The 132,549-nt window shown below is 37.3% G+C and overlaps 7 protein-coding genes across 9 annotated transcripts in view; 6 read left to right on the top strand and 1 right to left on the bottom strand.

Annotated features, from left to right (window-relative positions):
* Positions 1-7,801, top strand: part of matk (megakaryocyte-associated tyrosine kinase) — a 21,003-nt gene extending 13,202 nt beyond the window's left edge. Inside the window, exons 10-12 of the mRNA XM_056447899.1 lie at positions 1,650-1,845; positions 2,187-2,273; positions 6,974-7,801. Coding sequence (XP_056303874.1) covers positions 1,650-1,845; positions 2,187-2,273; positions 6,974-7,150 — 460 coding nt within the window. The 3' untranslated portion in view covers positions 7,151-7,801. The remainder of the gene's footprint in view (positions 1-1,649; positions 1,846-2,186; positions 2,274-6,973) is intronic.
* A 24,573-nt stretch (positions 7,802-32,374) lies between these two features.
* On the top strand, positions 32,375-37,698 carry rx1 (retinal homeobox gene 1). The gene is made up of 3 exons (XM_056448210.1): positions 32,375-32,669; positions 36,331-36,581; positions 37,252-37,698. The coding sequence occupies exons 1-3, from the start codon at positions 32,375-32,377 to the stop codon at positions 37,696-37,698; spliced, it is 993 nt and encodes a 330-aa protein (XP_056304185.1).
* Positions 37,699-47,680: 9,982 nt separating this feature from the next.
* On the top strand, positions 47,681-74,471 carry cherp (calcium homeostasis endoplasmic reticulum protein). 2 transcript variants are annotated; one of them, XM_056447662.1, is made up of 19 exons: positions 47,681-47,853; positions 49,033-49,206; positions 49,585-49,620; positions 52,677-52,840; positions 54,408-54,545; positions 56,219-56,370; positions 56,909-57,020; positions 57,877-57,966; positions 58,548-58,755; positions 61,273-61,433; positions 62,811-63,240; positions 65,445-65,683; positions 69,107-69,240; positions 69,610-69,696; positions 71,469-71,615; positions 71,709-71,825; positions 71,953-72,047; positions 73,928-74,113; positions 74,226-74,471. In XM_056447662.1, exons 1-19 carry the CDS (start codon positions 47,829-47,831, stop codon positions 74,261-74,263), a joined length of 2,733 nt encoding a protein of 910 aa, XP_056303637.1. In that variant the 5' UTR covers positions 47,681-47,828; the 3' UTR covers positions 74,264-74,471. The 2 variants fall into 2 exon arrangements, with proteins under 2 accessions (XP_056303637.1, XP_056303636.1); XM_056447661.1 differs by having other exon boundaries at positions 61,270-61,433.
* Positions 74,472-74,489: 18 nt separating this feature from the next.
* Positions 74,490-88,477, bottom strand: c22h19orf44 (chromosome 22 C19orf44 homolog). Of its 2 annotated transcripts, XM_056447663.1 has the most exons (9): positions 88,227-88,477; positions 84,506-85,054; positions 84,384-84,425; positions 81,552-81,798; positions 81,376-81,452; positions 78,382-78,787; positions 75,860-75,949; positions 75,564-75,730; positions 74,490-75,430 (listed from the first exon to the last, which is right to left on the bottom strand). In XM_056447663.1, exons 1-9 carry the CDS (start codon positions 88,332-88,334, stop codon positions 75,341-75,343), a joined length of 1,776 nt encoding a protein of 591 aa, XP_056303638.1. In that variant the 5' UTR covers positions 88,335-88,477; the 3' UTR covers positions 74,490-75,340. The 2 variants fall into 2 exon arrangements, with proteins under 2 accessions (XP_056303638.1, XP_056303639.1); XM_056447664.1 differs by lacking the exon at positions 84,384-84,425.
* Positions 88,478-94,754: 6,277 nt separating this feature from the next.
* On the top strand, positions 94,755-107,543 carry LOC130216569 (uncharacterized). The gene is made up of 4 exons (XM_056448464.1): positions 94,755-94,995; positions 106,441-106,749; positions 106,979-107,278; positions 107,368-107,543. Exons 1-4 carry the CDS (start codon positions 94,755-94,757, stop codon positions 107,517-107,519), a joined length of 1,002 nt encoding a protein of 333 aa, XP_056304439.1. The 3' UTR covers positions 107,520-107,543.
* A 625-nt stretch (positions 107,544-108,168) lies between these two features.
* LOC130216568 (uncharacterized) lies at positions 108,169-113,895 on the top strand. Its single transcript, XM_056448463.1, has 4 exons — positions 108,169-108,277; positions 109,923-110,249; positions 110,508-110,807; positions 113,762-113,895. The coding sequence occupies exons 1-4, from the start codon at positions 108,169-108,171 to the stop codon at positions 113,893-113,895; spliced, it is 870 nt and encodes a 289-aa protein (XP_056304438.1).
* A 6,101-nt stretch (positions 113,896-119,996) lies between these two features.
* On the top strand, positions 119,997-127,117 carry LOC130216567 (uncharacterized). Its single transcript, XM_056448462.1, has 5 exons — positions 119,997-120,049; positions 120,422-120,549; positions 121,977-122,276; positions 126,556-126,852; positions 126,942-127,117. Exons 1-5 carry the CDS (start codon positions 119,997-119,999, stop codon positions 127,091-127,093), a joined length of 930 nt encoding a protein of 309 aa, XP_056304437.1. The 3' UTR covers positions 127,094-127,117.
* Positions 127,118-132,549: the final 5,432 nt, after the last annotated feature.

The following is a 132,549-nucleotide window of genomic DNA, read 5'->3' as shown; positions in this document are numbered from 1 at the left end:
TTATATTTATGTAAACGTTTTATTCCTTTAATTCTTTTTCATTTGTGTATTGCTGTACATCCTGTGTGTTTTAAGCAATGTGCAAGCAAGACGCACAACTAACAGGCTCTGCGCTGGACTTTAGACCTGCTTTCAGCTGGTCTATTGCTCAGTCTATTTTAGTTCCTCAAAAAAGCAACGCGCCAACAATGAGCCTTAACGCCCACTTCACACGAGGCGTCAGCTTCAACGCTTCCCATTCACTTTGAATGGGTGACGTCAGGTGTTGCTGTACTGCATTGTGGATCCGTAGGCGGTGCTTCAGAAGTGTTGCTCGCTGCAGGAGTTGGGACTTGCTCAACTTTTCAAGTGCTGACGGAAGCGTCAGCCAATCAGATCGCTGTATGCAAATACACCAGCTCAGGCAGTGGCCTTTTGCTGACTAATTTCATTGGCTGATGCTGCTATGACGATCGCGTCAGCCCCAACTTCAGACACGCCCTCTGTCAAACGTTGACGCTGAAGCCCCGTGTGAATGGGGCGCAACACACCTCTTTTCTAGACCAGAACACCCATGAGGCCACAAAGCGGCGCAAACGGATTTACTATTTAAACAACGTGGCGGAAAACGGGAAAATTAATTTTACATTGCTCTGAAAATAGCAACACGTCGGGGCAAACGGGTCTTGCGCCTTATTGTGCCGGGTGCATGATAGGGCCCTTAAAGTAAAAAAACAAAACTTTTAATGTTAAGAAAATCAAGGTTATATTTTTTGCATGAACCAGATCACATTTTTAAACATATAAATAATATTTAATGAAACATTATTTGACATTTAATAAGAATAACTGAGGATAGAGCTATTTTTATTTAGTGTTATTGCTTTATTTTATGGTAATTAGGATGTTTTTTTCCTTAAAAATTTAATTATTTAATTTATTTTCTGGATTTTCTGATCATCATAAATTTATTCTTTCATTATTTCTTTCATGTTTTCATTTATTACTTTAATAACAATTTTATTTGTAAAAATAAATTGGCTTTTTTCAAAAGTAATACAATAAACTTTTATATAAATATATATATGCACAATAAGAATTATTATATTATTCTTTTGGCAAAGAAAAGGCTTCATTCTGGACTTATTTAAATTAATATTTTGTATGATAATATAGAAAATTTAAAAATAAATAATAATATTTATTAATAAGTGTATAAACAATATAAATGAATTATTAATTCTCATGTTTTTACTTACAATTATCGTCAATTACAGTTATAATAATATAATGTAATATAAATAGGTTTGTATCATGGATATTCTACATTTGAACATAAATATCCAGCATTTTCATATTTCCGTATTATTTATTATTTATTTATTATTAAATTATTTTTGCATTAATGAGAAATTTTACTTTTAAAACAAAATTGCTATTTTTATATCTTATTTTATGCTATTTTTCTATATAAGAAAAAGGTGTTACTTTTAATTTTTAAAAGCTTACATTTATTATTTAGTTTTAATAATAAATGTGAATTACATAAACATTTTGACATGTGCAACTCCCAATTATTGTCATATATTACAATTAAACATTAGGAATGAGCTGGGAATGTTTTAAGGATCATTTCAGTAAGGGATATATTTATCTGTGTGTTTTTTCAGAGACGTGTGTGAAGGAATGGAGCATCTGGAGTCAAAGAAGCTCCTTCATCGAGATCTGGCAGGACGCAACATTCTCGTGTCTGAAGACGGTGTCGCCAAAATCAGTGATTTCGGTTTGGCGAGGGTTGGTTCGATGGCAGTCGACAACTCAAAGTTACCTGTGAAGTGGACTGCACCAGAGGCCTTGAAGAATAATGTGAGAATAGTTTAATTGGCTTCCTACAATAGGTTAACATCTAAGCAAGTTCAAAAACGTATACGAGTTCTCATCGTCTTTATATCTCATATCATATTCATGACTTATGATTTATCGTGCGCATTTCATGTGCTTTGAACATGCTCTACATCCCATGGGTAATCGAGAGCAAGTGTTGTGATGCACATGTACTGTTATTACCATTTCGAATTTTGACATCGTATCTCATTATAATTTAAATTAGAATTTATTTTGTCTAACAAATTATGACTTGGCAGGGCTATGTATGGAAGTGAAAACCAAACTCTTGCTAAAAACCCTTACGTTGTGTGTTCTTGTAGAAATTCTCCACTCAGTCAGACGTCTGGAGTTATGGAGTGCTTTTATGGGAAATCTTCTCATATGGCAGACAACCGTATCCCAAAATGGTGTGTATTTTTCCCCATCATTTCACATCTCTTTGTAGATTAGTGGAGCTGTGGTGATAAATCAATTGTGATGCAGATTGACATCGATTCAACATCGATTTTGAGATTTTCTGAATGCACTGAATTAATTTTTAGCTTAGTTTTTACCAGCAGATGGTGCTTTATGCTTTACAAACAGCAGAACTCTGTTTGACTCTAGTTCCTGAGATGCAAGAACATTTGACCACTTACAGTATGACTCTGAAAAACAAACAAACTTATTCTTGAGCATTTGAGTGTATAGTTAAAAACTATCCTAGAGCACCATCTGCTGCTAAAGACTAGCCTAGAGAACTATGTACTGTTTAAAAACTAGCCTAGAACACCATCTGCTGCTAAAACACTAGCCTAGAGCACAATCTGCTGTTAAAAAAACTAGCCTAGAGTGCTGCCTGTTGTTAAAAAATAGCCTAGAGCACCGTCTGCTGTTTAAAAACTAGCCTAGAGCACCATCTCCTGTTTAAAAACTAGCCCAGAGTGCCATCTATGTTCGCCATCTATCTAAAAGCTAGCTTAGAGTGCAGTCTGCTGTTTAAAAACTAGCCTAGAGTGCCATCTGCTGTTTAAAAACTAGCCTAGAGTGCCGTCTGCTGTTTAAAAACTAGCCTAGAGTGCCGTCTGCTGTTTAAAAACTAGCCCAGAGTGCCATCTATGTTCGCCATCTATCTAAAAGCTAGCTTAGAGTGCCGTCTGCTGTTTAAAAACTAGCCTAGAGTGCCATCTGCTGTTTAAAAACTAGCCTAGAGTGCCATCTGCTGTTTAAAAACAAGCCCAGAGTGCCATCTATGTTCGCCATCTATCTAAAAGCTAGCCTAGAGTGCCGCCTGCTGTTTAAAAACTAGCCTAGAGTGCCGTCTGCTGTTTAAAAACTAGCCTAGAGTGCCATCTGCTGTTTAAAAACTAGCCTAGAGCCCATTTGCTGTTTAAAAACTAGCCTAGAGCGCCGTCTGCTGTTTAAAAACTAGCCTAGAGTGCCATCTGCTGTTTAAAAACTAGCCTAGAGCACTGCCTGCTGTTTAAAAGCTAGCCTAGAGCACCATCTGCTGTTTAAAAACTAGCCTAGAGCACCGTCTGCTGTTAAAAAACTAGCCTAGAGCACCATCTGCTGTTAAAAAACTAGCCTAGAGCACCGTCTGCTGTTAAAAACTAGCCTAGAGCACCGTCTGCTGTTTAAAAACTAGCCTAGAGCACCGTCTGCTGTTTAAAAACTAGCCTAGAGCGCCGTCTGCTGTTTAAAAACTAGCCTAGAGCGCCGTCTGCTGTTTAAAAACTAGCCTAGAGCGCCGTCTGCTGTTTAAAAACTAGCCTAGAGCGCCGTCTGCTGTTTAAAAACTAGCCTAGAGTCCCGTCCGCTGTTTAAAAACTAGCCTAGAGTGCCGTCTGCTGTTTAAAATCTAGCCTAGAGCACCATCTGCTGTTAAAAACTAGCCTAGAGCACCGTCTGCTGTTAAAAAATAGCCTAGAGCACCGTCTGCTGTTAAAAAATAGCCTAGAGCACCGTCTGCTGTTAAAAAATAGCCTAGTGTGCCATCTGCTGTTTAAAACTAGCATAGAGCGCCATTTGCTGTTTAAAAACTAGCCTAGAGTGCAGTCTGCTGTTAAAAACTAGCTTAGAGCGTCATCTGCTGTTTAAAAACTAGCCTAGAGCGCCATCTCCTGTTTAAAAACTAGCCCAGAGTGCCATCTATGTTCGCCATCTATCTAAAAGCTAGCTTAGAGTGCAGTCTGCTGTTTAAAAACTAGCCTAGAGTGCCATCTGCTGTTTAAAAACTAGCCTAGAGTGCCGTCTGCTGTTTAAAAACTAGCCTAGAGTGCCGTCTGCTGTTTAAAAACTAGCCCAGAGTGCCATCTATGTTCGCCATCTATCTAAAAGCTAGCTTAGAGTGCCGTCTGCTGTTTAAAAACTAGCCTAGAGTGCCATCTGCTGTTTAAAAACTAGCCTAGAGTGCCATCTGCTGTTTAAAAACAAGCCCAGAGTGCCATCTATGTTCGCCATCTATCTAAAAGCTAGCCTAGAGTGCCGCCTGCTGTTTAAAAACTAGCCTAGAGTGCCGTCTGCTGTTTAAAAACTAGCCTAGAGTGCCATCTGCTGTTTAAAAACTAGCCTAGAGCCCATTTGCTGTTTAAAAACTAGCCTAGAGCGCCGTCTGCTGTTTAAAAACTAGCCTAGAGTGCCATCTGCTGTTTAAAAACTAGCCTAGAGCACCGTCTGCTGTTTAAAAACTAGCCTAGAGCACCGTCTGCTGTTTAAAAACTAGCCTAGAGCACCGTCTGCTGTTAAAAAACTAGCCTAGAGCACCATCTGCTGTTAAAAACTAGCCTAGAGCACCGTCTGCTGTTTAAAAACTAGCCTAGAGCACCATCTGCTGTTTAAAAACTAGCCTAGAGCACCGTCTGCTGTTAAAAAACTAGCCTAGAGCACCATCTGCTGTTAAAAACTAGCCTAGAGCACCGTCTGCTGTTTAAAAACTAGCCTAGAGCACCGTCTGCTGTTTAAAAACTAGCCTAGAGCACCGTCTGCTGTTTAAAAACTAGCCTAGAGCGCCGTCTGCTGTTTAAAACCTAGCCTAGAGCGCCGTCTGCTGTTTAAAAACTAGCCTAGAGCGCCGTCTGCTGTTTAAAAACTAGCCTAGAGCGCCGTCTGCTGTTTAAAAACTAGCCTAGAGCACCATCTGCTGTTAAAAACTAGCCTAGAGCACCGTCTGCTGTTAAAAAATAGCCTAGAGCACCGTCTGCTGTTAAAAAATAGCCTAGAGCACCGTCTGCTGTTAAAAAATAGCCTAGTGTGCCATCTGCTGTTTAAAACTAGCATAGAGCGCCATTTGCTGTTTAAAAACTAGCCTAGAGTGCAGTCTGCTGTTAAAAACTAGCTTAGAGCGTCATCTGCTGTTTAAAAACTAGCCTAGAGCGCCATCTCCTGTTTAAAAACTAGCCCAGAGTGCCATCTATGTTCGCCATCTATCTAAAACAGGGGTGGGCAAATTCGGTCCTGGAGGGCCGGTGTCCTGCATAGTTTAGCTTCAACTCTACTCAAACACACCTGAACATGCTAATCAGTGTCTTCAAGATCACTAATTATCCATAAGCAGGTGTGTTTGATCAGAGTTGGAGCTAAACTGTGCAGGACACCGGCCCTCCAGGACCGAATTTGCCCACCCCTGATCTAAAAGCTAGCTTAGAGTGCAGTCTGCTGTTTAAAAACTAGCCTAGAGTGCCATCTGCTGTTTAAAAACTAGCCTAGAGTGCCGTCTGCTGTTTAAAAACTAGCCTAGAGTGCCGTCTGCTGTTTAAAAACTAGCCCAGAGTGCCATCTATGTTCGCCATCTATCTAAAAGCTAGCTTAGAGTGCCGTCTGCTGTTTAAAAACTAGCCTAGAGTGCCATCTGCTGTTTAAAAACTAGCCTAGAGTGCCATCTGCTGTTTAAAAACAAGCCCAGAGTGCCATCTATGTTCGCCATCTATCTAAAAGCTAGCCTAGAGTGCCGCCTGCTGTTTAAAAACTAGCCTAGAGTGCCGTCTGCTGTTTAAAAACTAGCCTAGAGTGCCATCTGCTGTTTAAAAACTAGCCTAGAGCCCATTTGCTGTTTAAAAACTAGCCTAGAGCGCCGTCTGCTGTTTAAAAACTAGCCTAGAGTGCCATCTGCTGTTTAAAAACTAGCCTAGAGCACCGTCTGCTGTTTAAAAACTAGCCTAGAGCACCGTCTGCTGTTTAAAAACTAGCCTAGAGCACCGTCTGCTGTTAAAAAACTAGCCTAGAGCACCATCTGCTGTTTAAAAACTAGCCTAGAGCTCCATCTGCTGTTAAAAAACTAGCCTAGAGTGTCATCTGCTGTTTAAAAACTAGCCTAGAGCACCGTCTGCTGTTAAAAAACTAGCCTAGAGCACCATCTGCTGTTAAAAACTAGCCTAGAGCACCGTCTGCTGTTTAAAAACTAGCCTAGAGCACCGTCTGCTGTTTAAAAACTAGCCTAGAGCACCGTCTGCTGTTTAAAAACTAGCCTAGAGCGCCGTCTGCTGTTTAAAACCTAGCCTAGAGCGCCGTCTGCTGTTTAAAAACTAGCCTAGAGCGCCGTCTGCTGTTTAAAAACTAGCCTAGAGCGCCGTCTGCTGTTTAAAAACTAGCCTAGAGCACCATCTGCTGTTAAAAACTAGCCTAGAGCACCGTCTGCTGTTAAAAAATAGCCTAGAGCACCGTCTGCTGTTAAAAAATAGCCTAGAGCACCGTCTGCTGTTAAAAAATAGCCTAGTGTGCCATCTGCTGTTTAAAACTAGCATAGAGCGCCATTTGCTGTTTAAAAACTAGCCTAGAGTGCAGTCTGCTGTTAAAAACTAGCTTAGAGCGTCATCTGCTGTTTAAAAACTAGCCTAGAGCGCCATCTGCTGTTTAAAAACTAGCCTAGAGCGCAGTCCGCTGTTAAAAACTAGCCTAGAGCATCATCTGCTGTTCAAAACTAGCCTAGAGCATCATCTGCTGTTCAAAACTTGCCTAGAGCAAAACTAGCCAGTTCAGTTTTCTGTTTATAAATAAACTCAGAATCCATTCTACAGATTCGCAATGTTTTCAGAAAATCTAAGATACAATCCACATATCGGATCATATTGAATCGATTTATCATCCGTTCAATTACTAAAGCTTCACCTGGCATGTTCTTTATTGGCAGACTGTGAGTGAGGTGAAGGAGTGTGTGGATCAGGGTTATAGAATGGATTCTCCAGACGAATGTCCCGCAGACGTTTACAGCATCATGACGTCCTGCTGGCAGACGGAGCCCAAGAAGAGACCGTCGTTTCACAAACTGCGAGAGCGATTGGAGAAAGAGCTGAAACTCCACACATGAGGATTACACAACACTCAGGCTGCGCGTTCACTGAAGCGTTTTTGTTTACGTGAGTGCTAATAATGCTTAGCTGTGAATTTTTTTTGCAGCACATTGTTTTTTTCAGCCGGTTGCTATGATACAGAGTAACCTGCGCTGTACTGTTAAAAGTTGAAAGTCTTTAGCAAATTATTTGTTTAATTATTTATTGTCCCGCCCCTTCTCCACTGTGATTGGATGGCTAGCTCAAAAGAGACATTGATGAGTGCTGCGTTTTTCAACTTTTTTTCAATGTTTTTCAACTGACCGTAAAACACTCACTCAGTGCATTGCTACGCTTGAAAAATTAGCATGAACAACAACAGGAAACAAACAGTCAACTTTTGATTAAAAAAAAAAACACTTGGGTGGACGCACAGCCTCACTTTCACTTCGTTCTTTGGTAAACGCGCATTATATTTATGTGTTACGGTTGATTTTATGGCTTTTGATTAATTGGGTGAATTTCTGGAAAGCGTGTTCAGGCATTTCACCACACAATCAGAAGTATAATTAAGCTTTTGCATAAAAGTTAAGCCTATTTTAGGATAATACTTTTCTTTGTTGTATTTTCTTGACAATTAAGAACACTTTAACTCTTGACTAGGGTTGTCACGATACTGGAATTCGGTACCAATCGGTACTGAAATTTTAAAAACGTACATTTCCCGCTAACATTTGGACGTGTTCTTAAACATCGCTGATTTGCCATTGTGTTGACATGCTCAACAGAAATTACTGTGATTGGCTGTGAAGGTCATTAGTTTACCGAACTCTCCGCTGTTAACTGAGTGTACCACAGATACAGGGACACTGGAGCGGATCGCTCGTATATCAGCTTAGAAGCAAACCAGCTGATCATCGTTGCTTTAAACAGCTCCAGTGTCCCTGTATCTGTGGTTACACTCAGTTAACAGTGTTGAGTTTGGTGAACTGATGACCTTCACGGCCAATCACAGTCATTTCTGTTGAGCATAGGAACACAATGGCAAATCAGTGGTGTTTAAGAATGTTAAATGTTAGCGGGAAGGGAACGTTTTTAAAATTTCAGTACCGATTGGTATCGGATTTCAGTATCGTGACAACACTTGACTTCTTTTTTAGGTTTTAATAATTCTCTTTCAATAATAGGTGCCATTATTATAATATTAAACTAATATTACGTATGGTTTTGTACTTTAATTCACCGCAAGGCATAATAACGAGACTAAAAAGACAAAAATGATCATGATTTTGTCAACTTCTGTTATCTCAGAATTGTGACCACGTCATTATTGTGTTTTATCACAGGATTATGACTTCTTATTGTAGATTTAAATCATAATTGATCTCTTTTCAGTTTAAACTGTCTCTTAATTATGACTGCTGACATATTTTCATCTCATAGTTGACTTATTTGCCAGAATTTCACCTTTTTATCTCATAATAATACATTTGTCAACTTTTGTCAACATAACTATGACTATAACCTTAGTTTATATTGTACTAATTATGACCATAAATCAGTTTGAGTTGTCAAATCAAACTTTGGACTTTTATCTCATAATTATGTTTAACTATTTCATAGTTGTCATCTTATAATTTTGCCGTAGCATCTCGTAAATACAGCAAATATACAGTAAATACTGTAACTTTATCTCATAATTATGAATTAAAGTGTAATACCATTATTTGTTTGCAGATATTTTTATATCTGAAAAACTGTTCTGAAGATAGATATTCTGCTTTGAGATATTCTGCGTTATGTGCCGGAACGGTTGTCTTTGTTTTGGTTCTTTTAACCTGCCCACTGCTACTTTAGCCAATTATATTTCAGCACTCTGGGTTGCCTTCATGGAAAACCGCGTATTTCATACATTCAGTCAGAAAGGTTCTCAATGTGTGTTTCCATGACTGAAATGCGACCTCCGGTGGACAGTAGCAGCCTGCGAAATGAGACGCAGTTCCACATGAGGTGGTTATTAATTAGCAAAGAATATAAATGTTACGAACGTAAACGTTATGTGAGCAGGCTACACTGTAACACCGTGTCCTAACAACACGCTACATGATGAGATTTGATTTATGAGCAATTTGGCTGTTTGCACCAGACGACACACGACACATTTAAATACAGCCATTCAGAAGCAAAGAGTAGTGCACTCACTGCACTCCAACAAAATGTTAAGGTTTAGCATGTATCTAAATCAGAGGTCACCAATCTCGGTCCAGGAGGGCCAGTGTCCCTGCAGGGTTTAGCTCCAACTTGCCTCAACACTGCTGCCTTCCGGTGTTTCAAATATACCTAGTAAGACCTTGATTAGTTTGTTTGATTAGGGTTGGAGCTAAAATCTGCAGGACACCGGCCCTCCAGGAAAAAGTTTGGTGATCCCTGATCTAAATAATACATGCTAATTCACAGTTCTGAAGTAAAAATTCAAAGGGATTATTTTATTTTTTTAAGATCTGAAGTTAACTATCTGCTGCTGCTTTCAGTAGTATGACAATAAATGTCATGTAAAATGGCGTTCAAACTCACGTTATTAGCATTTAACACTGAATAAAGCGTATGAGGTGTACCTGAGGTGATCATTGTCAGTTTTTTGTTCTTCAGCTGCAAGAAATTCCAGGTGTTTGTTAGAACAAAAACTCCTTTTGATATGGAAAATATTCCTTCTATCACATGCCATTGCTTTTACTTATAACACGATTTAAATCAGCCTTAAATCAGTCTTTAGGCTCGACTGTTGATGTTATCAATCTGGCAACCTGCTCTTGCGTGTGATTTGAATCGGGAGTGCAATACCTAGTTCAACCACTGGGTGTTGAACTTACATACTGCACCTTTGATTAACATATGGATTTAATTAACATATGGATTTAACATATGGATACATATGGATTCCGGTTGGGAAATGCGCTTAAGTATTATTTAAGAAATGTAGATTTTTTCTTTTGTTTTTATTTGGGGTGAAATATGATCCAGACATGTTCTGATATGCTTCACCCAGTTTTAAAAATGTATTCTTAAATGTCGTCTGCTTCAGTCCTCGATGAGGTCCTGTAGAACAACATTCAGATGTACTTGCAATTCAGAATTGTATTTATTTATTGAAACAACACAAATAAAGAGGAAACTGATTTTTACAGGAAGTCTAATCACTCTTTCTCAAGCAAAAAAAAGGATAAGGGATTGTTATGTTGTGTTTATCTGGGATTACCATCTCATATATGCTCTTTTGAGCTGTTTAATATGCATCATGATGATAAGTTTTACACAAGCACCGCTTAAGGCGCTGTCAAAATCAAGCTGATTTTGGAGTGAAATCTCATGTCCCAGAGTCTCAAAGGAAATAATTTCGATGTTTTTTTTCTCATTGCGCTGATTTGCTGATGTTGGTCTGCCACCCTTGAGACCGTCGGCAGATTGAATTCCTCAACTTTATTCTGTTTTTAATCCGCAAATAGGATGAGATGTAATTCTTCCAAATGATTTTTAAAGCCTGGCTCTGTGCTGAGGAGAGAAGTGCTGTTTTAATGCATAAAGAGAAATCGAGATGCTGAAATACTGAAATATTGAACTTCAGATTGAATATTTGAATTAGAAAGACCTTTTTTTGTAGTGTCTGATAATTAACTTGAGTTAGTATTTCATATTTAGCTCTTTTATCTCACAATGTTTTATCCTTTTTATCCAGTTTTTCTTTTATTATGATTTCATCTTTATTTTCATCTTTTTCAACTTGAAATGAAACCATTATGAATTTGTGCTCATTTCAGCCTTTTATCTCAAAAATAGTATTCATGCTTCTGTCAAAATTTTGACTTGTCTTAAATTGCACTTTTTTTTATCTCATAATAATGGCTTTATATGAATCTTTAATTAATAACTTGTCAAAATTTCATGTTTTATAATTTTGACTTAATTGCTATCTCATCATTTCTAAATTTCAGCAGAAGACATCATTTTTACGTATCTCATAATTAAGAATTAGGTCACGATTGTCATTTAGTATGTTATATTTTTGGCATCACTTCAAATTTATTTCATAACTATAAATGATTAAGAGGGCCATATCTGAAATATTCAGCTTCAAATTGTGGTCAAATTTAGATTAGAAAAGTCTCTTTTTCTGTAGTGTCTCATAATTGTCTTCAGTTCCTATTTCATATTTTGCTCTTTTATCTCAAGTTTTGTCCCAGTTTTTACTTTTTATTTTCATATCTTCTTCAACTTGAAATGAAACCATTTTGAATTTGAGCTCATTTCAGCCGATTATCTCATAATTTCTACATTTTATCTAAACTTTAATTTATCGTCATTTTAACAGGCCTTATTATGTTTAGACTTGATCTCTAAATTGATGGATATTCATCCAAATGTTTATGATTTCTGTCAAAATTTTGACTTTTGTCTTAAATTGAAGTTTTTTTTATCTCATAATAATGGCTTTGTATGAATGTTTATCTAATATCTTGTCAAAATTTCACGTTATATAATTTTGACTTAATTGCTATCTCATCATTTCTAAATTTCAGCACAAGTCTTCATTTTTACGTATCTCATAATTAAGAATTAGGTCACGATTGTCATTTAGTATGTTATATTTTTGGCATCACTTCAAATTTATTTCATAACTATAAATGATTATGAGCACCGTGTGTTAAGAGGGCCATATCTGAAATATTCAGCTTCAAATTGTGGTCAAATTTAGATTAGAAAAGTCTCTTTTTCTGTAGTGTCTCATAATTGTCTTCAGTTCCTATTTCATATTTTGCTCTTTTATCTCACAACATTTTGTCACAGTTTTTACTTTTTAATTTCATATCTTTTTCAACTTGAAATGAAACCATTTTGAATTTGAGCTCATTTCAGCCGATTATCTCATAATTTCTACATTTCATCTAAACTTTGATTTATTGTCGTTTTAACAGGCCTTATTATGTTTAGACTTGATCTCTAAATTGATGGATATTCATCCGAATGTTTATGATTTCTGTCTAAAATTTGACTTTTGTCTTAAATTGCTGTTTTTTTTATCTCATAATAATGGCTTTATATGAATCTTTATCTAATAACTTGTCAAAATTTCACGTTATATAATTTTGACTTAATTGCTATCTCATCATTTCTAAATTTCAGCACAAGTCTTCATTTTTACGTATCTCATAATTAAGAATTAGGTCACGATTGTCATTTAGTATGTTATATTTTTGGCATCATTTCAAATTTATTTCACAACTATAAATTATTATGAGCACCGTGTGTTAAGAGGGCCATATCTGAAATATTCAGCTTCAAATTGTGGTCAAATTTAGATTAGAAAAGTCTCTTTTTCTGTAGTGTCTCATAATTGTCTTTAGTTCCTATTTCATATTTTGCTCTTTTATCTCACAACATTTTGTCACAGTTTTTACTTTTTATTTTCATATCTTCTTCAAATTGAAATGAAGCCATTTTGAATTTGAGCTCATTTCAGCCGATTATCTCATAATTTCTACATTTCATCTAAACTTTGATTTATTGTCGTTTTAACAGGCCTTATTATGTTTAGACTTGATCTCTAAATTGATGGATATTCATCCAAATGTTTATGATTTCTGTCTAAAATTTTGACTTTTGTCTTAAATTGCTGTTTTTTTTATCTCATAATAATGGCTTTGTATGAATGTTTATCTAATAACTTGTCAAAATTTCACGTTATATAATTTTGACTTAATTGCTATCTCATCATTTCTAAATTTCAGCAGAAGACATCATTTTTACGTATCTCATAATTAAGAATTAGGTCCCGATTGTCATTTAGTATGTTATATTTTTGGCATCACTTCAAATTATTTCATGATTATAAATGATTATGAGCACCATGTGTTAAGAGGGCCATATCTGAAATATTCAGCTTCAGATAGTGGTCAAATTTTGATAAAGGTTTAGTGTCTCATAATTGTCTTGAGTTCCTATTTCCTATTTTTTGTCTTATCGCACAACGTTTTGTCCCAGTTTTTACTTTTTATTTTCATATCCTTTTCAACTTGAAATGAAACCATTTTGAATTTGTGCTCATTTCAGCCGATTATCTCATAATTTCTACATTTCATCTAAACTTAGATTTATTGCCATTTTAACTTGATTTATTATGTTTAGACTATCTCGAAATTGATAGATATGTATCCTAATATTTAAAACTTCTGTCATAATTTTGACTTTTGTCACACTTTGCACTTTTTATCTCATAATTATGGTTTTATAGAGTGTCACTATCTCATAGTTACATCTACGTATGCTAGCCAGATGCGTTTGACTGTTTGCAGAATCTCAAATAAGACCAAAAATGACATTTTTTTTGAACACCTTAGTGAACACCTTATTCTTCAGATGCAGAGTAATGCATATTCCCATAGAAAAATGATGAAAAAGCAACATGTTGAAATGCTTTTCCATGCACAAGCTGTAACTATGAGGTTGTTTTCATGAATATCAAGTCATGAATTATCATGAGACAAGCTAAAGCTGATTTTAGAGTGAGAAAGAGACAACATCCAGCTCATAAGAGGAAAATTGATAAAGATTGATCTTATTTAATCCAATTATATCAGCCACATTAGCGACTCTTGGCCGTCGTCTCATTCTACCAATCTTTCTGTAATATTAAACAGCAAAATATGTGATATAATTTGTGTATGTGCATTTATTGATTTAAATGACTTGAATTTATGCCTGTTTTTTCCCCACATATAGCATTATTACACATATTTTATTAAACCGTTCTATGTAAAAATATTGTTTTTCTAATAGTGTGAGGGTCAGAAAGCTATCTTATCTTATATACTGATGATATATTTATCTTATATTATAATATCTTTAACTTAAAATACCCCCCCCCCCCCCCTAATTTTTTGCGTTCTATCTCATAATTTCTTCTTTTCATGTAAATTTCAGATTAACTTCTGAAATTACGTCACATTATTAACACCTTGGTATGCCAAAAATAGTCCATCCTCATAGTTTTTTTTAAATCTCAGAATTATTTCTGATATATTAAATATTAAGATATAAATATTTATAAATATATATATTATCTCATATATTTATCTCATAATTATATGTGTTGTTATAATTAACATTTTTACAAATTTAACGTTGTATGTCGAAATTGTCTTATCTCATAATTGCGACCTTTTTATGCCGTAATATGTCAATTTTTTTCCCTCAATTTTAGTTTTATGTAAATTAATGAAAATAATTTTGACAAATCTCATAATTAAAACTTTTAAGCCACAATTGTCACTTAGTGTGTCATATTTTTGGCTTTTTATCTCATAATTATATTAATTTTTCTGATCGTTTCATAATTATAATATGAGCACCATGTTCTTAGAAAGCCATGACATATTTGAAAATAATAACAACCTGAATTAATTACTTCTTATTAATTACTTGACTTTTAGTTGATCATTTGGTATCAGAACTGGCTTAAATTAAAGGCAAAGGCCTCTAGATTACGTTTATTTTACCACAATAAAATATGATCATGCCTTGATTTTTAATGATTTAATTCCGACAGTAAGGTCTGACTTTGCTTAGACAAAAGTCTTGTCACTGAACAGAAATAATGTCCAGTATAGAATATAAAGTCATGCTGCAGTGGAAACAGAATGAATATTGTGTCTGACTCCATCATGAGCTTGGAGAACTGCATCCATACATCTCTGCAATGGCTCAAATCACTGATTTATAAAGTCATCTGGAATGGCAAAGAAAGCGTTCCTGCAGGACTCCCAGAGTTCATCAAGATCATTTGGATTCATCTTCAATGCCTCCTCCTTCATTTTACCCCAGACATGCTCAATAATGTTTGTATCTGGTGACTGGGCTGGCCAATCCCGGAGCACCGTGACCTTCTTTGCTTTCAGGAGCATTGATGCTGAAGAATTTGCCCTCTCCTGTGGTTTGTAATGTAATGGCAGCACAAATGTCTTGATACCTCAGGCTGTTGATGTTGCCATCCAATCTGCAGATCTCTCACACACCCCCATACTGAATGTTACCCCAAACCATGATTTTTCCTTCACTAAACTTGACTGATTTCAGTGAGAATCTTGAGTCCATGCAGGTTCCAGTAGGCCTTCTGCAGTATTTGTGATGATTGGGATGCAGTTCAACAGATGATTCATCAGATAAATCCACCTTCCAAACGATCAACTAGAAGTCAAGATATTATTGTTGCTCTTATAACTGGGATTGATTACAAGACTTTTGTCAGGTAGTGTATATATTTATACAAACATACACACACACTGTATCTAAATAATACATACAATACAATAAATCCAAACAAACATTTTGAGTGACCTTTGACATTACGTTTCTCAATATTGCAGTAAGTGTGTGCATTTAAGCGCTTACGTGCTCTTGCTTTAATCTCTGGCAGTCATGGAAAGATTTGCCCAGTGATGTCAGAGTGGGAGGAACCTCGGGACCCTTTTAGAATGCCCGGCCGGAGAAAAGCAGTTTGACTGACAGGTGAGGCATCTAATCAGCCAATTAAAGGCAGAGATGCGTCCAGAATATCTGCTTTAATCAGGAGTGTCAGATTATGTCTTAAAGAGGTAAGTTCACCCATATTCTTCCTGTGCTCTCAGGCACGTAAACTGTCTTTTGATCCGGCAGAATTAGGAGCATGAAACACTCACTGATGCGGTTGAAAAGACTCAAAAAACAGGCCGTGTTTCCAGCATTGTGTACTCACAGCATTTGCAATAAAAGCTTGACACTTAAATTCATTAGAAATGTGTATATTAACAGCATACTGAAATACATCTTGTTAGATTTTCATATATTTCCAAAACAACTAACCACAGACTTAAAGGATCAGAAAACAATCAATCTGTAAATGTGTTTTATACACTCACCGGCCACTTTATTAGGTACACCTTACTAGTACCAGGTTGGACCCCCTTTTGCCTTCAGAACTGCCTTAATCCTTCGTGGTATAGATTCAACAAGGTACTGGAAATATTCCTCAGAGATTTCCTTATTGACATGATAGCATCACACAGCTGCAGATTTGTCGGCTGCACATCCATGATGTGAATCTCCCGTTCCACTACATGCCAAAGCTGCTCTATTGGATTGAGTTCTGGTGACTGTGGAGGCCATTTGAGTACAGTGAACTCATTGTCTTGTTCAAGAAACCAGTCTGTGCGTTGTTTCCCTGTCACTTCTCGCTTGTATTTGGTTGTGAGACGTAGTTTGGACAAAGTTGTCGGCGATTCTTTCTATTTTAAAGTCATGCAGTGTGAAACCCCTGTCGCCGGTCCATCCTACAATGTAAACACAGCACCGACGGAACGCTAGCTCAGATAGTCATGCAGTGTGAACTCAGTGATCCTGCAGTTTAAACTCGGTATGAGGTGTTCGGGTTTTGCATGTTGTGGGTTTGTGAGGTTGCTAAGCAGTTACTAGTTGCTTGTTAAGAGTGTTTAAGCATGTTAATATGTTGTTAAAGTCTTTAATTTAGAATTTGTTGATATGCAGTTGCCAGGTCACTAAGGTGTTAGGGTTGGACCATAGACTGTAAAATATATGGACGGAGTATCCGTGACGTCACCCATAGGTTTCTGAACACTGCAAAAGAAGCTACAAGTAGGCGCGCCCAACTGTTGCCAGTTTGTTTGCGCGTCATCGCACCCAAGGCGGGATACCAAACAAGGGCAAAGAGGTGGAGAGTGAGCGGAGCTACAGACACCTACTGGCATTTGCTTGGACCTGGCAGACAGACTTTACTTTGGGAGAAACGCTTGATACTTTATTACCTGCGACTCGTTTGTGTTCTGACCACATGTGCTTGGCTGTACACTATATCAATAAAGTGTTTAGACTGTAAAAACACTGTAGTAACACATTGAGCCACTAAACTAGACGTTTTTCTACAGGTGACAAATGCGAATTACTTCCAAACACTTCAGATATAGTCTGTGTTGCGAGACTATTGATGAACTCCAGGCAAAACACTGTATGACATTAACAACCCTACTGAAAAAAACTGCTTAAATCAGCCTAGGCTGGTTGGCTGGTTTTAGCTGGTCAACCAGCCTGGTTTTAGAGGGGTTTTGGCCATTTCCAGACTGGTTTCCAACCATTTCCAGCCTGGTCTTAGCTAAAAACCAGATTGACCAGCCTAGCCAGGCTGGGAGCCGAGCCCAAACCAGCTATGTCCAGCTTAAACCAGGCTGGATTTCGCTGGTCATTTTCCAGCCTGACCTCAGATTCTGAGGTGCTTTACAGCTTTAAAGAAAAATATAAATGATCTTCAATAAAGCAAATACATTTATAGAGATGGTATATAAGTATATAACTTCACTCGTCTGGGAAACAGGCCACGTGAATGGTTTGTGAGCACAATTAAGTGCACACAGCATCCCATATCATCTGATAATTGTAGGAAATAATCCCAAAAGGCAATTGACTGTGTAAAGAAACATGAACCAAAACAAAAATGCGATGTATATGCCGAGCTCAGCGGCTAATCAGTCGGAATCAGCTGAGGTGAAAGGACAGCGAACAGCCAGACCTTGCTGTCACTGAAATGGCCACGCCCTTAATTATGCAGACTGTTACAAACCCCTGATGTTAGTCTAGGGGATAATGGGGTTTGACATTCAGGTGTAATTAAAATATATTTATACAAACAGTGAATAAGTGCAAAAGACAACCAAAATAATGCCAAAATTGTGATTTTATTTATAATTCCCAAAAGTGAACAAAAACAACGAATAAATCCAAAATAAAGAAAATAAAGTAAGGCAAAACATAGTATTTACAATATTTACAACACTGACACAAATACAAAGACGGGGAAATACAGGAGAGCTGGCAGAAGGGACTTGGGCGGCGCTAAAGGAACGAAAAGAACAAAACCCAAACTAAATCTAACTTCCCAGAAGCATCTAGCTAACTAACTATGTGAAAACAAAATAATTAACACGCGCAGAGTCTTCCGAGTCCTGACTGTCTACTCTATCTATCTATCCAAAATTACAAGGGGTGGCGCTCGCCCCTAACCTAATGTACTATACAGAAGAGTAGTCCTAAGTGTTGCAAAATGTATGTCACGTGACCTTCTTACCTGTCCGCTTCGTCCAAGCCTCGTAAACAACGTAAATGGAGAAATGGAGGGATCTACAAATAACGGAGGGATAATGTGCACACAGAAACGGGCAACAACAAAATACACAGTTAGACGTTTTTTCGTAACGCAACGCAATAAACACAAACAAGCGGAACAAGAAAACAAGATAAGGAAGGGAAAAGAGAGAGGCTGGTGAGTGGTCTGGCGTGCTTTTATGATGGGTGGTCTTTGCTTATTGGATGTGACGTAAGAATGACGTAACCGGGGGAGAAATGACTGACAGCTGTATAGACCAATGAACAGAACCTGTGAATAATGAAAGCAGATATGGGAGAGCAGAGCGAGAGTGATAGAGAGATAAACACAAACAGAGCACAAATAACACAAATATGTAACACAGACTTAATAAAAAAACGAAACGCATGAGTTATAAAAAAATTCACCCCACTTACAGTTGTCATGAAGGGTAGTCATATATGCACCAAAGCCTTTTTTTTTAACCAGGCTGTAGACTTGTTTTTATCAGCTGTAAAAATGGCCAATTTCCCATTGCATTCAGAAATGACCTGGACTTCCTGGAGCCAGCCAATTGATTCTGATTGGTCAATCGTGAGAATTCAAGGTATGTTATTCCCAGATAACAACCGCTGAAACTAATAGCACTGGCTCATCGGGGTACTGTGAATCCTCCTGATTCAGTGAATGCTACTCTTATTGACTGTTCTGTGCCATGTTGGCTGTTGTATAAGCCTGTTGGCCTTTGTTCTGCTGTAACAACCATCTGGATGTACTTTATCCCACTTATTACATGGCTCCATGCCACAAATGATAAAAAAATGCCACTAAACATTGTTCTAAATAGTCATAAGGTTGTGTTTTTTTGTGCTGCAGAAACATGAGAGATATGAGAACTTCTCCAACTGTATTGGCCTTCCGAGGGAGAGCGGGAGGTTGCCGCTTGGGTTGGACGCATTGCAACCATGTAGCTATGTGTTTGTTGGAGTTTAGCTAGCGGATTGTTCTTTAGGTGAACAATTAACCCTCCACTGAAGAAATAAAATGTTTGCTTTGGCAATCTTCAATCAAAGTCTGAGCATTTTCTTCTGCTTTGGATTGGCGGCCCTTCTCTGCTGATGTCAGTTTGATGGCTTCCTCCACAATATTCTTAGCCACGCCCCTTTTACCATTCATTTGCAATGAGGGAATGATGCTCAAAGGAAAGTTTCAGTTGGAAGAACATCAGCTTACTGAAATAAAAGTCCCAGCAACTTCTGGTTCACGCAGGCTTTAAGGACGTTGATGATTAAGGTGTTGCTTTGTGGATGCTATGAAATGCATTTATCTTGCTGTTTTTAATATATTACAGTGCAGATTTTCGAAATCGGTCACATCTAAATAAGTTACGAGAGGTTTGATCAGATTACTACTATACCACCTAGAAGCACTAGTAATAGTGATTAGCCTTATTTGACAAGAGCCACTAGTTACAAAACCAGCTAATAATGATTAGTTAAGCAATTTACACTTGTGACGCATTTAACCAGCCTCCACATTATGCAACCGACTGCCGTTAACTGCGCTGGTTTTAATGAGCACAAGTCTAAAAAGTTAATTTAATTAAACTAAACTGCAGAGGAAGTGTTCTCTAGCAGGGGTCCAGTACCACACTTGTTTTCACTGATTTTCAACATTACATTTGAGATTGTGACCGAATGAACGATGAAGCTTTCGTGTTGCTGTTGTTGGGTTAGTCAGAGTACAGGTAAACTGCAGAGTCCTCCGTTCACTGGGTCGACAGAGGGTCTTATGCGCTAATCTACAGATTACTAGAAGATGCCAGGAGAGCAGGGACTTGAGGGAGGGCATCACTGTTGCACAAATACATGTCAGTCATCCTGAACAAGATGTCAATCCCATCTAATATAAAACCCACAGAACAAATTTGTTGGCAAGGAGCCTCATCTGTCCCAGAATAACCTGACCAATAGACTGGATCAGTGGTTCTCAACTGGTGTAGGTATTAAAGGATATATATATATATATATATATATATATATATATATATATATATATATATATATATATATATATATATATATATATATATATATACCCACACGTATATCGAAACAAAACAATAAAAAAAAGTTGCATAGATATTTAAATATATATAATTAGTATCATATACACATAAATATAAATCAACTCTATTTTTAAACGAGTACCAAGACTCATTTATTCATTTTTTTTATTACATGGCTGTCTGGAAAAATTGATTCTGATTGGTCAATCGTGAGAATCCAAGGTATGTTATTCCCAGATAACAACCGCTGAAACTAATAGCACTGGCTCATCGGGGTACTGTGAATCCTCCTGACTCAGTGAATGCTACTCTTATTGTCTGTTTGGCGCCATGTTGGCTGTTGTATGAGCCTGTAGGCCTTTGTTCTGCTGTAACAACCACCTGGATGTACTTTATCCCACTTATTACATGGCTCCATGCCACAAATTATATAAATTGGCACTAAACATTGTTCTAAATGGTCATATGGTTGTGTTTTTTTGTGCTGCAGAAAAATAAGAGATGTGAGAACTTCTCCAACTGTCAAAGCTTTTTAAATATGCAGAGCGCTCAACACTGAGGGTTAGGATAGCTCATTTAGGATCTGGTCAGACAAAGGGATCAAGTCCTTTAAAGATTTTGTATTTGACGTTAAATCACTTCCGCTAGATTTTCCAACCATGGTAATCAAATACCTTTCGCTTTACATACTAGTTAAGAGATCCATTTCTATTATTTATATTTTGATGATAAATCAAACATCTTCCCCCAAAGATAACATTGAGAAAGCCTGGGAGGGAGGAGAAGGACCTTGGTAGTCCGCTCTCAGATGATATGTGGAATGGTGTTCTCAGTCAGGTTCGTTCATCATCCATTTGTCCTCTACATTCTCTTCTACAGTTTAAAATAGTCCATAGAGCTCATATATCTAAAGTTAAATTAGCTCAAATGTTTTCTGGTGTTAGTTCTTTGTGTAATAGATGCCAGGCTGCTGAGCGTACTTTAACACACACATTATGGATTTGCCCTAAATTAGAAAACTTTTGGCGATCAATATTTGATACTCTTTCTGTTGTGCTCCAATACAGATTTAGAGCCAGAACCACTTGTGGCATTATTTAGAATCGTCCCAGAAGACTGAACCATTTCTGCTCAAATGAAAAGATCTCCCTCCACCCACCTTTATTCAATGGACCAGAGAGATGATGTCTTGTCTTTACCTTGAAAACATTAGATGCTCTTTAAGAGGACCAGGTAAACAATTCTATAAGATATGGCACCCTTTATTGGTTATGTTGACCATATTAAGTAATACCCTACAAATATATATACATGTAAGTGTAATTTCTTTGTTTTGGTTTTGTATTTTTGTTGTTGTTCTTAGTATCTTTATTAACATTGCTGTTTCTCCAAATACTTGTAATTTTAGACGGAAGAACTTGAGAGCTATGTTTTGTTCTATTCAAGGTGAGGGTTTTAGGGTTTGTCAATGGATATATTTGAAAAATTAATAAAAATATTAAAACCAGAAAGTTATGTTTTAGCAAGAAGGAAGTTGCTAGGCAACAGGGGCATTCACATTCAAAGGCACGGGGAAAAGTTGCAGAGACTGAAATGTATGCAGTCATTTTGAGCGCTATGGTAATTAAAGATAGAAATACTCATCTATTTTGTGTTTCGTAATTTTATTAAAATAACAATGTTAGAAAGAAATATACACATATTTAGGAAAAGCCAGGGAATTATAGATATTTGGATATATTTATTAAATTACAACAAGTAAAAATGTTCAAGATGACCACCTCAGTAGATCGAGTGATAAACACAAAAATGGCTGAATGAAGCATACACTAACCCAGTGCTTCCCAAAGTGGGGGTCCTGACCCCTCAGGGGGTCGCTTGGTGATTTCCAAAAATCAGATTCATTTTATTAAACTATTACAATTACCATATTTTATCCATAACCTACAGAAGAAAATAGTAGTTAATAGTTACATAAAAAAAACAACATGCAAATAAAAAGCCGTCAGCCTTTCGATTTTTAAAATGTATTTATTTTGTGACCTCTTGGGGGATTACGTTATATTAAAGACACAGCACATTGATTTTATTGCACCGGGTTACATTTTCTGACACCTTTACGGCACTCACGTACATCAACAATAAATATAGGCCACAACTGAACATGGAGGGAGGTCTCCGAGTGGCGTTCTTCAAAATTAAATGATAAATAGACTCGAGCCTGTTGGTATGTGTGTGCGCCGTTGTGTACAAGGTTTTTATATTTATAACCACCTCAGAGGATATTGGGGATCACAAGTCACTGGCATTGTTATTTTGGGGGTCGCGGGCTAAAAATGTTTGGGAACCCCTGCATTGACCTATGTGTTATTTAGTCACAAAAATCAGGACAGACAAGCACATGAACATGAATGTGGATGTATGTATATGGGTGTAAACGTAATCGCTGATGGATGATTCAAAGTACCAAGATGAGCCCGTGTTATTCGTTTTCAGTGGTTGTTATCTGGGAATAACATATCCAACTGATCAATCAGAATCAATTATTCCAGAGAGCCGTGTAATAAACGTATATATATATATCTCTATTTTAGTTGAATACACAAGCATTATTGTTTCTTGTAACAAAGTGAAATGGAGAAGGAAATGTGAAAGTTTATTATATACTTTGAGAGCATACACAGTGCATAATGCTAACGCTAAAATGTTTATTTAAGGTAGCTTAATGTAGAAAAAATTTTGACACAAAATGTTTTCTGTTGTTACTAGGGAAGATTAAAAACATGCAGATCAAGTTGCCGTCAATAGCTTAGTGCTTAGCGTGTCAACATATAGCACCAAGTGGCTCACGGCGACCCGAGTTCGATTCCTGGCTCAATGTCCTTTGCCGACCCTTTCCCTATCTCTGCTTCCCATACTTTCCTGCCTGCAAATCTCCACTGACCTATCAAAATAAAGGTGAAAACTTAAATAAAATATAAATATAAAATATATATAAATATAAAATATATATAAATATAAAATATATATAAATATAAAATATATATAAATATAAAATATATATATTTATATTAAAACAGCACAAACAAATCACAAAGCCTTATTTTGGTGACAAGTAAGATTCCCCAAGTCTATTTACTTGTTCTGATCATGCAAATGAAGGGCGGGGCCAGTTGTCAGGGCGATGATCTGAATTACGTGAACTGCTCGAAACGTTGTGTAAGGCGGCCAACTTTCTGCCTCTGCTCTTTCTCCTTGTTTCCCCCCGGTGAGCTGACACAGCTCCTCTGCGTTAGCCGCTTTGTGTCTAATAGGATCAGAGGGCTTTACGTTGTCATCTGATAAACCTAATCCTCTTGATAGCTGCACTGCACCTTCTGAGCCAATTTGTACTCAATTAGTGTAATGAGGAAACAAGCGTGGAGCATCAGGAAATGCATAAGCGTGATCGAATAATTGCCTGTCTCTCGCCCAATCCCATCAAATATCAAACCGAGAACTCCAATCATTGAACAAGGAGTCACCTCCGTCCAAGGATGACCCTGTCTGGATCCAAGGTTTAGCTTCAGGAATGTCTTTTCAGAGTGAACTGTTTGGTCTTTAGTTGGATAGGACATTAGCTGGACAAGAAGTGAATTTGGGGGAACAAGATTGGGAAACGTGCACAAGTCTGGATTCAAAATTGGGACACCTATACCGCAATAAGTAATTAATGTCGACAGAAGTAAGAATGTAATCGATCACTTATATTTGAATTTTAACATATTGTTTCTCTTTGGGGTGTTTTTTTGTGGGTGGGTGGGTGGGGGGGGGGGGGGGGTCACCTTTAATGCGTCATTAGAGGCTATTGACAGGAAAGCATGGGGAGCAGAGAGAAGGAAGGACTGGCATAGGACCTCAAGGCAGGAATCAAACTCGGCTCGCCGTGAGCACCGAAGTGCATGTGTCAAAGCACTAACTACTACGCCATTGGCGCCGACTCTTTTTTTTTTTGAGTTTTGAGTTTTGAGTGTTGCTAAGTATTTTGAAAACTGTTGGTAACTTGTTACCATTGACTTCTGTAGTGTTTGTTTGCAAAACAAAGTCAATGGTTGCAGAATTTTAGCGTTCTTCAAAATATCTTCTTTAGTGTCCAAGATATTAAAGAAACGTCCGCCAAACTGATAGAAGTTTGGGTAAATGGGAAGTAAATTTAAATTTTGGGGTGACCTATACATTTAAGTGGCCTCAAGTGATCGGCGTAGCTGTGTATTTATACTTCTGCGCGCTGTTACTGTTGTTCTGCAATAACACTTCCGAAACGCTAGTTGGCAGTGAGGTGTTTATGTTCCTCTGTGTCGAGTTTCTTCACTGGTGTTTTGTTTTTTCTGAACGCTTCCTTAATGTACAAGTGACTCAAACCGCTCATTTTGAGGCAGAAACCGACAGACGTGCAACAAATTTAACCATAAGGTAAACACAAAACAACATCTGGAGCTCCTTCACGGCACTCCACACTTATAAACAATCGCTCCATCGAGCTCGCGTGGCTCTCGGTCCCGCCCACACTCATCAGCGCTACCAAGCCGACCAATCACAGAGCGTGCGTTATGCGTCGTTGCGACGTGTAGTTACATTTTTTGAGAGGTACGCGTCAGCGACGGCCACAGCGGGGGCTATGCGTCCACGCATAGGCCGCACCTTAGCATACGTGTGTGCTTGACGCAGAGATATAAATCAGCCTTAAGTCGTACCTGCCAACATTCCCATTTTTCTCGGGAATCTCCTCTATTTTAGACCCATCTCCCGCCACCCTCCCATTTTTTTATTTCTCCAGGAAAACTTCCGTAATTTCACCTCAACACACCCCCCTCCTCCGCTCCTCAGCTTCTTGGTACAGTCTGTGACACCCCAGGGTTGCCGACTTTGGTATGGTATCCGATCGCAGTGGTCGCCCGAAACCTGGTGCATAGTACAGTTACGTACCCTCAGCTGTGTTATTAGACACCTCAACCCCAACACCAAGCCACCCCCCTCTCCCACAATCCCTCAGCCTCCGGTCTCCTGGATTTTCAGAGACAAATGTTGGCAGGTATGCCTTAACTGCTATGTACTTGGATTTAGATGAATAATTTGGTGCAATTCATCTATTATGTACAGGGTGGGCCAATTATATGGATTCACCTTAATAAAATGGGAATGGTTGGGGATATTAACGTCCTGATTGTGGCACATTACTATATGTGAGGGGCAAACTTTTCAAGATGGGTGGTGACCATGGTGGCCATTTTGAAGTCGGCCATCTTGGATTCAACTTTTGTTTTTTTTAAATAGGAAGAGGGTCATGTGACACATCAAACTTACTGGGAATTTCACAAGAAAAACAATGGTGTGCTTGGTTTTAACGTTACTTTATTCTTTCAAGAGCCCCCTTACATATACTAATGTGCCACAAACTGGACGTTAATATCACCAACCATTCCCATTTTATTAAGATGTATCCATATAAATGGCTCACCCTGTACATACATGATTTTACTATTAGCTTATATTTGAATAATTATCTGCATGTGTACTTACAACTGTAGTTAATTTTTGTAAGTACATTTATAGTTACGCTGTTGTACCATCCCTTATACCTTAAAGAAATCAAAAGGGTCAACAATTAATCCACGAAAGTTAATAATAAGTGTGATTTGGTAATCTTCAAAGTCTGACCATTTGCCTCTGCATTTGGAGTGGCAGTCCTTCTCTGATGACGTCAGTTTGATGGTTTTAGACACAATATTATATATTATATGCAGATAAAATGTAATATTATGATGTGCAAAAAGAAAGCCCCATCCCTACTTAGTATTCACTTTCAATTGTGAGTATACTAAAGCATATTAAAATAAAATTCTCAGCAACTTTGTGTAAGCCCGAGGACCGCAATTGAGAACCACTGCCCTTACCCATATCCTACCTTAATAACACAATAACTGTTGTACAATACAATATGAACAAAATTACTACATTGTACTTATTTTTTGATGTAAGTAATTATGGCCACTTACTATAAAGTGCAAGGCAGTTTTAGTTTACAGTGGAAGAACTGAGTCAAGTGTCATGTCCTTAGCCCGTTCATGTTTGTTTAGCTTCTGCATTGCCTCTGATGTCAGAAACAGTATGGGACGCTAGGTGACAATAAGTAGGAGGATTGGGGAGAGTATAGACTCTCATTCTTTTCTAGGAACTCCAGTCGTCTTTAAATGCCTCGTGAGCCAACGAGGATCTTAAGCACGTGAGAAGCAGCTGTCTGGTCTCTACAGTGAAACTGCAAGCTTTCCGGGTATTTTCTCTCTCAGATCGTCTCCATTAGCTCTGATAGCTGAATGGATCTCTGTCTATTGGCCAATCCCATCTAACATCAAACCGAAAACTCTATTTGTTGACGAGGAATCAGCATGAAGTTGGCCCCCACCCAACTCCAAACACTGGCAACATAGTCTTAAATATTTGTGTAGTAAAAAAAGTTTGTTTGTGCTGCTTTGGTTTTTCAGATATTAAAAATTATATTTAGAGGTGTGCGACACAGTGGCGCAGTGGGTAGTGCTGTCACCTCACAGCATGAAGGTCACTAGTTCGAGCCTTGGCTGGGTCAGTTGGCGTTTTTGTGACAAATTTGCATGTTCTCCCCGTGTTCGCATGGGTTTCTTCCAGGTGTTCCGGTTTCCCCCACAAGTCCAAAGATGTGGTACAGGTGAATTAGGTAAGCTAAAATTGTCCATAGTGTATGTGTGTGTATGGATGTTTCCCAGTGGTGGGTTGCAGCTGGAAGGGCATCCCCTGTGTAAAACAAATGCTGGATAAGTTGGCGGTTTATTTCACTGTGGCGACCGCTGATTAATAAAGGGACTAAGCCAAAAAGAACTTGAGTGAATGAATATTTAGAGGCCATTCGAGGACTCTGTCCCCCCAACTTTTCCAAATTGACCTCAGATAGTCTTGTTTGTGGTAGTGAAAGTTTCCTTTGTGCTGCTTCTGTTATTAAAATGAAACTGAAATGAAACCACACAACCCCCAGACTTGCCTCAAATCAATCCCAAATAATCTTTTTGTTCCTGTTGCTTTTTTAGACATTCAAATAATATTTAATTTAATTTGTTTGGGGTTTCTTAGAAAACTATTTTCTATTAACTGTTTTCTATCTCTGACATTCTCCATTAACTCAGCTCATTAATTTGATCAGTGTCTTTTGGCCAATCCCATCTAACATCAAACCAAGAAATCCTCCTTCCCTAACAGTCTTAAATGTGGTGTAGTGACACCAAATCTTAAAAGACCAAACCAAATTTGTTGACAAGGAGCCACATCTTTTATGGGACGAACAAACCATTTATCTTGATCAATGGTTCCTAACTGGTTTCGCTGGAACTGGAACCAACAGTCCACAAAGGTTGTTCAATGTACACATTTAAATTGGACATATATTCCCATTCCACTTCAGGAATCATCTTTAAAGGTCTCATGAGCCAACACAAGTCTAATACATGTCAGTAGCAGTCTGATCTCTGCTATGAAACTCCAAGATTTCCAGGTATTTTCTATCTCCGACCTTCTCCATCTGCTCCAATCGCTAATTTCCTCAGTGTGTCTTTTGACCAATGCCATCTGACATCAAATTAAGAAGTTTCTTGACAAGGAGACACCTCTCTCTTCGTTCTGGATCATTGGCTTTGCTTCAAGACTTTGACATCAACCAGCACAATTGATTATTGTACGAATTTAAATTCCAGCATACATTCCCAATCCTCTCAGCTACTTGGGATCTCATGCATGTGAGTTGTAGTCTAGTCTCTTCTGTGTAACTCCAAGATTTCCATGTATTTCTATCTCCAACCTTCTCCATCTGCTCCAGACACTACTGTGATCATACCTTCATTGCCACTCCTCTCTAGGAACTCCCAATCATCCTTCCATGCCTTGTGAGCCAACAGGGATCTCATGCACGTGAAAAAGCAGCTGTCTAGTCTCTACAGTGGAACTCCGAGATTTCCAGGTAGTTTTGATCTCTGAGCTTCTCATTAGCTTGTTGACTCTTTCTGGCAGCACGTACACAAACATGGTTAAAGCCAATCTTAGTTTGACGTCTATTGTATTCTTTGTTTTATTGTCTTGCAAGTAAAATTTGGCAGAGCTAAAGTTTTGTAGATTTCAAGGAGATCCACAAACTCAAAATGTTATAAATTTTTACATCAAAAAACACAGTTTAGAATAGTCTTTTTTCTGTTCTGTTTCGACCCAACTCATTTCATACCTCTACACATTTGAATATATTCATGCTTTTAGTTGTAATATACACCATATACACCTTTCGGGCCCTCATATATGTCAAACTATGTTCTAAGCTAAGTGCAAACTCAATGTTTCGAATTTTAAAAGACCTCGCAATGACGTGGCAATGCTTCCTGTTCGGTGAGTCTTTAAAATCTCTCCATGAGTGGTCATACAGGTGTGGATACATCCATACCAGCTCTGCTACTCGACTGTCCAGTTCATCATGTTGCTAACTTGATGTTATTCTTCTGTCTGACCTCCATGGATATGAGATATGATTCAATAACACGTGGCAGAGTTCCAGAACACACCTACTAAATATATATTCACCATGGACCAGTGGTTGCTCAGATGTATTAAGGACATACATGTCCACTCTCCCATTTTTTCCTGGGATTCTCCCAACACAGGCTCATTGTGAAAACGTAGCCCTGCGGACGTTTCTGGAGACAGCGAATTACGTAGGCGGAGGTACGTATGGCTGCATTTCATTTTTTTTAAACGAACGATACGGGGCGGTATGACGCCATTCCTTTTCGCGCTTACCAGCTGACCGCTTACCTCCGTATGGACGGCATTCTGGCTGCAACCAATTTGTCCTGTTAGCGCGCCACATCCGTCGGCAGATTTGACATGCAGAGAGGAGTTGACCATGAAGACGGGGGATCAAGTGCGGTGAAGAGCAGTTCCAGAAAGCAGGTAAGACAAAAACAGAATCCAAAATATTTAAAAAAACGGTGAATAGCAGGATGAGAACGTGGTAAAATCTGAGAACGTGGTAAAAAAAAAAAAAAATAAAAATAAAAAATCAGACGAGGGCTTTTTTTTTTTGGATTGCTTTTGAAACGTGTTGGTTGGGTTTAGGGAAGCGGGTGGGCGGGTCAATGGATAAAATTAGTTGGGTTTAGGGAAGGGGGAGGGCGGGTCAGCCAATCGTACGCTCAGTCAGTCAGAAAGTCTGTCAAAAAGTGAGTCGACAGCGGCCTCTGGTGGGTTTACGCGAGAACAGCAGACGCGAATGGCACTCGCGAGGGAAATTTGAGATCTCAAAAAGTGTACACGGCGACCTCTGGCAGATTCGCGAAATCAAAAACTGCTGAAAAATGTGCCGCCGGGACGTATTTCACGGTCTCCAGAAACGTCCATGGAGTTACGTTTTTAGAATGAGCCTGGATTGGATTCTCCCATATTTTACCATTCTATCCCGCTATAATCCTGTTAAAATGTTTTTCCATATTTCTCTCGTATTTTTAATCTGTCAATGAAAGTGGCAATAAACATCATCAAAGAGCCGATCCTCCCTATTTCTACAGGATCGCCGAACCACCAGGGGGCGCCTCTTGCTGTTAAATGTAAAATTTATTTAGCCTTAAAAAACACATTGAAATAATTATTAAAATGGCGGGATTCCCTTACTTTCCGTTAGAAATACGTTACAATCCTCAAATCAGTCAGTTCATGTAGCGGTGCGTGACTGACGTGCTTCATGTTGATGAATAGACACTGTTTCCCAAATGGATTCTGTACATGCGATTTGAAGATGAGCAAAAGTAGGCAATCTGGGGTCTGGGTACGTGTTTAGGTTTAAACAGTGTTTAGGTGCGTGTTTAGGTTTAAACTAGACCTGCAGCTTCTCCACAATGGATGATCTGGTGAGAAAAACGCCTAAACAAACTGAAAATAAACTTTGTTTTGGCCGGGTTTTGTTCGAAATGACATCATCATTTCAGTTCTTCAATTCCAACTGAAGTATATTAGGGACAAAGCAAAGCCTTCCAACTAATTCTGAAGACAAGAGGTCACAAGATGCATTTAAACACATTATACCAGGTTTATAATTACCAAACTTTTAGACCATTACTTTACCCTTCCAGCATTAGCTTTACTAACACTGACCCAAAACAAATACATTAAGTGAGCTGCTTTAAAGTATCTTAAGACTTCATTGAGGTCAGAGGAAATCTTCAGAGCCTTTGGCCTCATTTGAGGTGTTGGTGATCAACTTCTATTAGCCCATCAAGGATTTAGACTTCTCCCAATGATCGAGTCCAAGGCACCAAATAAGATGCCAATGCTACAAATTTTTTGTAAGATTTCAGAACCTCAGATCATCAGCTCAATCAATTCTTTAACAAAATACTCTATTATATTAGATGTAACAATCTATAGTATAGTATAGAAATCTATATTGTGTACTGTATTGTATAGAAATAAGCAATGGTATGTTAGCGTCGTAGTTTACTACAGTCACATTTCTGGAAGCAGTGCGATTATTTACTTGGATTCATGTAAACGAGAGCCAGTTAATCTTGTTTTGAGGTCATACTGTATCTCTTAATAAGCACTGATCACTCGTGAGTTTGCCTGGGTTAACTCTTTAATGAGTTGTTAAATGAGTCTGCGCTCATGTTGTTTACTTTAATTGCTTGGCTAATTATTCCTCACATAATAGTATTGGGTATTTACTGTAGGACCTGCTGAGAGGCAAGCGATTCTCACAATAATCCAACGCACAATTTACGTACGCTTCGTACATCTTAATATTTAATCCTGCTTTTTTCAATATTATTTTTATTAGTTTTATCACAAAACATACCAAGAAACAAACCAAAAAAATTGAGGAATCTTTCAATACTATTGTTATGTAGTTTGTTCATACTTCTAAAAAAATTTTATCGGAACTTTCATATTTTCGTATATTAGCCAACAACAGCTTTTCAATGAAAGGTCTTTTCCTTCAATAGTACAGGCATCAGTGAAAACTTTCAGTTCATCCTTTTGTCTCTAGAACAATTGAATTCTGTAAGAGCAAGGAGAAACAGCTTCATTAGTGTCGCCCTCCTCCTGTGGGGTGAATTCAAGCTCCATTTAGAGCAATTACTTGAGCAGAAACCGTCTGTCAATCATTCTTAAGGGGGAAGAGTCCCAATTAATGAGCTCCTGTAATCCCTTGCTATTATTTCCCTTCTGAAGAGACACACACATACACACACACCAGCAGTCTGTCCAGCGGAATCCACTGGAGAACTTCTTCTGGGCGACCGTATATGTTTTCATGTTTAAAGTGAGAGCGGTGGAGGTCGGTCGGGAGCGTACAGTAGCAGACGGAGGCGTGCTCATCACCCGCATGTGACCCATTGCTTAGGGAGAAACAGGTGGATGCAGGTCAGATTGGAGACGGAGAGCAAACGGAGCATCTCCTGCCAGAGGTACGTCCCATACTACGCTCGCTCTATCCTGGGGAAATTCTGCGTTACTTTTTTGACACCATTCTTATTTAAATCTGAATTATGCATTTCATTTAATTTGAGACAAAATTTGTTAATAATAAACAAACATACCTTTTATGTTAATATTCGTATTCGTTATATTCCTAGATAACTTGTTTTTGGTGAATGACGAATGTTGTATTGTGAATTTTTATAGGTTGTGATATTTACTTGTGACATTTTCTATAATTAATTCTTTATATCTTTATAGCGCTATTCTGAGCAGTCAAATCGATTTATAGATTTGCGGGGAAGTAAATTGAACTTGGATACCCAAAACATTGCTAGCTAGAACTAGTATTTAAAAAAAACGGAATTGTTTAGTGCACATGTTGATTTGGTCTCTCTTGTCGATGTGTCCAACAAGGTAAAACAAGCGAATTTTGGATTCCTCCATCAGATCAAGTTGGTTTTATCAATCGGAAGGCCTTATCCCAGCAATCGAATGCATTTGTCACTGGATACCATGAACATGGTGGATGACAGCTGTCTTTCGCCCAGTAATTTCCATGATATGGTCAAAGCTGGGGGCGCAGTGGTGGGCACCCGTGTCCACAGCATAGATGTGATCCTAGGCTTCAACAAGGACCAGGATTCGTTGCTCAACCCTGGAGCCAATGTTGTAGCACACAAAGTTGGAGCGGAGAGTCTTGGAGAACCAGGAAAGCAGGACCAACGGGTACAACCCTACGGACATCTGCCACCCCTTAGGGATGGATCGGAGCAACCTACATTTCACGGTAAGTCCTTCATAGAAGTCTTGTTGAGGTGTAAGTTGTGTTTACTGCATAGAGTTATTGCTTAGCTAGCCTTTTGGGATGGACACACACAGTTGCTAAAAAACCCAGAGACTGGACAAAAATTTAAGGTAGGGTCCCCAGACGTCCCTGTTTTCCAAGATTTGTGGTAACCTTGTCTCCAATTGGAGCTGTTTTGATTAAAAAAAAGAGCAAATATACAAAATGTGTATTGTCCCTATTTTTGAACTCCACTATTATACAGTAATAACAGTAAAATTACGGGAATGACTTCACCTGGAAATTTAAAATGTGAAGTTATTGGTAATGTAACTTTTCATAACAGAAAGAATTGCAAGAACAAATTTTAAAGAATATTTGGTCACACTTTATTTTGATGGTCTGTTTGTTAAATTTAAGTTACATTGCATCTACACACCAGCTAATTCTCATTAGAACATAAGTAGACTTTTAGGTTGGGGTTATGGTTAGTGTTAGTTGACATGTACTTGCAAAGTTTCTTATTGTCAGTTAAATATCTGTTGAAGGAGCAGTATCAGCAGATATGAAGCAGACAGTCTACTAATACTCAAATGGACCATCAAAATAAAGTGTTACCGAATATCTAAAAAGGGCATATTCACTTGTGATCTCTTGACAGCAATTTATCAGTAATTTTCTGAGAAACTCTGGATGTGTGAAAGGGTTATGTAACTATATTAATCATGTGAGATTTCAATAGTATTTTGATTAATGAAGTAAAAAATGTCCCAGGTTTGCATCTCAACTTGTATTTTAAGGTAATATCGGCATCTTGCCAGGGAATTAGCATCAACTTAAGAGACCTAAACCTAAAGTCTGACGCATCTTTACGTAACTGGCAAAACCAATGGCACAGTTACCTAGATGAATTCTGCCACCACGTCATTCGCAGTTTCCATTAACGCTGTGGAAAAAATGAACAATCTGGGTACACCCTAGAGGACAATCATTTAGCTTGGCTGCGGCACTTTGATGCTGGAGAAGTCAATGCGTCACCAACACTTGATTGGAGGAAACAAGGTAGAAGATGGTTTGACACCCATTATGTTTAGAGGTCTAATAATTTGGTCTTGTACGACTCTTATAGGAAGTGGTAAGAAATCTCAGGTGACAGCACGGGATGTCCAGTTGTTATGGATGTAATGACATTGGCAATTTCAGGTGTTGTATTTGGCAGTGATAATATTCCAAGCAGAGTTTAAATGGAGCAATCATATTTTCAGTTCTTTACAAGACCCTTAAAACCTGAACATCATGTGGTAAGGGGGCTCATCCCTGGTTCTCATCCCCTTGTGGAATTCCCATAATCTTCTCTTATCTTAAACAAGATTGCACCATTGTGCATGCCAACATAATCACTTTTCCATTCTGCGCCATTTTTTTCCATTGGGCTCATAATCCAGCATGCTTCTCAGTCCTGAGATGAGAGAATCTCCTGCATGACCCAGAGTTGACTTGTCTGTTATCGTGATTCAGAAGAGACAAGATCCTTTTGAATGGCGTGAGCCTTTAAGATCGATTGTCCTCATTTGACACGAGTTGCCAGCACGTCTGAGCATTTTTATTGGGCTGTCTTGAATCTGACAGGCGGTGTGCTGATCCTTGAACTATTGTTGACCCCCAACCATTGTCTGAGTTCAGCCTATTGCCTGTTAATGATGCTTGCTCTGTTAACCCAGAACGCTTGTTCCTGCTTGGTAATTAAGTCCTTTTAATGTCACCAAAGTTAGGGGTGTTTTCATGCTTTGTGTCTTGTAATCACTATACTGCCCCACAATGGCAAAGTGCAGTATCTATGACAAAAAAAATCTATTAAAATTTTGTACATGTGCTTATATTTTATAGTTACACTTAATAATCTTGGTTCTATGTTATGGGACAAAATTGAGCCAGGAGACTTTGTCGCAAAGCCCGTTTTAGTTAGCCCTTTGATGCCTTTGTAGGGCAGTTTAGCTAAGCAAAATGTTATTATTACCTGTGTTATTTAAACATTATTCAGGAAGCCAGAAAGGCTATGTACATTACCCTACGTTTCCCAAAGTGAACTTACCATGTGCTGATTGCAAGGACAGTCCCCCTGGGAAGCTTAACCCTGTGGTCAAGTGTCCTGCTCAAGGACACAATAATGATAAATGGTCTCTTCTCTGTCCTTTTCATTGGTTTATCTTACCTGCTACAGAACTTGCAGCATTTGCATTACTACCCATGCAAGATTATTTACATTTTATGTTGGTTTGAAACAAACCCTTGACAACGATGACATGAAATTTAGACAGAAGTTTGCAAAGATTAAACATCTTTAGTCATTCATGTATCAAAATTCCCTACCCCAAGCTTGTTTGTTTATTGTATATTTTGGTAAATTAGTTTCTTCCTGTGGCTGTTTAACACATTTGAACATCTTTCCACCAATTTTCAGACCTAACAAAAATGTCACTCTTGGGGTGTATTCATGACTTTAAACTGGTAGCTTGAAAACTGTCGAACACATTAAACACTTTGGAATCAATTTACTAAACTTACACCAATTTTCAGACCAAACCGAGTCAGTCTAGTGGCATATTTATAACTTTATAACAGTAGAATAAGGAAGCTAGTACTATGCAACACTAATGCTAACAACTTCCACTATTTGATTTGCATGTAAGCAACAACACCGCAGCTATGGTTAATGTTCACTTGTTTAGTCGGCACATGTTCTGAGCTTGATTAGAGCTGGACAGCATCAACTTGTCAACCACATCTTGTGTGTCAGAAGGTTCAGTAAACAAATCCAACCCTCATGAGCAGCTTTTTACTGGAATTAATTGAATTAGCTTTGCAACTGCCAGAGTGGCTTTGCTGTTCACCAAGGTAAAGCTTTTCCTAGAAATACCGACCTTATGTTGGGGACATGGGGGTAGAATCAAATGAAGCCCTTAGGTAGATTAGGGTCTGGTCTACGGGGAAACCATCAGGGGAATTAACAGACTACATCTGTTTCTGCTTGGATTATGGGATGGGAAACCCTCAGTGAAAGCCAGGGCTAACGTTGGTGACAATAAAACTGCTCTAGTCCAAGGCTGTGTATTACAAGAGATTTTGGCCGGGAGTATTATGGGATTAGAATCTCAGTTTTGGAAATACCATATCAGTAATGAATTTACATGCAGTCATCATCTGTAAATAACCAAGATCACATCAGTCATCTTGTCACTACTTAGTTTTATTGAAATATGAAGAAATTGGTTGTGTGTTAATGAACAGTGATCTATCCTGGTTATTGGAGGGTTGCTTGTTTAACCTCAAAATAACTTTGTGCCCCCAGTTCAGGCTCTTAAAGAAATAGTTCACCCAAAAATGATAATTCTGTCATCATTTGATCAATTTAAGTTTCTTCTATTGAACAATTTTTTTTTTATTTTGAACAATTTAAGAAACTTGAAGCCATTGACTTCCATATTTTTTTCTTGCTATGGATGTCAGATGTGTTCAGCATGAAATAGAAACTGCCTTTAAGCCCCAAAAGAGACTATCCCTTTAACCCAGGTTGTTCTAGTCAAATTGCAGTCTTGCGATATGTTCAAAGCCCAATTCCAAACATCATGTGAAAAGTCATGTGTTGTGTCCCTTGTGGCTTTAGATGCTGACATGTTCTCCAACAAGTGTGATGGGGACCTGGGGGACCTGCGGAAAGCCATCGAGAGTGACAGCAAGTCTCCAGATTCAGCTGATGGGGAGCAGCCCAAAAAAAAGCACCGCCGCAACCGCACCACCTTCACCACATACCAGCTCCATGAGCTTGAGCGAGCCTTTGAGAAGTCACACTACCCTGACGTTTACAGCCGAGAAGAGCTAGCCATGAAGGTCAATCTGCCTGAAGTTCGAGTGCAGGTGTGTTTGAAACCCATTGATGAAGCCACATTTAAAGTATAATGTGTTTTAGAAACTAATGTTCTGGCGTGTTGCTAAAATCAGCCCACATTAGATGACAACCTTAAAGGATTAGTTCACTTCCAGAACTTACTTTATTAAAACTCCAATTTTTGAACGATCATCCCCTTTCTTTGTCCAGTCAAAAAGAGATTATGTTTTTTGAGAAAAAACAAATCTCCACATAGTGGACTTCTTTGTGGCTCAATGGTTTGAACATCCAAATTGCAGTTTCGTTGCAGCTTCTACATGATCCCAAACAAAGAATAACTATATGATATACTATTTAACCAGAAAAATTTCATGCCAGAGCTAGGTCAAATATCTTGCTAGGTCAAAGGTCTTGTTCTTTGGGAAGAACAAGCATTTACAGCTACACTAACCTGCATTTATGCTGATCTCAGATTGGCACAAGATTGCTATTACACACAGGTGTAATACTCAGTTCCTGGAGGGCCACAACAGTTTAGCTTTAACCTTAATTAAACACACCATATCAAACTAATTGAGTCCTTCAAGCTTGTTTGAAACCTACGGGTAAGTGTGTTAAATCAGCGTTAGAACTAAACTGCATGAGTTTGACACCCCTGCCATAACAGATCGATGATCTAAGGTGTATGTGTTTGTCCAGGTTTGGTTCCAGAATCGCAGAGCCAAATGGAGGCGTCAGGAAAAAATAGACGCGAGCACCATGAAGCTCCATGACTCCCCCATGCTCTCCTTCAACCGCCCGACCATGCATCCCAATGTGGGGCCCATGAACAACTCACTACCCCTCGACCCTTGGCTGCCCTCGCCTCTATCCAGTGCCACTCCAGTGCACAGCATCCCAGGGTTTATGGGTCCTACACAAGGACTGCAAACGGGCTATCCCGGTCACAGTTTCCTCAGCCCACCCCAACCCATGGCACAAAGCATGCAGCCCATGGCGCCTCCTCCATACCAATGCCCTCCTCCCTTCACCGATAAATACCCTCTGGAGGATGTAGATCAACGCAGTTCAAGCATTGCCGCACTGAGGATGAAAGCCAAGGAACATATCCAGTCTATGGACAAAACCTGGCAACCCATGTGCTAAGACATCTCTCTTTTGACTGTAGGCCTTTGTGTTGTCAAATCAAGAACTTTGTTTCTTGCATTGGACGGTTCACTTGTTCTCTGGGTCAGAAAGTTTTGGGGCAGCGAAAAATGAGTTGTGCCATTATATTTATTCTTTCTGCAACTGCAAGCAAGCTTCAGATGAAAACTATTGAATCTGCAGGAAGAAACATTTACAAGCAATTCCATTCCATACATGTATTCATACGACACACATATGTCTTTTACTGTGCAAACAAGTTTAACAGTTTCTGTGGTAAGTTTGGAATATCTCAACTGCCTCCCTGGAGAGAATTTTTTGAAACCGCTCTAGAACTACACAGTGTTTCGTTTTAGTTTCCATGGCGACACTTCAAACTTCAATTACGAAGAAAATTCCACATAATAAATTCTGTATTCCAAATCTTATAGATAGGACTTTACTTCCAGGGGCGCAACAATTGCAATCCCACATGTGGGACCATACTACTAAAAGGGTTAAACAATTTCAGAGTGGTTTCTGGAACCGGAGTGACTGAATTGTGAATATGAGGGTGTGTATGGCATCACATGACCTCTGTCTACAAATTCACACTTCTTCCTGAAGGCCTGGTCCTGATGTTTTGGGTTGACATACAATATAAATATGGTCATTGGTTGAAAAAAGGACCTCTAGGCAACTGATTACATGAGCAATCCCTCGGCATGGACATGGGACAGAAACGATTAGTTTGGTGGAGAAGTTTGTACGCCTCAGTGTGCATTAGAGGCAAATATTTTTTGGCAGATCCATCTTCTGTACGTGCAAAGGAGCAGAAGGGGAAACTATAAGCCCCCACCCCACAAGGACTTTCCCTTTGTTTAGACCAGTTGATGCAAATCTGAACTTTTTGTTTCAACTTCTTATAGGGATTGATGGTCAGAGACTGTCACTCTAAGACACCAATCAAAATGGATGATAGATTATATTGCGCATCATCGCTGTGTTTTAGTGGCCTTTTGTGATCACTAAGAGAATATTTTACAATCAAAACAGGCCATTTCATTGTCCTGTCCCACAAACACACAAGTGGGATTTGCTGCTTATTTTTTGAAAGGAAACTCACTCAGTTCATGTTGCCAGAGTTTTTTAGCAAAAATAAAAAATACACATAGCTGTGTTTGACTAATAATGGTTTGGACCTTTAGATATGATTTGAGCGGGTATTAAACTTTTGGGGTGGTTGACTTGTTGAACAAACTTTGCTTACTAATGATGTTTTTAGTGGTGTAAGGATGTTGAGATTGAGAGTTGATAGATGTTATGACTTTCGTACAGTTGATTAAACTGTATATTTCAGTTATTTTTCATTTAATGTCATTTTACACAGTTCTGATATTGGGCCCTTTGGGCCATACATTAATTTACAAACTACATCTACGATGTTTAGGTAATTTGCACAGTTTGAACAACTGAAAAGCCAAAGTTAGACAGCAATGACAATCACGGGCAATTAATATGCGTGTATGATGTTATTTTTGTCCAAAAAAAAAAGAATGTGATTTTTATGTTTGTAATGTGTCCTAGATCTTTTCACAGTTGACTTTAAATCAGAATGTCTACAAAATGTTCTTAAAAATAAACAAATCTAGTTTCTCAGAGCTTGGCTGTGGACTCCTCCGTTCCTGAAAAGGCTGTTCAGAGGTCTGTGTGCGGCTGAACTATAGCAGAGATTGTCTATTTGATCGGCCCTTCTGTCTCTGTTTCTCTGACTGGTGGCGCAGAGCCAGCCCGTTAGGAAGATGAGGTTCCAGTCAATCAGACCAGCCCAGGAGGGGGTTCTGGCCCTGGGGGCCGCTGTTCCCTAATTGCCTCCTGACGCTGCTGTTCAGGCACATGTTCAGAGGGCCTGGTGCTCTGTTGTATTCATGATGTGTGAGCAATGCTCTCGGACAGATGGGACACTGCAGGGGCCATCTGGGGCCCCCAAAAAAACATGTGCTGGGAAAAGAGCAAAGGGTGTGAACATGGTTCTTTCCTGTTGCACAGTTTCACATGATCTTCACAACATTCTCATGTTGGACCTGATTTTACGTTCATATTTCATATGTCAATTCAGGGGGAGAAACGCAGCACCCTGGTGCTAAAACAAAGTGCTAAAGCATTCCAAACACTTTTGCTAATGGATAGCAACAACTTGGATAAAACAAAGAATAACCTAAAACTGTCTAGCACAACCCAACACACAAGTATACACTCTTTAAAAAGAGGTTCCAAAAATGGGGTTCTTGCAGTGAAGGACCATTTTTGGTTCTCCAAAGAACCTTTTGATGAAAGGTCCTGAAAGAGACATTTGTGAAGAACATGTTTTAATAAATTTAAAGAACAGTTTTTCCACTGTAAAGATCCTTTCGAAGGTTTTTCCTGAAACAATGTCAATAAAGAATGCAAATTAACATATTGACAACCACCAATGACCTAATATCCCATATTACTTCTGCCACCACGTCAACATCCTTCTAGCAACGGAATAGTAATGAGCTACATTAAGGGGTACATTTATATGACACCCTTTTAGGAACCTGAAAACAGGTATTAAAGTGCAAGTTTTTGAAAGTAGTACCAATAATTAATACTTATTAGCCTCATGCATGATGTGTCAGTATGCAATTTATTGACAACCAAAAAAATAGGCAAATGTGGCATTTCTTTGCCAAGCGATGTCACCACCAACTGGCCTGACATGCATAATACAGTGCTTAGGCCATTTTTGTAAATCCTTGTGAATTGGGATGACCTTTAAAAAAAACATTTAAAATTTTTTTTTACTCCAGCTTCGAAAAGTAGCCTGTAGCATCATGCTTTTTAAAATTTATTTATTTTTTGAATGTTTTAGCAACACAAAACATTCTGAACACTTGTACAACAAAGCCAGGATGTAGTCCTGAGAGTTCCACATAAGTAGGCTATTTTAATGTATCATTAATGCTAAAATCAACAATATACTATGGGGCAGTTAAATGCATGATTCTGATTGGCTGAAGAACATTCTAATATGTGCAATTATTTACAGATAAACGCACAGCTAAAGTAGTTCCGGCAGGTTTTGAGCACATTAGAGTTCCATATCACTAAGCTGAATGATTTCAGTTATTTCACAGCTACAACAGTCAAAAATCACATCAAAACTCAACAGAAGGCTTTGAATGAGATGTGTGAGAAACTAGTGTTCCACACGGGAGAAGTTTGAGGATAAAAACCTGACAAATGGCTCAAATACAACAACACAAAAGTGGCTTTAGCTGTTTAAACAAACTATCCATAATAAAAAATTGAGGTAAGTATTGTGGCTGAACTTTACGGTGATGGATGTAGGAAGTATTAGCGGTTGCGCGGATGGGAACGGAGGGTGGGAAGGCTGCTCATCAAGCTTAATGATGGAGAAAATCCCCCAATTAGAGCTCTTTCCCGCAGGCCAGGATGAGTTCAGTGTGAGGATTAGAGCCCAGGCCGAGAGCGAGCAGCCACTGACCGCTGCACATCTTGGCACACGGGCGGCTGGGCCGAGGGTAGGCATGCGTTCAGCTGGACTGGCACAAAGGAATCATGGGAAAGCAGCAGTTCATCCACTGCAAAAAGCTTTGTTCGCCAGGCTAAGGGAAATCTGCTGTTTTTCCACTCTCATGCTTTGAATGTGGGTCAGTCTGTTTGTGTTTAACGTCCATTTTATGATCTCACATTCGGTTCACGTGTTTTAGTGACCTATTATCCTCTTTAGTAATATTTATTTAACCTATTTAATCTGATTTATAAAAATTGTGACAGTGTCTTTTCTCTTATATCTGGATTTAAAAGCAAGAAATTCAACTTTAACTTTTAAAAATGATGCACATCTTAAGCCTTTTTATATGCAATGTTCCAAAATGCGCATTAAAAACATACTGATGAAAACATAGCACTGAGCAAATGCAACTTTTCCTTTAGATAATCTGCTATAAATAACTTTTATCGGGAACTGGCTGGAAAAATATTGCTCGCATTTTATTTAGTCACACATCTGGTAGCAAGATACATAAACCAAAGGTTAATCCGTGACCTCGAGTTACTAAGACGATTTGCGCTCTTCTCATTTTCCAAGTCACTGCGCTGCTGCTGCATATGATGTTTACCATCTAATCTACTGTCGGACTGATGTTGAATAAATAAAAATATGGATATTAAAAGATGAACATGCATATACTGAGATTAGAAATGGACAATACTGTGGTCACAATATCAGTGTTGTTTATTAATGTAGGACATTTTTATTGTGCAATTTTGGATCGTTATTAAACTGTATAATTACTGTAAACATTAATTTAATAACATTAATAAAATCTTAATTTTTGTAAAGCAAAATATATTTCTTCTTGGTATTCTGATGGTTTTCCATTTAATCTCCCTGATGTAAAATCTGACCTGGATATGATTTCACAATTTACATTTAAAGCTATTTTTATTTTTTCCTAAAGCTACATTTATAATACTAGCAAACAGAAAGAGATTAAAAACAGACAATATCAGCGTTTTGTATTAATGTAGAACATTTTTATGCTAAGGATAACCAGCATTATAAAAGTCTACTAGTTACACCATTCAGTTATATAGCAATTATACATCTTTAATGAACTAATCTACATTAGTTTATTATTACATTATATATATTTTATGTTATTATGTTTCCTGTAGGGTTGCGCGGTTTATCGGTATTATGGTAGTGTCGCAATACTTTGGCTTCAAAATACTGGCGGTGCCACTGTAGTTTGCAAGTGGTAGTATTGTCATTAATGGTTTATCTACAATAGATGTTGCATTTGGAAAAGTCACTAAAAAGCTCACACGTTTGTGCAACAATGGACCATTTTTATTTGAATAGTCTGTGGAGCCCTTTAAGAATGCAACTTCATAGCCTTTAAAGGCCCGTTTCCACTGAGTGGTACGGTACGGTTCGGTTCGGTACGCGTTTATAGCCGTTTCCACTGTCAAAAAGCGTACCAAACCGTACCGTACCACTTTTTCGGCCCTCTTTCGAAAGGGTACCAAACACGAGAACGGGTACCAAAAGGCGGAGCTAGACGCGCAGCTGAACGCTATTGGTTTACAGAGATACGTCATTCGCTTACGCAACAAGCCAGAATAAAAACAAAAAACCCGCCATGTTTGAAATACACGCACAGCCGAGAGATTACAGCGGAATTATAAATACATATAATAATGAGCCATGGTCGACCCGGGCTCAAACAAACCATGTCGTCGTCTTGATAAACAGCCACAAAGCCATGGAGTAGAGCAGATTTACCCTGTGCCGCGTAGTGCCGCGTAGTTTTTTTGCTTGCGCTCGCCGCGCGTCTATATCTGAAATAACAAACTTCTTGAGCTGATGATAATAACCTGCGCTTGATTATTGACGTGCTTTTGAAACCCGATCCTGTCAGACACTGACAAACGCAAGAGTGAAGCCCGGAAAAAACCGGAAGCCGGAAAAAAGGAGCACGTTATTTTTCAGCAAACGTGAACAAACTGCCTTGTTTAACTATTATTGTTATTATCACCTTTTGGACTAATATGAACTCAGAATGATGGAATTGTTCTCTAACAGAGGCTACATGTGCTGCTGAAGATTACAGACACAGATGAGAGGTTTACACTGACTGTGGGCTATATATTGTGTTGTTTTGAACCTAAATACGGACAAAATGTCTGTTGTGTGTAGTTCTTCTGTAATTGATAACATATCGGAGACTGTAAGGGGCTGTTTGTGTTTATATATATATATGTTCATTTATTTAGTTATTTAATATAATTACAAACGTTACAGTAGGCTGTTTCGCACTGTCATTGATATGCAGTTATAATCAACTCATGTTCATTGAAAAGTTAATAATAAACATTTATACACAAGTATTTATAGTAGCCTATTGCACATTTTCTAATGCTTCAGTTCGAACGCACATAGAAATCGGTTCATTTCTGTTTCTGATAAGACTGAAAAAAAGACGATGGAAAACCCCAAAATAGCAACAGGAAACATTGAAACAATTTTTGACCACTTCATAGCCTAATTTTGTAGGAAATTTTGTAATAAATTTAGTTCTGTATCATTTTTTTTATATTAATGTATTTTTATTGTAATGTATTTTTTGTTGGTCAGTTATCGACAAAATAAACAAAAAGAATGAATACATTTTAGGTGAAGTGAGGTGCAAATAATACTTCTTGGCCTTAAGGGAATTATGAATTACATTAAAGTACATTAAAGTTACAATTACAGTATCGCAATACTACTTGATATCGTGATACTTCAGCTGGTATAGTATCGTAAGATTAATTAATGGTATCGTGACAACCCTAGTTTCCTGTAAAACTTATCTTATATTTAATAAGTAATGACAACATATTTATGTCATTTATAACTTATTAAACTTAAGTTAATCATCCCAGCAGGCACAGGACGTCAACAGATTGATGCATTTTGTTTGGAAATGTAAATTGGGTTGACGTTAATAGCCAACATTGGACAGATTTTACATTTTGGTTACTTTCCAACTCAACCTAAAAACAACAAAATATCAATGTCATTTAATGCTACAGCTTGACGTTGTGTGGACGTTATCACTATGACGTCTATCAGACATTGGATTTTGGTTGCCATACCTGATGAATAAATGACAGTATTTCACGTCAATATGACGTTGGTTTAAGATTTTGGCTCAACGTTGGATTTTGGTCACTTTCTAAAACAACCTAAAATCATAAAACATCAATGTCACGTCTTATTGGACATCAAAATAACGTTGTCCTTAGACGCTGGCGACTTAAATCTTACCTAATATTAACATCTTTTGACGTTGAGATATTTCTAACTTAATTTTGTGAGTTTTACAAGCTGTCTCGTATAATTTAAGTTAAAATGACCCATCAGGTTAATTGGATTCAACTTAGAAATTTAAGATGACGAATAATTGTTCACAGTTTTGGTTTTCCATTTATTTTGGTGTGAAATTTGTCCTGGATTTGTTTTTGGGGCTTCTTTTTCATGCAATTCTTATTCACGAAAGATATATTTCTAATATTGGCCAAAAAGCTAATATAAGAACTGCCAAATATTAGCATAATGTTTTAATGTGATTTCTGTAAGATGTTATATTTTGCTGAGTGTTCATATTTTAATCAAGTCCGATCTTCAGTGAAAATTCTGACGCTCCTATAATGGCAGGACACCCCCACAGAGTTACTGTATTCATTAGGAACAATTAAGTCTCTAACGACTAAATTAATTGCATAATCTATTATTTTGCTCCCAGGCTGAAGTTAACAGGCTGATGGGTATGACGCGTTCCTCGAAGGGGATAATACGGGAAGCGAGCGGAATTAATTGGGTTTGATTAAGAGAGGTTTTCAATGGGACAAGGCTCTTTTCGCATGACATAATTCGAGGTCATGCAGGGAAGGTGGGAGGCGCTGGGCTGGACGGAGAGCTGGCGCCAGTGTTCTTCTCATCAGTGGACGTGAAAAGGCTTTTTTGTCATCCTTTGTAAACATGTGGAGTGCTGATGATTAGTAGGACAGTTAGAAATGAATCATTTAGAGACCTATATGGGTGATTCTTCTGTTAGGTCATGACTCCGCTTTTCGTGTTTATGTTTCTATGATTTTAAATGAGACGAATAGTTAAGTAACGAAGATAAAAGTTTTACTATTGTTTAGCTAGTCTGCTTTTTTTCCCTAAGTGTTTAAAAATGTTAAAAAGATACATTTTCATCTTATATTATACAAAATACTATAGAAATAGACTTTAAACTATAAAGAAAAGTCTGGTGTTTTATATTTGATATTGCAATGCACTGATTTTAAGTATACAAATGTAATTAATTTAATTAAGTCAACTTTTTTATGTTGTGTTTCGTAAATGCTCTAACTCATTAAACGTAACTAGGATAAATGTGTATTTACTTCATTGCAAAATATAAAAACATCTGTCAATAATAAATCTAAATACAGATGTGGTGTGTACAGTGGCTTAAGGTTTAGCTTTAGGCTGAAATGTTTCATATTTCAACAAAAATAAACAAAATATGCTGTGGGATACATAGCACATGCTTAATGTCTGGCAACGTGCCAGAATTGAGGTTTCCTTTCATTTTTATAACTAAAAACAATACTCACTTATGTGAAAAAGCATGACTGGTCTCACTTTCAACTCTTTTTATACATTCACACTAACACATCTGGGTGAATCAATCAGCAGTGGTGTGGCTTTAATCTAGTTACAGATGTAATCTGCATGAGAGAAAGGCTGCATACTGGAAAACCCCACTGCTAAAAACAGAATATGCACCATCTTCATCATTTATAACAAGATTACATATGAAATAGTTATCCAGAAAGTGAAGACTTTGCTAAGTGTGTTGACAGATGGACCCAGTTGTATTGAGGTTAAGTTGGTTTTATATTCGCATATTCATTCAGTGAAGGACATGGTCCCATGTTTACCATGGTACTTTAAATATTTGGTCTGAAATATCATGTAAGAATGACTTCAAAACAACATTAGCACTATTTAATTGACTGTGAACAATGTTACACTTCGCTAATATGATTTCAGTATTTAGAATTGGCAAAGAATACTTTTTTAAACTATATTTTAATATTTTAAACCAACTTTACCTCAATCTCAGTTGTGTAGTTCCACCCATGGTCACCAAAACATATCTAAAATAGCTACAATGGGGTATATGCATACGGACTTTTCATTTCAGTCAGCCAGCCTCAGGGCTTCTGGTTAATTGTCATCCCATACAAAATCTCCACGTATAAGATCTGATTTCTTTAAAAAAACAGCAATCTTCACTGCCTGGTTGAGAAACGATATAAAGTGGGTATTATACCAAACAATAATCACTGCATTCAATTCTATTTTTTCCTGCCATGTCTTTAAAATATGGAAATTAATTATTTCAATGGAATTTCTGTGCTAGCCTGCTGCTAATGACAGCGCCTGCATTTTAAGAACCAAATGGATGCTTAAGTATATTTAACTGATTATATTTTAATTACATTACAACATCAATGCTGTAAAAGGAACTTTTACATATAAAGCTTTCACCAGAAGTTCATAATTGGCTGAAAAACATTAGCTGTGCATTTCACCTATTTTTTGTAAAATTAAAAAGTATTAATAATTGCTTATTTTGCCAAACATACTAGTAGCTACATTATTTTGTTAGCATCTTACTTATTCCACCTACATTTTATTTTTCATTTGCATATTAATTGCCCTACAAAAAAAAAACTGCTTAAACCAGGCTGGTTGGCTGGTTTTAACTGGTTGACCAGCCTGGTTTTAGAGGGGTTTTGGCCACTTCCATGCTGGTTTCCAGAAATTTCCAGCCTGGTCTTAGCTGGTCAGGCTGGAAAATGACCAGCTAAAACAAGCTAAAACCAGCTTGACCAGCCTAGTTTAAACTGGACATAGCTGGTTTTGGCTGGTCTCCCAGCCTGGCTAAGCTGGTCAAGCTGGTTTTAGCTGGTCTTCTCCCAGCCTGACCAGATAAGACCAGGCTGGAAATGGCTGGAAACCAGCCTGGAAGTGGCCAAAACCCCTCTAAAACCAGGCTGGTCGACCAGCTAAAACCAGTCAACCAGCCTAGGCTGGTTTAGGCTGTTTTTTTCAGTAGGGAGGCTAAACATTGTCACAAAAACTTAATTAGACCACAAAAATGTCTGTAGAACCCGAATATATAGTAATGATTACTTACTATTACGGTAATTAGCTGTCACATACAGAATAAAGCGTTAAAACCAAGTTAAAATATCAAAAAAGGGAAAAGAAACGTCAAAGTTTTACGAATTTACGACCTCCCAACGGCAGTTGACGCTGTAACGAGACTTCTCTTCTAAACGTGCGCATGCGCCTCCCACGCACCGGAGGAAGTAGTTACAAGTTTAACGTAGTTAGTTCTGTTTCCTGTCGCTTCATCTTGAACTGAAACACAACAAACCCGTGGAGATGTTGTCGTAAATTTTTAAAAACGGGATATTTTTGTTTCGCGCTTCAGCGTCATGTGTTATAAGTGAATTCCTGGTCATACTAGCCTGTATTGCTGAGAAATATGGATATTTCGACGCCTCCAGAAGGTAAAACTGCGCTTGCGCGTGTACTGCAGCTAGTGAAGTCACATTGTGATAAAAACAGACACAAATAGACACAATTAGTGTATAAAATAACGATTTAACTGCTGCTTTGTTGCTTTGGTGTGACTGGGATGGGAAATGAGGTAGCCAAATATTTACCACTGTGTTATTTGAATGTACAACGGTTTTACAGTAAATGTCAATAGGACCGATGTTTTCAGTAAAAAACATTGTATTTAGTATTTAATTTAGGTGAAAATTTCATTATTATTTAAGCCAAGGCTAGACCGATTGAAAGATATCATCAATATTGTATATTGAATTAAGTATATCTTACAATATTATGATTAACTTGATCACACTTTATTTTAAGGTACAAATCTCGCTATTATCAAATAATTAACCAAGAATTTAAGCTCATTGAACTGCTAATTTGCTGTTTTATTTTTGTAGTTAGTAAGAAAGTTTGGTTTAGGTATTGGATAGGATTAGACATGTACAATATGTTCATACCTTATAAGTGATAAACAGCCAATGTATAGTAATAGGCCAGTAGTTAATAGTGGGAATTGGTACTTAAATCGTTAGAGTTTTGATATTATTTAAAAGTTAAAAAATGTAACTGTGAATGTGAAAGCGTAATTATTTTCTAAATTTTAGCTCAATAAACAGCTAATTTGCTAGGTGTTTTTATAGTTAGTAAGATAGTTTGGTTTAGGTATTGGATAGGATTAGGCATGCGCAATATGGTCATACTTTTATAAGTGATAAACAGCCAATGTATTTAACTAATAAGCCAGGAAATAGTGGGAATTGGTACTTAAATTGTTAGAGTCATGATTAATTTCAATATTATGTAAAATATTTTTTTAAAATGTTACCGCGAATGCGAAAACGTAATTGTTTTCTAAGAATTTTAGCTCAAACTGCTCATTTGCTGTTTTTTTATAGTTAGTAAGATAGTTTGGTTTAGGTATTGGATAGGATTAGGCATGTACAATATGATAATACTTTATAAGTGATAAAAAGCCGATGTATATAAGTAATAAGCTAGTAGTTAATAGTGGGAATTGGTACTTTAATTGTTAGAGTTATGATTAATTTCAATGATATTATTTAAAAAAAAAATTTCAATATAACTGTGAATGTGAAAACGTTTTTCTCTTTATTTTCCCCCATCAGATCAAGAGCTGCGCAATGTCATTGACAAACTGGCGCAGTTTGTCGCCAGAAATGGACCCGAATTTGAAAAGATGACCATGGAGAAGCAGAAGGACAACGCCAAGTTCTCGTTTCTGTTCGGAGGGGAATTTTTTGGCTACTACAAGTATAAACTGGCCATCGAACAGCAGCAGCGTACGTGAAAGAACTGCTGCAGAGAATAAGTCACATTTATTTACTAGCTAGTGTAATTTTTAGCATAAGTTGTACAGGTGTACTTTTTTGCTTTATATTTTAAACTTGCTTATTCTCATTGTAGTATTGAATCTTTTATTCATATTTTAAGATGTTTGATATTTTATATATTCAAATATTCCTTACTTTTTTTAAGTTTTAGTGGTTAAGACAAACATTTTCAAATATAATCTAACATTTGTTTGTTTGTTTCACTTTAACTTTTTTTATTTTTTTTTGCTAACATTAATAACCTTGCTACTAACCAAAGATCCAGATTTGTCTGACAGCTGTGTTCTGCATATGTTCGTGTTTAAGGTGTGCTTTTCTCCTTTATAGATTCTGGCACTCATGATGATGAATATAAAATGGAAGGTATTTATTAGACCGATGGTCAGAAATGTTTCATTTTGCCTGGTATTCATGGAGTTCTTCTGCGACATCAGTGCTTGAAACCTTATTTTGTATTTGGCTGTCAGGGTATGCTATAGATGACGTCTTTCAGTTAGCGTTCAACCTTTAGAACTGGTTTAAATATTATAAAATGGTTGCAAAAGCTTCACTGTTACTATTTCACAGATTTTGGGATTTAAAAGAAGCTTTCAAGCTAACTCTACTTTCTTGCAGTTTTTTTTTGCTACATAAACAATATGTAAAAATGTGCAGCTTTTTGTTTTGTTCTTTTCCTTTTCTTTTTACAAATGTGGATATTATGGATCAATCTTTGTTAAGCTTTTAAGGAAGTCACCAGCAGATTTTCTCTTTGGACTTGTTACTTGGTTTATTTTCCCCTGTTCTTTCCTTAGCCTAAATGTTTTTGTCCTCCAGTTTGTTTGAGTTTTTCATGCTACAATCTCCAGACATGGAAAATCAGAGGGGAACAAACAAGCATGAGTGATTTGTCTGCATGTTTCTATGAACTCTGTGTATGTAAGCTTGTTTCTGCCATGAATATTAATATAATTGCAGCTTATCTCATAATTTTGACTGTCAATTTGTTATTTTTACTTCACAGTTAGATTTTTTTTCCGCTATTCTGAGTCTACATTTTGCCGTTGCGACTATTTCTTGCAATTTTACAAGTTTACAGACTTTAATAATTTTTAGATTATTGTTTGATTCTGAGTCTACATTTCGCATTTGCAACTTTATTTCATGGAATTGAATGATTATCGGCTTTTATTTGTGCAAATCTGAGTCTACAACTTACAATTGTTTACAGTTCGTAGTCTATATTGCGCAGTTCTGAGTCTGTATCTCGCAGTTGCATCTCTTATGATTGAAAGTTTATAGACTTTCTTACAATTTTTTATTCGTATTGCACACTTTCAAGTCTTCATCTCACAGTTACGACTAGTTCTTACAGTTGAACGTTTATAGGGGCTCCCATTACTTAGTCTATATTGTGGTATCCTGAGTCTGCATCTGTAACGACAATTATTTACAATTGTCAAGTGTTTTTACAATTTCTTGCAATTTGTAGTCTATATTGTGCAAGTTAGAGACTGCATTGCAAAGTTGCAATTATTACTTGCAATTAAAAATCTATGGATTTTCCTGCTATTCTTCATCAACTACGCAGGTTTATATTATGCAATTTTGAGTCTGCACCTCACAGTTGCGACTATTTTCTTTTTTAATCAAACGCTTTGAGAATTTCACACAATTTTTAGTCTGTATTGCATAGTTTTTGAGTCTGCATCTCGAAGTTGCATCTCTTATAATTGAAAGTTTATAGACTCTCTCGCAATTTTTAATCTGTATTTCCCAATATCAAGTCTTTATCTCACAGTTGTGACTATTTTATAATCAAAAAGTTTTCATAACTTCATGCAATTCCTAGTCTAAGTTGCGACTCTTATAATTAAGTTTATATATTTTCTCACAATTTTTAATCTGTATTGCGCAATATCAAGTCTTCATTTCACAGTTGCAACTTTTTTTATAATCGAAAGTTTTGAGAATTTCTTGCGATTCTTAGCCTATATTGCACAATTTCTGAATCTGCATCTCAAAGTTGCATCTCTTAAAATGTGAAAGTTAATAGACTTTCTCGCAATTTTTAATCTGTATTTCACAATATCAAGTCTTCATCTCAAAGTTGCAACTATTTTTTTATAATCGAAAGTGTTGAGAATTTCTCAGAATTCATAGTCTATATTGCACAATTTTTTTATCTGCATTTCGAAGTTGCATCTTTTATAATTGAAAGTGTGTAGACTTTCTCGCAATGTTTAGTCTGTATTTTGCAATATCAAGTCTTCATCTCACAGTTGCGACTATTTTTTTATAATCAAAAGTTTGAGAATTTGTCGCAATTTAGTCTATATTGCACAATTTTTGAATCTGCATCTCAAAGTTGGGACTCTTATATTTGAAAGTTTATAGACTTTCTCACAATTTTTAATCTGTATCACGCAATATCAAGTCTTCATCTCAGTTGCAACTATTTATTACAGTTGAAAGTTTATAAACTTTCTTCGAATTCTTAGTCTACATTGTGCTATTATGAGTCTACATCTTGAAGTTGCGACATTCAATTAAAATGTATGGACCTTCTTGCAATTCTTTGTCTATATTATGCTATTTTGAGTCTACATCTTACAATTGCTATACAGTTGAAAGTTAATAGAGTTTCTCATAATTTTTAGGCTATGATGCGCACTTGAGTCTCACAGTTGCAACTATTTCTTATTAAAGTATACAGACTTTCTCACAATTTTTAATCTAGATTGTGCAATTTCAAATCTTCTTGAATGCTACTAATACTTACTATTGAAAGTTAATAGGTTTTCTCAATATTTTAAACCAAATTGCACAATTTCAGGTCTTCATCTCACAGTTGCGACTAATTCTTACAATAAAAAGTTTATTCAATTTCTCATATTATTCATATTTTTTGCAAATCTTTTAATCTAGCCTACATCTTGTAGGCTAGATTAAAGATTTGTGCAGTTGTGACTATTACTTGCAATAAAAAAGTGTATGGACTTTCTTTTAATTCATAGTCTCACATTTGTAATAATTTTTTAATCTATATTACACAATTCTGAGTCTGCATCTCACAGTTTCAACTATTTTTTTTGCAATTGCAAATCTCTTTTTCTCACTAGATCTCAAAAAAATTGGAATTTGCCGGATGGTAACCTGCAAACGTGAATTTAGAATTCTCAGTTCTGAATTATGAGACGAAAAAGACATTAAAAACTATACTTAAATAAAAAATGTAATTGATTCATTTTTCTATTATGTGGGAGAAACAAGCTTCCATCGAATTGCTTTGCTTTGGGAACTTTATTTAAATAAGCGTCCCGTTTTCTACAGCAGTGCTTCCCATCATTTGGCCATACTGATGGACAGATGTTTGTTCTGGCGTTCAGCAGCAGCAGCCATGTTTTATTCTGTATTTGCTTGTCTTTGTGATTTATCAGTGATTTCTAATCTTCCGGGTAATGAAGCGGCCGATGTTTCTGCGTCGATGGCGATTCTCGGCCCTCCAGCAATCCCGGCGGCAGCACCGTCAATGGAGGAGCTCATCCAGCAGAGCCAGTGGAACCTGCAGCAGCAGGAGCAGCACCTGCTCAGCCTCAGACAGGTCGAGCATTTCAATCTTTTTTTATGAGTGGAAAAAACTTAAATGCTTGATATGACAGACATAGTGTAAGACTTACGTGACTTATGAATAGCAAGACAAAATAATGTAGTAATAATCGAAAGTATAATAAGTAATAGACAATACATTTTCAAATAAGTGCAGGTTGTATTGCAATGTAGTGCAGTTATTGCAGTAAAAAAAAAAAGAATGTACTTTCTCATAATTCTTAGTCTATATTGCGCAATTTTGAGCAATTATGACCTGCAATTATGACACGTTTACTTAAAAAAAAAAAAAAAAAATATATATATATATATATATATATATATTAATAATATTTAAATTATAATTTTGATTTGATTTATTTATTTTCGAACAAAGTATCATACATAAAATATCATTAACAAAAGAATACATTTCAACATGGTCGAAAATGGAGTGGGATGAAGCACAAGCTTATTATTTTCCCACCCCATTACCACATACATCATTCGTCTATTACTTAAACTTATTTCTTCCTTTACTTATCTCTTCCTTTCACATGAACACATTCTGTCCTTTTGGCATATCCGACAAACTATATGTTTGGTTCCATTTTCTACCCGTATACCTTGTAACATAAACCCAGAGAAAAAAACAAACAAAAAAAACCTAGTACTGCAAATAGCCATTAATTAAAATTTCATCATACCTTTCTCTTTTTATACCTTTTCAATCACCTTCATCGTTATACTCCTTTAATAATATATATTTATACAACTTTTTAAATTGATTATTATCCTGACATTGTTTGAGAGTCAGATCTAGACTGTTCCATAGTTTTACACCACAGACAGACATACACAAACTTTTTAAAGTTGTTCTTGTTTTCAACCTCCTAAAATTGAGTTCTTCTCTCAGATTATATCCCCCTTGTCGTTCTTCGAAAAACGTTTGTATGCATTTTGGAAGTAGTTTATTCCTAGCTTTAAACAAAAATTGTGCTGTTTTAAATTTAACCAAATCATTGAACTTACGTATTTTTAATTTAAAAAATAAAGGATTTGTATGCTCTAAATACCCCACATTTTCTATGAGTCTAATAGCTTTTTTCTGAATTGTACATACGGATCGTAAATTAGATTTATATGTATTCCCCCATATTACAACACAATAACTCGTATGTGGCAACATAAGTGTGTAATATAATATATACATTGATTTATTGTACAGGATAAATCTAGCTTTATACACTATTGCTACAGTTTTGACTAATTTTGATATCACATTATTTATTTGCGGTTTCCAACTAATTTTATGATCCAGTACAACACCAAGAAACTTAATTGCATATACTCTTTCTATAACTTCATTATCAATATGTAAATCTATATTATAACTGCTTTTAATAATCAAATCTGAATTTGTTCTTTTTCTCGTTTTCTTTCCAACTTAAATTAAGTGTTAATGTTTTTTCTTAATGAATACTTAACAGTTTGCCACTTCTTAGGTGCAACTGCTATCATGATTATTATTATTTATTGCATAATAATAAATATGACTAAAATGACTGTTTTGTTGTGTTCAGGAGCAAATAACGGCTGCCATTTCTCTGGCGATGGAGCAGCAGATGCAGAAGCTGCTGGTGGAGACGCAGCTGGACATGAACGAGTTGGACAACCTTCTCCAGCCCATAATAGACACCTGCACCAAAGACGCCATTTCTGTAAGAGCCGGATTACAGCTGTTCACTTTATGTGCTTTCTCGCTGATCGGACTGCTGTGTGATTTGTGAATTTAAATGTGTCCACATAAATGCATCTCAACTGAAAGGATGTGATTTCGATCTTTAAATGCTGCATTATATGTTAGGGATGAAATACATCCAGTCTGGCGTTGGGCCTCGGAAAGTGTCAGGTACAACTTCGCCCTAAGCTTGCGATATGATAAAAATATCATATTGTGATTGTTACGTGTTTAAGTTATGTTGGATAAGGCGTAACATTGAGTCTCTAATGGTGCTGGTTGAAAATGAGAAAACACAAATGATAAGTGAAACAAAAATTAACAATTTATTAAACGGAGAATATCAAACAATGAATATAGGAATTTAGAATGTAAATTTTAATTATCAAATTAAACGAAAAATAGGAGTGTTGCAAAAACAAAGAAATAAATATAACAAAACAATCTAACTAAACCCCAACCCACTAAGCTAACTAACCAAAGAATGCAGAAACAAAACCGTAACCTTCAGCGTATGCGGCGCTTAACGAAACTTCATAACTATTCCAAAACATAATTACAAATATGGCAACTCCTCCATAAACGAACACAAAAAACTATACTGCTCAAAATTACTAGAGTTCTCGAAAGTACACACTGTTAGCCATTAGCAAAACAAGAGCTTATCTGATAATCCAATTCTCATAAAGATTATTCGACTTTCCAAAATTAAATATGAAATTGAGCTGCACAAACTTATTTAACGAATAAAGCACTTAAAACGAGAGACAAACTAATCAATAACAGCAACAAAAATAATACAAGCACAAATGTACAGACTTTCCGCAATTGCAATATTATTTATGATAAAAACTATATGGATATATGAAAATATATAATAAAATACATCCAGGAGGTTGTTATCGCAGAATAAAGCCCAACAGGTTTATCAGCAGCCCAACCCAAAGCAAAGCACTTTTGTATAAAACTGAAGGGCTTTATTCTGTGAAAACAACCTCCTGGATGTACTTTATCCTGCTTATTACATAGCTAATTGCCACAAAACATTGAAAATTAGACGCAAAACATTGTTATGAGCTGAAATAATTGATTTAATTCTTTAATTAAACGCAAGGAAACGAAAACAGCTGACGGAGTATACACTAACCTGTGCATTTTTTATTCACAAGGCGGCAGCAAACAGTCAAAAATCACAACGTGACACAATACGTATAAATATATAATTTGAGCCAATAGCAGAACAGCAACTACTCGGGAGGCGGGGCTAAAGATAGGAAGGCCCCATCTGATTGGTCAAATTTAGGTAAAGAAACAATAGAATGTAATCTATCACACATGTCTGCGATACTTGTATTGCATGTGCTATTATCGTGATAACGATACTTTTGCGATATATTGTACAGTCCTAGTTTACATTTTGGGAGCAGTAAAAGTTTCAACATCTAGATGCATTTGTTCAGTTTTGTCTGGAATGCATCTCAGACAACCTCCGAGACTTTTATTATCTCGAATGCATTATGGAGAGCAATTTCACTATCAGATAGCTATCCAATCAGAAAAAAAGCTTGAAGTGAACCCTAAATGATCCCAGAATCCAATCTGTTCTGTTCGATGAGCTCCAGACGAGTTATTTCTGAATGCTTTCTCTCACAGGCTGGGAAGAACTGGATGTTCGGTAATGCCAAGACGCCGCAACACTGCGAATTGATGGCATCACATCTCCAAAACCGCATCACTGCTGACGAGGCACATTTTGAGCTCCGCCTACATCTCATCTATCTGACCAATGACGTCCTGCATCACTGGTGAGGTTATGATTGATTTAAATATTTAAATGAGCTGCTTGAGAGACGGTATTATTTTAATATCATTAATATGCTGTTGTAGCTTTTAATGAATGGGTTAATTTAGGGCTTGTGTATTAATGTTTTCTCCATTAAAATTTTAGTTGGTGTAGTTGAAAAATTGCAATGAATGTTTATTTCAAGGTTTTTAAATACGTATTTTTATACATGAAATGCTTTAATATTATCTTAATACTATTTAGTAGAAAAAGAATGAATAATATTTAGTATATTACATATATATTATGTGTGTGTGTGTGTACATTTAAAAATTTGGTTTAAAATTACATTAAATGTAAATACATCAAATTAAATCACATTAAGTTTCATTGCATATTATAAATAGTATGTTTATTTCTGTTTTAGTAATTGAAATTAAAACTAAAAAGTCTTAGTAACTTCATTATAAGTGTTACCTTGTGTTTGATTGTATATAACATATTTAAAGTGTCTTCATTTAAAGTATTTTAATGTTCAAGCTATTAATGATTCTCCACAGTCAGAGGAAAAATCAGAAGGATCTTTTGGCGGCTCTACAGAAGGTGGTGGTTCCCATTTACTGCACGAGTTTCCTGGCTGTAGAGGAGGACAAGCAGCAGAAAATCACACGGGTACGATCACGCTGTCAGACCCTCATGTTTGTACACTGCTTGATTCATATCTTATCTATCTGAACATTATCATTTTGTGTCAGTTGATGAAGAGGCAACATACTGATCAAAAGTACACTGTGGGGTACCACAAGGCTCAGTTCTTGGTCCCTTACTTTTTACATTATATATGCTGCCACTAGACCAGGGGTGTCCAAATTTGGTCCTGCAGGGCCGGTGTCCAGCTGAGTTTAGCTCCAACTTGCTTCAACACACCTGCCAGGACGTTTCTAGTATATCTAGTAAGAGCTTGATTAGCTGGTTTAGGTGTGTTTGATTAGGATTTGAGCTAAACTCTCCAGGACATTGGCCCTCCAGGACCGAGTTTGGGCAACCCTGAACTAGAGGATGAAAAAATACATGGAGTTAGTTTCCACTGTTATGCCAGAGATACACAACTCTATATATATATCTCCTCTCAACCTGGTAATTTGTACAAATTCACAAAATTAACAGATTGCATAGCTATTATTAAAAATGGGATGACTAAAAACTTATTACTAAATTCATATAAAGGTCTTGCTTATTGGACCCAAAAACCTAGAACACTGTCAAACCCTTGATGGATTTTCAGTTCAGTCTTCATCTTTATTTAAAAATTTGGGGATGATATTTAATAGCAACCTGCCATTTGACAGCCATATTTCATGCATCTGAATGTATGCCTCCTGTATTACCACTAGACAAATCAAATGTATTTTAAACATTGATACCTCTAATGTAAAACATGCATTTGCCTCATGCATTGACGTCTAGTAGATGTTAGTCTTCATTTTACACAAGCCAAAAAGTGAGTGTTTGTTCATGCCATTCTCAGCTGCTGCAGCTCTGGGAGAAGAACGGCTACTTTGATGATGTCACCATTCAGCAGCTTCAGAGTCCAGCGTTGGGCCTCGGACAGTATCAGGTAAAACTTCTCCCTTGGGTTAGGGTTATGATATGACAAATCTCATATCTCAATATAAGTCATCTCATATCCTGATTATGGTATATATCCCGAAATAGCACCATTTCTTTAAATTCAATCAATTTTATATACACTTTGAAGTATATACTCTCAAATCTACCCATTCATATGTGATCATATTTCCCAGCTTATTTAGAATTACAAGGCAAATGTTTGATTAAAAAATGTAGAAATAAAAATGTATTAAACTTTTCAATAAAACAAGTGATAACTGACCCAACATAAAATATTGCTAAATGAAATACAAAATGTAAACATTGTACTTTTAAGTTTGCTGCTTTCTTACTATACTGTTATTTATGTTTCTGTCTGCATCTCCATAATGTTGTGTAATATTGCACTCATGTACAATATGAAAATGTATTACCATAAGCAATGTATTTTTGCGACACTGATATAAACCATATCATCATAATATAAAACGATAGATTTTTTATGTTGGCTATACAATATATATATTGTCATTGCACACCCTCAGTTAACCAAACACAGGTCAAATACACAATGTGTTTCTCTTCCAGGCATCGCTCATCACCGAGTACGCGCCGGTTGTGCAGCCCATACAGATGGCGTTTCAGCAGCAGATTCAGGCTCTGAAGACGCAACACGAGGAGTTCGTCTCCAATCTGAATCAGCAGCAGACGGTGGCCGCAGCAGCAGTGGGCGTCGCTCAACTCACACCTGCGGATGCCGAAGTCACGAGCCAGACGCCAATCGCCTCTCAGCCTGGTAAATCACAGAAATCAGTATGAGTTGCTATCTTCAGAGTTGTTCTTTTTCCGTCCAGAAAACTCTATGGTAAAATGTTGTGAAATTTAATGCAAAGATTGAGGACAGTTTAAACATTAACCACAGCATTTTTGGAGTGTCTAATTAAATCTATTAACCAGTTATCCAAATTTATACTAATTTCATCAAGATAAACAGTAATTGGTAGAGTCTACATTCCCATTCCTTTGCTGAATGAGATTTAGTTGCAGTTGCAGTTTAACAAATATAAACCATAGTAGATAGAGTCTACATACTGATTCCTTGGCTGAATGTGATGAGATTGTAGTTACATGTCATAACCTTAAGAATTGTTCTTCTCCCTAGAGAACTATTTGGTGGAAGTTATCAGTAACCAGTTATCCAACTTTACACTCTAATTTTATAAAATTTAAACTGTAATTGGTAGTTCACATTCCCATTCCTTTGCTGAATGTGATTAAATTGCAGTTACAAATTGTAATCTTCAGAGTTCCTCTTCCCAGCGAACTATTTGTTAAAGTTGTAAAATTTGGTGCAAATATAGAGGACAGTCTAAACATTAACCACAGCAATTTTGGAGTCTCTAACTAAATCTGTTAACCAGTTATCGAAATTTATACTCTTATGCTATCAAACTTTAAGTCTACATTCTGATTTCTCTGGTGAATAAGATTTGATTGCAGTTTTGAGTTCTAATTTTAAAGTTCTTCTCTCAGAGAAATATTTGGTAAAATGTTGTAATATTTATTGATTAACCAGTTATCCAAATTTACATTCATATCAAATTAAACTGTAATTGGTAGAGTCTACATTCTAATTCCTTTGCATATTGTATATGATTAATTACATGAACACCAGAAAGGTTTGAATCTCTTAACTCAATCCCTTAACCAGTTATCCAAAATCACACTCATTTTATCAAATTAAATAATTGGTAGAGTCTCCGTTCCGATTCTTTTGCTGAATGTGATTCGATTGCAGTTACAAGTTGTAATTTTAAGGTTTGTTCTTCTTCTTTCCAGAGAACTATTTGCTAAAGTTGTGAAATTTGGTGCAAATTGATAGAGCACGGTCTAAATGTTAACCACATCAGTTTTGGAGTCTCGAACTCAATCTATTAACCAGTTATTCAAATTTACACTCAAATTTTAAGAGTCTGTATTCTGATTGCTTTGCTGAATGTGCTTTGATCACAGTTAAGTGTTGTACTCTTTAGAGCTCTTCTTCTCCTCTCCAGAGTATTATTTGGTAAAAAGTTGTGAAATTTATCTAATAATCAGTTATTCAAATTTACACTAATATCAAATTTAAACTGTAATTGGTAGAGTCTACATAGCATATTCCATGTGATTAATTCAATTACTGTCAGGCTGTACTCTAACAAGCGAAGGATTTGAAGCTTAAACTCAATCCCTAAACCAGTTAACCAAATTCACCCAAATTTTATCAAATTAAACTGTAATAGGTAGAGTCTGCATTCCAATTTCTTTGCTGAATGTGATTCGATTGCAGTAACAAGTTGTAATACTTAGGGTTCTTCTTCCCAGTGAACTCTCTGGTAAAAAGTTGTGAAATTTGGGGCAAAGACAAAAGATGGTCTAAACATTAACCACAGCAATTGTGTAGTCTCTAACTCAATCTATTAACCAGTTATCCAATTTTGCACTCAAATTTTAGGTCTACATTCTGATTCCTTTGCTGAATGTGATTTGATTGCAGTTAAGAGTTGTAATCTTTTAAAATTCGTCTTCTCCCCAGAAAATTATTTGGCAAAAGGTGGTGAAATTTATCTATTAACCAATTATTCAAATTCACACTCCTATAAACCATAATTAGTTTGTGCACTGATTCTTTTTCTGAATGTTATTCGATTGTATGTTAAATATTCTTTATTAGTTTGGTTACTGCCAGGCTATAACGTTAACAACAGAAAGGTATAAACCTCTAACTCAATCCATAAACCAGTTATCCAAATTCACACTCAGTTTATTTTCATTTTGCTAGTCTCTTTTGAACTATAGGTGATAGAGACAAAAAAAAAAAAAACATTTCTCCTTATTCCTTTGCTGTAGTTGATTCAATTGCATGTATGTTCTTTATGATTTTTTTTCACCAATTTGAATGGTGTAAATTAAAGCCATAATCAATAATTTCTGTAGGTGGACAAATTATACAAAGAGCATGCCAAAATGAATGTTATATCTCTGAAACACCTAACTGTATTCAGATTTAACTGTAACTGTAACTTCAGATGCCAAAATTGTCATGAGTTATGACAAACATGACCTGAGGTTTCCCATTTTCTTTTAAAAGGGTCCTGCCTAGTGGTTTGAATTTATTTAAGAAGCTATTTTTAATGACTGAAATCTGTGCTATTTGGCCACAATTATGTTGCTTAAGTGTTTTCAACCCATTTTGAGGCCTTTTAGATTGTCTGTGTTGTTATACGAGTTAATTCTCATTGAATTACTGGTTTGTTTCCATGATCATCAGCAGATCTGAAGCCTCCATTGTCTGGTCCTCCATCCAGTGAATATGAAGGGTCTCAGAACCGGTCGTCAGACTCGAACCCTGCTCTGTCACCTGAAATGTCCTCCTCTAAACAAGGCTGGTTCGATCCACAGCACAACATGCCAGCGTGGAACCCACAACAGCCTGTGAGTGGAACAAAAAGTTACTATTAAATGTTTCACCATTTCATAAAAAATGCCATCATAATTGATACTTATGAATAAATCAAAAGCAAAAAACAAAGTTGTAGATAGTTGAATTATATCAATATTCAAGGGCTTCAGTTGCTGTAAAATCTATCCTGAAAATTCTAAACATAAGGATGATTTTAATATTGTTAGAAATGAGGTTTATAATCATGCGATCATCAGCAATGTTAATTTCCAGAACCTTTACTTTCACTGTTCCTCAGTGGTGGATTGATTTACATTTACGAATATGATATTTAACCAATTAATACACGTGGTTACTTTACATTTATGTGTAAATATGACTATTATTTAATTAACTTTATAACTGTTAGTTGTCAAAGTTGCTGTAAGTGATATTTTAAAAGCAAAGTTTCAAAATTGCAGTGAGTAGGCCAAAAGCGGTGTGTTTAGTCATGATAGTGGAAATAGAAAATATATACAGAGGTATGTCGGCGTTATTGGCATGATTGTTTTGGTGCTCTCAAATATGAATATTGTTTGGCAAAATTTGCTTAGTGCACCTATAAAAGGCAGGTCATATGATATTTGAAATTGTTCTAATATTGTGCTGGGGTCTCCCACAAGATGTTTAAATGAATCTGAGGTCAGAAAACATTGTAATTTTATCTGAATATGCATTGAATATTAGAATAATTTAGCTATTGTTTTGAACCTGTTTGGTTGATTCAATTCGGGGCTTAAAGTCTATAAGCCCCGCTCTTCCATAAAGCCTCTTCTCTGATTAATCAGCTGGCCAAACCTGTTTAGATTTGTCTTTCTATATATATATATATATATATATATATATATATATATATATATATATATATATATATATATATATATATATATATATATATATACATATATACATACATATTTCATATTGGAACCGAAACGCCTATTTCAGAGTGTTTGTAATATGCAATAGCTATTGGATTATGCAAATGAGTGGCTTTCATTAAATTTAAGATCGATAGCAGGCAAAAGATTTAAATATATAACGACTCATTAATGTGATTCAAGGCCGACTTTTTTTTCTTTTGATCTTTACTGATCTTTAACTGAAATTGAATATTGAGTAGGGGACAGGGCTTTCTTTTTGTACATCATTTTGCACATATCAAACTAACGGCAAGCGTTCACGCCACTCCAAACACGGAAGCAAATGTTCCGAATTTGATCGAAGATTACCAAAACAAACATTTTTTTTTTATGCAGGTTAACTTGCATGGATTAATTGTTCACCTAAAGAATAGCAAAGTAACCATTGTAAAATTTGATTTCGCACAGGCTTACTAATACTAACATACACATTATCTCCGCCTCCAGCCACCGTTCGACCCGAGTCAAGCTCCGCCTCCCTGTCCACCCTGGAACAGCCACGAGGGCCTGTGGAATGAGCAGCGGGACCCCAACTGGAGTGACCCTCGAGACGGAGGCCCCTGGAGTGGCCAGAATGATCCCCCGCCATCCTGGAGCGGCCAGTATGAGCAGCCGCCTTGGAGCAGCCAGCAGGATCAGCCTCCGCCGTGGGGCCAGAGGGAGCCTCCGTTCCGCATGCAGCGTCCGCCACACTTCCGTGGACCATTCCCTCCGCATCAGCAGCCACCGCCGTTCAACCAGCCGCCGCCGCCACCTCATAATTTTGGACGCTTCCCGCCGAGATTCATGCAGGATGATTTTCCTCCACGGCATCACTTTGAGCGGCCGCCGTTTCCACCGCACCACTTCGACTATCCACAGGGAGACTTTCCTGGAGGTGAGAGTTTAGCGTGTTTTGTATTTGAACTAGTGACTGATGTGGATAATCAGATTTTTGAAGGTTTCAGTTCTTCACACAAATTTAGAGGAAAAGTAAATGATAAAGATTGGTAATATAAGAGGATTTTTGCATATTTATATGAACTTTAACCCATGTTGTTATATGACGTTATATGAACGTTAACTAATGTCGCTAGTTAACACACTCAATGGATTTTTTTCAACGCATCCCATAATTTCTAAAATATCAATCGCTACCAAATGGTTGATATGTCAGTTTATAGTAAAAGTACCAGAATTAGAACATATGCAATGAAAAATCTGAAAATATAAAGTGTAAGACCAATTTATTTAAAAAAACAAATTGTAAATAAAACAGTTTTGAATACTAAATCATCTTTATTTTTTGACGTATGCCATAAAATATTTCAGATTCTCATTTAACATGTTTTCTTATTTTGTTTTTACAATAAAACCAAAATCAAGTGTTGTAGTGCAACAGGATTATATTTGTTTGATGTATTTGTAAACCAAAAATGTTGTGTGTAAACCATTATTTAAAATAGTCATTCTTTAATTGACTTTAACAGTCATTTAAAACAGCGAAAACATGGTCAACCATTTGGTAGAGCAGGCAGTTTAAGGGTTAATACATTTTATTAACATATATTTTTTTTCTCCCGAAATTCTTGTTGTTTTTTAACAATTCTTCACAATTAATACAATAAATCAATGCATTGTTTGAATTTTTTTTTTCTAGATGAATTGAAGATATTTTTTTTAATTATTAAAATAATATAAGTGGTTTCAAGTAACGAATTGTGTTTATATATATATATATATATATATATATATATATATATATATATATATATATATATATATATATATATATATATAATATGTGTGTAATTTACAGTACAGTAACACTATTGCATGAGCAATACATTTATCAATGCAGGTTTTATAGTTAAATAATAACAATATTTTTTAAAAAAATAAATACATTTGTTTATGTTAAATAAAAAGATATAAAATATTTTTATATATTATTATTATAGCATTTTTATATAAAAGTATTAAAAGAATTAATAATTCAGTTCCAACTGATCGCATACCTGATGCAGGCTTTTATTAATATATTGTAATAATATAATTTGCTAAATGTATTTATATGTATTTTTAAAGAAGCAGTCATTTTATAGTATTTTATATTTTTTGCTCCAACATCAACAAATTGCAGAAAAAGGTTTTATAGATTTTTTTTTTTTGGGATTTGGTTGCATGTTGCTTTGTATGGCATGAAGAAGGTCATTATAAAGAAAAGGCAAAAAATAAAAGATTTTTAGATTTTTCATTTATTTTAATTTCACCCTTTTTCCTAGCATGCTGAACATTCAGACATTGTTTTAACACTAGAATTCAATTCATGTTTATTTCTATAGCGCTTTTACAATGTAGATTGTGTCAAAACAGCTTAGCATAGAGGTTCTAGTAAATTGAAACCGGCGTGTCAATACATTTTTCAGTGTTTAAGAACTACCGAACATTTTTCTTTTTTGCAATTTATTAACTTTTTGTTGAATTAAAACACAAATATCTATAATTACCTGACTTTGAATAAATGTGTGTATATCTCTTTTACATTGTTATTTTATAACAAGAGTTCTGATTATTTCTACCTAGAACTACCATAGCAGTCAAAATGACCGTATGCATTTCACTGTCTACTTTTCCCCGTTACTTTAAATATGCCCAGCAACTTCCTGCTATCAGAAACACAACTTTCTGTTGGCAAAAGCATAACTTTACTTCAGATATGTCTTTCAAAACAGCATATTCAGTGGCGTGAAAAAGATTTCTCTCCTGCTTGAGAAAGTGAAAATGAAAGTGAGTCGTGGACATTCGCGGGTGGTCTAACGTAGTCTAACTATACCGTTATAAACTGTATTACCAAAAGATTGTATTTTTAGAGTGATGACTTAATTAAATGTGATGACAGACATTCAAAGCTTAATTTTTAATATCTCAATAGAAGTTTTGAATGTAAATATGATGTGACGATATGACGTCTTTTATGAGAACAGTCAGAGTGGCTGCTATGGGAATTCTAGTAGTTCCAGTATTCTGGTAGTTCCAGTGTCAAATGTGAGTGTTTCTGTCTTCCTCTGCTTTTTCTCTGAAATGCTGTTGTGTTTTCAGAGATTGGTCCACCGCCGCATCACCACCCGAACCAGCGGATTCCTCCTCCGGGAATGTCTGATCCTCCTCCATGGGGTGGGAACCAGCATGAGTTCGGACCTCCACCCCACGGCTTCAACGGTCAGGCTCCGCACATGAGACGCCACAACCCGCCACACGTCAGTCAGGACGACCCCAGTCTGGTGCCCAACGTGCCCTACTTTGACCTGCCCGCCGGACTTATGGCACCACTCGTGAAGGTCAGAGTACATTAAGCGTCTATTAATGATTGTGATTAATTGCTCAAGCTTTTATCGCGATATATGTTATTATCACAATATTAACCTTATATTTATTGATGATGCATGATATTGAGCTTCAAAAAAAGGTTACTTTAACAGCTAGAAAAACATATGATACTTGGCATTTTGCTTTATTGTTTCGAGTGAAATGTTTAGAGTAAATAAATCTTTCAACCAAATTAAATTGCAAAACGACAGTAAAGTATAGTAGTTAACATTTTACAATAAAGTCTTATTGGTAAACCTTAGTTAATGCACTCAAATCAACAGTAAGGCAAAGATTTATTACATTTATTTTCTTAATTTTAGTTAATTAAAATACACTTAGTGTCGCTTAATTTTCTTGTTGTGGTTAATTGCGAAATCTTATATTGCGATAAATGGTATTTTCACGATATTGGCCTATTCTTCAAAATAGGTTACTTTGACAGCTAGAATAACCACAAATAAATAGGGTATTTCTAATATTTATGTAATGGTAATATTAAAATACACTTAGTTTCACTTAACAATGTTCTTGTCGCGATTAACTGATGTAGCTTTTATTGCGATAAACTGTATTATCACGATATTGAGTTGCGAAAAAGGATATTTTAACAGCTAGAATATCCAAAATACTTGGTGTATTGCTAAAATTATTGCAACATTAATATTAGTTAAAACACTTAATTTTCTTGTTGCAGTTAATTGCGAAATCTTATATCGCGATAAACGGTATTATCACGATATTGGCCTAATCTTCAAAAATAGGTTACTTTGACAGCTAGAATAACCATAAATACTTAGTGTAATGTTAATACTAATTAAAATACACTTAGTGTCACTCAACAATGTTCTAGTCATGATTATTTTCTGTAGCTTTTATCACAATGAATGGTATTATCACGATATTGACCTAATCTTCAAAACAGTTACTTTGACAGCTAGAATAACCACAAATAAATAGCGTATTTCTAATATTTATGTAATGGTAATATTAAAATACACTTATTTTCACTTAACAATGTTCTTGTCGCGATGACCTGATGTAGATTTTATTGCGATAAACCGTATTATCACGATATTGACCTAAGTTGCGAAAAAGGATATTTTAACAGCTAGAATATCCAAAATATTTGGTGTATTGCTAAAATTATTGCAACATTAATATTAGTTAAAACACTTAATTTTCTTGTTGCAGTTAATTGCGAAATCTTATATCGCGATAAACGGTATTATCACGCTATTGGCCTAATCTTTAAAAATTAGGTTACTTTGACAGCTAGAATATCCATAAAATACTTAGTGTAATGTTAATATTAATTAAAATACACGTAATGTCACTCAACAATGTTCTAGTCATGATTATTTTCTGTAGCTTTTATCACAATGAATGGTATTATCACGATATTGACCTAATCTTCAAAACAGTTACTTTAACAGCTAGAATAACCAAAAATAAATAGCGTATTTCTAATATTTATGTAAAGGTAATATTAAAATACACTTAGTTTCACTTAACAATGTTTTTGTCGCGATTAACTGATGTAGCTTTTATTGCGATAAACCGTATGATCACGATATTGACCTAAGTTGCGAAAAAGGATGTTTTAACAGCTAGAATATCCAAAATACCTGGTGTATTGCTAAAATTATTGTAAGGTTAATATTAATTTAAAACACTTAATTTTCTTGTTGCAGTTAATTATCTTATATCGCGATAAACGGTATTATCACAATATTGGCCTAATCTTCAAAATAAGGTTAATTTAACAGCTAGAATAACCAAAAATACGTAGTGTAGTGTTAATATTAATTAAAATACACTTAGTGTCATTTAACATGTTCTTGTCGCGATTAATTGCTGTAGCTTTTATTGCGATAAACGGTATTATCGCGATAGTGACCTAAGCTACAAAAAAGTTATTATTACAAATATACCTAAAATATTTTTCGTTTCAACAAAATTAAATTACAAAAGGATTATAGAGTACAATAGCTAACACTTCACAATAAAGCTAACACTTCACAATAAAATCTCATTAGTTCAACATTGGTTAATGAATTAAAATCAACAGTGAGAAAAAGCCTGATGATATTACTTTGTTAATATTTGTTAAAAAATAGATATTAATTTTATTAGTTATTAACAATTTGTAATCAGATTACGGCTATGATTTTAGCGCATTAATATTGTTTCGTTTTTTTGTAAGTTTAGTTCAATTAAGTAACATTAACTATCAGTCTTATTGCCCAGAGTTAATGTACCAAAGCAATATAAATAGTTACAGAGCTTTCAGCTAGTGTTTCAGCATATTGTAGGCCAGATTAACATGTGGAAGTGTTCACATCTTAACTATTAAACTAATTAAGTCTCTAAGCATTTGGCAATGTAATATTTTAATTTTGATTATGTCAATATTGAAATGAACTGAACATTTCAAAACTGGATGATAATTTGTTTTAAAATATCGTATTTCTGCGTAAGAGTGACCTTATCAGGTTACTCTTTATTTTAAGGCAACACAGCTACACTGTAACTATTTATTTAACTGCATTTATTATACTGCATAATATTAATTAACTGCTTGTGCTTACTATATGTTTAGGGGTTAGAATATGGCTTGGGTTAAGGGTTAATTACATATCCTATGTCAGGTCAAGTGTAGTTTTACTGTCATTTCGCTACATGAGTGGTCCTAGTAAATCTAGTTAATCTGTTGTAGTAATTTGTAATTGACACAGTATGGTAACGACTATAGTAATATAAAGATGACCCAATACTGTATATTTCTACAACTATATAGCGTATATTATACTTCAATACACGACTGTAGTAAAAATTAAAGTATACTTCAATATTTATTACAGTTCATTGTAGTTAATATTACAGTATGCTGTAGCATTAATTAACAAAGAGTCATAAATACAAACAGTGGAATGAAATGTCATGTCTTGCAGGACCACGTGCTAAATATAGAAGCATAATCATAAATATGAACACAACACTGGTCCTAAGAGCTATTTTAAACCTACACAACTAACATACCAGAGTGGTAAGCTAACTATACACGCCTATGACCGACTATACAAGTAAGTTTTGCCTAAGACAGAACGATATTCGATACGATACGATACAATATAACATGATTTGCGGTACATTGACAAGTAAATATTGATTTCCTTATTGAGTCCTTGTAAGATTAATTTTAACAATGGTGTCCGGTGCTATGGAGAAAAGAAAGTGTTTCTACAGATGGTTTGTCAAACCCACTCACCTGTCTGAAGCACATTCAGAAATGTTTTTTTTTTGCGAGAGATATGGAGTTCCTATTATTACATTATAAAGTAGACGATCATATCAGGCTTATGCTGAAAATTATACCTTTTTTTATATAACAGCTGGAAGATCATGATTATAAGCCTCTGGATCCTAAAGATATCCGTCTGCCACCGCCGATGCCCCCTAGTGACCGTCTGCTGGCTGCAGTCGAGGCCTTTTACAGCCCACCGTCACACGACAGACCCCGAAACAGGTGAGTTTAACACAGTCATAATGCTGTGTGTTGATTTTCTTGTATTAGTGCCCCACCAGTGCTGATATACAGCCATATCACACCACACCACTACGAGTGTGATATTGCATTTATACAACAGTTTGACGGCATAATCATGTATATAAAAAAGAAAATCAAACACTGAGAGTCTTAAAATACCTTTTGTATGAGGAACTACTTTCTTCCGCCATTCATTCACATCTGCAGCTGATGTCAGAACAGCAGAAACCGTTGCTACTTTACAAACATCACTTTAGACTTTAATATTCTATTGCATAATGTATTGTAATGTCTAGTATTTCAGTCGGAATGATGTTTATTGATTGTTTTTTTGTTTTGTTTTTTCAGCGAGGGCTGGGAGCAGAACGGACTGTACGAGTTCTTCCGGGCCAAAATGAGAGCCAGGCGGAAGAAGGAGCAGGATAAACGCAACAGGTGGGAAATAAATGAATGATTCAGGGTTCATACGGTCATGGAAAACCTGGAAAAGTCATGGAATTTTGACATGGCATTTTCCAGGCCTGGAAAAGTTTTGAAAAGACAGAAAAACCCTCAAATGTTTTGGAAAAGTCATGAAAAACAGATATCTGTATACTTGAATATAGGTTATTTACTTCTTTTCTGTCCTTGACCAATCACATACTCTCACATTATCAGTGCGGTGTAAGCATCGTCTAAATCAATTTTACATAGATATAAATATAAATTGAAACTAAATAGATTGTTGCGTGTCTTACGATATGCTGTAATAAATTTGAACATGCATTTTTTCTTTTACCACGCATATGTAGACATTGCATGAAACATTAGGTTATGAAAATTTACTTGAAAGTCTTGGAAAAATCATGGAAAGTCATGGAGTTTTAGCAGAAAAAATGTGTATGAACCCTGATGATTGTAATGTGTTTTTAAAGTGTTTGTGTTATTGATAACAAAATCATGAACTATTGAATTGTTTTGGAGTGAAATGCAATGTATTTATTACATTAAAAACATTCAATATTAGAAATGTTCCCTAGCTAATTAAGAAAAAATATATAACTCAAAACATATATCTATGAATCCATCTAAAAAATACATCTAAGCTCAATATAAAGGTAAAAAAATCTTAAATTAAAATGAACTCTTACTTTGAAATAAACTAATAAAAAGACAAATAACTGTAAATTGTAACATTTTAAATCAAATCAAAGCTGAAAATATTTTTTTAAAATCATAAATTAATGAATGATATTTTATAAAAGTATTACTTATTGAAAATACTGTTAAGATATTAGCTAAATTAATTATTTTAGTGTAATATAGCTAAAAGTGTAATAAAAAAAGTGTCATCCATCTCATGAACACTTGATGATAATAATTGCGAAACCAACATCACTACTTGCTATACACTTTTATACACTTATTTAACAACACACTTTGCATGCCAATTTGCACATAACAGCTGCACATATAACGTTGTATATAGTAATAAACATGTACATACACTTGTCAATCTGTATATTTGCACTCACTACTTCTATTTTTTAAAATATATTTATTATCTGTTTTTTGTCCTGTCTCTGTAATCCTGTTGCACTGTAGAAGCTCTGTCACCAAAACAAATTCCTCGTATGTGTGAACATACCTGGCAATAAAGCTCTTTCTAATTCTGATCTGATTCTGAAAAGAAAAAACTAGTCAAAGTCTTAGTCAAAAATAAAGCACTGAAAACATGTCAAATTAAAATAACTACTTTTAAATACAAAATAACCGAATGACAACACAATACTAAACCCAAAGTAAAAAAATAAAATAAATTTAAATATAAAACCTTGAATTGATTTAAATTAGTAAAACTATAGAAAAATATTTTTTATATTTTATTTGTTACAAATAAGTATTATTTTTTGTATTATGGAGTAAATGTTTATATCTATTTCATCTATATGCTAAAAATATTTCTAATCTACATTTGTATTAACTATGGGAACCCTGATACAAATGAAAAATCACTTTTACTTTGTAATTATTAATATTTCTGAGTTAATAAAACAACTTTCTCTAAATTAGGCATGTAATATCCTAATTTTGATGTCTCCATCTACTTTTAAATTATTTGAAGTTGTATCAGAATTTTAAGTATTGAAAAATATGGTTTTGCTAGCTAAAAAAGTGATTCCCATTGTTAGTTGGTAACATTTGTTTAATTTGTTGATTTTATTTAGTACCCGAGGGAGTCGGTCCCGCAGCCGGTCGCACAGCCGAGGACGATCCTCGTCACACTCCAGCTCCAGATCTTCCAAATCCTCTCGCTCCAGATCCCGATCCAGATCTCGCTCTCGTTCCCGCTCCTACTCCAGATCTCGCTCCAGGTCTGAAAAAACATCCGCTTTGGCATCTAAACTCTTTTTGTTTCTATCTACAAAAAGTTGCTTGACCCATTTGTTTTTAACTTTCTCTTGTAGGAGCCAGAGCCGCTCCAGATCCAGATCCGGAAGTCGCTCTCGCTCTAAATCCAGATCTAGATCACGATCTCCAGAAAAGCATCCCCATGCCACAAAATCACGCAGTCCGACACCACCGTAAGCGGCTCTGTAATAATTATTACAAACTGGTCTCGCTTGGTGCGACCAGGAATTTCAGTTTGGGTTTAGACTGTTCATTATGGTGCTTTCATTATTATATACATCTGTTTAATTTTTACTCCAGCTCCACATCTGGTTTGGGTTCAAGCTCTGCTGCGATACCTCCTGACCTCAGACTGGGAGAAGAAAACAAGGGTCATCAGATGCTCATGAAGATGGGTAAGTGATCTAGAACAGGGGCTTTCAAACTGTGGGGCGTGCGAGAATTTGAGGCGAGCACTCGAGTAAATTGATTATTTTTTTTAAGTGTTCACTAGAGTGTATATGATTAACGTTAGCTCCACAGCTAACTATCAGGCACCTGTAGAGTTAATGCAATCCTGTAAAAAATATTCAAATAAAATGGACTGGGTGCTTTTTAAAATAAATGACGGTGAATGAAAGTAAAACCGGTGAGCCGTCTGACAAAAAAAAGTGTCCTTTTGAATCAATTCATCAGGATGCCCTTCTGGATATTTCACTGACTTTGAAGACTTCATTTACAAAGACATAAGTAATAGTTAGCTGTCCTAAAAGTTTGAAAATCCCTGATCTAGAACAGGTCTGCAACCTTATTAGCATGGAGCGGTAGCTAAATCCTAATAAAGACGGCCGACGTACCCGCCGGATTGTTTTCTATATGTTGCTAAAGGCTGATTTATACTTCTGCGTCAGGAACTCACAATAAAGTAGGATCTCTAATAGATAGGCCCATGTGGAATCTGCGCACGCAGAATTCTGCAGATTTTTAGCCCATCGTTAATTCTGTTTATTTACTTGAGTAAATGTGTTTTTTTTATTAATTACAGTAATATTATTGACTAATGTGAAAATGTTCATCTGATTTATGTACAATGCAGTTTGTACAGTAATATTTTCTGTCTTTTAGCGGAAATATTATATGAGAGACTAGCTTTGTTTACCAAATAAAGTGGATCTAATTGGATTTGCATTTTAAAAAATAAATAAAATTAAAAAGATATCATTTTTTATTTCACATATTAAGGTTTTAGTTGTAATACTCGCAAAATAATTCCGCAGAAATCTGCAGATTTTTACCAAAATTCTCAGCAGAAATAGCAAAAAACGTCCGCAGATTCCGTCTGGCCCTAGTAATAGAGTCATTTTGTTTTGTTGTGGCCTGGTAGAAACTCTCACAACCCGGTACTTAGCCTTAACCTGATAGTTGGGGAGCCTTAATTTAAAAGGCTGCGTATATGATGGTGTATCTACCGAAGCGTTTCTTTTTTAAATTCAATTTACGTGTTAAGTCAATGCATAGACGAGATTAGACATCCTGCAGGGCCATTCGCGTGAATGAGGTGACGAGAATGGAACGAATGACGCGTCACAAATTCAGCATTCAGGTTTGGGCTTTGACGCGCTTAACTTGTCGTTTGTGCGAAGCGCTCGAGTTCCTGCCGAGTTAACCAATCAGGAGCTTGCTCTTGTATGGGCGTGATTATTACGTAGGGCCTGTTGGTGTCCTGATGGAAAATCCTCCTGCTGACACCGGACAACAGCTCATCAAACTGGGCTCAGCTCAGTCGGAAGCACCGCTGAAAGACTCCATCATCCAGGTATAGTTTTTAAAGGAGTTGATGAACTCACAGAGCTGGGTGCACCTCTGAAAAGATCTAATGGACTCAGACACAGCGCCAAATGAATCTATGCCGTTTTTCCGCCTTCCTAAAGCGCATAAAGCACAGCTACTCTCTCAATAAAAACCATGTTAGCCTTTAGCAATAAAACAAGAGTCACCGTGCAGACAGAGGCCCCGCCTATTATGCGAATCTTTGTCTTTCGTGAAGCGAATTTGACGTGCGAATGAAGCGAGCAAACTCAATGTTCATGCGTCTATTTACATGTGAATAATACAATCTATTCACGCAAGCCACGTCTGGTATGAACGCATCATTAGTCCGCTGACCAATCAGAGCAGAGCGTTTACAGACCTTAAGGCTTGAATTGATTCGAATGAACTGATTGAAAAATAACTAACAATAAATGCACATTCTGAGAAGGATGGAGCACTAAATCCAGTCCTGTTCGTCCCGCAGGCTGGAGTGGCTCAGGAGGTCTCGGCGCTAAAGAGCAAGGAATTCAAGACCCGATCAAAGGCGGAGACGTGCGGGACAAGTGGGATCAGTATAAAGGAGTGGGAGTTGCTCTGGATGACCCGTACGTGAACTACAGGAGGAACAAGAGCTACAATTTTGTTGCTAGAATGAAAGCGAGAGAAAAAGGTACGTCAATGCCAAGGTTTTTAAAAATTCCCCAAACCATTTACTGCCATTACTGAACTCTGCGTACATTATAAACATGTATAATTTGTGTTGTTATCTGTTTTATCCTCAGTAAGCAGAGACCCGCAGGAGCCCGCGAGCACCGAGTGATCAACCGTGGTCTGTTTTATACTGTAGATGTCCCAGAGCAATTTTTCACATTTACTTTGGATGTTTTATCTTGCCCTCTGTTCATTTTTGTAGTAAAATGCATCTAAGCATCAAACTGTAACTCGCAGAAGTGTCAGTGTCATCGCCAGTGTTTCGTTGGAATAATCGGAAACTCTGTACAAGCAAAATAAAGACTTATTAAAAAGGGCACCATCTTTATGTAAACGTTTATTCATGCATAAATGACTTTCTTGGTTTAATGTGAAGCATAATAAATAGATGCTAAAAAAAACGCGGCTTTATTTAGGCACATTATTGCATAAGCATTGATTTTTAAAGGGGTCATGAGCTGAGAAACCAAAAATTCTTTGATATTTTGAGCACATAATACTATAAGAGTATTTATAAATCTCAAAACAGATTATATTAAAGGCAGTCGCCATAATGACTGGGACATTCTACTACAATAAAGTGAAAGTGAAAGTAAAAGTGGAGCAGCCTTGGCCTAATGGTTAAAGAGTTGGACTTGTGATGGAAAGGTCACAGGTTTGGGTCACGGCACCTTCAGGAATTGTAGGTGTTGGGAGTGAATAACCATTGCTCTCACCACCCCCATTACTATGGCTGAGGTGAATCCCTTTAGTGAGGCACCGATCTCCCAACTTCTCCCTGGGCACCACAGCTGCCCACTGCTCTGGGGTGTGTGTTCATTTCTGTATGTGTACCCACTTGGATGGGTTAAATGCAGAGCACAAATTCTAAGTATGGGTCACTATACTTGGCCACATGTCATAACTTTTACTTTCACTTTCAGTGGGCGTTTAGTTCTGAGTCTACAATCGGCCACAGCCATTCAGACAGAGGTTTCTGATGAGAGTCCAAAACAGGACAGAAAATAGTCAGTTATTTCTCGATCATGATGCTTTTTTGATGCAAAAAAATCTTGGTAACATAATCAGTGGACTTTAGAGTACAGTACAAAATATAAAACTAAGGTATTTCATGACCCATTTTTAAACACAATGTTTTTTTTTTGTAATCTATGGATGATGCATCCAAAATGTTGACCATGATTATTTAAATATAATGGCTGTCCTTCATTTCTTGTTGAACTTCCTCTAGAGCGTCTTCGATACTTGTTTTGGGTGGCCTGTGTGCTTGGATGAACTAAAACAGATGAAAGAAACTCTTGTTAATCAATATGTAAGAGAAATAGTATGCAAAGATGTACACTGTCAATGTTTTATAGGCAGAATGATATGATGAGTTTAGTAGTTATTGCAGTAAAATGTGTTGTTACCTCTTTAGTATCTTGCAGTGTGGTGTATTTGTAGTCAGCAGGACCCAGGGACTCGAGCACTGATGTGTAATGATGTCTTGTGGATGCAATGAACGCTCTCGTAAGGCCCAGCTGTTGCCTCAACATGTCATTGAGTGCAAAAATGGCAGGACTGTACGATGTCAACGCTGTTGGAGTGGAATAAATGATTTCAATTGCAGTAAGAGAAACTTAAATGTACTTAAATATTGATTTTATGGTCAAATTTGCTAGGCTTATAGTTATTTTAATGCGTGTAATAGGCATTATATACTCACTTTCTATGGCTTCAGCACTGACTGTGTGACTGGCTATTGGAGTCGGGTCCACATATTTCATGCCTATTGAAGGACCAGCAGCAGCCATGCCTAAAAATTGTGAAGAAATCAATCTGTCGTAAAGCAAAACCAAACATATTTGAATCTATCCAAGTTACTGTAATAGGAATGTTAGAGATAAAAAATGCATTAATCTAATGAAAATACTGCGACAATACAACCAAACTTTGAAATGTGAAATAAATACATTTCTCTCAGAGCATGACCAAAATGGTCCTAAACTATAACCCTAAGAGTCTTCCTAAAAAACTACTATGCAGATTTGTTTTTGACAGTTTTGAGAGATTTAGCCAGATACATTTCTTCAGGAAATGGAACAAAAGTGGTCCAAACTAACCTTGATAGACTAAATAAATTAATAAATATAATATTAAAAATACACACATATGTATGATCAAGACTACAGGTTTGCACCCGACCAGATTTCTTGCGTCACGGGAATAAATTTACGAATAAAACGCGGTAGCGGTCGGTAACTCTGGTGTAATTTGAGTGGGACCGGGCGGCCTAACAATATAGTGCTCCCGAGATGATAGATAGATATATAGATATAGATATATAGCTATATATATATATATATATATATATATATATAGCTATATATCTATATATATATATATATAGAGAGAGAGAGAGAGAGAATCCGCCGTGGTGCTGTGTCGCTTGTTATAGGCTGTCTGGACTTTGTAGCATCCAGCTGGGAAGCATATTTAATCGCTATAATTTTACATTCTTCCTTGGCCCAATATGTACCTGCTATGTGTATAGAAATCATACTGATATGAGATATGAAACACAATCGGTAGTTGGCATATTTATTGAGTGGATATGTTTGTAAATCTGACTTCTGCTGGTGACCTCACCAGCCACAAACCTCACCGTGTGGCTCTCATGTCTCATCACGAAGGGGCAAACAAAACTGGCATTCAGCCTACAATCCTTGCACAACCTATACTTTTATCTGTTATCTCTCTCTTTTGATAGTGCCTATTTTTAATATAAGGTTTTCAAAACGAGGTGGGTTGGGCAGCGGGTAAACAAAAACGATATACGGCAGGAGCGGACAGGTGCTGAATAAAACCTAGCGGGAGCAGCTTTAAAAATCCAGTCCTGCGCAGATCTCTAATCTAGACCAGATTCGTGATATTCACCCAGATACATTTCACTCAGAACAGGAACAAAAGTGGTCCTAAACTGTAACCCTGTGGAATGCACCAAGAATTATAGTTTAAACTAGGACTAAGATGTCAGCGTCAATAGCCTAGGGCACAGGTTCCAACCTCAGTTCCTGCAGGGCCATAGCTCTGCACAGTTTAGTTCCAACCTAAATAAACACACCTGATCAAACTAATTTAGTCCTTCAGGCTTGTTTGAAACTTACAGGTAATGCCGCAGTCACACTAGATTTTGAGCATGCAAAATTCTGTAGTACGGCGCTGCGAAAAGGGGCAAGATTAACCCAGATGATTGGACATTAAAAAAAGCGAGCGATTGGTCCATGTTTTAAATTTCTGTCCAGGGAGGTCCTGTTTTGTTCCTCGATTGGTCGCACGCAATCATATGATGCGATTTCGCAGGTCAGAGTTCACCAAGCCTTTGTGAAAGGAAAACTTTCCAATACAGTGAACTTGCCGCACAATCTTACGTTTCCGGTCTGACGCATTCGCGTGCGTATGAATGGAACTCTATGGGGAGAAAAGGGCAGAGTGACCGCAGTTTAAGTGTGTTGGGACTAAACTGTGCAGGGCTGTGGCCCTCCAGTAACTGAGCTTGACACCCCCTGGCCTAGTGGTTAGTGGGTCGACACATAGCACTGAGGTGCCCATGGCTCGAGATCCTTTGCCGATCCTTCCCTTATCTCTGCTCCCCACACTTTGCTGTCTGTAATCTCCACTGTCCTGTATATTAAACGTGAAAACCCAGAAAAAAAATAACTATACAAATAAAAATAGGATTAAGTTGTGTTTTGGTAATCTTACGTGATGAGAATAAAAGCAAAAGTGGTTCAAATCTATTACTCTGAGGGAGACCCAAATAAATGGAAGTTTGAAATCGGGCCTACAAAATGTTGCTACTTGCTGCCAATGACCAGATTTTGTGACCAGATTAAATGCATCCCTCTCATAGCAACAATTAAACTATAATTTAGAGGCACACTAAAATACTATGACATAGACATATACTTTTGACTGGTGAAAGTGGTCCTAAACTGCATTCCTGAGGACCCCTTCTAAGAAATTTTTCTTTGAAAACAAAAATTCAACTGGTCTTAAACTAATACCATAATGCATGTGCTGTTTGAAGAAATTGAATCATGATCTAGATGTGTTTTGCCAGATTCAACTAAACTCATTTCTCTGAAACCAGAATGGTAATGGCCCTAAATTATAACCCAGAGATGCACCCCAAACAAATAAATGAGGTTTGGCTGATTTAAAGCACCAGATGTTAAAAAGACCTACCAGAAGACCACGTGTAAGCAAATCCATCCACCTGCGTCTGCACCGCAGCCTCCTTCACATTACGCTCAGGACTGGGGCCACGTGTGACTGTGGCATTGGATGAGCTAGAGTTCGAAGAAGAATCTGAATTTCCACTGGACGAGACAGAAGATTGTGATAAAGTATGCTCATCATGATCATCATCATCATCCTGTGATTTGTAAGAGCTGTACTGAGCCTCGCTGACCAATGAGGTGTCTTTATCTTCATCTGAAAGACGCTCTGAGATCTCACTGTGTGTAATCTCTGATGCGATTTCACTCTCAAAATCGCTTTCGTAGACATCTTCTGGTGTGGGTTGTGAAGCGACTTTTGAGATCTCTGGAGACTTCTTTTTTCGGTCTTCTTTTCTGGCTTGTGTTTCTTTCTGTGATTGAAAATTGCCTTTTTAGTAAAAGAAAAGTATGCCGTATTTGTTTTCCAAGGCCATGTCCCCACTAAAACGTTTTAATTTAAAACTGCACACATTTCTCTCCATTATGCCCTTACAGCCACACTAAGGCAGAATTTTCAGGCAACAAAAAACAGTTTATACTCTCTTAAGTGGAACTTAAGTGCCATTTTTAGTAATGATCATTTGTACAGGAGTTGTTTTGTTTGCTCCGTCTTGACTGTGTTGTTAAAGATTACTTTATTACTCCCGATTATTTTTCTTCATAGGCTGTTGTTTTGGCTCATCTCCCAATCTATTTTCCCACTCGCATTTGCAACTATACTCCCGTGTTACAACATTTCCACCTCATTGGCAGTCATTTAAAAGAACGTGGCATTTTCCTCAAGATATTACAGCATTGTTTCAAAAAGCCGGAAAGTAAATAAATGCCTTAACACATGCGCAGTACACGAGTGAAATTTCAGTATGGATGACCAACTTTTGGGAAAATACTGAAAGTGATAGTGTGGATCAAGAATGTTTTTACACTACCTGACAAAAGTCTTGTCGTTTATCCCAGCTGTAAGAGCAACAAATAATAACTGATCGTTTGGAAAAGTGGCAGAAGGTTGATTTTTGTTTTTGATGAATCATCTGTTAAACTGCATCCCAATCATCACAAATACTGCACAAGACCTACTGGAACCCACATGGAGCCAAGATTCTGACAGAAATCAGTCTAGTTTGGTGAAGGACAAATCATGGTTTGGGGTTACATTTAGTATGGGGGCATGTGAGAGATCTGCAGAGTGGATGGCAACATCAGCAGCCTGAGGTATCAAGACATTTGTGCTGCCCATTACATTACAAACCACAGGAAAGGGCAAATTCTTCAGCAGGATAGCGCTCCTTCTTAGACTTCAACCTCCACATCAAAGTTCCTGAAAGCAAAGAAGGTCAAGGTGCTTCAGGATTGGCCAGCCCAGTCACCAGATACGAACGTTATTGAGCATGTCTGGGGTAAGATGGAGGCATTGAAGATGAATTCAAAGAATCTTGATGAACTCTGGGAGTCCTGCAAGAACGCTTTCTTTGCCATTGCAGATGACTTTATTAATAAGTGATTTGAGTCATTGCAGAGATGTATGGATGCAGTCCTCCAAGCTCATGATGGAGTCATACGCAATATTAATTTTTTTTCCACCGCACCATGACCTCTATTAACAAACTTCAATTAGTACAAAATGCAGCTGCCAGAGTTCTTACCAGGTCTAGAAAATTTGATCACATCACCCCAATTTTATCCTCCTTACACTGGCTGCCTGTTAAGTTTCGTATTGGATTTAAAATATTGCTTCTTGCATATAAAGCTTTAATCTAGCTCCTGTTTATCTAACCAATCTTTTGTCTCGCTACATTCCAACTCGCTCTGTAAGATCTCAAAACTCAGGGCTTCTGGTAGTACCAAGAATAGCAAAGTCGAGTAAAGGAGGTCGAGCCTTCTCATTTATGGCTCCTAAACTCTGGAATAGCCTTCCTGATAACGTCCGAGGCTCAGACACACTCTCCCAATTCAAAACTAGATTAAAGACCTATCTGTTTAGTAAAGCATACACTTAGTGCACCACTTAGGGGGCTTCCACACAGGTTATGCATCTTGTTTATATACACTATGAACAGCAGCTACGCTAATTATTTTCTTTATTCTCCATTTCCACCTGGGGATACTCTTCCCGACTCTCAGACTATGCAGAGTCACTGAGTCGATCCAAGACCAACGACGAGATGATCCCAAGGTTTCCATATCCTGAGCAGCTACTATGGTGGTCATGGAGAAGTGAAGAACATGAGACTGATTCCTGTGACGCTCCAGGGACAGACAAGTCTTCGCTGAGGCCAGCTTACAGCCTCTGCCGCTGAGACTGCAGCTCTGCACAAAACGTTTGGCCAGCGGAGAAATTAAAATGGTCGTGCCCAACTGAGTCTGGTTTCTCTCAAGGTTTTTTTTCTTCACTTTCGCCAATTAGTGAAGTTTTTTTTCCCTCTCCGCTGTCGCCACTGGCTTGCATGGTTCGGGATCTGTAGAGCTGCTCATCGTTGGATTTGCTCTTCAGTGTTTGGACTCTCAGTAGTGATTATTAAACCACACTGAACTGAGCTAAACTGAACTGAACTTAAACACTACAAACTGAACTACACTGTTCCTATTTACTGTGACCTTTTATGTGAAGCTGCTTTGACACAATCTACATTGTAAAAACGCTATACAAATAAAGGTGAATTGAAAAAAAAAAAAATTGAATTGAATATTCTATACTGGACATTATTTCTGTTCAGTGACAAGACTTTTGTCTTAGCAAAGTCAGACCTTACTGTCCTAATTAAATAATTAAAAATCAAGGCATGATCATATTTTAATGTGGTAAAATAAACGTAATCTAGAGGCCTTTGCCTTTCATATAAGCCACTTAAGTTACTATTTGTCGCCTATCCAAGATTTAGGAACAACACTTTTGTCAGGTAGTGTAGATGAAACTGGCATTTTCAAATGTATCTGGATTGGTATAGACATAGTTACATACTATTTCTTGTGAGATTTCAGCTGCTTCAGAAGGTATAGGCGCTAAATCATCAAGTGTCATCACGTTCAGTTTGAAATCTGCAAGCAAATCAAGAACACGGATTGAATACACTTTTTTGGTGAACAATTAAGTCAAACTACAGTTTTCTGATAATTCCAACGCATTGGTGTTTTTACCATCAGATGCTGCACTCATCTCACTCAGAGTATCTTCAGAATCATGTGCCGGAGCAGCAGGAAAAAGATCATCCAAAGAATGAATCTCACTGTGATCTGTTTCAGAAGACAGCGAGCGTTCTGTAAAGCGGACCATACGTGATTCAGGTCTTCTGGAAGAAGGAGAAAGACTTCGATGACTGATAACTTTATGCTTTTCAGGAGTTGCTGTAGGTACAGTCGATTTCCCAGTGCTCCCCGTGTTTACCTGGAAAAACGAGATTTAAAACAAATCATGAAAAGAAGAAAAGTGAAAGGTTATGTGACTTTGTTTTAAATAATTAGTAAAAGATTATCTGCTTGTTAAGTCATGACGTATGAAATACTGTTTCAGGGTCCAAGCCGTTACTCATTTGAATTAAGAAATTATTCCTTTATGACCACTTTTTAGTCATATCACAGATTAAAGTGAATTTTATATAAAATCATTGCTGCATCATAGACTCCAATATTTTAACAATCTATAAAAAATTAATCACTTTCTGGTCATCGGATATTAGGCATGGATATATATATATATATTTATTGCGATTGTGATTTTCGAAAGTATTACATCGCTGTGCAACATTTATTATTAACATTTGTTAAGTCTCCCTATACAGTTTGATAGAGCGATTGGACCCGGAAGCCGCTTCATGTGATGTCACACTTAACAAGCGGATAAATATCTTTGTATCATTGTTGACAATAGTCAGATTTCCATCTTAACGTGGCGTTAAACCTTTCAAAGTTCGCAAAAACTAAAAAACAAAAAAATCCCTAATGTGACTCAGATACATTTCCATCATGTTAGAAACGTTACAAAAACGTTAATCTTACCTTTTGGATCTTTTGTTACTTCACAAAATATTTGAAAATTAAGCTTGAGGTTTTTTTAGCATTGTTTTGTTTCTAAGCAAGTGTCATTTTATTTAATGCAAGAAAATGTTTTTTTTTTTGCCATTTTTTTATTTAGGAAAGCTGAATTTTTTATTAATAGTGCAAAACATTCTGCAATTGTCTTTTTTGTACTTGATTATGGTGATGTAGTGTGTCAATTTGCACTTCTCTCTCTCTCTGTATGCTGTTTATTATGGCTCTCTAAGATTGATATCAGATTGTAAACCTTCCACTCATCCTTGTATAACAGAGTAGCTTGGCTTTCTTTGTCCATAAGAAGAAAAATGCATGGGTTATTGATTTTTTTATAAAGCCTTTGGGGATGTTACCTTTAGGGTTGGGAAGTCCCCATGATACTATATTATCACAATACTTGTCGCGATGCAATATAAATGTGATAAATACGGTATTGTCTTTATTGAGAAGTTTGATTTCCACCTTAAATTAAGTTTCTAAAGGAAAACTGACTAAACAGAAACATTTCTCAATTTATTTCACTTCAGTTTTTTCTGCTGCCGCTGTGCAAAATGGGATTTTCAAGCAGACAAACTGACCAACACTTTTGTAATTGTCATAAATGTTGATGTCGCACTTCTCCAAGTCAATACCGCCATCTTTTAACTGGTGCTCAAGATGACCCCACTCACCAGAAATAAACTAAAGTTCAACACCGCCGCCTAGTGGACTGTAAATAAAGTTATTTTAATATTTGACCAAATAGTATGATAAAACACTGGCGACTGATCAATGTTACGACTAAAGTTTATTTATATTTGTTTCGCATTGCATGTATCTTTTTCTTTGTCCCGCCTTCTTGTGTTAATGTAATCCAGGTTCTGATTGGCTGCTGTTCGGGGAGAGCTGAAAAAACAGAACTTCCGGCAGAGTTCGAGGAGCTCATTTTTGGTGTGACTGTTGCTGGGAGTGGAGAGCTCCTGGATTTCCCTATCCCTCCAGCCAACGACCAAACTTTATTATTGTCCAAATGTCAATGTATATGCTTGCAACTTTTTGAGAGTTTGAGCTTGTAGGGGTGACCTGCCTATTTATTTGATTACTTTGACTTTATGTTCAGGGAGGAAGCTAATAATCCTGTATTTTTCCTTAAAGATATACAGGTTATTTAGTTTATTTACATTGTAGATTCTTCTGTTTGTTATTTTGGCCAGTGGCCACCCTGAAGAGATGCTTATTCAAATTACTACTTTTATCTACAATAAATCCATTCAAGTACTCTGTCTGCGTTTGGTTGTCGACCGAAGGGGATCTTTTGCATACGTTTTTTGTTTTTAATTCACTTGAGAAATCCACAACCTTATTTAGTTTATTAAGCCCATGTTGTATTCCCCTAGACTTGGGGCGTAAAAATCGATATAGGTGTCCATGTATTATTATAGTATTGACATAAAAAATACCGCTATGCTGTAACGATATTTTCCCCGATATTTCACCCCTAGTTGCCTTACAGTTGTCTTAATATACAAAGGATATTTTTTAATATTTAAAATGTAACATTTCCTTTATTTTTAGTAACATTTCCTTCATTTTTAAACTCTCTCTGTTACTTTTGTTGGAACTAAACTGGGTAAGAAGGCTTTTAGGTATCCATCTGACTGGATTTTCTTCATTTGAGGTGATTTAGATGTTTCGATTTATCCCTTATTTAAATAATAATTGGGAAAAAAATCCCTGGAGTGTTACTACAGCTAACTACAAGACTTTTGAACTTTTATGACTTTTTTTTTTTTACGTTTTTGTAATCAAATGTCAACGAAATTACCATATATGGTTCTTTTCCCAATAAAGAGTTTAAAAAAAGTTATTTAACAAATAAAAAAATGACTCCAGTGTTTGCAACAGTTTTAAGTGTTCATAATGTGTTTCTTGTAAAAAAAATTATTTAATGAAACTAACCATTGCCTCCCATTTTAAGCCAGGATATGGATGTTTTCTATTCTGGATAAGTAAACAGATGGAGAACGCAATCAGGGTGAGTAAACTAATTCAAATAACCATGTAACTGTTATAATACCTACCTTTTTGACAACCTGAGGACTCTTCTGCCTTGCTGCATTTAGCAAGGAACTCTCAGATAAGCTAATAGAATCTCCTATAAGTCTTCTCATGTCCTGTTCATCGCTGTCTAAACTGACTCTCCTTTCTCTTCGTTCATTCAGACCAGGCGTCGTCTCAGAAAACCTCAGCTCTTGAGGTTCAGAAGCGATCCTTTTCTTCAGAAAGCGACCTCCCGTCATGCTCAGATCGCCGCTGGAATGGACAGACAAGCGTGTTTCCTGTGGCTCTGTGTGGTTACTTGTGCTTTTCTGGTTTCTGATGCGGTTCTCGATGAGTGCTAGTTTGCTCAATGCGGCGCTTTGTGAGCTACGTTGAGGTATGATTTTAGATTCGTCCGTTCCTGCAGAAGTTCTCTCAGTTGTTGTATCTTTAGAGGTCTTCTTCAGAAATCGACTACCGCCACCCAAGCTAAAACTTTTCGCAGGGTTCTGGTTTTCAATCTGTGATGGTGAGGATGCATCGCTGAGGTCCTGGATATGGGTCTGTCTGGACGGTTGCACAAAGTTTTCCTGGATGAAGATAAACATGGTGAAAACTGCAGGTACTACAACACATTATAAATATGTTGAATAATAATGGTGGAATCAATTGAATGTATTTTACTTCTGTCTCTCACAGACGTCTTATCAAACTGTTATTAAACTACACATGAAAGGATTACCTTTAAGAAGAGTTACAATTCAAAGCCCACTCATTTACCCTATCAGTAGGCCCACACGGAATCTGAGTGTGCAGAAATCCGCAGATTTTAGCCTGTCATTGAGTCTATTTATTTACTTGTGTAAAGTTACATTTATTCAGTTTTTAAATTAATTTCACTAATATTATTGTGATATAATATTAGTATTATTAAAATGTTCATATGATTTGTTTACAATACAGTTTGTAAAGTAATTGTTCCGTATTTGAGTAGATTTATTATATGAAAGACTTGCTTTGTTTACCAAGTAAGTGGATCTAATAGGATTTGCATTGTAAACATTAAATCAAAGTAAAAAAATATATATTCTGCACTGATTCACTTATCTGAACTGTACGTACCCACTGCACATGAACATTTGTAATTGTTTATCTATCTGCACACTCCTGATTATTAAAAGCATCCTGTACATATATTCATTTATTGTAAATCTGTTCATAGCTAATACAACCTGTATATAATGTTCATAGTCCATCCATCTGTAAATATTACCATAATTTTTCTATAACTGCACTTTATAACTTATACCTGTATCCTGCACTTGCTGCTTTTGCGCTGCTGGTTAGACCGAAACTGCATTTCGTTGCCTTGTACTTGTACATGTGTAATGACAATAAAGTTGAATCTAACCTAATCTAAAATATATTATTTTTATTCAATATATTAAGTGTTTAGTTATGATACTCCTAAAATCATTCCATAAATCAATATACCATAAATCAAGATACAAAATAGCAAAAAATGTCTGCAGATTCTGTCTGGCCCTACCTATCAGTGCTTCCCACACATAGACTTTACTTGGGCAGGCCGCCCAGGAATTTTAAGTGACGCACTTTTTTTCTGTTATTAACATCCTTTCGTTTTTTTGTATCCACCCAATAACCAAACATCCGTGTTCAATTAAGTAGTGGAAAATCTACTCTTGTTTACACAATTCCTTATGTGTGCATGAGACCTGTCAACTACAGAGATGCGCCTTTTTGGGACTTAAAAAATCCGTCCGGCCCAGATTCTAAATCTCATAAAATATCTGTGATTCTGCTTTTGCTTTCGCTTTCTAAAGCTCATGTGTGGTTTTGCAACACCTTTTTACTTAAGCCTATTTCGCTTGGCTTCGCAAGTGACTCATGTGACAGTCATTAGAGCGAGAGAAACCTTAAATAATAATTTATTTCATTTTCCTAACTCATCTAAATGACTTACAAAACCTACTACTCAGAGGACGAAATGACTGGTCTAAACTGGCTGCAAAATGTTTGCACACCATTAGAATTATTTATTTTTTATATTATTTAAATTTAAAGGTTTTAATCTTGTAATTATATATATATATATTTTAAATTCAGATTTTAGTCCTTTTTCTGTCATTTATTTCTCATTTGATGATTATAGTATTACCTTGATGATGTTAATATATTACATAGGCTATTTTATATACATATCTAAAATGTCTTGGCCTTCAAGTTTGCTTTGAACTTAAAAGAGAAAAAGGCAGATTTTATCAGTGGGTGCTCATGGCTCCTGAATAGCATAAAGGTGAGAAAAATTGCCTTTTTTAATTTACTTTAACCCACTGAAAAGAAAGAGTTGTAACAGTGTATAATAAATAAAATTATTGTAAAGAATTAAATCATGTTTTGTTTGTCGCATATAGTTAACCATTTATGTTATTTACGTAACTGCTGTGTTTCAATTCGCCTACCACCGCAAGTATATTTCCAACCTGTGGGAAGCACTGCCTATACTACATCAGTCATCGTTTTGGATCTTTAGACACTTTCTAGCTCATGCACTACCTGTTGTATTTCTATTTAAGTCTTGCATTTACTACCCATTATGTTTGTTTGTTAACTATGTTACAGCAAAATAATGCGCTATATGTTTGATAACTGTTATAGCATAGTAATATGCTTTAGTATCATTATATGTAAATGTCTATTGCATTATTTCAGAAAGGCGCCATTACAATATTTTCAGTAAAAACAACAGCTTATAATCCATTTAATGCTTGATGTTATAATACACACGGCCTCTGTGAGGTTAGGGATAAAGAAAGTTGTTTCACAGATTTTATTACCAAACTGAAGATCTGAATTGTGAATGTACCAAAAACTTTAGGAAAAATGTATTAGGTATATTTAGGGGTATAATCCCTGATGTTATGCTTAAATATTAAACTTATTTTAGGATATAACCATCAGAATGAACATCCAGATGTTTTTCATTCATTCGTTATTTTCTTTTCGGCTTAGTCCCTTTATTAATCAGGGGTCGCCACTGTTGAATGAACCGCCAACTCATCCAGCACATGTTTCATGCAGCAAATGCCCTTCCTGGGAAACCAGATGTTATTAATTTAATCTTATTATATTTTTGGCAAAATATTTTAGAAATAAATGTAAATTTTGTAAGCGTAAACCTTTCTTTTAGATTTTTCTTGAAGATCTAAATCTTTAAATGACTTTGATTTGTATTTAAAAGATACATCTCTGTCCTGCACCCTGGCATTTAGTGTGATATAATATAATGTAAACTTTTCATTCTGTTATAAAACAGATGTAGAAAGTTTATAGAGGTAAAGTTAGTTTTATATTCGCACATTCGTTCATTTAGCAGTCTCTATATTGTTTACCATGTTACTTTGAATATTCGATAGGAATTAACATGCAGGTATGACTTTTCAACAACATTAACAATATCTAATTCACCGAACAATGTTGTACTTTGATAGTCATTGTCTGCTTATATGATTTCCCTATTTAGAATTTGCAAAGAATACTTTCCTGAAATTATATTATTAAAGGGAATGTCTGAATATCCAAATATAAAACCAACTTTACCTCTATAGAAAGTTTTACATTTTTTTTTATTAAATTAAAAAATGTTTTTCCTTTTAAATGACACTATGAATCGTACAAAACAGCACCAAGAACGTGCATTAAAGCAAATATATAGAAGCTTGTACAATACAAAACGCAAACCTCATCTCTTTTGTCCTTTAAAATCGCAATGTTTGAGATTCTCTGTCCAGAGAGCTGAGCTTTAGCTCTGTCCAAAGCTGAACTCCGCGGTCCTCCGCGACTCCACATATTGATTAACTAGTAAACATCGCCTAAAGTGCTATCAGACAACATTGACTCGGTTAAAGCAGAGCAAACCGCGCTTTATAGTCATAATAAACCGCATTTTAGCATCTGACGAGAACGCGACGCTCCACTTTCACCATGACAACGTCGCGAGTTTTCTGACGTCACCGGAAGCAGCTCTCTTGGCGTTACTTCCTCTACACCACATTGCTGGCTTGGCAGTTGGTCTATAAACATAATTTTACACCTCATCGGTATTTTCTTTGGAATAATAAAGATATCTTGTACAAAAGGAAGTCTATATTTATTCAATCGTGGTATGACAATGGAATATTTACAGTCAGTCAACTACTTGATGAACATGGATTGCTTTTGTCATACTCAGAATTCCTTAAAAAATTTAAAGTTCCTGTAAAACCAAAAGACTATGCTGTTATTTTTGATGCAATACCAAGTAAAGTGGTATCACTGTTGCGTAATTCCATGCACAATGTGGACCAACAGCCAAAGACAAGTGATGATGTTTTATTTATTGGTGATATTAACATTGTTAAAGAGAAATGTAGTAATAGATGTATTAGAAATGTATTAAAAAAGAATCATATGCCATCTTCAACAGTCTTCTGGTCATTCAAATTTGGAAACATTGAGTGGAAGAAAGTATGGTTACTAACAAATAAGTTTTTTATAAGTAATAAAGTAAGACAGGTGCCTTTTAAAATCTTACACAGAATTTATCCTGTAAAAGATTTGTTTGAACGGTTTGGAGTGGATAGTGAAAACTCTTGTGATTTTTGTGGTATTGTTAAAGAATCTGTTACTCATCTGTTTTTTCAATGTGTTTACTCAAGACTATTTTGGATTGATGCTTCTAACTTTATTTCAAGGACATTTGGTACACAAATACAAATTGGGTTATATGATGTCATATTTGCTTTAGTGCAAGCTGGAATTGATTCAAAAAGTACAACATATTTTCTTATACAACTGATAATATTACTTGGAAAATACCATATTCATGTCAAGAAATGGGCCAAAGCTAAGCCAAATTTTGAACATTTTATAAAAGAGATTAAACAATACGGTACTACATTATGTAACATTAAAAACAGAAAAGCAAAAAAAAAAAAAAACATATGAAGCATTAAGTAACTTTCAATTGATTGAATAAAAGTTTTATTTTTTATTAATATCATCTTACCTTTTTTTTTTTTTTACCCCTGGCATCTATTTATACTTTGTATTACTGAGATAATTTCTCTCATTTTAATTTATTTGTTTTTTATTTTGTTCATATTTGTTGTGAGATGTATTCTCTTGTACTAAATTTGTACAATAGAAAAAAAATTCCTCTACACCAGGGGTGCCCAAACCTTTTCATATAAAGGGCCAAAAAACATATCATGAGAGCCGTGGGCCGAAGGTAAATATATACTAAACTATATTACATTAAAGTTGCCATGGGCAATTTCCCAACTTATTCAATAATATTTTAAAATAAAAAGAAAACATTATTTTAAATGGTATTATTAACTAATGCAGTAAAACTCATTAAATGATAACTTATTGCAATATAAAACATAAACAATCGCATTTCAGGCCCGTAGCCACGGGGGTTCGGGTGGGTCGAAAGACCCACCCCTCAATGACAGAAGCTCAGAATTTGTCCCATACATGAGCTGATTTGTCCTGTTTTGACTGCTACACCATCATACATTGTGAAAATAGCCCATTGAAAAAGGCTTTAAGAGCCAAATCATCTGCTGACCATCACATCGGTGTGACTTCAGCTAATCAGTTTTGGCCTATGCGAACTGTTATTTTCCATGAGTCCAAAATCTAACTGTGCAAGAAAACATACAATTGGATGTAAGTGAAGTCTTCTTTCGTTATGGTATCGAATTGTAAAAAGAGAAAAGATTTTACAAGTAACTTTTATTGTAAATCTTGGACCTTATTCTTGAAACAAAACAAAAAAAACGGTGAAGCACCAAAGCACCCCATATTACAATCAATTTGAAGAATAATTTTGCTGTTGTTGTTATCCATGAATATCCATGAAACCAAATTAAAGTGATGAAGCTCTTTTATGATTATGTTTTAATTTTTTATTATTCAAATAGCCAAACTCTGACTGAGGAAATGTAATGGAAATGTGGAAAGTTGAATCTGCTGGCCAGTTTGTTATTTGCCTAATAAATTACAATTGGCTACAGTTTTTAATTAAAACATTAACAAATTACTGATTTTTTTTTCTTTCTTTTCTAATGATACCTGATCTAATGAATTTGTATTTTAACAATAAGTATTTTGGAAATATTTAAGCATTAAAAAGTGTGGTTATGATGACCGTCTGACAAGCTAATCCAGCTTAAAATACTGCTTAAAATGTCTCTAAAATGAGATGAATAACTGCAAAAAGATCCCATTTTGAGAAAAAAAGAACCACCCCTTTCACCAGGCTGGCTACAACCCTGCGTTTATAACACAGTGGAGTTCAATGCTGAATACTCTAGTCAAGCAGAATCTGAATTTGACTTGATTTTGCTCACCAAAGTCTCTGCATTGTCAGGTGACCGTGTGTACATTTAGACAAAACCTGATTTAATTTAAACCATTTAATTTCAGTTAGCTTTTAGCAATAAATCAAACAAGCGGTTACATTAAATTTGAGTTGACAATCTCGAAACCATCCTCATCATTCTAGGTTAGGTTACTTTATTTATACCCGAAGGTAGATTTGGTTTGCAGTCAAGAGTCTTCATCTCACAACAGTGCCACACAAAGGAACTCACACAGTAACAACAACAAATAAACATTAGGACATAAAACATAAAAATTCTCCCTCTCTTCTCAGATGGGATCAAAGGTTACTATAGGCCAACTTTAGCCCACGGACCCTAGTTTGGGCATCTCTGCTCTACATGAATGTACCAATATATAGTTATATTGCGATGTAAATGGAGTTAAATATAACATCACCAGCCTTCTGATTTATTTCTTAACCATTAAGTTGAAATATTGATTTTGTGTTGTCTAAAACTGTCAGAAATGGTGACACCTTTTGATGTTTCATGTAGAAAAGAAACCTGTAAATGACGACCTTCTTAAATGTCAGATGTTTTCAGACATTCTTGATACATTTTTAGACAATGGAATACCAATGAATCAATGAATACTTTAGTTTATACAACCTTTATACATTTAGGCTAATAGTAGCATTTAGGTGATATTGACTGACACTTAAAATTCCTAAAAGTTCTCAAGTCTGAACTGATATATTGATCTGCTTGTTTGGCAAAAAATATATTCATATAAAAGCGTTTACCAGAAAAGTGGCTTTAAACATGTATTTCGTGCGGCCGCCATTTTAAAACATGAAATCTAGGCTGCGGTGGGAAGAAACCTGGAAGTATACAGTAGGATCAGCATTGTAAACATTGCAGCAACATGCTGTGGACTACAAACCTCCAACTGTTGCAGCGATTTGAAAACGCAGAGATGGTTGTACATCATTTTAATATCATTCAGTTCAGTTTAATTTAAACAATTAAAAGCATATTAGGCATCAAACAACATCACAATCTCTTTCAGAGTAATACGCTTAAGTGTCTTCCTAAGCTTCAGCTCATGGCACTAGGTAAACACCGTGACCGTTAACTGCTTCAGTCTATGTAACCCGGTGAGTGATAAAAGTCCTCTGTAGCACACCCTTGTGTTGTCTGTATTAGTGTCCCGGTACTGAAATTTTAAAAACGTCAATTTCCCGCTAACATTTAAGTGCCGCTAAGCACGTTCATAAACACCGCTGATTTGCCATAGTGTTCAACAGTGCTCAACAGAAATGACTGTGATTGGCCGTGAAGGTCATCAGTTCACCGCTCTTCAAAAAGTGCTAACACAGATACACGAACACTTGAGCGTTTTAAAGCCGTGAAGATCAGTCGATTGCTCGTTTGTGTTTGCACTCGGTAAACAGTGGTGAAGTGCGGTGAACTGATGACCTTTACAACCAATCACAGTCATTTCTGTTGAGCACTGGTGAATACAGGTTAGCAGGAAATTAACGTTTTTAAAAAAAAAAAAAATTCAATTTAAGTACCGAAATTCAGTATCGTGAGAGTAAAAGAATCAGTTTGTTAACTTGAACTTGATGAATGGCATCTAAAATGTGTGTTTGGGAAAGAAAACATTAGCTATCTAGTGCCATTTTCCTTAACGTAGCTAAAAATGAGGTCTGATATCCCTTTTTATTTTCACTTTCCATTCAGAACAGACTTTCGGGTCACTTGGAAAGCGGTGAAAGTATAAATTTGTGTCACTTTCTCTTCGCTAATAAGATATGCAGCCAAGTACACAACGTTCCAGTGTGACTTTTACTTCCGGGTTTCTTCCCACTGCAGCCTTGATTATGCTTTTAAAAATGGCCGCCGCGTGAAATCAGTCTATTGGTTACAGAAACCATAAACAGTAAGGGTCCTGTAAGGTTTATGACTAGATAATAAAACGGGTAGTTCCTGAAGTGCTATCTTGCTGTTTTTATGCCTAGATGTTTTGGTGCATAAATATCTGATGAGGTTGCTTCTTTGTGCAAAAAATAGATTTAAGAATTGACTTGAACGTTACTTTAGAGGTTTGGTTAAAATGGGTCATTTTACCTCATAGGACAAATTAATATACCGAATTCTAAGACAACACAATGCTTTAGGGCAGTGTTTCTCAACCACGTTCCTGGAGGAGCACCAACACTGCACGCTTTGGATGTCTCCTTTATCTGTCACATCCATTACAGGTCTTTCAGTCTGTGCTAATGTGCTCATAATCTGAATCAGGTGTGTTTGGATAAGGAGACATGGAAATTGTGCAAAGCTGGTGGTCCTCCAGGAAGGTGGTTGAGAAACCGCTGCTTAGGGCACTTGCTGTTCTAAAGGACGTTGAGGAGCTCAGAGTGTTAAGTTATGCTTAATTGGCAACAAAAGGTTTATGCAGTCACACGGATTCATTCATTCATTCATTTTCCTTCGGCTTAGTGCCTTTATAAAATTCAGGGCTCGCCACAGCGGAATGAACCGCCAACTTATCCAGCATATGTTTCACACAGCAGATGCCCTTCCAGCTGCAACCCAGTACTGGGAAATATCCATACACATTCACACTCGTACACTATGGCTGATTTAGTTTCTTCAATTTACCTATAGAGCATGTGTTTGGACTGTGGGTGAAACCGGAGCACCCGGAGGAGACACGGTGAGAACGTGCAAACTTCACACAGAAATGCCAACTCGAACCAGCGACCTTTTAGCTGTGAGGTGATCGTGCTAACCACTGAGTCGCTGTCTCGCCCGATTAACACTGAATGAGTAGGTGTTATTTTTGCTGTCTGTAGAGTTTCAGATCACTTTACAGACCAGCACTGTAAAGTGTCTGTCATTTTATCACTGAACATTTCCTCACATATCTGTGGACTGAAACTATCGTTGAAGATGTCCCGCAGATTTTGATTCTGTTTGTGGTGTCTTTTCAGGTACCATGTTTACTTCACGATAGCCACGCCCTCACCTCCAGTCTTCACTTCGCAATCGTCCACACGCCCCATTCCTCACATGCCCTTCGAAAGGTTTCTGCACAGTCCCGGTATTGATCAGTGGTTCAGGCTGGTGGTATAATGGTGTGGGCGATATTTTCTTGGCACACTTTGAGCCCAGTACCAATTGAGCATTGCGTCAACACCACAGCCTACCTGTTTTCAAGGCAGATTCATGCGTTTAACTGTAAAATATACAGAAATTTCTTCTGGAGATCATGACATGGCAACCCTTGATGGGCGAAGGTCAAATAACCATAATCTTACAAAATACTGATAGGAGTTATAGTGCTAGCATATAACAAACCATTCGTAAACTGTATATGCTAATTGCCAATACACTAACAGCGCTAATGTGCTAACACATTTGATTGTGTATTGCGTAATTCAGACACTCTTCTGCTGGAGGTTCACATGCAGGGCCAGAATGAATCTGAATATGCAAGATCAGCAAAAGCTTGTAGATTTTCATGATGTTAAAAGAGATGGACGTGTGAACGGAAACTGAGTTTGGTCACAAGCAGATAAATATCGCAGTTCAGTGAATGTTTTCAGACGTTTTCGTTGCTCTTGCAAAGTTTTCTGTGATCGATTGAGAAAATGTTTCTGAAATTAGTCTTGTTCTGTTTGTGGTGTGTGGTTGGTGAGTATTAATAGTCTTTATGGCTTTAGCTGCTTCTGTTCTGGCATGTTATTGTTGATTATTTTAGTAAATACTTCAATATTCAGAATCGGGTGATTTAATCTGGTTTTCAGGTGTGTTTGGTGATGAAGATGTGAAATCGGTGTTAGTCCGGGAGACTAATTTTATCACTCTGAGCTCTGGTCTTATTGAAATGATGGATGATGATCAGATTCAGTGGAGATTTGAGAGTGAAAAGGCTTTAATAGCAGAAATCAATGTGACTGCTGGCAGATTCTCTGTATTTGATGATGTTCTTGGTGGGAGATTCAGAAACAGATTGAAACTGGACAATAAAACTGGATCTCTGACCATCACAGACACCAAAATGTATCATAATGGACTTTATCAACTGCACATCAACAATGTGAGCAAGGCTTTCAGTCTCACTGTTCGAGGTGAGTTTTGTGTTCCTCAGTTAATTTAAAATAATATTAATCTCCACAAATGTATTATTCAGACATATTTCTTCTGTTACATGTGTTTTATGATGATATTCATTTCAAATATGTGACCCTGGACCACAAAACCAGTCATACCAACACAATCTCACGGCAATTCGTAACTTTTTTTTAGTGGCTAATTCGTATGAATTCGTACGATCTAATTCGTACAATTTAGTACGTTTTGCTCATCCTCCAATGACGGTTGGGTTTAGGGGCGGGGTTAGGTGCCACGCCCCCTTCTTTTTAAATTCGTACCGTTTCGTACGACTGAATTCGTACGAATTCGTACGAATTAGCCACTAAACTGTCAAAACGTAAAATACTTACGTTTTCTCGTGAGATCAGGCTGGTCATACGGTTTCGTTTTGGGAGATATGCTGAATAAATAATCTTCCAGTTTATGTTCAGTTTGTTAGGATGGACAATTTTAGCCAGAGATTCTGTGGAAAACTCTGAAATCTTCAAGTCTTGAGAAAATCTTCTTTAAAGTTGTCCAGATTAAGTTTTTGGCTATGCGCATTACTAATCAGAAATTAAGCTTTGATATACTTAAAGAAAAGATTTTACGACATTCCTTCATGGAACAAGAGAGCAATTCCAGCATTATGGATGTGACATTTGCAGTAAAAACTCAAAACATAAACTCACATAGAAAGTATGTGTTAACATTATATTGAATCATCTGTTTATATTTTACAGAGAAGCTAACCACAGAGTTATAGGAGCAGAAAAATATCAGTCTGTAAAAATGTTTTGTACTTTAAATTAGGAAAATAAAGATGCGTTATGGATGTGAACAAAAAAGTATACATTTACATTTACATTTAGTCATTTAGCAGATGCTTTTATCCAAAGCGACTTACAAATGAGGACAAGGAAGCAATTTACACAACTATAAGAGCAGCAGTGAACAAGTGCTATAGACAAGTTTCAGGTGTGTAAAGTCTAAGAAGCTAAGCATTAGTAAAAAAAATTTTTTATTTTTTTTTGAGAGAGAGAGAGCACAGTTAGTGGTATAGCCAGAGAGGCAGTTGCAGATTAGGAAGGAAAGTGGAGACTAAACAGTTCAGTTTTTAGTCGTTTCTTGAAGACAGCAAGTGACTCTGCTGTTCTGATGTAGTTAGGGAGTTTATTCCACCAACTGGGCAGATTGAATGTGAGAGTTCGGGAAAGTGATTTCTTCCCTCTTAGGGATGGAACAACGAGGCGACGTTCATTCACAGAACGCAAGTTTCTGGAGGGCACATAAATCTGCAGAAGTGAGAGCAGATAAGGAGCAAAGCCAGAGGTCGCTTTGTAAGCAAACATCAGAGATTTGAATTTGATGCGAGCAGCAACTGGCAGCCAGTGCCAACGGGTGAGTAGCGGAGTGACATGTGCTCTTTTGGGTTCATCAAAGACCACTCGTGCTGCTGCGTTCTGAATGCGAGTTTAAATCAGTTTAGTATGCGAGTTTAGAACTGCACAACCCCCCAAAAAACTATGCTAATCAAAAGGATAAGAGTTGGCTCTCTGTAGAACAAACATGATTTATTTTATTTGATTTTACATTTTTGCATTTATGAGGAAAAAGCTTCGTTATGGATGACACATCTCTCTGTTATGGATGTGACAGATGTGAAATTGCCACTTGTGTGACTTTGGTAAATCAAATATAATACTTTGAAAACACTGACAGACATTTTTGAGTATTTCTAAAGTACTGTAAAATACTTGCTTACACAAAGCGTAGAAACAGTTTCGGTATTTTGGTGAAAACTTAATTTTTTTCATGGTAAGGTTGACATTTGCTCAAGATCTTTACTTGCATTCAAATGATTTTTAGCTTAAAATCTTACATTTATACATGTATTTTTGGCTTTTCCCTCAATTATACCCATGCAACATAAGATTTGTGGTTTTATGGTCCTGGGTCACATTTATTTTTTTAAGGGAGTCATGTAATGGGGAAAAAATCTTTCTATTTTTTGTCATATAAAACTGGGTTCACACCAGTATAGCATTGTGCCACTCACTCTAGACAAACCCCCTTTAAGGTAAGTCATCTTCACTTGGCGGCCATCTTTATAACGCCTCTCGGGCAGTATGCTCGGGCATTCTGTCTGAATGGGGAAACATCAAATTCTCCAAAACTGTTTGCCAAGCTTATGATTACGTTACAGATTTGCAACCACAAAGTTAAACAACAACTGTCTTATAAGTTTCGTTTCTAAACCTCAGAATCAAACAAAATCGGCATGTTTTCAGGTTGCCTGAGCTAATGCGCATGCACACTCAAAAGGAATGAGATCACAGCACCGACCACATTTATGGGCGTTCTACACATTATCATCCTCTGGATAGTGATTGTCAGATAGTCTTTGTCTTTGTCTTGATGGTAAATCTCCTCCAGAAATTACAGCAAGTCTTGTTTACAAGTCTGCTGGTGTTTGAGTGAGTGCTGTCATGTGATGTGTATTTGACAGGATGGACTGTACCTCGCTTTCGTTTCATACAGATTACAGAACCACGAGTGCACTTGGTTCATTTAAAAGGACAGATTTCAAGCTTTATCTGGATATATTTCTTCTGTCTGTGAAGCAAGTACTCGCTGAGATTCCAGTGTGTTTGTTGACTACCAAACTGTCGTAAAAGCAGACGTCTGGTACTAGCTTCTTCAGTCAATAGTGATCGATGATTCGCTCCTGTATTAGTAGGCGGGGCTTCATTCGCCATATTGACCATTACACTTTTCCCCATTCAAAACTACACAAGTGGCACGTCTTGTGTATTCTATAGTCTTTGCTCTAGATCAGGGGTGTCAATCATACGGCCTGCAAATGGGTTTAATCCAGCCTGGGAAATGATACTGTAAAGTATAAAACTAGATGCAATTTTTCAATAAAAGAAACTGACGTTACAATATTGTCCATTGGATGGTGCAAACTGTTGCAAACTGTTTATTTCATCCAATCCAGATGCCTGAATCAGCGTCAGTGTGACGGCGTTCTCGAAGAGAAAGACCACATCTATGCCCTGCCATACCACACTGAGGTGTTCTCAAGGAAGCGTAGCTATTTCACGTTAAGTCAGTTTAGTGGCTTATTCATATAAGTTCAGTCGTACGAAAATGTACGATATAAAAAAAGGAGGCGTGGCACCCAACAACACTTCTAAACCCAAACGTCATTGGTAGATACGCAAAACGTACTAAATTGTACGAGTGAGATCGTATTCATACGAATTAGCCACTAAATCAAAAAGTTGAGACTTGCCGTGAGTGCATGTTGTCCTCAGGATCCAGTTTGAATTTCAATGTTTTTATGTTGATCGTATTAAAGGGCACATAGGTTACCCCTTTTTACATATTTAATGAAAGTGTTTTGTGTCCCCAGAATGTGTCTGTAAAGTTTCAGCTCAAAACACCCATCAGATTATTTATTATAGCTGTTTGAAGTGTCTATATTATAGCTGGAAAAAAGGTTTTGCTGTTTTTTTTGTACTGGCCCTTTAAGTCCTAGTCCTCCCCGCCCACCGTTCCTACATGCCTGTCAGCAATCGCCGCCCTCGGCTGCCTCAGGAAGCAGATCTCACATAACGTGTGTGAGAAATACTACAGTAAGAGCTTTAACAATCAGTATTTGATGCATTTTTTTGTGGAGTTGCAACAATGAGTCACACACAATGTCATTGCAAAGTTCACGCACACACACAGCGAGGACACAAACACATAGCGCACACACATACACACACACACACACACACACACACACACACACAAACGTAGCGCAGACATACACACACACACATAGCTCAGACACGCAGACACACACACACACACACACACACACTAAGCTCAGACACGCAGACACACACACACACACACACACACACACACACACAGCTCAGACACGAAGACACACAGAGAGAGAGAAAGAGAGAGAGACAGCGCGTTAAGCTTTGCACTCGTTTTGCACGCATATGTGTCATGATACTGGTAATCTCCACTGCTGTATGGATATCTCTTACATTAATGTACAAAATAAACCTGATTTAACGTCCACAAATCGCGATTGAAGCGTCTTCCTTTATAATTGTTCTGACACGCGGCTGTGCTGATTAAGTGAATCGCTGTAATTCATGACACACATGCACTGTTTTAAAACATTTTAAAAACATGTGAAACTCACTCTTGATCACATTTGATGAAGATTGATGATCCTAGCGAACTGAACAGATCTTTTATTCCCGGCTGCTTTGCGCTCGTCCTGTCTTGATGATATAATTATTCACGTGACTACCGGACATGTTAATGCGCGCAACTGTCAATCAATATTGGTGGGCGGGGGGACCGCTCTCCTACGTAAAGTTGCGGTCGATCTGAAAACAGCTCCAATTGGTCCACCGTTTTTATGTTGTTAAATTTGAAAAAAAAAAAAGCACTGGGTGTGTTTATTTCACCCCAATATGACAGTTTATACACTATACTTACACACATTTCTGTCCAAACAGCTTGAAAAGTAGATTTTTCACCATAGGTGCCCTTTAAAACAACAACGACAACAAAAAACAATCTGAAGTTGTTGTTTTTAAGTTGTAAATACCATGATTTTACCAGTCCGGCACCACTTGTGAATAGATTTCCGTCATGTGGCCCCTGAGTTAAAATGAGTTTGACACCCCTGCTCTGGATCACTTGTGGGGTATTTTTTTACCTATTGTGAATTTTCTGTTCAAGGTAAATTTTTCAATTGAGGTGACGTAAAATGCATTGGCATTCCACATCATTTGTGGAGGAGTGCAAATGCCCAATCTCTTCACATATTTGTGTTGATGTATGTTATCTACTCGCACTAATGCTTACATTTGCATTTGGTATGACAAGAGCATAAGAGGTCATAATATTATAAAAAAAACATCCTGTAAGTTTCAGAACTTAACAATTTGTTCTCCTAAATTCTGTCAGTTTAGTTTCCAAATTAACAGGATCTGGAATGTTCTACTCTATGACGTAATAAATAAGCTCCACCTCCAGAGAATGCCCATTTCACGCTCTTTCAGCTGCCTGTAATCCCTTTTAATATGCAAAACCAGGCCCGAATTGGCTAATTGGGAGGACTGGAAGAATTCCTGGTACCCGGTCTATTTTTTTGGCTGCGAGGGCCGGTGTCCCTAGCTGATTGCTTTCTCAGCGTTCGCACTTTTTTCATTTATTTATTTGACCATAGCCTCACTCTTTTTATTCATTGTTTTACCGCAGCTCCGCTCTTTTTATTTATTTTCTCGCAGCCCCATGAGCAAAATGAAGCCTGCAGGTTAATGATGATGTAACTGTCATTCGACCCCAAACAGCGGCCAATTAGTGAATATAAGAATTTAAATAATTAACATTAATGAATATTACACCTGCTTAATGAAAATCAGATGATTCACTACATTAATAAATCTGACATAACTTGGGCAGAAATCTAAAAAGGGGAGAAAAAGATTAAGCCATCAATAGAAAGTAACACTGTGGTTTTTATTCCAAACGCACCAGCATAACAGTGCCATTATGGTTCAGTGGTCAGCATGTTGGGATACGATGCTGCCGACCAGAGTTCGAAACTCACCTGAGTAAATTTATTTATTTATTTTTTCATTTTTAGTGTTTAGACATATAATACTGTTTGGGTTACTTATGTAGGTGTACATATTTTATTTTTATTTTTTGTGTGACCACCGTTACAAAGGACTGGACATCTATAAAGAAGTTTCCACAGAATATATGTTCAGATATTGCAGGAAAGGACATAGTGATGTTTTAAAGAATACTGTTGGAGATTTAGCCACCCTTTAATGTTCTCAAATTCATGAAAAACATTTGAAATTCTAAAGCAGCTGTGTCCTTGAAAAGGACGTGATAGTGTCATTACAAACTGTATTGGAATTGACATTATTTTAATATAGTCAGTCGTGAACTGAGGTGGGCCGGTCTAAGGCTTGAAACTCCATGGCTGAAAAGAAGTCCCACTCCGGCCCTGTGCAAAACTGTCAGGCAAGCAGGAAAGTGTTTACCTCTGAGTCTACGATTGGCCCCAACCATTCAAACAGAGCATTCTGATGATGAGGGTCAAAAACACAAAGTCAATTACTTCTGAGTTATATTTGTTGATCACATTGATAACATCATAAGTGGACCACAGAGAACAGTATATATAAAAAACTGAGGTAATTAATGAGCTGTTAAATCTGTTTATTTTTCTTCAGGTACCAGTAACTTTAGAAAAGAAGTGACATTGTTTGCACGGAAAGGAAAGCCTGTTACTCTGAACCCTTCTTTTGTTGACATTCTGGATAATGATTTGATTCACTGGAAGTTTGAAAGTAAACAGATACATTATTTAATAGCTGAAATCAATAAACGAACCAACAGCATCACTGTATTTGAAGATGTTCTTGATGGGAGATTCAGAGGCAGACTGAAAGTGGACAATAAAACTGGATCTCTGACCATCACAGACACCAGAACTGAACATGCTGGACTTTATGAAGTACGGATCCAGCAGACAAGGATTGATTTTTCTCTCAGTGTTTCTGGTGAGTTAAATATTGGTTTCACCTCTTGTTTAATCTCAAAACTGAAACTATATTATTCATTTCACACCTAAGTTTTAAATACTCCTGCTCAGCACGTCCATTTCATTTTTAAAATGTGACCGTTAATTGTTTACAACACGTCGCTTTAAAGTTTCCATGGCGAAGCGTCAAGTTTATCACGTTACTACGGTGATATGTTTATCCCTGTCGTGTTTTGTTTCTTTTTTCTCTTTTCTGCGAATATTGACTGACATTTTAATTACTTTGTGAAGTATCCGATATTCCAATTCATATGTGTAAGAACATATATATTTCAACTGCTTAATAATGAATTATCATGTTTTTTGATCTACGACGGGTGTCGAGCGTCGCCATGTTAAACTATTCTGCAGCTTGCAGGAGAGATTAGAGATCAGAATCAGAAAGAGCTTAATTGCCAGGTATGTTCACACATACGGGGAATTTGTTTTCGTAACAGAGCTTCTACAGTGCAACAGGATTACAGAGACAGGACAAAAAACAGATAATAAATATATTTAAATAAAAAAAAATAAATAAATAAAATAAAATAGAAGTAGTGAGTGCAAATATACAAATTGACAAGCGTATGTACAGCTATATTACTAAATACAATGTTATATGTGCAGCTGTTATGTGCAAATTGGCATGTAAAGTGTGTGGTTAAATAAGTGTATATGTGTATAAAAGTGTATAGCAGTAGTGATGTTGGTTCCGCAATTATTATCATCAAGTGTTCATGAGATGGATTGCCTGAGGGAAGAAACTGTTTTCTGTGTCGGGCTGTTCTGGTGCACAGTGCTCTGTAGCGTCGACCAGAAGGTAAAAGTTCAAAGAGGCTGGGTGTGAGGGGTCCAGAGTGATTTTGGCAGCCCTTCTGCTCGCTCTGGATAAGTACAGTTCTTGGGGAGTAGAAAGGGTTGTGCCAGTGATTCGCTCAGCAGTCCGAACTATTCGACGTAGTCTTTGGAGATCGTATTTAGTAGCTGAGCTAAACCAGACAGTTATTGATGTGCAGATGACTGATTCAATGATGGAGGTGTAGAACTGTTTCAGCAGCTCCTTTGGGAGGTTGAACTTCCTCAGCTGACGAAGAAAGTACAGCCTCTGTTGAGCTTTTTTGACAATGGAGTCAATGTGAGTGTCCCACTGCAGGTCCTGAGAGATGGTGGTGCCCATCTGAGAGATGGATGTACAACATTCATCATTTTATCCCAAAATACATAAAAAAAGTGAGTAAAGCAACTGGGAGAGCAACAGAGTAAATGTTCTAGTAACATAAGCAGTGTGTATCTTACAGTATGTGCACTAGTTTTATTTTTAAATGATTATTATACTGTCTCCATAGACGTCATCAGCATGCATTTTACAAACCATAAATATTATGTATTTCAGTACTTTTTTGTATTAGAATTTTTGATACTTAAAATATATGTAATATGTTTGAAAACAATGATAAATAGTGATTTATGACATTTATAATAATCACTCATTTTCTTTTCGGCTTAGTCCAAGGGCGTTGCTAGACCGCATTTACAGGGGCACGTGCCCCAGTACAAATTGCCAGTGCCCAAGTAAATTCTTTGAGAAACAATTAACTTTATATGCAAGTGTATTTATTAAGAGTGATAATCCCAGAATAAAGACGTTATTCTCTATGTGCAACCGAACCAACGCTGGTGAAAGCAATGTAGTTCAAAATCAAAAGCAAACTCAGCATGTGCACAGAAAAAAACAGCCTGATCTCACAAGAAAATGTAAGTATTTTACGTTTTGACAGTTTAGTGGCTGATTCGTACAAATTCGGATTTTAAAAAGGAGGCGTGGCACCTAACCCCACCCCTAAACCCAACCGTCATTGGAGGATGAGCAAATCATACTATATTGTACGAATTAGATAGTACGAATTAGCCTCTAAATCAAAAAGTTACGAATTGCCGTGAGATTGTGTTGGAAAAAACATACCCGCGCGCCACACGCACCGCTTCTGTTTGACGCTGACGCGCTGCTCTGCGTTGCTCCCGGTGCAGTTGTGAACATGCACGCTGAAAAAATAGCCTTGCCGCTCATGCGTTGTGAAATTGGCATAATCCTTTATGCGGAGGTGTCAGCACGCAGTGAGTTTTGCAAGTCGACAGAACAAAGTTCAAATATTTAGACTAAGCATGGCTCCTAACAGATTTTTTTTGGTATGAAGCAGAAAGGAGGGATGAAGTCAGGGATGTTAGACTTAATAAACGTAATTCTTGGCCATGAGTCGGGTCTAAGACAACACACAACCGGGGGTACATATTTTTGCAGTTTTTGTTTTCGCGAATCCGCGAGAGGCCGCTGTGAGCGCTTTCTTCCGCGCCGTCCTCGCGTAAACCCGGTAGAGGCCGCTGTCGAACGACCTTCTGTCTGCCTGGATGACAGGATGATTGACCGTGTGACCGGCCAATAGGCTGACCCACCCTCCTCCGTCTCTAAACCCAACCAACGACGATTCACAAAAGCCGTCCAGAAAAAGAAAAGCCCTCGTCTGACTTTTACCACGTTTTCAGATTTTGACCACATTCTCACCCTGTGATGAACTTGTTCACTTTATTTTATGGATTTTGTTTTCTTACCTGATTTCTGGAACCGCTCTTCCCCGGACTCGAACCCGATCGTCGTCGTCGTGGTCAGCCCCTTTCTGCGCCTCAAGTCCGCCAAAGTACACGAAGAGCTAACCGGGAAAGCCCTCCACATGGAGGCGAGCGGCCGGCCGACAAGCGCCGAAAGGAATGGCGTCACACCGCCCCGCAGCATTCGCTTAAAAAAATGAAATGCAGCCGGACGTACCCCCGGCTACGTATTTCGCAGTCTCCAGAAACGTCCACGGGACTACGTTTTCAGAATGAGCCTGGGTTGGATGACTCTATAAAACATCCTCTTTTGTATTTTATTGATTTGTCTTTAGATATAAAATTCATATTCATGTAAAAGATTTCTTAAATTAACTTAACATCACTCCAGTAGTGTCTTTAGTTTTTTGTTTTCAGTTATATTTAGGATGATTTTCTGTTATTTATTTAGAATAATAATTGTATAATAACAATATTGCTGATTATTTATAAATATAGAGATTTTTTATTATATATATATATATATATATATATATATATATATATATATATATATATATATATATATATATATATATATATATATAAATATATATATATATACATTTTTTTTGGAGGTGAAGTTGTGCCCTAGTAGAGCTTTATCAGAATCAGAATCAGTTTTATTGCCAAGTGTGCTTCACACACACAAGGAATTTGTTTTGGCTACAGAAGCTTCCAGTGTACATAAAGTGACAAGTGACAACACAAAATAAATATGAAAAAAAAAAAAACATAAACATTAAACAGATGCGGTTAGTCAAGAAACCTGGCGTCTAGCTTAGTCCTTTTATTAAATGGGTCGCCACAGCGGAATGAATCGCCAACTTATCCAGCATATGTTTTACGCAGCGGATGCCCCTCCAACCCAACACTGGGAAACACCCATACACTCTCACTCTCAGCGCCTATTCTTCTTGAGGCAACTTAAGAAGAACCAGCTTTCATCAGCCGTCCTGGTGAACTTCTACCGCTGCACAACAGAAAGCATCCTAACCAACTGCGTCACAGTCTGGTATGGAAGCTGCTCAGCTGCTGAGCGTAAGGCACTGCAGCGGGTGGTGAAAACTGCCCAACGCATCACAGGGACTACACTGCCAGCCATAGAGGACATCCAGAAGAAACACTGTCTGCGCCGAGCACGCAGTATTCTTAAGGACACCTCTCACCCTGCTCACAGACTGTTTTCTCTCCTGCCTTCCGGCAGGCGCTTCAGGCTCTCCCGGCAGACTGAGGAACAGCTTTTTCCCCAGAGCTGTCTTCCTTTTGAACTCTGCCCCTCACTGACTCTTTTGCCCCCCCAATACACCCCCCACACTCCTCTAACTTATACTCCTCACAATCACTGCACTATTTAACATTTGCACATTTAAAGTTTGCACATATTCATTGCACAGATTCATTTATTTGAACTGGACATACCCACTGCACATGGACATTTGTAATTATGTTTATCTATCTGCACACTTCTGATATTAATAGCATCCTGTACATATATTCATTTATTGTAAATCTGTTCATAGCTAATACAACCTGTATATAATGTTCATAGTACATCCATCTGTAAATATTACCATAGTTTTTCTATAACTGCACTTTATAACTTATACCTGTATCCTGCACTTGCTGCTATTGCACTGCTGGTTAGACCTAAACTGCATTTCGTTGCCTTGTACTTGTACATGTGTAATGACAATAAAGTTAAATCTAATCTAATCTAATCTAATTCGCACACATACACTACGGACAATTTAGCTTACCCAACTTGCCTATAGCGCATGTCTTTGTACTTGTGGGAGAAACCGGTGCACCCGGAGGAAACCCATGCCAACAGAACATGCAAACTCCACACAGAAATGCCAACTGACAAAGCCAGGGCTCGAACCAGCGACCTTCTTGCTGTGGGGTGATTGTGCTACCCACTGTGCCACCGTGACCCCTCCCCCCATTTATAATTTATTCATATTTAATTGAATTTAGCAGAAAATGACATGAGATTCTAATCACACCGGTGTAATCATGCGCTTGAAAGGGTTAATGACAATCTGCTTTGATTGTGTATTTTCTGTTATTGTATTATTATTTTTAACTAACTAACTATTTACTTTAATAAGCAATCGTTAATTATGTAGTCTCTTTTTGTGATAAAATGTTTTCTGTGTGTTTGTTGATGCAGATGAAACTTCAGTGCCTCCAGTGACGGAGGGAGATTCAGTCACTATAAACTCTGGTGTTACTGAACTGAGGAATGATGATCAGATTGAGTGGTGGTTTGGAGATAAAGAGACTTTAATAGCTGAAATCAATAAACAGACCAACAGATTCTCTGTATTTGATGATGTTCTTGATGGGAGATTCAGAGACAGACTGAAACTGGACAATAAAACTGGATCTCTGACCATCACAGACACCAGAACTGAACATGCTGGAGTTTATAAACGATGGAATCGTGTGAGCAAAAAAAGTTTCAATCTCATTGTCTTTGGTGAGTTTAATTTTGGTTTCACATTATATTTATTCCAGCTGACAAACAGATCTACACTAATGTCTGATCATTTAAATGTTGTTTTATTGTTTCATCTTTAATCCAGATTAAACTCAAATGCTGTTCAGACTCTATATTAGATGTTGTTCAATGCTCTACTGTGGATGGGTCTTGTCTACTTCAGTCTCTTGATTCCTCCTCATTTCTCTTTATTCTCTGGTGTTTTCAGCTCCTCTGCCTGTTCCTGTCCTCATCTTCAACTCTTCTCAATGTTCTTCATCCTCATCTTCATCAGTGCAGTATTGTTCAGTGCTGTGTTCAGTGGTGAATGTGAGCGCTGTGAGTCTCTCCTGGTACAAAGGAAACAGTTTATTGTCCAGCATCAGTGTGTCTGATCTCAGCATCAGTCTCTCTCTACCTCTGGAGGTGGAATATCAGAAGAACAACACCTACAGCTGTGTGATCAACAACACCATCAGCAACCAGACTCAACGTCTGGACATCAGTCAACTCTGTCCCACATGTTCAGGTACAGCAGAGCTGATATTAGTGGATGGCAGTGCTGATATGAAGCTTTATTGACTGATCTGAGCTCAGTTTGATGTGTTTGTTCCTCAGACTCTGTTCACTGCTGTGGTCCTACTGAAGCTGTGATCCGATTGGTCCTCTCTGCTCTGGTGGGCGTGGCTACTATCGTTATTGTGCTTTATGACATCAGATCCAGAAGAGCTGAACAAGATCAAGCACATATTGACGCATCACAAACCTGAATGATGATGTCAGAGAACTGCTTTCAGTCATTTCAAGATTTTAGATGAACCTGATGATTCTGATGCAGCTCATGTGAGGGTTTGTTATAAATACAGCAGCAGACTTAAAATACAAAGCTTTGCTTTCATTTAGCTCAGTTCACAGCCTTAAGTGCTCAGTTTTTAAATCTTTTTAAAATCGTTTTTTTAAATCTTTAATGTTTGTGTTTTGTAGTTTTATTATTGTACAGATCCAGTTTGGATGCTTTATTGTTTCTCTAAATTAGATACAGGTCTTAATTTATCATATATTTGCCAGATATATTTGCATCTGTATTAATAAAGTTTTCTCTCTCTTAAGTTCAAGAGTCTCTTCATGTTTTATTTATGTTGAGCGCCCTCTGGAGGAATAAAAATGTTTAGCAGAGCAAATGTGTGCATCTGATGTCATCTTTAATACTGCAGGGCAAAAACCAGTGTGGCATTACAGTTACAGAGCAGGTTACGATCAACAATTTGACCAAACTGGTGCCATAAGAATAATGCAGAAATAAAAAAGTCGACAAAAAGCAAAATATAAATGTTATGTATCGCATATTTCTCGAAAAGAGCCAAGTGTAAATTACTATAAATTAACTACAACACAGAATCAGAAAAAAATTGGGACAATATGGAAAATGCAAATAAAAATACACCACAAACCCTCTACTGGAGACAGGTCGGGGCTGCAGGGAGGCCAGTCAAGGACCTGTATCCTCTTCCTCTGCAGCCAGGACTTGGTAATGTGTGCACAATGTGGTTTTGCATGGTCTGTTAAAATATGCATGGGCGTCCACGGAAAAGAAGGCAGCATATTGTGCTTCAAAATGTTTATGTACTTTTCAGCATTAATACTGTCATCACAGAAGTGCACTGACACAAACCCATTCCATAACAGACCCTGGCTTTTGGACTTGTTGCTAGAAATAATGTGGGTGATCCTTCTCTCTTTTGGTCTGGAGCTGGAACCAGGGAAAGTGACGCTGACAACAGGGTTGCGGATCAAAATGCAGGTTTATTAGCGAGGTCAGGTAAGCAATGTATACGGGCAATCCAGAGTCATAGTCAAATACACAGGCAGATGGTCAGAAGGCAGGCAGCAGACAGGAAAACACAGATAAACAAGGCGAGGATCAAAACATGGCAAAGCAAGACAAAGGAAACGCGTTGTAATGTCACTTGAACAGATAACAAGACTCAGCAAAATTGTGTGCGTGTGTCCAAGTAATCAGTCTGAGCAGCTGACTGTGTGAATGTGTGAGTGTTTGTGTGAGTGTTTGCAATCAACTGTGACTTGGAGCAGGTGTGTGTGTGTTGCATGACTGAATATGTTGTCAATAACATGGCGGATTTGTAGTTTGTGTGAATGTGAGTGCTTACCAGCGATCTCTGGTTGTTAGATCGCTGGTGATCGTGACAGGAGCTCACAGCGCAAATTTCTCCTAAAAATACCTAAAATACTGATTCATCTGACCACAGTACACATTTCCACTGTGTCGTGGTCTATCCCAGATGCCTCCGAGCCTAGAGAAGTCGCTGGGGCTTCTGGACACCGTTAACCTAGGGCTTCCTTTTTGCACAGTACAGTTTTCACTGGAATTTGTGGATGTATCTACGTTACCTTTCTTGGATGCTGCTTTGTACCAAATCATAATTACAATCACCTGTTGACATCACCTGTTTCAAATCACATTGTTATTTAACCTGATTACTAGCCCTCAATTGCTCCTGTGCCAACTTTTTTGGAACGTGTTGCAGGTCTGAATGACATGATTGTATTACATTTACTAGCAACTGTATGTGCTCATTAACATTCACTTATAGATGATGTTGTAGCAACGCAAGCAAACATTACAAACTTTATACACATTTTTTTAAGGTCAAAAATGTATTCTGAAGGCGTTTTCCTGTTGGTTTGATCTGCACAGGAATCTGATCATGTGGTTTGATGTGTTTGCAGATGAACAGCTTCAGTTGGTTGTTTGTCCTCATGATGTGTGTCATAATTCACGAGGAAATGTCAGATCAGTAAAAATTGCTGATTTTCATGATATTAAAGGAGATGGACGAGTGAGCGGAAACTGGTTAGAGGAGGGTTCACATACAAGCAGATATACTGAAATTTTCACACATTTCAAGACTTTATATTCACTGAGTTTTCTGTGAACCAACAAAGACAATGCTTCTCAAATTAGTTTTGTTCTGTTTGTGGCGTCTGCTTGGTAAGTTTTAAATGATGTCTTTGGTTGCTTCTGTTCTGGTACTATCAAATAATTTGGCTTCATTTTAAAATTAAGTTTAAATTCAGATGTACACACTTTAATTATGGATATTTTTAAGGTATTAAAGTTATTTTTAAAGCTTTAATCTTTGACTTTTCTTTAGGTGTGTTAGGTGATGATAAAGTGAAATTAGTGAAGGAGGGAGACTCAGTGACTCTAAACTCGGGTCTCACTGAAATGATGGATACTGATCTGATTCTATGGTGGTTCAGGGATGAAGACACTTTAATAGCTGAAATTAATGTAACGACTGACAGCATCTTTGTATATGATGATATTCTTGGTGGGAGATTCAGAGACAGACTGAAACTGGACAATAAAACTGGATCACTGACCATCACAGACACCGGAACTGAACATGATGGAGATTACAAACTACTGATAATTGGAGCAAAATGGGCAGTTGACTGGTTTAGTGTGTCTGTCTGTGGTGAGTCTGTTCTTTTTATATAGGAATATATATATATATATATATATATATATATATATATATATATATATATATATATATATATATATATATATATATATATATATTCCTGCCAAAACTGTGCACATTAAGATGTTAAATAGTTTTTATAGCTTAAAATTACAGACCATAAAAACACTTATGCAATGCACTAAGCCAATGCACAGAAGCTAAAGCCATTGACGAGATGTTTATATTTATGATTATTCTCTATTTTAGCTCATCTTCCATTTCCAGTAATCAGTAGAAATTCTTCACAGTGTCCTTCATCCTCATCTTCATCAGTGCAGTATTGTACAGTGCTGTGTTCAGTGGTGAATGTGAATCACGCGACTCTCTCCTGGTACAAAGGAAACAGTTTATTGTCCAGCATCAGTGTGTCTGATCTCAGCATCAGTCTCTCTCTACCTCTGGAGGTGGAATGTCAGGATAACAACACCTACAGTTGCGTGATCAACAATCCCTTCAGCAACCTGACTCAGCTTCTGAACGTTAGTCAACTCTGTCACACATGTTCAGGTATGGCAGTTCTAATATTGACATTTATTTACTCAGCTGATCTCAGTTTGTTGATCTTTATCTTCTCAGCCAACACCACAGCATTGGCCAGCCTTATTTAGGGTGAGCTACTAGGAGATAGTATATAAAATTAGCCATGCTATGTTGTCCATTCCTATTGTAGAAAAAATTGTCTCACTCTCACCACAGAAGTCGTCCATTTTCATTGTCTTACACTAACTGCAGAAAGAGTCATCTCACTCCCACCACAGAGAGTTGTCCATTACTAATGCAGAAAGAGTTGTCTATTCCCACTGCAGAAAGAGTTGTCTCGCTCCCACCACAGAGAGTTGTCCCACTCTGACCACAGAAAGAGTTGTCCACTCCCACAGCAGAAAGAGCTAATCATTCCCATCGCAGAATGAGTTGTCTCAGTCCCAACACAGAAAGAGTTGTCTTGCTCCCACCACAGAAAGAGTTATCTCAATCCCACCACAGAAAGAGTTGTCTCAGTCCCACCGCAGAAAGAGTTGTCTGTCCCACCGCAGAAAGAGTTGTCTCAGTCCCACCGCAGAAAGAGTTGTCTCTGTCCCACTGCAGAAATAGTTGTCTCAGTCCCACCGCAGAAAGAGTTGTCTCAGTCCCACCGCAGAAAGAGTTGTCTCAGTCCCACAGCAGAAAGAGTTGTCTCAGTCCCATTGCAGAAATAGTTGTCTCAGTCCCACCGCAGAAAGAGTTGTCTCAGTCCCACCGCAGAAAGAGTTGTCTCAGTCCCACCGCAGAAAGAGTTGTCTCAGTCCCACAGCAGAAAGAGTTGTCTCAGTCCCACCGCAGAAAGAGTTGTCTCAGTCCCACCGCAGAAAGAGTTGTCTCAGTCCCACAGCAGAAAGAGTTGTCTCAGTCCCACAGCAGAAAGAGTTGTCTCAGTCCCACCGCAGAAAGAGTTGTCTCAGTCCCACCGCAGAAAGAGTTGTCTCAGTCCCACCGCAGAAAGAGTTGTCTCAGTCCCACCGCAGAAAGAGTTGTCTCAGTCCCACAGCAGAAAGAGTCGTCTCAGTCCCACCGCAGAAAGAGTCGTCTCAGTCCCACCGCAGAAAGAGTTGTCTCAGTCCCACAGCAGAAAGAGTTGTCTCAGTCCCACCGCAGAAAGAGTTGTCTCAGTCCCATTGCAGAAAGAGTTGTCTCAGTCCCACCGCAGAAAGAGTTGTCTCAGTCCCACCGCAGAAAGAGTTGTCTCAGTCCCACCGCAGAAAGAGTTGTCTCAGTCCCACCGCAGAAAGAGTTGTCTCAGTCCCATTGCAGAAAGAGTTGTCTCAGTCCCACCGCAGAAAGAGTTGTCTCAGTCCCATTGCAGAAAGAGTTGTCTCAGTCCCACCGCAGAAAGAGTTGTCTCAGTCCCACCGCAGAAAGAGTCGTCTCAGTCCCACCGCAGAAAGAGTTGTCTCAGTCCCACCGCAGAAAGAGTTGTCTCAGTCCCACCGCAGAAAGAGTTGTCTCAGTCCCATCGCAGAAAGAGTTGTCTCAGTCCCACCGCAGAAAGAGTTGTCTCAGTCCCACCGCAGAAAGAGTCGTCTCAGTCCCACCGCAGAAAGAGTCGTCTCAGTCCCACCGCAGAAAGAGTCGTCTCAGTCCCACCACAGAAAGAGTTGTCTCAGTCCCATTGCAGAAAGAGTCGTCTCAGTCCCACCGCAGAAAGAGTTGTCTCAGTCCCACCGCAGAAAGAGTTGTCCATCTCTACTGCAAACAGTGTTGCCCACTCTCACCACAGAAAGTGTAGTCCATTCATATTGTAGAAAAATTTGTCTCACTCTAACTGCAGAAAGCGCCATCTCACTCCCACCACAGAGAGTTGTCCCACTCTGACCACAGAAAGAGTTGTCCATTCCCACTGTTGAAAGAGTCATCTATTTCCTCTGCAGAAAGCATTGTCCATTCCCAGTGCAGAAAGAGTTGTCTATTCTTGTCCACTCCCACCATAGAAAGTGTTGTCCATTCCTATCATGGAATATTTGGTCTTACTCTCACCACAGAAGTTGTCCATTCCCATCAAAGAAAGAGTTATCTTACTCCCACTGCAGAAAGAGTTGTCCATTCCCATTGCAGAAAGCTGTCTCAGTCCAGCCACAGAAAGAGTTGTCTCAGCATAAGGTGTTGTCCACTCCCACCGCAGAAGGAGTTGTCTATTTCCACTACAGAAAGATTTTCCCATTCCCATCGCTAAAGTGTTACCTCAGTCCCACCACAGAAAGAGCGGTCTTGCTTCCACCGTAGAAAGAGTTGTCTTACTCCCCCCATAGAAAGTTTTCTCACTCCCATCACAGAAAGAGTTGTCCACCGCCACCACAGAAAGAATTGTCTCAGTCCCACAACAGAAAGAGTTGTCTCACTCCCAGATAGAAAGAGTTTTTTATTCCCACAGCATAAGGTGTTGTCCACTCCCACCGCGGAAAGAGTTGTCTCACTCCCCCCATAGAAAGTTTTCTCACTCTCATTACAGAAAGAGTTGTCCACCTCCACCACAGAAAACGTTGTCTCAGTCCCACCACAAAAAGAGTTGTCCATTCCCCCCACAGAAAGAATTGTCCATTCCCACAGCAAAAGGTGTAGTCCACTCCTATCGCAGAAAGAGTTGTCTCAATCCCACCACAGAAAGAGTTGTCCATTTCCAATGCAGAAAAAGTTGTCTCAGTCCCACCCCAGAAAGATTTCTCTCTCTCCCACTGCAGAAAAGTGGTTGTCCATTCTCACAGCAGACAGCGTTGTCCACCCCCACAACAGAAAAAGTTATCTACTCCCACCGAAGAAAGTGTTGTTCATTCTTATCACAGAAAAAATTGTCTCACTCTCACTGCAGATAGCGTTGTCTCTCTCCCACCCCAGAAAAAGTTGTCCATTCTCACAGCAGGTGTTGTCCTCTCTACAAATGTGTTGATCTTATTTACAAAACATATTTAACACTTGTGTTTGTTCCTCAGACTCTGTTCACTGCTGTGGACCAACTGAAGCTGTGATCCGATTGGTCCTCTCTGCTGTTGTGGGCATGGCTACTGTTATTATTGTGCTTTATGACATCAGATCCAGAAGATCAAATTCACAAATTCACCTGTAACAAACCTGAATAATGGGTAATATATCCGTTTTTAATCATTTCATCTTCATTTATTTGTTTAATTATATGAACTTGATGTTCTGATGCAGTTCATGTGAGTGTTTTTTATAAATACTTAATATTACAACAAAAAAAATAATTTAGTTCAGTACAACAAGCCATATGTATTAAATTTTTATAGACATAGTTTTTTTCATGTTTCTTTTTTGTAGTATTTCTCTAAAATAAGACACAGATCTTACTTGACTGTGCATTTGTCAGATGTATTTGCTTGTCTTTTACAATAAAGTTTTCTCTATCTAAATTTAATAGTCTTGCCATTTTTTGATTTCATTATGTTGAGCGCCCTCTCAAGGAATTAAGCAATTTGGCAGAGCAAAAATGTGCATCTGCCCAAACTCACAAACCACAAACATAAATCATGTAATTTCACCTATAATTTCCATTTATTTTTAATGGCTTTATATTTTCATCTTTCCACCCTGAAAGATTTCAGAACAAGCAAGTGTGTGTTGCAAAATGATAGATGGCTTATTTACAAATTTATCCTTTTTGACACTTCTTAGCAAACTTTATCCAGTCTTGTCCTCTGAAATGTTCCTGTTTTACAGTGTGATCACTTTGTTGCAGGTTATAGCAGTCATGTAATAATTATTTTCTCCAGCAGAGGGCGCAGGTAGTTTCATCGAGATTCATCGCACACCAAGGTGAGAAACATGGAAAAGAACAGGGGTCTGTTCTTTGTAGCTCGCTTAAATGATCTAAGATGATTTGGCAGATCCTGGATCTTTTAATCTGGATAACTGATCTCTAGCTAATTTGGTTCTTCGAACAAGTTCGTGAATCAGGTTAAAATGTCTGGATGAACTGATCTGAGATCAGTTCATGGCACAGCAGCGTAATTAATTATTCAATTATCCATGTGAGCAAAATTATATAAAATTCATAGGAAACAGTTTTGTTAAAATTACGCAATAACTTTTCACCTTTGTTGTGGGCTGCATGCTTTACACTTTCATGTGTCGAGAGTATTTAGCAATTTATTTAGTTTTACAGTTAGAGTGGATTTTCTTTATTATAGTAGTCATAGTAGTAGTAGCTGGTTTCTTAATCGGTGTAAAGAATCACTGGATGTTTAAATTAATTTAGCATCACAAAAGTGTTTTTATGTTGGTAAAGGTGTCTGCAACTTTTGTGAAGCATCAAATCGCTGTCATATTAGTTGTCAAAACATGTGCATGACTGCATAAATGTATTGCTTTAAAAAAAAAAAAAGTTGCATATTGTGCATGTCTATTATCATACACATTGTACTAAAGCAGTTGAATACATTTGTATCTAAAAAGTTCATATCATTAAATTTTCTCTTTGAACCACCTGGTGGCAGTCTTTGTACTTTTATTTCGGAGTGCAGATTGCATAAGTTTTATTAAAATATATATTTTTACTTTATATAGTTAAAAAATATATTTACTATTTTCCCAAGTGTATATAACTACTTTAAGAAAATATCAGAATTCGGTACAAACTTTCAGTATTACCTTTGCTTAAACTGACCCGATCTAATCCTGTTGATAGGAAATGAGCCTACTCCCGAGCAGGTGAGAGCTACCGGAACTGTTGCTATGACAACAACTCTCAGATGAGTTTTGAAGAACGAAATGATCCTGGATCATGTAACCAAATTCAGCTAACCGAGTAATCCACGTACGAAGAACGGACCCCAGGACGCCATCGACTATTTAACAACTATTTAGTCAAATAAGAGTTCAGGGTCAAATATTATGGACACAACAGTAAATAACACACCAGTAGATGCAGATATCAAATCAACACTCATGAGGCGTTTCTCTCTTCTGCTGTTAGTTTCCATATAAGTAAGATCAGCACATTTTTATGATGTTAAAGAAGATTGTTGAGAGAAAGGAAACTGAGGTTATAGGAGGGCTCACATTAAATCAGATGAATATCTCAATTCAGTCTGGAGAATGTTCAGACATTTTCAGGGCTGCCATCTTGAGCTCTTCAGTGAGATGAAGAAGAAAATGTTCCTCAAATTACTTCTGCTCTGTTTGTGTCGTCTGGTCATTGGTGAGTTTTTAATCTATTTTTATCACAAGTCTTTTAGCGATGGATTCAGTGTTTAATTTTTCTAAAAGTTTTTTTTAAACACTAAAACAGCCACATCATTAGTTTTAATTGTGGTATCTGAAGTAAAAGCTTTCTGTGTGTAATGTTGATATCGACTTCAGTTCCTGCAAATTAGAGTTTTTATTCAGAGTAAGCACAAAGTGATTATTAATATACACCTTTTATAAGTTGAGTCATTTGAACTCACCATGAAATCAAAGTGTACTCTTCTTGTTTTTTAGGCATATAGTAGTCCTTGTTGTAAACTATGTATCTGGGCTCTTCATTATTTTTTTAAAATTAACTTGCTCTCATAAACTTCAATCAAAAACCTTTCCTCTGCCTTAAAACACTTTCTTCACGTTATTCCTTTAGGGTAGACATATTAGTGGTTGTCTCGTTTCTGTTCATTTTGTTAGTCTTTCAACAATTCAATTGGTTCTCAAAGAACAAAATCTTGCACTGCCCTCCATTTTGTTCTAATTTCAAGTTTCAACTGGATGTAGGTCAAGATAGAGGGTTAAAGGAAAATCTTAAATTCTATTTCAGGGTGACTTTAAGCTGACGATCTTTTCTATTAATATTGATCTAGCCCTAAAAGAGCTGTCCACAGTCTCCCATATTTACATTTTTCTCATTGAACTCATTCTGCAATGTGGAAGTTCTTATTGCGACTGCTTTAGAACTTTGGTCACACTTTATTTTGATGGTTCCTTTGGTTGAATTTAAGTTAGATTACCTCTACATACCAACTAATTCTCATTAGAATATAAGTAGACCGTTAGGTTAGGGTTGGGGTTTCAAAGTTTCTTATGGTCAATTAAATGTCTGTTGAAGGAGCAGTATCTACAGATATTAAGCAGGCAGTCTACTAATACTCAAATGGATCATCAAAACTAAGTGGTCCAAGAACTTTTAATTCAGTTGGTATGGGCGAAATCACTACGAATAATAAATGGTAGAAAAGAGTTAAACTACTTCCTCTACAAACAATTATGTTCATGACTATACATAAAAAATAGAATAATATAATATGAAATATCAGTGTGCAACATCAAGCAGCATAACAAGCTGTTTTACAGGCAGAGGTGGTAGTAGCACCCTCAGGTAACTGTTGTGATGGCTGTGATATGGCACAGATTCAGAAACAGATTAATCATACTGGCCCACTAGTCATGCAGTTGAGGTGCTGGAATGTCAAGAATGATACCCAGATGGAACATAAATTATCAAAAATCAATTCAGGTTCATTCATTTTGCATGAAGCGCACAATTTAGAGAGAACATCAACTGTACCGTTCTTGGATCCAGGACGATAGGTATTCACATAGTTGAAGTGTGTGAAGAAAGCCCAGCGAGTCTGTCACGGATACTGTGTACTCTCTTTGTAGATATGGTGGAGATTTTTGTGATCATTGAAAAAGAAAGCTCAGACCATTCCAGCCAATGACGTCACACCTCTGGGGCAAGTTTGATAGTTAGAAATTCACAATTTCCTATATTGACAGTTTCTATGAGTAGTATGCACAGGGCTGAAGGTAAGGCGAATCACTGGACTGTGTGTTGAGGCAAGTTAGAGCTAAACTCTGCAGGGACACCGGCCCTCCAGGACCGAGGTTGGTGACCCCTGTTCTAGACTGTTGTTTAGGTTGCCCTCTGGCCACCACCAGAATCTGAAGACAACAGAAGGTCAAAGATCTCAAAGTGTACCTTGTCTTAGCTTTGTCAACAACCACTGCTTTATATGCCTCTGCAAGTCCCATGGGATTTCAGTGTAGCAGCATCCTGTAAGAAATACGTGTAAATCTTTACATTGAGATGCAATCTCACAAATTCTCCACTGAGTGCCCCCATTTGGCATTCTTCATCTCTTTACTGAACCATAAATCATTGCTGTGGTCTTGCTAAATATGGAACACCAACAATACAATAATAAACCATTACTCCCATTTCACTAACCAGTTCTTTGAAGTTTTGAGCACAGCCACTAAAGGCACTTACCTTTGCAGACCAGTTGTTTCATCTTCATCAAAGATCCTCCACCATTACTGAAGTGGCTGGAATGAGTCTGCTCTCTTGTCCGGGGTTGAATAGCGAGATTTGCTTGGTCAGAGGAGAATGGCCAGACTGGTTCAAGCTGATAGAAAGGCAACAGTATCTTAAATAACCCCTCGTTACAACCGAGGCATGCAGAAGAGCATCTCTGAACACACAACACATCCGACCTTGAGGCGGATAAGCTACAACAGCAGAAGACCACACTGGGTGCCATTCCTGTCAGCTAAAAATAATTATGGGAAACTGAGGCTACAATTTGCACAGGCTCACCAAAATTGCTGCATCCTGCCTTGTATCAATAGTTCAGGCTGGTGTTGTAATTGTGTAGGGGATATGTTCTTGGCACACTTTGGGCTCATTAGTACCAACTGGGCATCGTGCCACAGCCTACCTGAGTATTGTAGCTGATCATGTCTATCCCTTTATGACCACAGTGTACTCATCTTCTGATGACTACTTCCAGCAGGTAACACGCCATGTCATAAAGCGTGAATCATCCCAGACTGGTTTCGTGAACATGACAATGAGTTCACTGCACTCAAATGGCCTCCACAGTCACCATATCTCAATCCAATAGAGCACCTTTGGGATGTGGTGGAACGGGAGATTCGTATCATGGATGTGCAGCCAACAAATCTGCAGCAACTGCGTGATGCTACTATGTCAATATGGACCAAAATCTCTGAGGAATATTTTCAGTACCTTGTTGAAGGCAAAAGGGGCTCCAACCCAGTACTAGTAAGGTGTACCTAATAAAGTGGTGAGTGTATTTGAATACAGCCTGACCTTGTTCCAGTGCATATTCAGAGACCAGTCACTGTTGTTCCACTGGATAGAGGAATCCTCAAACGTTCCAGCTTTTGATCAATGGATCAGAGAGATTGTGGGACTCTTGTCCATTTACAGAGAGTTGTACAAAGAACCAAGAGGTTTGCAGATCCCCGTAGATTAAAAACACCTACCTACCAACCTGCAACCTAGTTTGGATTTCTATCTCGGTTTAACTGGGTCTATGCCACCAATTGTCTTCTAAGGGCATACTCTCACTAGGCACGGTTGCCTTGAACCGTGCCGAAGCACGATTGTCCCCCCTCCCCTCTCCCCCAATGGTCTGCACTCACACTACATCTTTACCTACAGAACCTGAGCATACTTCTGCCATCGATGATGTGAATGTTCAGTTTTGCAGAACAATTTCACAACTTTTGATGTTCATAAAGTCCTGGTGCTACAGGTACTGTCGTGCAGCAAGGGGTTTGCGTTTTTGGTAATCTACAAAAGTTTGCGTTCATTGAAAGTAAGAATGATTAATAAATCCATATGAAACAATCCCTTCGTGTCTTTAGTTTTGGGCTCGCTTTGCACTCACACTACAAGTGTATCATGCCAAAGCCCAACGCTCCTGCACACCTCTTCCAACCTGACCAGGGCCGGCCAACTGAACCATGCCTGAGCCTGATTCAGAGCACTCACACTTTTCAAACGAACCAGGAAACGCACTTGGGCACAGTTCGGATAGCATAGTCTGAGTGCACCCTAAGAAGCTGAGATCCTGCTACATAAGTCCGTTCACAGAAGCAGATCAATGAGGTCTGCTACCAACTACAGCCCCTCACCACCACCACCACCCCCTTCTGGGTACTGCATTTACCCTATGTTTCATGTTTCACTGCGTAATGTCATCTCCCCCTCTGCCACAGAAGACCCCAGAGCTAACACAAATCCCCATCCACTAGAGCTCCATACACCAATGGTCACCAACCTTTTTTAGCCAAAGACAAGGTCTACCCTTTTAACATAATAATAGAAAAAAGCTACACATCTCATTTGCATTTGCAGCTTATGACCTTTGATTTAACACTAGTTTAACCTACTTAATTTTTTTTTTAATTGATGACATTTGGAGGGAAGAAATGGCTGTGGTGAAAGGGTTTCAGGAGCTGGTCCCGAAAGAGGAGGGAGTACTGTCAGGCATTCACTTTCAACTATGCCTCCACCTAATTCCCAGCACCCAAGATCACATCACCTGAATTCCCCATCTCATCCTACTGTGCTGTGACATTATGATTAGCTCCCATTACAAGTATTTTAGAGATTACATTTTAAAGACAACATCGTGTGATTTACAGCTTTATTCTGATCATATCTGTTCTGCAGGTGGGATTAGTGATTATGAAGCAACTGTGGGAGATTCAGTTACTCTGTGGTCTCGTCTCACTGAACTGAAGAATGAGGATCAGATCAAATGGTTTGCATATGAAGAAATTTTAATAGCAGAAATCAATGTAAAGGCAAACAGATTCTCTGTTTATGATGATGTTCTTGATGGGAGATTCAGAGACAGACTGAAACTGGACAATAAAACTGGATCCCTGACCATCACAGACACCAGAACTGAACATGTTGGAGTTTATAAACTACAGAACAAAGATATTAATATCAGGAGAGTCTATCTTGATGTCTCAGGTGAGTTAAATAGTAGTTTCACCTGTTTATTTTTTTTTTTTTTTACTGCGCAACAAATTTTAGTCAACAAAAATTGTATTTAAGTCTCTTTTAGTAATGCAATTCTGTTTAACCCAGTCAATATAAGTATCTAGTAGTAGTGTTGTCAAAAGTATCGAGTTCGATACCAATCGATACCTGGAATTTTAAACTATTAACACTAACCTTTGAGCGTTTTATACATTGTAAAGCTTTCGTTTTAGTTTATATTAATTTAAGTTGCATTAATACAAATTTTTTTGTCGATTTAAGGTTTAGTTAGCTGAAGGTCTGAGCATTTCAGTCTTATCCTAGTCAGAATTATCCATGACCATTTTCGTCTAGTTTTAGTCGACAAAAACAGATAACATTTAGTCTGGCTTTAGTCAACGAAGATTGTATTTTAGTCTCTTTTAGTAATGCAATTCTGTTTAACCCAGTCAATATAAGTATCTAGTAGTAGTGCTGTCAAAAGTATCGAGTTCGATACCAATCGATACCTGGAATTTTAAACTACTAACACTAACATTTGAGCGATTTAAGGTTTAGTTAGCTAAAAGTCTGAGCATTTCAGTCTTATCCTTGTCAGAATTATCCATGACTATTTTCGTCTAGTTTTAGTCGACAAAAACAGATAACATTTAGTCTGGCTTTAGTTAACGAAGACTGTATTTTAGTCTCTTTTAGTAATGCAATTCTGTTTAACCCAGTCAATATAAGTATCTAGTAGTAGTGTTGTCAAAAGTATCGAGTACGATACCAATCGATACCTGGAATTTTAAACTATTAACACTAACATTTGAGCGTTTTATACATTGTGAAGCTGTCGTTTAATTTTTATTTATTTATTTTTTTTTAATCACATCAATACTTTTTATTTTTTTGGTCTATTTAAGGTTTAGTTGGCTAAAAGTCTGAGCATTTCAGTCTTATCCTAGTTAGAATTATCCATGACCATTTTCGTCTAGTTTTAGTCGACAAAAACAGATAACATTTAGTCTGGCTTTAGTCAACGAAGATTGTATTTTAGTCTCTTTTTTAGTAATGCAATTCTGTTTAACCCAGTCAATACACTATAAGTATCTAGTAGTAGTGTTGTCAAAAGTATCGAGTTTGGTACCAATCGATACCAATCAGTTCGAGACTGTAATTTTAAAAACGTCCATTTCCTGCTAACATTCATAAACATCGCTGATTGAATATCAGTTTCACCTGTTTATTTTTTTTTACTGCGCACAATATTAATCAACACCAAATGTTGCTTTATTTGTGTCTTTTCTACTGTTTTACCTGTTAATTTGTCTCATTTTTATGGTTTTACTCTATTAATTCAGAATTTTTATTCAGACTCTAAATTCTTAGTTTGTAAATATTGACATTTTTTCCTCTTTGTGTGTTTTTTGATAAAGATAAAATACGAGTGGATGAGGGAGAGTCCGTCACTCTGAGCTCTGGTGTCACTAAAATAAAGAATGATGATCAGATTCAGTGGAGGTTTGGAACAAAAGAGACTTTAATAGCAGAAATCAATAAACAGACCAACAGAATCTCTGTATTTGATGATGTTCTTGATGGGAGATTCAGAGACAGACTGAAACTGGACAATAAAACTGGATCTCTGACCATCACAGACATCAGAACTGAACATGCTGGACTTTATAAAGTACAAGTCAACAATAAAATCTACACTGTGAAACTTGCACTTCAGAGTGAGTTGAATACCAGTTTCAATTTAATTATTATTAACACAAATATATAATTACTAATACAAAAATATTTTCATTTTTGCTTATTATTGATTTGAATTTCATATGTACTTTTTCTTCTGTAAACCATCAAATGTCAGTCTGAATCTGTCTCTGTTGTTCATAATCTGTTTCTTTTCTGTGTGTTTGGTGAGACAGGAGAGAATAAAGTGTTTGTGGAAATGGGGGATTCAGTCACTCTGAACACTGATTTTATTAAAATTATGAATGATGATCAGATTCGGTGGAGGTTTGGAGATGGAGACACTTTAATAGCAGAAATCAATAAACAGACCAACAGATTCTCTGTATTTGATGATGTTCTTGATGGGAGATTCAGAGACAGACTGAAACTGGACAATAAAACTGGATCTCTGACCATCACAGACACCAGAACTGAACATGCTGGAGTTTATAAAGTACAGACCAACAATGAAGTCGACTCTGTTCAACTCGAAATTTATGGTGAGTTGAAAGCTAGTTTCATCTGATTTCTTTTAAATCAGCACAAAGATACAATTATTATCTGTCTTGCTTTTCTTTTTGTTGTTTTATTATATTCATTTCAAATGTAAATTTACTTTTGTAAACATAAAATGAGCACAAAAATCATTGTTATTCATACTCTATTTCTTCTCCGTGTGTTTGGCGATGCAGTAAACAGGAAGGAAGTGTCTGTGAGAACAGGAGAGTCAGTCACTTTGATCACTGGTTTTACTGAAATGATGGATGATGATCTGATTCAGTGGAGGTTTGCAAATATACACTCACTGATAGCTGAAATCAACAAACAGACCAACAGATTCTCTGTATTTGATGATGTTCTTGATGGGAGATTCAGAGACAGACTGAAACTGGACAAGAAAACTGGATCTCTGACCATCACAGACACCAGAACTGAACATGATGGACGTTATAAACTACAAACCAACTATCTTCATATTTCCTTCTATCTCACTGTCTTTGGTGAGTTACAATTGTGTTTCATCTGATTCAACACATATAATACTAATCCACACAATATTTTGTGTATTTTATTATATCAAACTTTCAGAAGCAAATGGAGCATTGTAAAGATCTTAAGTCATCTTTGCACAGCTGTTTTAAAGCAGCCCTAAAGCAAGTCTGTGTCTGCTTAGACTTCAGTGTAAAGACATAATACTGCATTAATCTGACCTAACAAATACCAGCTCTGACCATCTCAATCTCTAGTATCCAAGACTGTTTTGGTTCAGTGTAAATAAAATGCGAAGCAGTGTCACTGTCATGGCATCCCAAAGAATGCCTGTCTGTTTTAGCCAAAAACATTAGGCCCTAAGTCATTATCAAGAGCAGCCGGCAGCTAGCTCTCTGTAACTCTCACATGGTTGCCCACTGAAGGTGAGTAGGGCAGCGCCCGGTCAGTACCTGGATGGGAGACCACATGGGAAAGCTAGAATGCTGCCGGAAGTGGTGTTAGTGAGGCCAGCAGGGGGCGCCCAACCTGCGGTCTGTGTGGGTCCTAATGCCCCAGTATAGTGACGGGGACTCTATACTGCTCAGTGAGTGCCATCTTTCGGATGAGACGTTAAAACCGAGGTCCTGACTCTCTGTGGTCATTAAAAATCCCAGGATATCCTTTGAAAAAGACTAGGGGTTTAACCCCAGCATCCTGACCAAATCTGCCCACTGGCTTCTGTCCATCATGGCCTCCTAACCCTCTCCATATCATAATTGGCATCATCATTTCTCCACCAATCAGCTGGTGTGTGGTATGCGCAAAATGGCTGCCGTCGCGTCATCCAGGTGGATGCTGCACGCTGGTGGTGGATGAGGAGATCCCCCCCCCCCCCCATGTGTAAAGTGCTTTGAGTGTCTAGAAAAGCGCTATATAAATGTAAGAAATTATTATTATTATCAAGAGGTTTTCGTTTCGTTTAGTTTTAGCGATTTCTACCTTTCTTTAAGGCTAGCCTATTTCAGAAATAAGTAGGCTATGCTGAATTTTGTGTCTTATTAGGATTTTTATTTAGTTTATAATGCTATCCTACTCTTATGAGTGGTACGGTATGGTTTGGTACGCTTTTATGTCCTTTTTCCACGGTCAAAAGGTACCAAAAAGCCAACCATACTATACCAGTTTTTGGGTAACCTTTGCAAAGGGTACCTAGCTGTCATGCCTGGGTTCTCTCAGGAAGGCAAGGATCGCAGGATTTATCAAACACGTAGATTTATTTACACTCACTTGGAAGGACATAGGATACACAGGAGACTCAGGAATGACATGGGGTGACAACAATGCACAACTCAGAATACCAGACAATGGACTGACTAAGCTCAGGGATATAAATACACACGACATGATAAAAACTAATGACTAACAGGGGTGAGACACAGGTGAAACTCATGAACGCAATGAAATGGCGGGAAACAGAACAAAGGGGTCACATGGTGAAAACAAACACACATGGAGAATGGAAACATGGGGAAGGTCACATGACGAACACATAGGGGCCTGACATCACCCCCCCCCCCTCTTTGAAGGCGCGTCCTCGCACCTTTAACAGGAGAAATGAGGAAACAAGATGGAGAGGAGGGGCCAGGGAGGAGTCACAGGAGGGTGGAGCCAGGAAGGCAGCTGAAGCAGGAGGCGTAGGACCCAGGACACAGCCAGGAGGAGGGCCCAGGGTGGAGTCGACGGAGGGAGGAGCCATGGAGGAGGAGTGGTCGCCGGCTCCAGGGGATCGACCATGGGAGACGGCGCAGCTGGAGGTGGATCCCAAGGAGAAGACGAAGAGCCGTAGGGCGAAGGTGACATCGAGGTCCCAGAGAGCCGAGGTGGAATGGATGGCTCAACCGACCGAGGTGATGACACTGGTCTGGAAGCACGTGGTTGGAGCCAGAGCGACAGAGGACCGAGGCGTAGCTGGAGGGAACGAGGAGCTCAACTTACAAACGTGAGAGTGACGCGTGAAAAAAACAAAGCAAACAAATGATTCTTTCAGCAACCTGAAAGATGAACAAACTGCCATTAATAATAATTATTATCATCATCGCCTTTTGGACTGATATGAACTCAGTCAATATGAATGACAGGAATACTTTCTAACAAGATGTTAACGTTACATATGTTGAAGAATAAGGATGAGATGTTTGTGCTGACTGTATATGTTTATGAACCCAAATAAGAACTAAATATATGTTGTTGTTTTTTGTAATTGGTAACATCTCAGAGACTCTTTTATCTTATATAATCTAATCGCAGACGTACTATGTAACAGTACAGTAGGCTATTTCGCATTATCATTGATCTGCAGCTATAATCAAATCCTGTACATAGAAAGTTAGTAATTAACATTTATGTATACACTATTTATTTAGAAGTATTTTTGTATATAAAGCATTTGTTTAGTAAGAAGTGCTTCCCATATGATGTGAGAACTTTGAGTGAGAATGACATCGACTGCAACTTTCTGTTGTATGCCACGTCTACAAAAAGGGTTTCATTGGTAGCCTTTGGCAGTGGAGACACAAGCCTGGTAAAGGCGACCCATACTGAACTGTACCGTATCGTACCATATCTGCGTAACAGTATGACAGGAGGGTAGATCGCTGAATGCACCACATTCTTTCATGTCCGCAATGTATTTTGTCCCTCTGCATTGCCAATTCTGCTTCATGTGTAATTTCCCATGTTGCATTATTGTTGCCCGTTTCCACTGAGTGGTACGGTACGGTTCGCTTCTGTACGATTTTATCATACCTAAAAGTGAACCGTACTGTATCACTTTTTGGCTACCCTGTGCAAAGGGTACCTAGCACAACAAAAGGGTACCAAAAGGCAGAGCTAGATGCGCAGCTGAACGCTATTGATTTACAGAGTCATCATTCACGTATACACAAGCGAAGAATGAAAACAAAGAAACCGCCATTTTTAAATACACAGGCGCGACATCACACCGTAATAATATATACATATAAAAACAAGCATGGGTTAATCCTAGCTAAAACAAACCTTGTCGTCATCTTGATAAACAGCCACAAAGTCAAGAAGAACAAAATCTGCCATGTCCTGTTGTTGTTTTACGAGGCCGCCTAAAAGTGTCAGGGGTTTCCCGTTTTCCAGGAAGCTCGCGATCGCTTAGTTTCATTCTCACTGTCAGCGAGTTTATTATTAGGTTTTGAATGCTCTACTGTGGATGGGTCTTGTCCACTTTGGTCACTTGATTCCTCCTCATTTCTCTTTATTCTCTGGTGTTTTCAGCTCTGCCTGTTCCTGTCCTCATCTTCAACTCTTCTCAATGTTCTTCATCCTCATCTTCATCAGTGCTGTATTGTTCAGTGCTGTGTTCAGTGGTGAATGTGAGCACTGTGAGTCTCTCCTGGTACAAAGGAAACAGTTTATTGTCCAGCATCAGTGTGTCTGATCTCAGCATCAGTCTCTCTCTACCTCTGGAGGTGGAATATCAGGAGAACAACACCTACAGCTGTGTGATCAACAACACCATCAGCAACCAGACTCAACGTCTGGACATCAGTCAACTCTGTCCCACATGTTCAGGTACAGCAGAGCTGATATTAGTGGATGGCAGTGCTGATATGAAGCTTTATTGACTGATCTGAGCTCAGTTTGATGTGTTTGTTCCTCAGACTCTGTTCACTGCTGTGGTCCTACTGAAGCTGCGATCCGATTGGTCCTGTCTGCTCTGGTAGGCGTGGCTATTGTCATTATTGTGCTTTATGACATCAGATCCAGAAGAGCTGAACAAGATCAAGCACATATTGACGCATCACAAACCTGAATGATGATGTCAGAGAACTGCTTTCAGTCATTTCAAGATTTTAGATGAACCTGATGATTCTGATGCAGCTCATGTGAGGGTTTGTTATAAATACAGCAGCAGACTAAACACGCACAAAAAAAACAACAACTTTGCTTTTATTTAGTTAAGTACAGCAGGCTTGATGTATTACATTTTTATATACAATAATTTTTTTCATGTTTGTTTTGTAGTGTTACTATTTTTCAGATTCAGTTTGATTTATTGTTTATATTTCTCTAAAATAAGACACAGATCTTACTTCACTGTGCATTTGTCAGATGTATTTGCTTGTCTTTATCAATAAAGTTTTCTCTCTCTAAATGTAGTCTCTTGATGTTTTATTTGATTATGTCGAGCGCCCTCTGGAGGAGTAAAACAGTTGAGCAGAGCAGAAATCTTCATCTTCATGATCTGCACAAACATAAATCATGACGTCATTTCACTTCTAATCTTCATTTATTTGTAATGGCTTTATATTTTCATTTGCTGATCTTTCCACCCTGAAATATTTCAGATCAAACTGCAACACGAGCATTAGTGCTATTAAATGTGTGTTGAAATAAAAGATGGCTTATTCACTGATTTATCCTCTTTAACACTTACAGGACTGTAAAGGTCTTTCAGATCACTTATTAGCACACTTTATCCTGTCGTGTTATTATTGTGCAGATCAGATGTCCATCCTATCAAGATCCTTTCATTGTTAACCCTACTGAAAAATCCAGCTTACACAAGCCTAGGCTGGTTGGCTGGTTTTAGCTGGTCGACCAGCCTGGTTTTAGAGGGGTTTTGGCCACTTCCAGGCTGGTTTCCAGCCATTTCCAGCCTGGTCTTAGCTGGTCAGGCTGGAAAATGACCAGCTAAAACCAGCTTGACCAGCCAAAACCAACTATGTCCAGCTTAAACCAGGCTGAACAAGCTGGTTTTAGCTGGATTTTGCAGGTCATTTTCCAGCTTGACCAGCTAAGACCAGTCTGGAAATGGCTGGAAACCAGCCTGGAGTGGCCAAAACCCCTCTAAAACCAGCCTGGTCAACCAGCTAAAACCAGCCAACCAGCCGAGGCTTGTTTAAGCTGGATTTTTCAGCAGGGAATTGTTTACGTTGTCATTCAGCCGATAAAATTATTGTGTTCTTAAAACTCGAGCTGATCTTGGACATTTCCCCGTTTTACAGAGCGATCACACACCCTATAAAAAAACCATAGACTGTAAAATATATGGACGGAGTATCCGTGACGTCACCCATAGTTTTCTGAACACTGCAAAAGAAGCTACAAGTAGGCGTGGCCAACCGTCGCCATTTTGTTCGCGTGTCATCGCACCCACAGCGGGATACCAAACAAGGGCAAAGAGGCGGAGAGTGAGCGGAGCTACAGACACCTGCTGGCACTTTGCTTAGACCTGGCAGACAGACTTTACTTTGGGAGAAACGCTTGATACTTTATTACATGCGACTCGTTTGTGTTCTGACCACATGTGTTTGGCTGTACACTATATCAATAAAGTGTTTAGACTTTTAAAAACACTGTAGTAATACATTGAGCCACTAAACATTGTTCTTATGACGTTTTTCTACAGGAGGAAAACGTGAAATACTTCTAAACACTTCAGATATAGTCTGTGTTAGTAAATGCAAGACTATTGATGAACTAAAGAAAATTATTAATGATAAATGATCTTAAATAAAGCAAATACATTTATAGAGATGGTATATAAGTATATAACTTTACTCACATGGGAAACGGAGGCCGTGTGAATGGTTTGTGAGCACAATTAAGTGCACACAGCATCCCATATCATCTGATAATTGTAAGAAATAATCCCAAAAGGCAGCTGACTGTGTAAAGCCACATAAAACAACACAAAAATACGATGAATATGCCGAGATCAGTGGCTAATCTGCCCGATTCAGCTGAGGTGAAGTGACGGTGACCAGCGAGACCTAGCTGTCACTCAAGTGGCCACGCCCTTAATTATGCAAACTTAATATAACCTAATATAAAGGAAATGGATGAGTTATAAAAAAATTCACCCCCCTCACAGTTGTCATGGAGGGTAATAATAGCTATATGAACCAAAATCGTTCTTTGTAACAGGCTGTAAACGCCTTTTTCTGCTGTAAAGTTGGCCATTCTAACAGTGGGCTCAATTGCAATTTGCTCTATTATGGAGCCAGGACTAGCGGAATTTTGATGAATTGCAGTTTCAGTTACTTCTGTATTGGCTTCCCGAGGGAGAGCGGGAGGTTGCTGCTTGAAAAAAACTAATGAACACACTTTGTTGCAGGTTACAGCAGTCCTATAATGATTATCTTCACCAGCAGAGGGAGCTGAGATGTTCATCAAGATTCATCGCTCACCACCGTGAAGAAACCTGGAGAAGAACAGGACACTATCAGCTAATTGCTAATTAGCAAAAGACAAACACGCTGTTATTAAAGGTAGGCACATACTTATTACATTGAAACTCTTCATGACTATGTTTAAGTGTGGTATATCAGTCACTGATCAGCTCGCTGGGTTGTTTTGAGCACAATGTTAAACGTTCACAAAAGTTTTTTGCATCACAAGTCAATAATTCATTGACAGCAAGTGGGTTTAGATAATAATATATTAACTTAATGATTGTATTAGCTACATTTAACCTGTACATTTGCAGTAAGTGTGTACTCTAAACGAGGTTTCAGTTATTTTCTTATTTAAGGACATATTTTCCCACAAGTACAAATATAAGAGTCTCTCGACAGTTCATCCAGCAGGTGGCGCTCGACGCTTTACAAGCTGTTTCTGTCTTTGCTCTATTGGAGACTAGGGTTCAAATATTGTCGAGTGTTCATATTTGCTCTTTTTTCTTCATCTGTTGATGTGGTTTGATCTTTCTGCTGGACATTTGTCATCATGTCAGTTGATTGTGGTTGAAGTGTTTCTGTGCTTTATTTCTCTTGTTTATATGAGCCTCTTATTTTTACAGTTCATACAAAAAACAAACAACAACAACAACAACAACACAACTTTACAATCAAGAAAGTGAATCCATTAACAGTCAAATAAGAGTTCAGGGTCAAATATCATGGACACAACAGTAAATAACACACCAGTAGATGCAGAAATCAAATCAACACTCATGAGGCGTTTCTCTCTTCTGCTGTTAGTTTCCATATAAGGCCAGAATTCATCTGAATGAGTAAGATCAGAGCTTTTTATGATGTTAAAGAAGATTGTTGAGTGAACGGAAACAGGTTATAGGAGGGCTCACATTAAATCAGATAAATATCTCAGTTCATGCTGGAGAATGTTCAGACATTTTCAGGGCTGCCATCTTGAGCTCTTCAGTCAACTGATGAAGAAAATGTTCCTCAAATTAGTTTTGCTCTGTTTGTGTCGTCTGGTTGGTGAGTTCTTAATCTCTTTTATTACAGTTCTTTCAGCAGTAGATTCAGTGTTTATTTGTTCTAATAGTTGATTAAAAAGCTCCATCATTAGCTTTAATTGTGAAGTGATTCTTATCTGAAGTGAAAGTTTTCTGTGGGTAATGTTCAGATCAACTTCAGTTCCTGCAAATTAGAGTTTTATTCTGAATCAGCTCAAAGATCTGATTATTAATCTACATATTAAAAAGGTCTGTGTGTTCGGTTTGGGTTTGTTGAAGCGATCAGTTATGGAGAGGGAGGGGGGGGGGGGTGTTGGCTGGTGTTGGTAAAGGGAAGATGCTACTTGGCCAACTTATTTTATGTAAACATTTTATGGTTCGTCCTGGTTTATTTTAATGTATAATCCTGCATTCCTACTAGATGAATATTTCAAAAACAGTACCTGATCAGAATGCTCAGAGAGGTGAACACAGACTCCTCTGTGCACTTATGATGTCTCCAGAAGTGGACAACATCAGTTATTTAGTCATACGTTTAAAAACAATTTATTTTATTTCCCTAATATCCTATAAAGTTTTTTATTATACCATCTACAAGACTTTCTCAAGGTCTGTAAGGCTTAAATATATGCAAGGACCTTCAAATTATATCTTCATGTCCTATTGATATCTTTATCTAATATAAATGTTGGTGGAATTAAATAGTTTGAGCACATATTACTGTATGAAGTCTCACAGCACTGACTGCGAGCTTGTTGATCCACACGTGAAGCACCTGGTGGCAGCTGGGAGTACTGCAGTCAAAGCGGTAAATGCTGCAGTAAGTGTAACTGAGAAATAATTCAGATCTTTTGTACATAGAGATAAATATTGATAATTGGCGACAAAGTATCAATAATGTTTTGTGGTTGGAAAATCACAATAAATTGGCATATCAATATTTTTCCCACCCCTACCTAAGACGTATATCTGAATCCATTACATTTAATTTTGTAATTTTGTTTAAGCGCAGAGATTTGTTTCAAACCTATTTCTAAATTCAGTTCTAATTTCCAGCAAATTAATAAATTTTTTTTAGATTAGATTAGATTCAACTTTATTGTCATTACACATGTACAAGTACAAGGCAACGAAATGCAGTTTAGGTCTAACCAGCAGTGCAATAGCAGCAAGTGCAGGATACAGGTATAAGTTATAAAGTGCAGTTATAGAAAAACTATGGTAATATTTACAGATGGATGTACTATCAACATTATATACAGGTTGTATTAGCTATGAACAGATTTACAATAAATGAATATATGTACAGGTTGCTATTAGTAATCAGAAGTGTGCAGATAGATAAACATAATTACAAATGTATATGTACAGTGGGTGTGTACATAATTAGAAATGTCCATGTGCAGTGGGTATGTACAGTTCAAATGAACAATAATAAAACCCGACAGGTGGACGAATCAAAACTTGTTTTCATTAAAACAAAAATAAAAATGCATATAATAAACACTACTAATAATGTTCAACAAATGCTGAATAAACTGACTACAACAGAGCTGGATTTCTGTCACGGTTGGGGAAAAGGAGCGAGAATTTAAATGCAATACAAAAGAGGTATTTGTTCATAATAAAAATTAAACAAAAAGACAACTAAAACAACCCCGAGGAGGAAAACATTAACTAAAACAAGACTTAACTGGGCTGGCAGGGAAGAGCTGGAATGGACCAGACAAGACAAGATACTAGACCAGGGGTGGCGAACCCGCGGCTCGCGAGCCGCTTGCGGCTCTTTTACTGCTCTTGTGCGGCTCAACCTCTCGCGCGATTTAACATACATTAACCAATTGACTAATGCCCCATTCACACGGGGCTTCAGCGTTGCTCGCTGCAGAAGCTGGGAGTAGCTCAACTTTTCAAGCGCCAACGGACGCGTCAGCCAATCAGATCGCTGTATGCAAATACACCTGCTAGACAGTGGCCTATTGCTGACTGAATTTCATTTTCTGACGCTTCTATGACGATCATTTCAGCTCTTACTTCAGACACGCCTTCAGTCAAGGGTTGACACT

Source organism: Danio aesculapii, chromosome 22, assembly GCF_903798145.1.
Source record: "Danio aesculapii chromosome 22, fDanAes4.1, whole genome shotgun sequence".
Taxonomy (NCBI): domain Eukaryota; kingdom Metazoa; phylum Chordata; class Actinopteri; order Cypriniformes; family Danionidae; genus Danio; species Danio aesculapii.
Note: the sequence above shows the minus strand (reverse complement) of the source record. Positions and strands in the feature narration are given on the sequence as shown.

What these genes read in the sequence shown, in the direction of transcription:
- rx1 (XM_056448210.1), top strand. Translation starts at nt 32,375, where the DNA reads ATGCATTTGTCACTGGATACCATGAACATGGTGGATGACAGCTGTCTT. An exon ending in GGAGCAACCTACATTTCACG is followed by an intron (nt 32,670 to 36,330) that starts GTAAGTCCTTCA and finishes TTGTGGCTTTAG; the next exon opens with ATGCTGACATGTTCTCCAAC. An exon ending in TGCCTGAAGTTCGAGTGCAG is followed by an intron (nt 36,582 to 37,251) that starts GTGTGTTTGAAA and finishes GTGTTTGTCCAG; the next exon opens with GTTTGGTTCCAGAATCGCAG.
- cherp (XM_056447661.1), top strand. Translation starts at nt 47,829, where the DNA reads ATGGATATTTCGACGCCTCCAGAAG. An exon ending in GCACCAAAGACGCCATTTCT is followed by an intron (nt 54,546 to 56,218) that starts GTAAGAGCCGGA and finishes TTTCTCTCACAG; the next exon opens with GCTGGGAAGAACTGGATGTT. An exon ending in TCAGATGCTCATGAAGATGG is followed by an intron (nt 72,048 to 73,927) that starts GTAAGTGATCTA and finishes TTCGTCCCGCAG; the next exon opens with GCTGGAGTGGCTCAGGAGGT.
- c22h19orf44 (XM_056447663.1), bottom strand. Translation starts at nt 88,334, where the DNA reads ATGTGGAGTCGCGGAGGACCGCGGAGTTCAGCTTTGGACAGAGCTAAA. An exon ending in TAAAGGACAAAAGAGATGAG is followed by an intron (nt 85,055 to 88,226) that starts GTTTGCGTTTTG and finishes ATCTTCATCCAG; the next exon opens with GAAAACTTTGTGCAACCGTC. An exon ending in GTCCTCAGGTTGTCAAAAAG is followed by an intron (nt 84,426 to 84,505) that starts GTAGGTATTATA and finishes TTACTTATCCAG; the next exon opens with AATAGAAAACATCCATATCC.
- LOC130216569 (XM_056448464.1), top strand. Translation starts at nt 94,755, where the DNA reads ATGGATGATGATCAGATTCAGTGGAGATTTGAGAGTGAAAAGGCTTTA. An exon ending in TTTCAGTCTCACTGTTCGAG is followed by an intron (nt 94,996 to 106,440) that starts GTGAGTTTTGTG and finishes TTGTTGATGCAG; the next exon opens with ATGAAACTTCAGTGCCTCCA. An exon ending in TTTCAATCTCATTGTCTTTG is followed by an intron (nt 106,750 to 106,978) that starts GTGAGTTTAATT and finishes TGGTGTTTTCAG; the next exon opens with CTCCTCTGCCTGTTCCTGTC.
- LOC130216568 (XM_056448463.1), top strand. Translation starts at nt 108,169, where the DNA reads ATGGAAAATGCAAATAAAAATACACCACAAACCCTCTACTGGAGACAG. An exon ending in TCCTCTGCAGCCAGGACTTG is followed by an intron (nt 108,278 to 109,922) that starts GTAATGTGTGCA and finishes ACTTTTCTTTAG; the next exon opens with GTGTGTTAGGTGATGATAAA. An exon ending in GTTTAGTGTGTCTGTCTGTG is followed by an intron (nt 110,250 to 110,507) that starts GTGAGTCTGTTC and finishes TCTCTATTTTAG; the next exon opens with CTCATCTTCCATTTCCAGTA.
- LOC130216567 (XM_056448462.1), top strand. Translation starts at nt 119,997, where the DNA reads ATGGCTGTGGTGAAAGGGTTTCAGGAGCTGGTCCCGAAAGAGGAGGGA. An exon ending in CCGAAAGAGGAGGGAGTACT is followed by an intron (nt 120,050 to 120,421) that starts GTCAGGCATTCA and finishes TGGGAGATTCAG; the next exon opens with AGACAGACTGAAACTGGACA. An exon ending in TGTGAAACTTGCACTTCAGA is followed by an intron (nt 122,277 to 126,555) that starts GTGAGTTGAATA and finishes TGGTGTTTTCAG; the next exon opens with CTCTGCCTGTTCCTGTCCTC.